The following is a 144,179-nucleotide window of genomic DNA, read 5'->3' on the forward strand; positions in this document are numbered from 1 at the left end:
ACTAGGGGGTACTCGGGGTACAGAGACCCTCTGGCCCCGGCGACACTCACGGCGGGAGGAGAAGATGCGCATAGCGCTGGCGTCTTCTCCCCGGTCTTCTTCGACGAAGCGGGTCAGCGGAGGCACTCTCCTCGCGCTCCCGCTCCGCGGCCTCCTTCTGCGACATGACATTTTCGCAGAAGGAGACCATCTCCATCCAGCACCTTTCGCTACCAAGCATGGCATTTATCACGCTCGGCAGCGAAAGGTCTCCGCCGATTAAAGTCGCCAGGGAAAGGCGCTGAGGCCCCCAAGCGGCACACTCCATCAGAGTGTGGCATGCCGTGTCCGTAGGCGCACCACACTCGTGGCAGGAGGGCGTTACCTCCCGCCTGACTATTCCGTGCAGGTACTTACCGAAGCACCCATGTCCAGTAAGCACCTGAGTCAGTCTGAAGGTCAGTGTGCCGCCTTTTCTCGTTACCCAGCGACTCAAGTGGGGACGGATCGCCTCCACTGTCGCCAGGCCTGCTGATGGGGACCTCAGATCCTCCTCCCACCTGCGAATCAGGGCTTGCTGGGCGAGTGTCCTGATTCGCAGCACCTCCTCCAACCCTGGACGGTCGCCACGCGACCTCACTTCCGCCCGGAACCGGTACACTTCCGCGAGCACCTCCGCCTGGAGCTCCCAAGGCGGATCGCCCGCGAGAAGTGTTGCCGCCGTCCACGACACCGTACGATATCCGCGTATCACCCTCACCGCTATGATTCTTTGCGGCCTTCGCAAGAGAACCTTGTTCCGAGCGGTGAGAGCGTCCACCCAGATGGGAGCACCGTACAGAGCCATGGACCGCACAACACCGGCGTATAATCGCCGGCATGGCGTTTCCGGCCCTCCTACATTTGGTAGGAGCCGGCTTAAGGCAGCAGCAGCGTTGATGAGCTTCGGGCCAAGTTGGACAAAATGCTGCCCGAAGCTCCATCTTCCATCCAGGGTCAGGCCCAGATACTTCATGTGGGCCTGCACCTTAATCACCGTCCCCTGGACGGTGATAAACGCCCCTCGAGGGGGGCCTCGACGTGGACCGTGGAATAAGAGGGCCTCCGTTTTTGAGATGGAGACCCTCAAGCCCAACATTCCTATGCGGTCCACTGTGAGCGACGTACCGACTTCGGCCAGCCGAGCCGCCTCCTGATAATTCCGCCCTGTCGCCGTGATGAGAGTGTCGTCCGCATAGCACAACACCCCCATTCTGGGAAGGACGGATGTCCGCAGGAGCCAGTCGAAGCCAACGTTCCACAGAATTGGGCCGAGAACTGACCCTTGCGGAACGCCACAGCCTACCCGACGCCGGACAAGACGCCCATCGCCCCCCTCCCAGAGGACTACCCGGTCCTGGAGGTATGCCCCCAACAGCCTCCTGAGATAGGAAGGCACCCCGTGGTATCGGAGTGCCTCCCCAATAGTCTCGAAAGGAAGACTATTGAAGGCGTTCGCAACATCTATCGATACCGCCAGAACTACGTCCCCTCGGGCCACCGCATCCGTGGTCCGGGTTTTCAGGGCGTCCAGGGCGTCGATAGTTGATCGACCCGCCCTGAACCCGTACTGAGCCTCTGACAGACCCGGCCCCACCTCGTCGAGGTGCTGAATAAGACGGGCAGCGATAATTTTTTCGAAGAATTTGCCCGTCTCGTTCAGCAGCACAATCGGCCTGTATGCCGAGGAAGAATCTGGCGGTCGACCTTGCTTTGGCAACAAGACCAACTTTCCCTCTTTCCAAGGCTTCGGAAACTGCCCGCTGCACAGACATTGGTCGAACAGCTCCCGAAGCCTTACGCCTAGGTATTCCAGAGCGTCACATAGAACACGCCCTGGAATCCCGTCTGGGCCCGGCGCAGTGTTTTTGGCCCTCAAGCGGTCGAAGGCCACCTCCATCTCCCGCTCTGTGATCAGTGGTGGAGCCACTGTGTCGTCAATCATAGAGCGAGGGACCATCTGTGGAGGGACATGCTCACCTGGATGGGGGAAAAGTTCCCCGACCAGGCGCAGGAGGAGATCCGATGACATTGTCTCTGTCACGGGGGCACCCTGCGTGCGGAATTTTCCACGCACACCGCGGAACGGACGCCCCCAGGGGTCATCGTGGGTTCACACCTGGGCAAGCACCACTGAATTTTCATGTGCTTAATTTGTGATAAATGTTTATAATTCATCTCGTGCTATACGGTGAAGGAAAACATCGTTTGCAAACCTACATGTGTCTATTTCACTGATATTCTGCCACATGTGTTTTCCACCAACCCGCATTGGAGCATGGAATAAGCTCCGAGCCTTCTCCTCAAAAAGGGAGAGAAGGCCTTAGCCTAGCAATGGGACATTCACAGGCTATTACTGTTACTGTGAATAGCTAAAAGTTATAATATATCTGCATATAAAACCACTAATCTTAATAAATTTACTGGATATTTAGTAGTTTATATCAAACGTAGTTATAATACGACTTATAATAAGCGGGACTAGTAACTACTCACTTTCTTCCTTGTTTTTCTAGTATATGATATATTTTAAAATTAATTGTTTTATATTTAATTTATCTTGTAAATTATGAGTTATTTTAAGAGCTTACTTGAGTCAAGTATATATAGATTTTAGGATTAAAAATATTAATTTTGTATTTTTTATATTGTATTTAGAGTTGGTAATAATGCAGTACGAAATTTAATTTTTCAGCTCGCTTCTATCTCCAGGGATCGATATACAAGTGCTGGTCCAAAACCTAGTTTAAATTTGATTATAACTTTGTACCAGCTTAACAGAATCTTGGGCAATATGTTCAAGTTTTACCGCATTATATGAATCATGAAAATATGTATTCTGAAATGAAAAATTTATATTGCGATATAGTAGTAAAAGAGAGGACATCTCATTAGGGTATGTTTACTTAATCAGGATTTTTTTATTTGACTACCAAGCAAGTGTGCAACTATGTTTCTATTAATTTTAAAAATTAGACTGTAGATAAAAGTTTTCTCTGGCTCTGAAAAGCAATGACTCATCATCATCATACATGTGCCTAGAACAATGTATTAAAAAAAATCATAATTCAAAAGGAATATCACATTAAAAGGGACCTTCCCTTTTATATTTTTTCATAACTGCTATGTTATTTTGCATAATGCCTTCAAAAGACTACAGTATACATTCCAACCCTCTAAGGGTTCGCCTGCAAAGCAAATATGTAAAACTTGTCTCTATGACCGTCACTCGGCTTGTTTTCGAAAAATATGCGCAGGGCTTCGGCATTTATAAATTCACTTGGAATTCAGAAATATCAATATGAAAAGAGAATTTTTTTGTTTAGTGTCAAAATATCGATACATAAAACGCCATATTTGTCTTAAATAATTGTTTAGAATGTAACCTCTTTTTATGTTGATTTTTATTTTTATTTAAATTTAGATTCGAGAATGTGGCGGATAAAAAAAAAGTGTGTGTCAAAAAAAGAATTAAGATGGAATGTATTAAAAATTGAGAAAATAAAATAACGAGTTTGATTTGCAATAAATGTGATATGAGTTTAATTTTTAATCACATCGCAACATATTTTGGTGCCGAAACCCGGGAGAGAGAGAGAAAAATATTTGAGCAGAGTTTTCAATATGGATGATCTTATATATAAACAAGGAGAAATTTATGAAAAAATAAATAAAAATTACAACAGTTATAGAAAGTCGCGAAAAGAAAGATTGATGAAGGCAAGAAGGTATGGGAGAAATTTAATAATACACATTTTGAGATAGCATCATTATCAAGAGGTTCAGATAAATCTAAATTGCAATATTTTCAAAAAGATGTATATAGTACAGTTGAAGACAATTACTATTAATATAAATCGACGATGAAGGAGGATATTGAACTTCGTAAAGTTATTTCTACAAAAAGCACTAGTTCTAGTTCAAGCATAAAATCTGCTTCGGAAGTGAAACCAAGTATACGGTTACCGAGTTTTTCTGGTAGTTATGAAGAATGGCAGACATTCTATGATATGTTTTTATCTCTAGTTCATAGTAATGAGAGTTTAAGCGCTGAGCAAAAGCTTTATTATTTAAAAAATAGTTTATCTGGTGAACCTGTGGTGAATCTCACAGACTATGGGAAACTGAACTCGGTCATTTGTGCTCAGACGAGTTACCAACGTGGACTCAACTGGTAAAATTCATGGAGACGAGATTTCGGACCTTAGCAAAAGCAAGTGGCAACTAGAAAATCTTTTTATTCAAATCTGGATGAAGGAAAGAAGAGTGAGTCAACATTGAGTATGATATGTCCATTATGTTCAAACAGGCATTATTTGAACCAATGTCTAAAGTTTGAAACCAAAATACCAGAACAAAGGTCTGAGTTTATACAGACAAACAAATTATGTTTCAACTGTCTTGCACCAACACATTCAGTGAAGTTTTGTCGTCGTTCTACGAGTTGTCGCAAATGTGGTAGATGACATCATACACTTCTACACTTCGAGAATAAGAGAGAGAGTCGAGATGTTACTGAATCACATATAACCAAGACGAGTATGTCTTCTGAGAATCAAAAACCTAGAGAAGAAATTGAGACATCTGAAAGAGCTGTAGCACATTTTGCAAAAGATATACAAAGTGAGATTTTATTGGCTACTGCTATGGTCAAAATTCAATCAGGAAATGGCTACACTCAAATTATACGAGCACTTATTGATCAAGGTTCTGAGGCTTTATTTGTGTCTGAGGCCACTGTACAATCATTAGGGCTTAAGCGAGTTCGAGTAAATGGTGTGGTGTCAGGTATTGGGGAAGGTCATACAAGGACTAAAAGTATGGTATCGTTTCAATTAAAGAGTCTTATTAATTCAGAGTTTTCAATTAAGGTTAATGCTTATGTTTTGAGTAATTTAAAAACTTTTCTTCCTTCTTGTAAAGTTTCAATAGAAAAATGGCATGCATTAATAATTTACCACTTGTAGATCCATCTTATGGTTCACCTGGAAAGGTTGATGTTATTCTAGGAGTTGAAGTTCATAATGAGATATTGTTAGAGGGTCTTATAAAATATTCATTACTAAATGGTCCGATTGCTCAAAAGACGACGCTTGAATGGATGTTATCAGGACGAGTCAAAAGGTCAGATGATAACCCATCAACCACACGTAACTTTCATATCAAAGTTAAGGAAGATAAATTATTAAAGCAATTTTGGGAAATAGAAAGAGAACCTGATAACATTAAGAAGAAGATGACCAAGGCAGAGCTGAAATGTGAAGAAATCTTTGATGCGACAACAATTAGAAATTGTGAAGGTCGGTATATAATTCGTTTACCATTTAATAATCCTAATCCAGAGAGTATACAAGGAGGTTCAAGAGAAATAGCTCTACGAAGATTTAACTTCTTAGAGAAAAAACTGTCAAAAAGACCTAAAGAACTCGAAGACTATAGAAAGGTGATAGAGAATTATTTGAATCAAAATCATATGGAACTGATAACATCGGAGATAGAGATTAATGATCCAACCGCAGTATATTTACCACATCATGCAATAATTCGAGAAGATAAAGAGACTACTAAGGTAAGAATAGTTTATGATGCTTCATGTAAGGGAAATAATAATGTATCATTAAATGATAATCTTCTAATTGGTTCAAAACTACAACAAGAACTCATGATGCATTTGCGTCATATTCTTATGAGATGGAGATGTCATAAAATTTGTATCGTAGCAGACTTAGTTCAAATGTATCGTCAGGTTTTAGTAAATGATCGAGAAAAAGATTTTCAAAGAATATTTTGGCGATTTGATGCAAATGAACCTATACGACATTACAGGCTACTGAGACTGACGTTTGGTATGCCATGTGCTCCATATTTGGCTGTCAAGTCACTTCATCAGTTAGCTAAGGATGAACGTGAGAAATATTGTTTAGCATCTGATATTACTTTAAATGATTTCTACATGGACGATTTACTTACAGGGTGTAATGATAATGAGGGTGCTATAAATATTTTTGAACAGATGACTAAGCTGATGAAGCAAGGAGGATTTACATTACAAAAATGGTGTAGCAACAGTAATGAATTATTAAAATATATTAAAGAAGATGTTCAATCCATAGATAACGCAGTAGTTTTTAAAGAAAATGACACTGTTAAAATTTTAGGAAATTGTTGGAATAAGATTCGTGATGAATTTGTTTTTACAATGAATTTACCTAAAGAACGAGTTTTTACAATGAATTTACCTAAAGAAGAAGATAATGAAATTACAAAAAGAAAAGTTTTCCATCCATTAGGATGGATTGCGCCTATTACAGTAAGAGCTAAATTATTTATACAAAAATTATGGAAGTCTGGTTTGAGTTGGGATGAGCATTTAACGACCGAGTTACTAAATGAGTGGAATCAATTTCGAAGAGATCTAATTAATATAACGAATATCTCTATTTCCAGATGGTTGAACACTAGCAGCAATGATGCTATTGAATTACACGTATTTGCAGATGCCTCACGTTCTGCGTATGCTGCAGCTGTATACATGAAGGTGGAGTCTAGTGATTGTACTATTAATGTACACTTAGTTACTACTAAAACGAAAGTAGCACCAATTGAAAAAGAAATATCAATTCCCAGATTGGAGTTATGTGCAGCTTTATTAGCTGCGAAGTTAATTTTTGAAGTATCACAGATTTTAAATATAGCTAAAGAGAAATTATTTGCTTGGTCTGATTCCACAATTGTACTAGCCAAGTCGCTGGGTGACATTCGTCAGTAACAGGGTATCAGAGGTTCTAACTATGTTAGATCGTGAACATTGGCATCATATTGAGACAAATAATAATCCAGTTGATTGTGCTTCGCGAGGTATGACAACATCAGATTTAATAAAACATAAGTTATGATGGAGTGGTCCAGATTTTATTCTTCAAGAGGATAATTATAGAATTAGTAGAAATTATCATTTTGATACTAACGAAGAAACAAGAAGAGTTTAAACTTTTACAGTTACAGTTAAGCCTCACGAAGATTTTATATGGACTAGATTTTCAAATTTACACAGTGCTTTAAGAGTATTATCTTATTGCAGGAAAATATTAAATTTAAATTTACCTGACAAACAAAGAACAACATTAAATAGAAGATTTACAGTTAATGAAACTAATGAAATTTTAAAGATATTTGTACGAGAAACACAGAAGTCTCATTTCGCTAAAGAAATAAATTTATTGAAATCTACAGGTAGTGTCACAAAAAATAGTCAACTTTACATTCTTAGTCCTTTCATTGATGAGAACGGAATTTTAAGAGTAAGTGGACGAATTCAACAAGCTCAAGTAAAATTTGATATGAAACATCCTATTATTCTGCCTAGTGAATGTCATTTGAGTAAGTTAATAATATTGGATGCTCATATTAAAACACTTCATGGAGGTCCACAATTAATGTTAAATGTGTTACGATCAAAATATTGGATTATAGAGCGAGAGACCAAGTGAAGAAGTGCTATAGAAATTGTGTGACTTGTCTAAGATACTCTAGACAAAATACTAATCAATTTATGGGTCAATTACCAGAAGCTAGAACTTGATCAGTTCGACCCTTTGAAATTTCCGGAGTTGATTTACTGGTCATATAAATATTAAGTTCTCGCCAGGAAGAGGTACTAAAACGTATAAAGGATATGTTTGTTTGTTTATCTGCTTGTCCACTAAGGCTATTCATCTAGTAGCCGTTTCTGACAGCTCAAGCTTTTATTGCTGCGTTTCGAAGGTTCATATCAAGATGAGGTCATTGTAAGGAACTTTACAGCGATAATGGCACAAACTTTATACGAGCAAATAAGAAACTTAAAGATATGTATGTAAAAGCTAAAGCTAAATTACCGGAAGAAGTCAGTCGGTTGTCAATTAATGAAGGTACATTATGGCATTTTATTCCTCCGTATGCACCTAATTTCGGTGGTTTATGGGAGGTGGGAGTTTGATCAGTAAAAAATCATTTAAAAAGAGTAATCGGTTGTTCTGTGCTTACATACTTAGTTGTCAACGGTTTTGTCACAAGTTGAAGCATGTTTAAATTCACGTCCCTTGTCATACTTAAGTGATAATCCTAATGATTCTTTACCGTTGACACCAGGTCATTTTCTCGTTGGCGAGTCATTAATAGTTATTCCAGACGAAAATTATTTATTTCTGAATATTTCAGGTTTGCGTAGGTGGAAATTGACACAAAAAATAGTAAATGATTTTTGGCGAAAATGGTCTGAGGAATATTTAGTAACTTTAAACCACGACAGAATTAAGACACGAATGGGGCTCTCATAAAAAAGAACCAGAGTTAAATGATATTGTTTTGATCAAAATTTACCTCCTTCAAAATAGATGTTGGGACGAGTTATAGCGAAACATCCCGGTAAAGACAATATAACGCGCGTGGTTACTGTCAAAACCAAATCTGGTTTAACTAAACGTGCCACAAATAAGTTGTTTATATAATCTAAGTCCAATTAAATTTAATATTGAGTGTTTGTTTTAGAGTTTTAAGTAGTATTGAAAGGACATTAATATGTTCTTTGGGAGGCGGTTTGTTTAGAATGTAACCTCTTTTTATGTTGTTTTGTATTTTTATTTAAATTTAGATTCGAGGATGTAACGGATAAAAAATAAAAAAAAAGTGTGTGTCAAAAAAAGGAATTAAGATGGAATGTATTAAAAATTGAGAAAATAAAATAACGAGTTTGATTTGCAATAAATATGATATGAGTTTAATTTTTAATCACATCGCAACAATAATCACATTTCATACCATGTGTCGATTGTACATTGCATACATATACGTGTCTTATTTTTATTAGTATATTTTTTCCTATTTATTTTCTGTTACATGAACTTGATGTAGTATTTAAGTATTTTATGTAATTGGTGGTTTAGGGGTTGGTAGTGTTATAATTTATACTATATTTGATCTTAATTTTCAAATTTCCTAATTCAAAGGTTGTCTGGAAGAAACCGTAAGCGAAAAAACTATCTTTTTTGTTACACGTACTTGAATTATAAAGACTATAATTAAAAATTGTATTTATATATTGTCTTTTATATCAGTAACGTATCTGTTTTTTTTTTGTCGGTACCGTAATGAGTACTTTTTGTCTTGTCTTCAAAAAGGACGTTATGAAATCAGCTGATTGGTTGTGATAATGTTCAGAAATATCTTCGCTGCTTGTGAAACAATTTTAATATTTCTATTATTTAATAGTCAGGTACATGCAAAGTCAGGGCAGACTTAAGATTTAGAAATTAACACAAACTCCAGTAGTAACTCACTATGCATTTCTCTCTACAGTATGATAAATTATTATTTTCAAGGTCTTACTTTATATTACATACAACTTTGTCAAGTCGGTTATTTTATTTTTTATAAAGTATATTCTATAAAAATATATAAGATTTTTATTTACTTTTAACGCACGTGTATAAACCCTTTACAAACAACAACAATACACACACATTAGCAGACAAACAAACGTCTTTGCTATCATGAGAGAAAAACCACAGTGAAGAGAAGTTAAGTAAAAACTATTAACATATATAGGCGAAGGTTACTTCTTAATAAAAAGGCAACCCGGAATAGTTTCCAGAAACAACTATGCGTATACGTAGACCTTGCACTTGCAGATATAAATGTATGTTATCTTATCTCTCAAAAAAAGAAAATATGCCTTCGATATGTTTTGGAAATTAGATCGATGTATTATTTTTGCTACATTTGCCGAGCCGGTTGGCGTGGTTGGTAAAACACTTGCCTTTCACGCCGAAGGTTGTGGGTTCGATTCCCACCCAGGACAGACATTTGTGTGCATGAACATGTCTGTTTGTCCTTAGTCTGGGTGTAATTATCTATATAAGTATGTATTTACAAAAGAAAAGTAGAATATATAGTATAGCAATTGTCTGGTTTCCATAGCACAAGCTTTGTACAAGCTTAATTTGGGATCAGATGGCCGTGTGTGAAAAATTGTCCCAGGATATTATTATTATTATTATTATTTAACTTTCAAAAGATTTTATCGTGTCCTCGTGTGTATAAATAGAGACAAATGAATATATTACGAATCATTGGGGGGATATGCCATAATCGCCACGCTTGGGAGACGGGTTGGCAATCGCAGTAAGTTAGTCATAGTACTCAGAGAGTCGCTGCTGCCCGTTCTCTGGTGTATATTCTCTCGGGTCGACTTCTACGCCCCCCACGGGATGAGATGGGGTGGTGATATTCGTCGCCGTCACCACACGGCTAATATTATATGTTGTAAATAAAAACTTTCCTGTTATAATTTAATCATATTTGATGTGGAATGAAGGTGTTGCCAAACGGAAGGCAAACGATTGCGTTTGTCAGTAACATCCTGTAAACGTCCCACTGCTGGGCTAAGAGGCCTCCTCTCCCTTTTTCAGGAGAAGGTTTGGAGCTTATTCCACCACGCTGCTCCAATGCGAGTTGGTGGAATACACGTGTGGCTTAATTTCGATGAAATTAGACATATGCAGGTTTTCTCACGATGTTTTCCTTCACCGAAAAGCACGAGATGAATTATAACAGAAATTAAGCACATCAAAATTCAGAGGTGCTTGCTCGGGTTTGAACCCACGTTCATCGGTTAAGATTCACGCGTTCTTACCACTGGGCCATCTCGACTTCTTTGCGTTTGCGTTTATGATTCATTAAATAAGTTTGTATCCAATGTTTATTATTAAATATACTAACATAACCAAAAGCAATTTGATTCTATTTGCAGTGTGATTGAAAAGGTTTGAAGCTATTTCTACTACGCTCCAATGCGAGTTGGTGGAATTTCAGTGAAATTAGACACATGCAGGTTTCCTCTCGATGTTTTCTTTCAACCTATGAACCTGAAGACCGATTACGATTATTTAAATTGCGTTATAATTATGAAAATTTGAACAACTTGAGCTAGGTACGAACGTATTTTTTTTAAATTAAATTCTATTGTATATATTTCCATCAATTTGCACTAGAACAGCTTGGTAAAATAAACTTCAAGTATTCCGTCACAGACGAGAGAGGCTTTGGACAGCAGTAGAACATTTGGAGGCTATTACTCTGTAATATAATACAAAACAAACGCTAGCGCCATATTTAAACAAATACCTTAAAAAATTCTACAAAAGCTTAAAATTTTAATAACGTTACTATCAGACTTACACATGTTTTGGTTTACTGCACTTTGGCCTGGTGGTCGTGTACGGTGATTGACGCGAGCAATTTTAAAGAAACTTATTCAGTCCGTCGGCTTATCACTCGGACCGCGGTCATGGATAGAATCAAGTTTCAAGTAAACGGGATCGAGTGTTCGGGTATGGAATTTAAAACATTATTTTGCACGAAATATTTTTTTACAATTATTTATTAGGAAAATCTGTACAGACATTTTTATAATATTTAATTTTAAAATAAAAAAACAAAATACACGTTACAAATTTATGGCAATAAATAATAATAAAAAATAATAATATAATTTTTTTACATAATTTTTACCGAAAAATAAATTTTGTAGAATAATATATTTTTAAGAAATATCTCGGAATGATAAACAGGAAAATGAGTTTTTGATGATCAATTCTACGAGTAACATTCGTCAGCGTGTATCTTAGATTTAATATCGATTTATATTTTATTATTTCATAATTAATATTAGGTCCTTACATGTGAAATTAGCGTTTTGTCGTACTGACCACTTTGATCTGAAATATCTCCTCTTTGGTTAAGAATTCCAAATTCAGATTTATAAATTCATTTAGCTGGTACATTTGAGTTTTGAAAACAGTCATTCATTTGTTTTTTCCTCATTATTTTTTTCTTTGGCGTCGCTTATTACCGCACAATGGAAAACATGAAATATCGGTATATTTACGAGTACGAGTTCTACCGTGGCACCAGCGCTGCAGAAACAGCTCGAAGGATTAATGAGGCGTACGGTGCTGGTGTCGCGAAAGAAAGCACGGTACGTTTTTGGATTCAACGTTTTCGTTCTGGAAATTTCGACCTTCAGAACCAACCCCGTGGAGGGTGGAGGCTTCGGGGTAAGTGATAAAACTTTATAAATCAACTTGAAGCAAATCGAGAAAGTAAAAGAACTTGAACGATGGGTACCTCATGAATTGATTGAATCGAACTTGCAAACACGCGTCGACTGCTCTGTTACTTTGCTTGACCGACACAATAATGAAGGGATTTTAAATCAAATTATTACTTGTGATAAAAAATGGATACTGTACGATAATCGGAAGCGCTCGTTGCAATGGCTGAACCCTGGATACCCAGCCAAATCCTGCCCTAAACGAAAATTTACTCAGAAAAAGTTACTTGTGAGTGTTTGGTGGACTAGCGCCGGTGTCGTTCACTACAGCTTTCTAAAATTTGGCCAAACGATTACGGCAGATATCTATTGTCAGCAACTGTAAACTATGAAGGAAGAACTAGCTGCTAAACAACCGAGATTGGTCAATCGCTCTAGGCCACTGCTGATTCACGACAACGCAAGACCACACACTGCACAACAAACAACCATTAAGTTAGATGAGCTACATTTGGAATATCCGCGACATCCACCATACTCCCAGGACCTTGCTCCAACAAATTACCTTTTTTTCCGGAATTTGAACAACTTCTTACAAGGAAAATAATTCAACTCCGATGCGGCAGTCCAAACCGCCTTCAAAGAGTTTATTTATTCTCGCCCCCATGGTTTTTTTAGTAAAGGGATCAATGAACTACCTATGAGATGGCAAAAGTGCATAGATAACAACGGTGCATACTTTGATTAATTAAATATAAATTACGAAAAAAAATTGACTATATTCCTCCCGTACAAAACGTCAATTTCAAATGAAAGGACCTAATATTGAATATGATTTTGTGTTTAAGCGAGTAAACATTGGTCGTGATTTTATTATAATGATTCTTGATCATTTCAATCATTGGAAACTTTATTTTTCTATAAATAAAAATAAAAATGATTTTATTAATATTGAATAAATATTTAGTCTTATATATTTTGTGTGAATTTTAAGTAATGAGATGGTGTCATTTTGAATGAAACATTTATTCTTCGTAACGTTTTAAATAAAAGTGCTAACATTGCAGTCGCATATTTAATTTATATTTGTGTCTTTAGTCGTTAGAATATAAAAATGCGGTTAGTAATATGAAATTCTATAAACTCAATCCGGTACCTAGATATTGTACATCGTCTATCGTGAATTAATCTGTTCATTCAAGTGTGAACGTGGAATAATATTGTAGTGTGTTATTAGTAAATACCTTTCGTATGTACCAATATAAACAATTACTGTACCTTACCTTATTTACATGAAAATAACTGATATTGAGGACTTAAGTACTAGCTGTTGCCCGCGGATTCGCTCGCGCTTAAGTGTCAGTAAAGTATAAATGATTTTTTGGATGGAATGCTTTTAAAGTAGGAAGGATGTAATTTCATTCTGGTTAGAAAAGGGTGTATTAAGGGGTTTTTTTAATTGTTGATTATTCTTTTTATAATCATCAGTGAACTTACTGTGACTTCCTATAGTTTCACTTAATATATTTAATAGTAACTTGAATGGTTTGAAGAAAAATGTATTTTATACGGGTCTTCTGATCTACTCGATCGATCTTATGTGCTTAAGCATCGTTGTATAAAATATTTATCGTATTTATTAAGTTGGTAGCCCTGAAATTTTTGTATTGATGACATTAAGAAATAAAGTAAAATTTAATTTAATTTTAGTAACGTGGTAACAAGGTGTGGTAGCTTTATTTTTGCCGAAATCTGTGGTACACGATGTTGAGAGAAATCACGTCGTTAACGTAATTCACTGTGTGCAGCGAGACACTTACGTAAAGCTATTTTAAATTTAGAAGAATTAAAAAAAATGCAAATCCACGTTCAGTACACAAACAGTAAAATAACTACATAATAAATGCGTTTGCCTTAGTTGTCGATTAAAATTCAACATTATAAATTAACGGAATATCGTAATAGGATATTGATCGTTCGTGATCAGCAATTATATGTTAAAAGTTATTCAGCCGTTGAATTATTGTAACGCACGCATTAATCATTTTCACTTTTCGGAAATGATATGTTATAATACCGCGTACAGCGACATTGTGGTGTGCGTGATCTGTCTGTCTGTCGTGATTTTATTTTGAAATACTATTTAGCCTAAGACGTATGTTTAGTATAGCAACTTGAAAAAGCTATTAAAAAACATGTTTAACATATATAGTTTTAATTTTATAGTGCAACATTTTTGCCGCAAAATATGTTTACTCGATCGTATCACGCGCTAACATGCAGCTTATTTTTGGGGTTTTAGCAAAGATTTAATTAAATTAATTAAAGAATTACAAAGATATCAAAGAGTTATCTAAAATAACTTTTTGCTATATACCGCTTTAATACGTTAAAAAATAATTGTTTAAAAAAAATACAATCCTTGTCATTACTTTTATTTTGATATGTTTATACGTATAGGTACTTATTTCAGTTTTAAATGGTTTTTTTTTAGAGTATAGGTAGGCGGACGAGCAAACGGGCCCCTGATGGTAAGTGGTCATCAACACCCATATACATTTGGCAATGTAAGAAATATTAACCATCGCTTACATTGCGCCACCAACCTTGGGAACTAAGATGTTATGTCCCTTGTGCCTGTAATTACACTGGCTCACTCACCCTTCAAACCCTAACACAGCAATACAAAGTATTGCTGTTTTGCGGTAGAATATCTGATGAGTGGATGGTACCTAACCAGACGAGCTTGCACAAAGCCTTACCACCAGTAATATAAATAATTCTTATATAAATATATATACTTGTTTTAACAACAGTATCAAGCAATCTGATTGCAGCAACTGTGATACAGCTCAGTTCCACGATTTTATTTTCGTACGTTTATTCCAATACAAATATTGTAATCTCTTTAACTACTGGTCCGACTTTTAAAGTGTAAACAAGCATTTTTTATATTTACAGTTTACAGTTAACATAAGATTCAAATGTATTGATTGCAGTAAAAATATCTGCGGAATTCAATTTTAAAATTAAAACAGCATTTTATTATACAGGAAATAAATGCAGAATTGTGAGATTTCGCGTCATTTATTTCTAAATCGAGTATTTAAATAGTTTTGTCTTCCGAAAGTCTGGGGTCACGTTACAACCAAACAAACTCAATGCAGAGACTAAACTATTAAGGGTAGGATTATTTCTCTCTCTAAGCTGAAATAGTTCATTCTGTACGCGTGTCTTCACAGATGATCGCGGATCAAATTAAAGGCTCGTTGAAGCATCATACAGTACAGTACAGTAACAGCCTGTTAATGTCCCACTGCTGGGCTAAGGCCTCCTCTTCCTTTTGTCTCCACATGTGACATAATTTCAATGAAACGAGACACATGCAGGTTTCTTCACGATGTTTTTCTTCACCGTCAAGCACGAGATGAATTATAATCAAAACATCATAAGTAAATTTAATTTATGTTTCCTATCCGATAAGTGGCGCTATAATACTATTATACATCAAGTAGTAGGACTTCGAAGCCATAATTTGTTAAAATATTTTATTCGTATATTGTTTTGCATATAATGGAGATAGGTAACCGGTCAAAAATATAATTAATTCCTTACACAATCACCGCGTTAGGAATTTAAGGTCTTATTTTGTGTCAATCGTCTTTTAAACCGGTATTTATTATCTGATAAATGATACCCACTTGGTGGTATATCTATGTACAGGCCCGTTTGGGTAGGTCATGTTTATAGGTGGTGTTGACTACTTATCATTAGATGGTAGTGTTGCCAATCTGCAAAAATTAAGGTATATACATATACTAAATAAGTAATATCATGAATAGTTTGAAAAAATACAGTTATACTCCACGTTGTTTCAAAAACGTCACAAAAGTCTGAAACGTATTTAATCAGCTTCTCTGCCAACGTACGGTGCATTTTAAATCCTCATTTATTTTAATAAAGCCAAACAACGGTCACCTCACAATCCAAGAATGTGAACAGTGCATTGACCTTTTGTGTGCATACTTTTTGAATTTCATAATGTAGTTTCTCAAGTCGAGATTCTGATATTAATTTATTAAATACTTTTTACTCACTGTTTATATTTTAAGGTCACATGTAAATGATATGATAGATCAAGTTTTTTGCAGCTTCATTGTCTGAATAAATGATATGGATTTATGTATTAAGCGCTTACCGGTTTAACAATTTCTTTAGCCAATTCTTCTCATTTACATACACACCATATGAGTCATTTTTCTTCGAAACCATTTGTAATTTTTTTAATCTATCAGTAAATGGAACGCATATATATTGAGTGTAAATTTTTGTCTTTTGAATGCTGTATTTTCTACTTTCGAATGTCAAATCAATTATAAAAGGAAGTGAGAGACACACATCTATTAGTAAGGTGATTCATCTAGAATAAAAATTGTCGATTAAAAGAAATGAAAACAAAAATATTTAAAAAATGAGTAAACAATAGAATATAAGATATTTTTACAAAAAACAAATACGGTAACTATAATTTCACATTGCAAAGTAATGTGACGTAACATCAACACTGGTTGTTAGTCAATCGGAAGCCAAATGATGTACTAGATTTTACTTTTTTAGATTTATTTTTTCAATATTTGTTTTAGTGGGGTCCGAGGTTAGCTCTACCACAAGTCTCCTGGACTACCTTCGTAATACGTTAGAACTGCGTGGCACGAAGTACATGTGCTTGGAAGCTGGCTGCGGATCTTGCATTGTTACTGCAAAGAAGGGCCTTGGGGAAGCTCCACAGGGTGTTAATTCGGTAAGTTACTACCTATTATTCTACTATTTCTCTTATAGTTTGTAGTCACCACCGCCCATAGACATTAGCGTTGGAAGAAATATTAACCGTTCCTTACATCGCCATTGCACCACCAACTATGGAAACTAAGATGATACTTACCTGTGTCTGCAGTTACACTGGCTCCCTTACCCTTATTATTTATTATTTGTGAAATATGCACCATCGACTAGCGCCAAACATTTAAAATATCATTTTAACAAACGTATCGGTTGTACAAACGGATTTTCAAATGATTTATCTCTTTCTCAAATGAACACTAACTTAAAATACTCAAGTCCTGGAGCTCATTTAAGACCTCAAAATATTCTGACAATGAGCTCAAAACAACTACCTTTAAAACTACTAACTAGATAGGGTTTAATATTGTTGTGTTCCGGTTTGAAGAATGAGTGACCCAGTGTAACTACAGGCACAAGGGACATAATATCTTCGTTTCCAATGTCGGTGGCGCATTGGCTATGTAAGAAATGGTTTATATTTCTTACATCGCCAATGTCTATGGGTGCTGGTGACCACTTAACATCAGGTGGCCCTTTTGCCAGACCGCCTACTTATAACATAAAAAAACGAGGTAATAACCATTAATATTTTTTTATTAATTTAAAACGAAACTAAATTTGATTTTAGCTTATTAGATCGTCGTAGGGTGTTGCAGATTATTACAAAAATTTAATATTAATTTTTGAATATAGTGCATGGTGTCAGTGACCTCATGTCAAGATTGGGATATTACGACTATAGAGAAAATTGGTAATCGTCTGGAAGGTTACCACCCGGTGCAGAAAACCCTTGCTGAAAATAATGGAACACAATGCGGATACTGTTCTCCGGGATGGGTCATGGCGATGTATAGGTAACTACCTAAATATTAAATGAAATATATTTGTCACGTAATGACAGCTGTTTTTGTATTCCGTAAAAAAACTCAAAATTCACCGCAGAAAAAACCGCAGAAAGTCGTGATGTGACAGAAAGTGATATTCAGCATTGAAATTGATAATTACAACATTTCAAGAATACACGCATCAAAATAGTATATTAACATAAGTCGATTGTCAACATTTCAAGGTTGAGTAATGAAGTGAGTTCTTACAGAATAGCATAGCGTTATTACAGGTTAATGTTATTAAACATCTTAGTTTTCAAGGTTGGTGGCACATTGGCGATGTAAGCGATGGTTGAAATTTCTTACAATGCCAATGTCTTCGGGCGTTAGTGACCACTTACCATCAGCTGACCCATATGCTCGACCTATACTAAAAAAAAGCTGCTGAGACTTTCAATTTCATTATTAAGATTAACTTATTTCTCTTTAACATCGATGAACTTGTTTTATTGTGATAGATATTCACGTTTATAGTTTTATTTAAGTAAAAAATAAATCAATTCTCTCTGCTAACAACAATTTTAATCTCACGCATGGTATACGCGATGTCTAATATATATTACTGTTGTTGTTGGTTGCTAAATATTGCGCATACGTAACACGTGTGTATATCTGCTTAAGTACCTATATACATATTATGTATTAAATACAGATATTATATATTTATTTGGCTATGTATTTACATCTCATTTTAGTATTATATTTCATTAATCAATACTGTGTTAGTGTGAACACTGGAAGTGTAGCTTCTGCAGCTACGTAGAGTCGAGAGATTTTATTGGATATTCTTGTTTCAGCCTTTTGAAAACTAAAAGAATGACAATGCTTGAAATTGAACAATCTTTTGGTAGCAATATCTGCAGATGTACAGGATATAGGCCAATCCTAACAGCCTTCAAGAAATTCGCCTCGGATGCTCCCGATCCACAAATACTCCCAGATATTGAAGATTTAAAAATATGCGATAAAAGTGGTGAAGTTTGTATAACAAGAAATTGTGAATACAGCGATTGGTGTTTTGTTTCTGGAAATGTTGCGCAGAGCGGAGTGAAATGTATTAAATTATGTGATGACAGATACTGGTACAGGGTTGAGACATTATCAGACATATTTGTCATATGGCATGCAAATGGCGTCCATTCATACATGTTGGTTGCCGGTAACACAGGGAAAGGTAAAAGATACTTGAAAGTGCTAAGTGGTATTAATAAAAAAGAGTAACTACTCTCTATGCTATATTCCAATGGGAGGAAGAGTAAATATAAACGAAGCGTAGATTTACATACATCTACTACAATATGAACTGAAATTTGTAAATAGTTCTTGTGATCAAGTATATATCTTTATTTATAATAAAACACTATTGTACGTTACTTAATCTACTCAATCGTATCTTCGAAGCTCAGGTAGCAAAGCCGACATTCAAGACGTCACTTTTTCGCGAATCCATAATGAATATCATAGATTATTCTAGATGTCGACCAATGATTAAATACAAACAGTTTAATAGGAATATAATTTTCAGGTGCCTTCCCAATATTAGAATATCCTAAAATACTTATAGATATATCAGGAGTATCAGAACTAAAGGGATTTAACATTGATCAGAATCTGATTATTGGAGCTGGAAATACGCTCACCGATGTTATGAGTATTTTTACGGCCATGTATACACATGAGTATTTTGATTATCTAAAAATTCTCAACGATCACATAAAGCTGGTTGCTCACATACCAGTTAGAAATGTAAGTTATTAAATGTAATATTGTACTTTTTTATCTTTGACCAACTGTCAGTCGTTGACCTCTTGCCATTGATGACAGCTTCACAAAGCAGGTGCAGATTATTTTTTATCAAAACAGGTGACACGAACGTACTAATGGGAGATTTGTTTCAGTTGGGAACTGTAGCTGGGAATTTAATCTTGAAGAATCAACATCATGAATTTCAGTCAGATATTTATCTTCTCCTTGAAACAGTTGGTGCACAAGTGACTATTCGTAAGCGACCTGTATAAGTTCTTAGATAATTCGAGAGGTGTTATGTATTAAGATAAAATTAATTACTTGGATCAAAATAATATTTAATTTAATAAAATACAAACCGACTATAAGAATTTGCCTGCGTTGACTTATATAAATATTTACGATACCTAACCAATAGCTTTTAGAGTCGGTCTTTATACCTATATAGATTTGCTTTGCCCAGCTTTGGCAACAAACTCCAAACCCCTTAAGTATGATCTTAAGATCGTTAAAATAAATTTACGATCAGCGAAGATATACACACTTTATTTTTCTAATAATTATTCCACTTTAAATGGTGGATATTTTTTTCTTTTTTTTAACTATCTACCTCAATATATAATTTTAATAATATAAAAATAATTATATTAAAATAATATGATAATCCAACAAGTTCGGACTATTTCACTGTTACCTAATATTCACTGTATTTCCTTTTGTAAATTACATAAATAATTATCCAAATCCGTTCATAACCTGCGAAGCTATCGGAGCATATACATAAAAATAAGTCCGAATAGAAAACCTCCTTTTCGGAGTTGGGTAGTAATTATATTTGTTTACCTTAAAGTTTTACAAGAAAATACCATTCAAAAAATGTTTGCTCGATTCTCAAGTGTAACGAAACTTCAGTATAAAATTCAAAGCAATTATATAAATAAAACTTAATATTCTATATCTATTATATACAGTTTTTATTGGTATTATATTTTATGTATAATTTATGAAATGACGTATATCGCAAATGCGTTGTAGATAATTTATGTCATAACTTATATTAATATATGCTACAAAATTAAAAATAGTACCATACTCAATATTATAAAAATAAACACGAAATATACTATATAATTTACGAAATAATTAGTGGCATTTTTTAATTCAGTTTTAATATATATATTTTTATTTTCGCTAATTATAATTTAAATTAAGAGAAAATAAAAAATAACCTAGATCTCGCAATTAAAATAACGAATTATTAAGTACTTGGCATAAATAAATAAATATTTCTTATCATAAAAACAAAACAATACAAAATATTGTAAAGCGTATTAGGTATAAGGTATGTAATAACTAGGTACCTACTTAAATAAAATGAAACATAATACCAAAAGAAAATAATATGATTCGAACGTCAAATTTTTTACGAAAAAGCTCGATACTACGATTAATCGCGTTACAATAATTCCAAAAAAATATCATATTTTCAGTATCAGCTCCAGGGTACAGTAAGATATTAACGATGCAGGGTTTCCTGAATGAAGATATGACTGGGAAGATAATATTAAACATTCTCTTGCCCCCTTTAAATGCTGCTCACAAAATAACCACGTTTAAGGTGAGTGATTAATAGGAAAATATACAGTAACATAATGATGAACGATTTTGTTGTAATATGTCATTAAATATTTTGGAATGAGATTTTGGACGATAACAAATTCTCAATTTAATACAAATAAGCAGAAATGGCTTAGAGGTGATACATGCATCTTAACCGAAGATTGTGGGTCCGAACCTGGGCAAGCCTTATTGAATTTCATGTTTATAATTCATCTTGTACTCATAAAAAGAGCTTTAAAAAGGAGTTGACGCTTTAGCCTTTAGATTTTCAGGCTGTAACTTTAATGTAATCGTTTCTTTGAATAACAGATAATGCCGAGATCTCAGAATGCGCACGCCATCGTTAATGCCGGTTTTAATTATAAATTAAATGAAGCTGGTATTGTGGTAGATAGTAGGATAGTCTATGGAGGTCTTTCCCCCGCGTTCACGAGAGCTTGGAAAACTGAAGCGTATCTTCGTGGTCAGGCGTTGTTCAAAAACGAAACATTGCAAGCCGCTTTGAAGGTGTTGAATGGAGAGCTCGTTGTCACTGAAGAACTACCAGAACCTCCAGTCGAGTACAGAAGGCAAATAGCTTTGTCATTGTTTTATAAGGTAAGTTGAATATATGCTTAATTTTAATATTATAAATCTATATGATTTGTTTTTCTTATTTTATATGATTGGGCCCAGAGTTGGACTTATTCTTACTGCTTAAAATAATAAGAATAAGAAATAAATAGAATATTTAGAACATAACTGAATGCAGACACGTTATAATCAAAGTATTTAGTTTATTGTTTCAGTATAGACAATGAGTAAGACATCGTTATTAAAGCAAAAGGAACGAAACAATTTAGATAGAGCATTGCTTTCGGAAGAAGCATTCGTTTGATATCTAAGAGCACAGATAACCAAGTATTTATATGAATAAACGTCATAGTAATTAAACTAAAGAAATACGGATTAAATGAAAATAGTTTACAATAAAAAATAATAAAAGAAAAGTTTATAATAAAAATACGATACTTTTATGACAAGTAAATATTATTATAACTATGTTTAATTTGAAAAAGCTGTATGATACAACATATTAACTAGCACGAATTTCGGTGTTGAGTATGATACATAAACAAGACAGAATTTTATAATATATCACGAAGCAATATTAAACACAAGTTCATTCATTTGTTAACAATGAATAATAATTAATTTGTTTGCCTTCCTTAGGCAAGGATAAAATAAGTAACATTTTTGTTTCTAACGTATCCAGTAATTTTTATTATACCTATGTAAAGTAAAGTTATTGTTTTTGCTAAAATAAATGGTTTAGCACAATAATTAGTGATAAGCACTTAGACTATAAATATCATATGATTGAGTTGGCATAATTTCTCTTTTTTTAAATTTTCCTTTGTTTTGCTTTCAGAACCATGACCGTGCTGAATGCTTGCAAGCATTGTTCTTAGACACTAGGTTTTTATATTATAATTGGTTTCAGGGTCTTCTTTCATTATGTCCACTAAAGACACTACATCCTCGGTACTGTTCTGGAGCCGTCAAGATACACGAAACGAGGCCGGTGTCGGACGGCAAACAAATATTTACAACTAATCCTACAATTTGGCCTTTGAATAAACCATTCCCGAAACTTGACGCTTTAGTAAGCAAATTATATTTTAGCAGCAATATTCATAAAATAAATATTATATGAAGTGTTTATTAGTCATTAACAAAATATCATATTGTAAGCGCAATACGATCAGTATTAGACCGAAACATTTTTTCTATATACATAAATATTCGATGCGTAATTATATATCTATCGAATTTTCTTGCATGAATCTGGACAAATAAACAAACTAAACTCGTATTTTAAAATTATCAGTTTGATTTGTATTTAAATATTTTTCAGATTCAATGCGCAGGTGAGTCTAAATATACGGAAGACTTACCGTCTCTTCCTGGAGAAGTTTATGCTGTATTTGTTCTATCCACAGTAGCTCGTGGTAAAATTGACAGTATCGACGCAAGTAAAGCTTTGGTAAGATTTCATAGATGGTTTGACTTAAAAGATAAACAATATTTTATTACCTTATCTAGCTATGAAAAATATTCAACTTCGCAGAGAGAAAATGGAGTTATTGCCTTCTATTCTGTCGCTGATATACCCGGTCAAAATACTTTTACTCCTCCCGTTAACATATTGTATCCAAAAAACGAAGAATTGCTTTGTGATGGGGAGGTTAAGTTCTTTAATCAACCGATCGGTATTATTGTTGCTGAATCGCAAAAGTTAGCTGAAAAGGCAGCTACACTTGTTGAAGTTAAATACAGTAATGTGAAATCACCAGAAATTGACATACGTCAATCTATAGCTAACCCAGAAAAAGTCAGTTTAGCAGGATCTTTTGAAGCTACGAAAGTGGGTACTGACGTTTTTAAAATAATAAAAGGTGAAAATACCATTTATGGGCAATACAATTTTACTATGGAGACTCTGGTGTGTGTCACACAGCCGACTGAAGAGGGGTTACTAGTATATGCTGCGAGTCAGTACATAGATATGGTACATCGCACTGTTTCCAGACTATTGAATTTGGAGCAGAACAGGTATAGTGACGAACTGTGAAAACTATTTTCATGATTTAATTATTTCTTTAACTGAATTATTCTGTTTCAAAGAAATAAATTACTTCGATATTAAATTCATTTGATTTCTTTCACTTTGGAATAGAACAGCTTAATTTTATTATTATTATATTAAAGTACAATGATATATTTATTTATGTATCTTGACTTAAAAACTAACCATTTACTGGCACATTTATCCAGTAGCCAGTTACTTGCTTATAAAGCTACAAATCATGGATGTCTTGGCTTAAAATGTCGGGTCGGGTAAATAAAAGTCGTTGGGTTTACTGTTCGTACGGAGTAAGTAAGTCTTATAGTTCCACAAATCTGTGCTACTAAGTACTAGTCTTAATAAGATTCTGTCAGGTCACCGTTTTATCAGATTATGAGATCGAAAAAATAAAATAAAGTGCATTTTTGAACACACGCGCATTGTAATAAGCTTTTATATAAAATTCGTTCTGGAAGACTCCTATATTCGCTCAATACATAATTAAATAAATAAATAATATCCTGGGATATACACACGGCCATCTGATCCCAAAATAAGCAGAGCTTGTGCTGTGGAAACCAGACAACTGATATACTACATATACTATTTTTCTTTTGTAAATACATACTTATATAGATAATTATACCCAGACTCAGGACAAACAGACATGTTCTTGCACATAAATGTATGTTCTGGGTAGGAATCGAACCCACAACCTTCGGCGTGAAAGGCAAATATCTATCAACCACGCCAAACGGCTCGTCATAAATAGATAATAAATGTAATTAAAAAGATAATATATGTAAATAACAGTAAATCCAGCACAACTTTTTCGGTACGATGTCCGATGATCTCGTCTGGGTGGGTGCCACCAACACCAAGTGCACAAAGTCTTCAAGTTTCTATGAGTTGATTATTTTGTTGGATATTATATTTTCCTTCCAGGATTGATGTGTTCGTGCGACGTATCGGCGGTGGCTTTGGCTACAAAATATCTCGAGCCTCACAAATATGTGGAGCGTGCAGTCTTGTGGCGTTCAAACTCAATAGACCTTGTCGATTTATTCAGCCTCTTACACATAACATGAGGGCAATTGGAAAAAGAACACCTTGTACTTCTAACTTTGAGGTATGGTATTGTATAAATATCGTAAAAAAATTGGTAAAAATATACACAATGCTCAGTTTTCAAGTCTTAATTACGTTTATCGATTTGAATTACCGATTTTAGTTCCAATGTGTTAATTTTAATGATTGTTCAAATAGTAAACAAAAATATCCACGTTGTAGCTTATACAGTAAAATAACGAAGATCATTTTATTTTACGGATGTTTTCGTGTCATGGACGATTTTAAATTGCTTAATAGGCTTATTATAAATGCAGAATGTCTATAGACCTTTTTGAAAGAGTGCTCTCTTATTTTCCAATCATCGCCAGCCACTAGATAAACACTACAGAAATATAATCTTTAAAAGTAAACAAAACATTTTTATATTTTTCACAGATGGGCGTCGACATGAAAGGAGAAATTCAGTACATAAATCATGATTTGTACGATGATAATGGTTACATTACTAATGAGCCTCTAGTGACTCTCGGCATCGAATTATATTCAAATGTATATAAAAGTGAGGCGTGGAATCATAAATCATATAACACTGTGACTGATACACCTTCAAACAGTTGGGTTCGTTCTCCTGGTAAGACAATCATTACTGAAATATATAATATACTAGGAGTATATATTACTCATAATGTATTTAAGATACAAACATTTTTTATACAATAATATTTTTATAAATTTAATAAAAGTTATAATAATATGGTTTGCAATAGACAAATTTTCGATAAATAAAATAATAATTTTATAGTTAATATGTTTATTAAACTCGCACAATTCAGGAAATTTAAAATAAAACAATAAAATATTTTATTCTTCGTATACCACAGGGTCTTTGGAACATGTAGCGATGGCCGAAAACATAATGGAACGGATAGCTTATGAATTAAATTTAGACCCGTTAGAGGTTCGTCTATCAAATTTAAATCTCGTAAAACATAGTTCTATTCAAGAAATGTTAGAAACATTAAAAAGTGAGTCACAATATGACGAGAGAAAAGTTGCAGTAGAGAAATTTAATTCAGAGAATAGATGGAAAAAACGTGGCTTAAACTATTCTTTTCTACGATGGTCTCCAGAGGGTCCCATGTACTTTGATGTGACATTGACAGTATTTAGAGACGATGCCACCGTTGCTATCACTCATGGTGGAGTTGAAATGGGTCAAGGTGTTAACACAAAGGCTATTCAGATATGCGCATATTTTCTAAAAATACCCGTGGAAAAAGTTATAATCAAGCCAAATGAGACCATGTTAACCCCCAATAATTTTCTTTCGGGGGCCAGTATAACTTCTCATAATGTTGGTATTGGAGTACAAAGGTGCTGCGAACAACTACTAGCAAGACTGGAACCAGTTCGAACTCAATTAGATAATCCAACCTGGGAGTTGTTGATACGGACGACATTTGAAATGGATATAGATTTACAAGTGCATGGCTTTGTTAATGCAAAGGATGTACAAATGTATGAGATATACGGAATAACTTTGGCCGAAGTTGAAATAGATGTTCTAACTGGAGAATGGGAAATAATAAGAGTCGATTTAATAGAAGATGTCGGACGAAGTGTAAACCCTGAACTAGATGTTGGTCAAGTAAGTTATTTTAATACACGAGTATTTTTTTATTTTTTCACTAATATTGCAATATTTCGATAACAAAGCTTTGTTGCAAGCCTGTGTGGTGCCATATTTGACTGACAATATATATTCAAAATTAACCAGATCCATTAGGATCAATTCAATATATTATGTGTATGCGGTTTGTGCTTCTCGCAGTGATAGTTGACAATGATTCTATGAGCAAGAGTGGTCCACTTTGCTCCTATTTGAAATATAAATTAAATATAAGTAAATTCCGTAGAATAAAATATTGTGTACACAAGTTTGAACTTCGTTTTCTTTAATCGCCATTTTGTTTAGTAAATAAATTAGTGAAGAGAACGTCTTAGTATATAACACATTTCTTTGTACAGGTTGAGGGCGCTTTTATTTATGGGGTTGGTTATTGGACAACGGAACGATTGGTATACGATCGAAGCAACGGGGAACTACTGACGAATCGTACTTGGGATTACTGGGTACCCCAAGCTAGAGACATACCACAAGACTTCAGGATATACTTTAGAAAAGATTCATACAGCACTGAAGTTATTCTTGGCGCCAAAGGTGAGCCTTTCATAAGTTGGGACTATTATATTATATTTGGGATTTATTATATGTTTTCAGAACTACCGAATAATCAAGCGTAATCTCAAATGTAAAACAAACTATTATTTACTTATGTGGGTATTTAGCTCATCTGGGTAAGTACCATCCACTTATCAGATATTCTACCGCAAAACAGTAGTACTTGGTATTGTTGTGTTCCGGTTTGAAGGGTGAGCGAGCCAGTGTAATTACAGGCACAAGGAACATAACATCTTAGTTCCCAAGGTTGTGGTGCATTGGTGATTTAAGCGAGGGTTGAAGTTTCTTACATTGCCAATGTCTATGGGATTTGGTGACCACTTACTATCTGGAGGCCCATATGCTCATCCGCCTACCTATTCTATAAAAAAAAGCATAAACACATTTGAATCGTCATATTGCAGGACCAAGCTTAACAAACCAAGCCAACCAACCACTCAGTGTGCTCATTACAGCTCGTTAATATTATTTTAATTGAACACACGTTTTGTAAGGTTATTATTTGAATAATTATTAAAACAAGCTAGCTTTTTGACTAGCAGCGAGTCTTAATTCATCTACTAATTATGGTTTTTTTTTAATTATTGTAGTAAAATACTGCAATAATTAAAAAAAAAAAAAACAATTTGAAAAAAAAAAGTTGTTTATAGCGACCGGTGAACCTGCAACCTGTATGGGAATAGTCATTTCTTTCGCAATGCGATCGGCTATGGCAGCTGCTCGAGAAGAATCTGGGATACCTAAAACACAGTGGTTCCAAATAGGTACAAAATTTCTTTATTAATTGTCAAACACTAATAAAAATATCTCAGTACCTCGATATATCTCCAATCGATATGACATCTCTGCAATGAGTCGAGCACTGCCCAGGTTTCGATGGAGTCGAAGGCTTTCTCGTAGTCCACAAATGCCATACACAGCGGCTGATTGTACTCTTCGGTCTTCTGCACAATCTGCCGAACAGTATGGATGTGGTCCACGGTGCTGTAGCCTGATCGAAAGCCGGCTTGCTCTGGGGGCTGGAACTCGTCAAGTCGTCTGGCGAGACGGTTCGTGACGACTCTTGAGAACAGCTTATACACGTGACTCAGGAGGGAGATTGGTCTGTAGTTTTTCAAGAGGGTTTTATCACCTTTCTTGAAAAACAGTACCACCTCACTCCCGCTCCACGTTTCCGGGGTCTTGCCATGTTGGATGACGGAATTAAAGAGGCTTGCTAGCTCTTTCAGGACCGGAGTCCCGCCTGCCTTAAGCAACTCTGTTGTGATTCCGTCATCTCCCGGAGCTTTGTTGTTTTTAAGCTGTTCTAGAGCCGCCCTAATCTCTCCTTGGTCAACGACCGGGAGCTCCTCGGAGTAATGGCGCATAAGAGGGGCGCGCTGGTCATCAATACTGATTCCCACGGGTTTATCCGATCTTGAAGAGAACAACTGCCCATAAAACCTCTCTACTTTTCCGATAATCTCAGGCCTAGAGGTAACGACCCCACCATTTTCAGTTTTAAGTTTTGTCAGACGCGGCCTCCCAAACTTGCGAGCGAACACTTTCGATCCCCGATTTTGCTCAATCGCAGCCTTGATGGCACGGGTATTGGAGCGTCGGAGATCGCGTCGCGTCAGCGTTTTTATTGTTCGGTTTAAGGCCTTATCTGACAAAAACGATGGTAGTTCTCGTCGTTTTCTCATGAGCTCGAGTGTCTCAGCAGAGAGTTTTGGTGCGTTGTCTCTTCTCTGTGGCGGAAAACACTTGCGGGATGTGTTTTGCAGTATTTTGACCAGCGTACAACGCCGCTACAATGACTGTCCACATCCAGGACTGTAAGACGAAGGCGATCCAACTGCGCAGAGGGGTGAGACAGGGGGATGTAATATCCCCGAAACTGTTCACCAACGCGTTGGAAGACGTTTTCAAAACGCTGGATTGGACTAGGTATGGAGTCAATGTAAACGGCGAGTACATCTCACACCTTCGATTTGCCGACGATATCGTCATCATAGCAGAGTCGCTGGAACAACTCACCGAAATGCTGCGTAGCCTAGGCGAGTCTTCCCGGCGTGTCGGTCTCGGTATGAACTTGGACAAGACCAAGGTCATGTTCAATAGGCATGTCGTGCCGGGACCGATATACGTCGAGGGGAAACCTCTCGAAGTTGTTAGTGAATATACCTACCTAGGACAGGTAATACAAGTCGGTAGGAACAACTTCGAGAAGGAAGCCGATCGAAGAATTCGCTTGGGATGGGCAGCATTTGGCAACCTTCGTCAAGTCCTCAAGTCGTCTATACCGCAATGTTTGAAGACGAAAGTCTTCAACCAATGCGTCTTACCTGCCATGACATACGGTGCCGAAACGTGGACACTAACTGCGGGACTAGTCCACAAATTCAAAGTCGCTCAGCGTGCTATGGAGCGAGCTATGCTCGGAGTATCTTTGAAGGATAAGATCAGAAATGAGATTATCCGGAAAAGAACCGGAGTCACCGACATAGCTTGCAAAATTAGCAGGCTGAAGTGGCAGTGGGCTGGTCACGTATGTCGTAGGACCGATGGCCGTTGGAGCAGACGAGTCCTAGAGTGGAGACCGCGAATCGGCAAGCGCAGCGTAGGGCGCCCTCCAGCCAGGTGGACCGACGACCTTAAGAAGGTGGCGGGCACCAACTGGATGCGGAAGGCGGAGGACAGGGAGCTTTGGCGCACCTTGGGAGAGGCCTATGTTCAGCAGTGGACAACGATTGGCTGTTGATTGATTGATTTGAATAAAAATATAATATTTCTTATAAAACTGTTAACATTTTTAGTATGGGCCTAATATTAAAATCGTCAATTTTTCTCTTTGGTAAATAAATACCGGAGGGATTACAGTAACAAAAATGTCATGCTTATAATTAGAATTTTTCGCCAGAGAGGATAATGCAATTACTTTATTCGTCTTGGGGTAATGTGTTATATAAATATACAGTATTTGTTTTTTTTAATAAGGTCAGTATGGGGAGATTATAAGTCACAGTATTTACAAGCAAACAAAAATATATTTCAATTAGGAATCAGATCGCACCAGATTTTATTAAATTAAAGAACTCCTTGTGAAAACATTTTTGGTGTATTTAAGTGAGAGTAAAAATTTTTTTTTATGATTATCGAACTACCCGAAATTAAAAAAAAAGTATACCATTATTTTACATAAACAAGAACTATTGGTACGCGTACTCAAAACTATGATTTAAAGTTATTAAACAAAGAAGATACTAAACATAAATAATAGAATAATAATATGATTTTTGTCAAAATAATTGTTATTATATTTGTATCAGTGGCCCGCTAAGAGTTGTGCCACTATGGAGTTGAAGATAGATAATTAAAAAGTAATTAATTTTCAGATGGTCCCTACACCGTCGACAAGATCGCCTATTTCTGTAAGAATAAGCTAGAAGATTTTAAATTTCATTAAAATATAATATTAAATGCGCACTACTTGAAAAACAAAAAAAAAATTCAGATAGTATAATTCAGTTAAGATATTCCCGTTCAAAATGATAAATAATAAGCCACACAGTTGCACTTCTTGAGTTATTTTGTTCTGAAAAAACTAGTAATAACTAACACTATATCTTTTCACTTTTGTATTATCATGTTTCAGATTAAAATTCGCCTATTCATACTTCGTAGTTTTAACAATTTCAAATGAATTCAAATAATATACGATTAGTTAAAGTTTTTTTACGAAGTTCATGAAACTGTTTTTTTATAGTTATTTATATTATGTATAAAAATTTACCTTAAGCTGCCTCTGTGTTTGTTAGTATTTTACCTGTCTGTTTATAAAGCTTATGAGGCTTCAGCAATCCTGGCTTCGAATCCTGAGTCGCGTCAATAAAAAGTTAGTAGATTTTTCTGTGAATTCACCGTTTTAGTTTTACTCATATATTATTTTTATCTTTTTAATGTGTTATTTACTGTTTGTAAAAAATAGAGAATCCATAGAACTTGTAATTAATTTTAATTGCTCAATAATTTTTTTCTTACATAACAATTTACTAGTTATTTTTCTACGTTATAACGTAATTGAATTGAAAAAATTGTTACCTTCTTTTGTAAAATATTTTGGTATCAGTAATTGCTTACTTAATAAGACATATTGTATGGTAATAAATGGGTATTAACTAAATATATATCCTTTTTTGTTTAACCTACATACCAAATTATATTAGTTATTAAGTTTAACTGCCTCAGCGATTTAGTGAGATCTAGCTTATATGACCTGAGGGTTTAGCTCTTGAAATGCTTACCAGCAGTCTGAAATAAAGTTAAGTGAAGTATTACACCTTTTAAAGGTAGTACACCTTTATTTGTCTCGTTCTACGTCATTGTATTGTTTGTTCACACTTGTGCACAATAATAGCAAAATCTTAGTCTTTGTTGAGGATTTCAGTCAAATCCGAAACTGGTAAGGAGGACTTAATCATCATCTTACTCCTCTTACTATAAACTAATCTTTGTATAATTGGGTTTCAATGTAGTTATAGGTACAATTTTTAGGTTTCTCCTAGCGATACAGGTAGTCGCTTTATTTACTAAAACTTATTAAAATGATAAGAGGAACGCATTTGCCTTCATTTATGCGTCATGTTACATTAAATAATTGAAATTATATTTAAATACAAAGAATATTATCATTATCACCAGACAGTACCACTTACGTTTTTATTGTTAAATTATTCATTAATCATAATGTTAAAAGACATGTTTGTGTGTCCGTTTTTTCACGTGATCTTTCGTATGGGTATATTTTTAGGATTGAGGTAATCTCAAGAACAAGATGTACTGATACTGGATGGAAACAGAATACTGATGATCAACGCGGTTAGCAAGATATATGATACAAGATAGGAAGGAGATATCAAAAAATGCAATTGGCGTATTCTGTGTTTTGTCTGATGCATTCGATTGTATGTTTCAGAATTTTTGATTCATACTTTTTTAATATCATTTTTTTAGTTTTCATGATTTCTTATGATTTAGTTACATATTTAGATTAATTAGTGCCTTTATTACCAATCCAAGTTTACATCTTTGTAATATAATTATGATTTTCGCCATGTTTAAGGATGAAATGAAAGCAAATCTACTACCGGCTTGGAACTAATATTCTACCAATTATAACCATTAGGGAATCCAGTGTCAAGACACAAATCCACAATCCAAACAAAATAATCCAGAATGTTTTTCCCAACATAATCAACTATTTATTTAAATTATTATTTAATTACAATTGGTTAAATACTTTAGTAGTGATAAGGTAAGAAACGTACACGTAGTCATTTTGTCATTTATTATATTACTTTGATACAATAATTATGATAATATAATTGAAAATGATATAGTGAAGCAAATGGCGAATACTTGTAAAACTAAGAAGAAAAATTGTATGTATGTAAAATATATAAATAATCGTGTCATTATTGCATTTAAAGATTCAAGCAACAGCTATGTACTTTGAAGTTAAATAAAAATGAAATGATTTATAGTACATTAATAATGAACAATGAAACGAATGAAAAATAGTCCTACGAATCAAAAACCAAAAAAAAAACTTTTTTGGGAGAAACGTATGCTTTAAGTAACTTATCTACGTAAGATAAAAAGCGATATGTAGCGCGTGCTGTGCTCTCCTAGCACATATTATATACCCATTGTTATAATTTTCACAAAATATATCGTAATGTATTTCGCACGGACAAAGTCGTGTGAAACTATAAGTATATATGTAAACACATATAGCTAACACTTTCGAATTTGGTGCCCAGTTGCTTCGTTACTACGCAAGTTGATGTCATGGAACGAATAAAATTTAAAATAAACGGTAAACAGTATTCTGGTATGTAATGTTTCTTATATTTCATTTCTTTATTGTCTACATTGTTTTTTTTTTCGCAACGCTTATAATATAACTACGTGTACTAGTAATAACGTGTAATTTAGGTTAAACGTTATGACTAGTACACGTACTTTGGTATGTGATTTGTTTTTAATTTTTATAGAAACAAAAGTTACAATACTACCCGATACTCGAATTTTTTTTAGAAAAACTATCCGTAACCGTACCGTAACAGCCTGTGAATGTCCCACTGCTGGGCTAAAGGCCTCCTCTCCTCTTTTTGAGGAGAAGGTTTGGAGCTTATTCCACCACGCTGCTCCAATGCGGGTTGGTAGAATTCACATGTGGCAGAATTTCAGTGAAATTAGACACATGCAGGTTTCCTCACGATGTTTTCCTTCACCGTAAAGCACGAGATGAATTATAATCACAAATTAAGCACATGAAAATTCAGTGGTGCTTGCCCGGGTTTGAACCCACGATCATCGGTTAAGATTCACGCGTTCTTACCACAGGGCCATCTCGGCTTTTTAAAAACTATCGCTTAATTAAAATTTAATATAATTGTACATAATGTGTCAGTGAAGGTATGCTGTGCATACTTTTAGGTTGAATTTATATAGAAAATAGATAATTGTTATAATTTTATATTTATGTCACTAGAAAAATTTAGTTCGAAAATCTAAAAAAATCTATCAAAATAATATTAGCCGAAACAATTAAAATATTAATAATTTGAAATTCAAAGTGGGCTGTGAAATCGATTCCCACACCACTCTTCTGGACTACCTGCGCCAAACACTGAAGCTTTGTGGTACGAAATATATGTGCTTAGAAGGCGGCTGCGGAGCGTGCATAATCACAGCTAAAAAGAACAATGAAGATGTTCCTCAAGCAATAAATTCAGTAAGAAAAATATTGATGCTATCATTGATACATCTCAAAAATAAATAAATTTATTAGACATAGGTACTGCATAAATTGTCCCCACGTATATTGGTCGCATGAATGCTAGCAGCATGTTTATTTTTTATATAAATGTTAGGTGGACGAGCATTTGGGCCACCTGATAGTAAGGGGTCACAAACGCCCATAGACATAGGCATTGTAAGAAATTTTAAACATCGCTTACATCGCCAATGCGCCACCAACCTTAGGAACTAAGATGTTATGTCCCTTATGCCTGTAATTACACGTAATTAATGTAAGTTTCTGTTGAATCGCAATTCCAGTTATCTATGTAAAAAATAAACCAGCTCTCTTGTCACCAATGGAAGTAACTAGACACAGTATTATGATATGTTTTATTTATATTTAAAGGGAAGTGAGTAACGGAAAATATCACACACCAACACAAACCTGTCCTCTATTTACCTTGCTTCTAGTTTCATCATTACCAGTTTCTTTTAAATAGCGTTATTTAGTGTAAAGTTAATTATAGGTTCTGTTTTAGTGTCTAGTGTCAATAACCTCATGCCAAGAATGGGACATAACGACGATAGAATTTATAGGTAACCGATTGAAGGGCTACCATCCACTGCAGAAGGTACTTGCGGATAGTCATGGTTCCCAGTGCGGCTACTGTACTCCTGGCTGGATCATGGCAATGTATAGGTAAGTTGCTTATAATATTTTATGATTGTTGACAGTTGATCTAAATAAATTATAGTAAAGTAACAGCCTTTGAATGTCTAACTGCTAGGCTAAATCCTCCTTTTATTTTGAGAAAAATGTTTCGACCTCATTACACAACGTTGCTCCAACGCGGGTTGGCGGATACACTTGTGCCAGATTTCATCCAACAGTCATGTGTTTTCACGATCTTTTCCTTCACCAACAAGCACAAGATGAATTTGAAAACACGAATTAAGCACAGGAACAATTCAGTGGTGCTTATCTGGGGTTGAACTCGCAATCATCTGTTAGGGACACGTGTCCGTCTCGGTAAATAATTTCTAAGTATATATAAAAAATATTTCAGTCTCTTGAAAACAAAAAATCCTACAATGCTTGAAATAGAAGATTCGTTTGGAAGTAATATCTGTAGATGTACAGGATACAGACCCATTTTACAAGCCTTCAAAAAATTTGCTTCGGATGCTCCGAACGCGTTTGACCTATCTGACATTGAAGATTTGAAAATATGTAACAAATCTGGGGACGTATGTTCAAAGAGAAATTGTTCTGAACTTGACTGGTGTATGATATCTAAAAGTGATATTTTTAATGAAATACTGCATATTGAATTGAGTGATAAAAAAGATTGGTACAGAGTACAAACATTGTCAGATGTATTTACTATTTGGCAAGAGAAAGGAACAGAATCATATATGCTTGTCGCTGGGAATACTGGCAAAGGTATAAAAAACCAATTGCTACATTTTACAAACATATTAACTTATCTCAATAATTCATAATATGAATTGGTTTTAGGTGTCTACCCAATATTAGAATATCCCAAACTTCTAATAGACGTGACAGACATTGCAGAAATAAAAGGTTTTTATGTAGATCAAAATTTAGTTATTGGGGCTGGTAATACACTCACTGATGTTATGAAAATATTTGATACTGTATCGGAGACCGATAATTTTAGTTATCTTAGGATACTTAATGATCATTTAAAACTTGTCGCTCACATAGCAGTAAGAAATGTAAGTTTAAAAGGCTTTCATTTGATTTTTTTTTTTATTATATGGGTTTGGTAGAAGAGCAAATGCACCACCTGATGGTAAGTGGTACCCACCACCGTCAGAAATATTAACCATTCTTTACATCGCCGATGGGCCACTAACCTTGGAAACCAAAATTTTATGTCAATGTGCCTTTAATTACACTGACTCTCTCACCCTTCTACGCGGAACTAATTTTTCATCAAATCAAACTATATTTTAATTATTAATTAATAAAGGATATTAATAGTAATAAAATGTATAAGCAATTTTAACGGTACGGTAACGGTAACAGCCTATAAAGGTCCCACTGCTGGGTTAAGTCCTTCTCTCCCTTTTTGAGGAGAAGGTTTGGAGCTTATTCCACCACGCTGCTCCGATGCGGGTTGGTGGAATACACATGTAGCAGATTTCAGTGAAATTAGACACATGCGGGTTTTCTCCCGATGTTTTCCTTCACCGAAAAGCACGAGATGAATTATAATTACAAATTAAGTACATGAAAAACTTCAGTGGTGCTTGCCCGGGTGTAAACCCACGATCATCGGTTAAGATTCACGCGTTGTTACCACTGCGCCATCTTAGGTTTTATGAAGCGATTTTAGCAGAACTTAATTATTTAAAATGAGTGTTAAAAAATGTTTAGGTAATTATAATTGCAACTAAATAAATTTTCTAAATTAAATCCTTATCATAATTGTGCAATGTTGGAAACAAAATAAGAGAATTAAATTTCAGCTGGCAACGATAGCAGGTAATTTAATTTTGAAGAACCAGCATCCAGAATTTAAATCTGATATTTTTATTATTCTTGAAACGGTCGGTGCGCAGATAACAATTTGTAAGTAGAGACTTTTACATCATTTATATATGTAAAAATCAGTGATTTCGACTGTCTTAAATAATATATACATTAATTTTCTCGACTAAGAGATCATTCAGATTAATGTTTCTGACTTCAAATATTATTTATATATTACATAACATTTTTTTTCCCCTTCGATTGATAATACTTCCAAAAATGAATCTTTTCAATCACCTCCAGAAACGTCAGGTCAGAGATGATACTTTCTCCAATTTGTTGTTTTATTGATATTGATGATATAGATAACCATTACGTTCAATTTTTATATTAGATTTTTGATAATTTTTAATACTTAAAATTTGGTATTTATTTCAGTGACGTCCATTGGACAATCAACAATTTTAACATTACAAAATTTTCTCAAAGAAGACATGAAAGGTAAAATAATAGTAAATGTTCTTTTACCGCCTCTTAGCAAATCTCATAAAATGGTCACTTTTAAGGTAAGTTTACTAAGCACAAATACATACAAGCTACGAGTAATTGCTACCATAATGTGAAGTGCACGATATTTAATATGTCTTACGTTTTTTACTATAGATTATGCCTCGCGCACAAAATGCTCATGCGATTGTCAACGCGGGTTTTTTATACAAAATAAACGAATATCAAAATCAAGTGATATCTTGTAGAATGGTGTATGGAGGTCTTAGTGCAAAATTTAATCGCTCATGGAAAACAGAACGTTACTTAGTTGGTAAATCGTTATTTAGAAATGAAACATTGCAAGGCGCTTTAAAAATATTAGAGAACGAAATAGTAGTTACTGAAAATTTACCCGATCCCCCTGTTGAAAGCAGAAAAATAATTGCATTAGGATTATTCTACAAGGTAAGTGAAATTTTGTTGATATCGTTTTTTTATACATTTAATTAAATAACTTATATACCATATGTCAATCAACCAAATTGTAATTTTTGAAGTGAAAACTTCTCCGAAAGTCTCGTGGCTTGGCGTCACCGACGTACTAACTATACGTATACTTTCTAGAATATAATGAAATCGTTGAAAGTACAAATAATTTAAGTTTAAGTGGAAATTAATGATGAATGATATATAAAAAAATGTAAATACTAACAGTATTTACATAAAATATGAGTGTATTTTAACTATTACTTATTTAAATTAATATTTTGTACCGAGTTTGCGACACACTGTGTATTTGGATGAATAAAAAGCTATATAATAAAAAGGGATAGAATATTTATATTTAACAGTTTTAAGTTTTCACTTCTATCGGCAGTTCCTACAGACTACATGTTTTTTTTAAGGTAACATTTATTTTTTGACTGCTTAAGCATTACTTTATAAATTTTTAGAACAACTATAATTGAAATAGGTAAAAAACTTTGTAAATGTATAAAATACAATATCCAAATTAAATGATTATAAAATATACACGCCGTTGATTCCAGGGTCTTATTTCTCTGTGCCCATCGACTATACTGCATCCTCGATATCGTTCAGGAACCGTGAAATTGCATGAGAAACGACCGATATCGGAAGGTCAACAAGTATTTGATACTAACCCGTCGCTTTGGCCGTTAAATAAAGCTATACCTAAATTGGATGCATTGGTAATATTTAAAAAAAAATAAAAACTACTTTAGTAATTGAACATAAATGTACGTAATAATTGTGATATTTAAATTATTTTCTATGCTAAAGATCCAGTGCGCAGGTGAATCTGAATATACGGATGATATTCCAACGCTTCCTGGAGAAGTGTATGCCGCATTTGTATTAACGACTGTTGCCCTTGGAACAATTGAAAAAATAGATCCTAGCAAAGCATTGGTAAACTTTTTTTTTCAATGTTGATTAATACCTTTATGGTGTCAATTAATGAAATATTACATTTAAAATTCTTCCTCCATAGGCAGAACCCGGTGTAATTGCTTTTTATTCAGCTTCTGATATACCCGGTGTAAATAGCTTTACACCACCGGTGAATTTATTTAACTTAAGCAACGAAGAACTTTTATGTAATGGTGAAGTTAAATTCTATAACCAGCCTCTCGGTATTATTGTAGCGAAATCACAAAAAAATGCCAATAAAGCAGCTACCTTGGTTGATGTGATATATAGTAATGTTAGAAAACCAGTTTATGACATAAAATTTGCCAAAAATGATCCTAGCAAAGTCACCTTACTAGAATCAAGAGATGCAACAACGAGAGGAAATGATATTAGCAAAATAATCAAAGGTGACAATACTGTATATGGTCAATATCATTTTGCATTGGAAACTTTGGTATGCCTAACAAGTCCATCAGAAGAAGGATTACAATTGCACAGCACGACTCAATGGATTGATACACTACAACAAGCTTTATCAAGAATGTTAAAAATCGGTCATAGCAGGTTATTTGTTTTGTAGATTACGTTTTATTATTTTTATTTTATTTTTTAACTGTTTATTGTAAAACAACAAATTTGTAAAATACTTTAAAAGATCTTTCATTATCTTTTTTATCCATGGTTTATCATCATTTCACAAAAATAATTAGGTTATATATGGATTTATTTTAAGGATTGATATATATGTACGTCGACTTGGTGGCGCATTTGGTTTTAAAATAAGTCGAGCATCACAAGTAGCCGCTGCGTGTAGTTTGGTTGCATATAAGCTCAATAGACCATGCAGATTAATAAATTCTCTAACTACTAACATGAGAGCCGTTGGAAAGAGATTGCCTTGTTCTACAAACTTCGAGGTGAGGTTTAGTTCTCAGATATTATAATGAGTATTGTAGGAGAATAGGCGTAAAACCGGCATCACTATTCAAAGTACATTACCGTGCAGACCTCTCACGACCAAGCATAGTTTTGGTGCTTGTGAAATCTTTTTATTATCGTAGTATTGATTCGTGTATATATTATGAATTAATAACAAGATTTACTAATAACACGACCTAACAATTTTACGCATTTATTGATTTTTTACTTAATGTACTCGAGCGTTTTAAATTTGAATATCATAAAGTACTAAAATCATATTTTTAGTAATGCTAAGGTTCAACATTGAAAGCTTGAAATAAATTTAATTAATCTTACGATTGTAAAAAATAACCATTCCGGTTTACTTTTATTTATTAGTATATTTTAAGAATATGTATCATATGGATTGCAGTCTCTTCTTAATAAAATAAATGCATACAATACATATTTCACACAGGTTGGCGTAAATAACAAAGGTGCTATCCAGTATATGAACTATGAATTGTACTCCGACAATGGTTACGTTCTGAATGAACCTTTTCTCAATATGACTTTTGAATCATTTAGCAACTGCTATAGAACGGAATCGTGGAACTACAAAGCGTATAATGGTCTGACTGACACTCCATCTAACACTTGGTGTCGTTCTCCTGGTAATTTCACCTCTAATTTACATAATTATATTAAAATTATGTAATATTGTAAGTAAATACTTATAAACGTTGCTTAGCGGCTGTTTATTTAAACACTGATTTATCTCTTTCTGTCATCATTGATTTGACATTCGAAAGAACAAGACGCAGCAATGTTTAACTAATCACTCGCTAATAACGTTTATTACTATGCCGCCGTTCACATTTTTTCAAAATGATATTGCTCTTTGCTCTTATTTGTTTATATTATCAATATTTTTTAGGTTCTTTGGAAAAAATTGCAATGGCTGAGCTAATAATGGAACAGATTGCATATGAATTAAATCAAGACCCTATTGATGTTCGTCTTGCAAATTTGCATCCTGATTATCAAGATGATATTAATGAAGTTTTGAAAACTTTAAAAATTAATTCTAAGTATGAGGAGAGAATAGTAGCCGTGGAGGAATTCAATTCCAAAAATAGATGGAAAAAACGAGGATTAAGATTTTCTTTTCTAAAATGGGCTCCTGTTGGTTATCATTATTTAAATGTGAACATGTCTGTATTTAATGATGACGGAACTGTATCCATAACAACTGGAGGAATTGAAATGGGACAAGGTATCAATACAAGAGCGACACAAATATGCGCGTACATTCTCAACATACCCATAGACAAAATTCAAATAAAACCTAACAACACAATGACTTCACCCAACGCATTGCCATCAGGAGGCAGTTTGATTTCACAGAACATGGGCATAGGTGTGCGAAGATGCAGCGAAGAACTGCTGAGAAGATTAGCACCAATCAGAAATTTGATGAATAATCCTACTTGGGAAGAGCTAATTAAAAAAGCTTTTGAAATGAATGTTGATCTGCAAGTTCATGCATTTGTAAATGAATCTGATATACAAAATTATAACGTATATGGAATAACATTGGCCGAAGTGGAAATAGATGTTCTAACAGGAGAATCGGAAATTATTAGGGTTGATTTAATTGAAGATGTTGGTAGGAGTATTAATCCTGCAATAGACATTGGTCAAGTGAGTAGCACACTCACAAAATAATATAAGAACAAAGATTGAATAACTCAATAATATATATTTCTAAATATTATTACTTTGATGTTTATTATTTTAATGGTTTTATTATAGATTGAAGGCGCTTTTATAATGGGAGTCGGTTATTGGACGTCTGAAAATCTGGTCATTGACGATCAAACAGGAGAATTACTTACAAATCGTACGTGGGATTATTGGGTTCCGCAAGCTAGGGATATCCCGCAAGATTTCAGGATATATTTCAGAGAAAAGTCTTTTAGTACCGAACTGATCTTTGGTGCTAAAGGTAAGGATATATTCTCTCAGTATCTCAGTAAATTGGGACATTTAGCTCATAACATTCCGGCTCAATGATATATTTGTAAATATAAAAAGAAACATCAGAAAACAGACCGGCAGCCAATAAAATATTAAAAGATATGAGTGTAATTAAGAATTGTATTAAATATTCTCATCAGAAATCCTAAAATTTTCATTGGTTTGCTGCCTGGAAACATGCAAACAACGAGATTATTGGTGAAAAAATGTCAATTATATATATTTTAAAGTAAATAATAACTCATTTGTAATTATTAAGTGTTAAGTTTTCTTTAGGAACTGGCGAGCCAGCAACATGCATGGGAATTTCTGTACCTATCGCGATGAGACAAGCAATATCGGCAGCACGTTTGGAATCTGGGATACCAAGCACAACGTGGTTTCCTATAGGTAAGATGAAAATAATTATTTAACAATGTCTGAGTAAAGTGACTAAGTCTTTCTTAGAATTCACCATGATAATCTGCATCTACCATATTATATTCCTCATGGGTCTGGAAGTTGGAAGTATGTATACTACCGTTACTCGGAAAGCACGTAAAGCAGTTGGTCCTGCGCCTGAAATCTTTCCGGTCGTGTCGGATTGCCGTCCCATCGGATTATGAGAGCTAGGGAATAGGGAGTGCACCTTTGTTGGCTAATCTCTCTTCAGATTGGCCGCCGTGGCCGACCTTATTCCTACTACTACGACTAAGTGACTGCATACTTCAGTGTATCAACAATGTACCTAGTTATGTCTAGTTACTGCTTGCTATTTACAGCTGGTTTTTTTTTTCAGATGGCCCATATACAGTAGATAAAATTGCTCTTTCGTGCGCTTCGAAGATAGAAGATTTTAAATTTTACTAATTATAATGTTTGTTTAAAATTATGTTATTTTTTCAAAGTGCAATTTTAATGCGTATCTTTGTTGTCCACTGTTTCAGGCTTATATATACAAATAAATACAATTTTATTTTCGAGTTTCCAAAACAACCGTTTTTTTATTTTATATTACTGCTGCTATATAATTTTTAAAATTCAATTAACAAAAAAATATATTCACAGTATGTGAAATGGCAATGTTTTCGTCACCAACTGGATTACACGCTGATGAAGCCGCATGTTTTACTATTTTTTTTATTACAAGACTCGAGAAGACTAAGATACATTGAATGTGAACACGAAGTAACTATTTTCTTTTTGAATATGAAATTAACCAAAACACAAAAACTGCAATATTGTTACTTTCATACACATTTTAATAGCACGTTAATAGTATTGGTTTTTTTATAGTATTAGTAGGCGGACGAGCATATGGGCCTCCTGATGGTCACCAACGCCCATAGATATTGTAAGACGCTTACTGCGCCAATGCACCACCAACCTTGGGAACTAAGATGTTATGTCCCTCGTGGCTGTAATTACCACTTTAAGGTTAAAATCACATATTTTGTTATCCTTATTGACCATTCTAGATGGTATTATAATATTTATTTAAATTTTAATAAATATTTTTTATACAGAGTATTGCTGTTTAGTGGTGAGTATGTGATGAGTAGTAGAATGGTATCTGCCCGGAGGGGCTGGTCCTACCACGGTACTAAATGCTCGTGTCTGGGAAACTACGTAAAGATGTTGGTTCTGCTCCTAATCCGAGCAGATTAGCCGCTCATGTTCCTAACATACTATATTTTCACGAGTAAGAAATTTAACATCTTCGCCTCTTTACGGGAACTTGAAACCTGCAAATATTAACTATAAAGGAAGGCTTACTGGCACCGTGCCAAACGTACTGCCATGAGCTATCCACGCTTTAAGCTTGTAACTTACGTATACTTGAATGACTTAATAACAATTTAATTTTAAAAAAATCTAGTAAAAAATAAAAAAAAATATTTCCAACAATCAAATGTTATTTATATCAATAAAAACTTTAGATCGCTAAGACGAAGAAACAGCCAAGGTAGTATTTTCATAATATGCATACTTTCGACAAAAAGTATTTTTACGAAGCAAAGAAGCTCGCCTTGATTACATCAACCAACTTATATAAGACGTCTTACAAATGAAAAAAGTTACTCAAATAAATATAAAAAATATACTATATTACGATATAGCTTCTTATTTTTATATTTCAGAGTTTTATTGAAGTACTTGTGATGTTTTAATCAAAAACAATAATATTCTTTGTAAACATTTCTCATTTAACAATCAATCCTTACAAGTTATATTCAAGATTTAATGGTAATTGAAAGATTAATTGGTATAAATATAGTAAAATGTCGTAAATTTTTCAAAAATTAAAATAATTTGTGTAATATATTTTTAAATTTGTATAAAAATAATTTTATTTAACCCGATATTTTTCGAATATTTAAGAAAAAGAAAAATTTATAGAATATGTCAGAACAGACTGAATCTAGCTCGCGAAATTGCTATAATTTTTCATCACTATCATCTCATATTTACTAATGGAGCTTCATATGTTTTCTATATTTATTTCATATGTTTTGTTTCTTGCTATTATATATTATTTTTATGTAAAAAATAATGGTATATATATAAAAATAATAATAATTTTTCTGGCTCCAATAATATTTATTTTTTGTAGTAGGAAGTTGGGCAGTCAAATAAATCACCTGTTGCACAAGCCAATTTTGGCTGCAGAAATATACATTGCATGAAGTATAAATCATTTCTTACACCGCTAACCACGGAATCTGAGGTGATACGTTTCTCAAATCTGTGGGCACACCACAGATTTGGGAGTAGGCCAGATATCGCATGTTCATTAAATAATATGAAATTTGGGGGTGTTATTATTCCTACCTATAATTACGTCACGAGAACTATTTATACCCTGTACAAGTTAGCTTGATTTGATTAGTGATGGGAAACAGAAAATATCTATAAATAGTAGTCCAAAAAAATAACGATTTAAAATAACTTGTAACTGTGACGAGATGGTGTGGGTGTATTATGTGTGAATTTTTTTATTGCACTAGACATATAAAAGATTGGGTAGATAAGCGAAGGTGGTTCAATATTCATAATAAGTACCTATTTAATATTACAGGATTATTTTTGGACCTCCCGCCAAATTTTAATAGGTCGTTCAGACCATGAAAGTAAACAACTTTCCCAAAGAAACACGGGTCGAATTTTTTTTTCACTTTTCGTAATTTAAAATAGAATTCAATTTTTTTTTACCTTAAATAGAGTTATACCAGCTAAAGAGACCCCAACCAAAAGAACCCCCGTTCGTAACAATAACTTAACAATGATCTTTAATAATGATTTTTTGTAATCTATATTTGTAGCAGTTACTGCCTGTTATTCGTGTCCCATCCGTCCGACGGATGTAACATTGTACAAGCGTCTATTATTTTCAGGGTTCCTATTTGAATTTTCTTTGAAGCAATAAAAAGTCTTAAAAATTTCGGATAACGCTTGAATCTTTAGGGACTTTTGTGTTATATGTATTTTTTTAATATTTTTACAATTTTTAAAATCATTAAATTAAGAAAATAATATGTTCGTCATTGCAAAGTTATATGGATCAGAAAAATTTACACCTGTCAAAAAGATCAAGCTAACTTGTACAGGGTATAAAGAGCATCGATTTTAAAATTATATCGTCTTTACTAATAAAAGTGGATTAGGGGTGGTTAGTTAAACAATGCCGTGTCTGCTTTTTTCGAATGTCAATAATGACAAAAAGTAAGAAGGTCGAATACAGTATTAACTAGTATAGTATAGCAAAGGCCTGTGATTGTCCCACTGCTGGGCCTCCTCTCCTTTTTTTGAGGATAAGATTTGAAGCTTATTCCAAGCTGCTCCAATGCGCGTTGGTAGAATACACATATGGTAGAATTTCAAAAACATATAATTATTAAGTCGTTTGGCATATAAATTGAATTAATCTTTAATTTGAAAATAAATAACGAATTCTACAAAATAATGTACACCTAATAAACAAAATATTTCTTACAAAGTATCCAGATTAATGATAACATCTTAATCAGTTAAACGATCGTCTTTGTTTTTGACTTCAGTTTATTTTCTTCTTCTTCTCTCTTTATTGACAGCTCAGCGTTCCTTCTCCACCTTTTATTATAGATTATATCATTTAAATCTTTGTTGTCTGTATTGGGATCTTGATTTTTTAAGTCAATACTATTTGTTTGTTCATTATTATAACGTGCGGCTTCCTCTAATTGTTTTTGTTGATAAAACTGCCTGCTGTTATGTATTCCACCGCTCCCAGTTCTTCTAATTTTGTCCAAGTAATCATATGAGTTAAGTAGGATTCTTTGCTTACAAGCTGGACACAGGCTTTCAAAATTTGATCTTTTATTGATTTTAACAGATTGTCTTTTTAAATTTATTTCTTTGTTATTGAAATTACGTTCAGATGATTTGGTTGAATTATTTCTTGTACAATATAAACTAAATAATTTTCTTTTCTTATTTCTCTTAGTCTTTGAAGTTGTAACAACTTTGTCACGGGAAAAAAACGGTATCTTCATTTTCTTAAATACACTAAAAATATTTAAAACTATAATTGTAAGTAAAATGCAAATAATAAGTCAATTAATGAATTCACAGCTAACAGTAACAGCCTGTTAATGTCCCACTGCTGGGCTAAGGTCTCCGTCTCCTCTCCCTTTTGAGGAGAAGGTTTGGAGCTTATTCCACTACTCTGCTCCAATGCGGGTTGGTAGAATACACATGTGACAGAATTAATTACGAACGAAATTAGAAACATGCAGATTTCCTCACGATGTTTTTCTTCACCGTCAAGCACGAGATGAATTTTATACACAAGTTAAGCACATGAAAAATCAATGGTATAAGATTATATAATATAGGTATAAGATAGAATTATAAATAATCACAGCTAACCTTTTTTTTCCCTTATGTCTGAGTTTAATATTAGTATCAACCAAATCATCATTTTTGATTGCATTGGTTTTAGTTATATGTTCACTGTTAGTTTCTTCAGGCGATTTTCTATTTAAGTATTGAGGAATGCGCCTGCCACTATATATATTCACTTCAGGAATATTATCAGACTTTAAACCTTGGTAATCTTGTGTTTGATCTCTTTCATCTTTCACGTTCGAACTTGAACCTTCATCTGCATAATTCGAGGCTGCTAATCTGAAATTATTTTTCCTTTTCCATTTACCGTTATTATAAATCTTAATAAATATTAAATTAACAGTTAGTAATAATTCTATTTGTGTTTACCTGTTTTCGGAATCTTGATTACCTTCGAAAGAAGAATCATCGGGATTTTGAATAAAACTGGCAACGTCAATAAGATCCATGGATTCCTTGTCGTAGAAATTATTATAGTTTTCACGTTTCCTATTAATTTTTCCTCTTTTATAGCAACTTCTGAGGTGTCTCTTGCGTGGTCTTAAGAATTCCTGTTCTGTTAAAGATAAACTCAATAATAAACTTACAAAACAAATAAATCGTAACATTGTTGTATCATTGTTGGACATTTATGTCTCAAAAATTGACATTTCAATGACAAACTGATGTTTGTTTTTATGAAAGGTTCTTTGTAAAGGATTGAAACTTCTTTTAGGTAATCTGAAGTTAAGTGATGTATTTATTTGCAAATTTTATCTTTTATTCTACGACATAATCTCTTTCCATGTTTAATTTTACCAGATATACCAGACATATAAAAATATTGTGTACTGTTTGTATTATATAAGATTCAAATGATTTGAGATGAATATAAATTAAAATATAGACAAAATAACATCGTACTGAAAACCATAACGTTGTGATTGCTAACCAATTTGGTTCTTAGTCAATTGCCAATTTATTGTTTTGCAAAAATAACCAAATATGAAAATAACATTATTTAAACATGTCTGTTGCTTGCTTGGATTATAATTAAAATAGAAATGCTATGTAAACTTTGCATTGTTTTTTTTTCTTATCGTAGTTCACAAGGTTTCCTCTTTCCATAAACGGGTAACCGTTTATGGAAAGCCGCCGACGAGAGTCAATGGTGTGTTCATTACAAATCTTCATAATTTATGGGTACTATCTGTTCGACCCATTTTATGTCATCTCATTTAGTAAACGGCCGGAAATCGATGCATAAGGTGTCCCTTTGAAGGAAATATCCACCTAAGCTATAAATAGTTAAGTTATTCTGAATTTAAAGCTCATGTGAAAAAGTATTGCAAGGCATATCAAACTGTACTAGGTAATATTGATAAAATAGCTCGGAGTTAGTATTCGTTGATTTTCACTCAGATTACATAAAATTAATTGTATATGTTTGACATGTATATGATTGGTGAAAATAGAACCGAAAAAAACTGGTAGAATCTTATAGATCGTTTGTCCTCGACCTCTCTTCTTAACAGCACCGCAGCGATTAACACACATATATAACAATTAATCCTTAAAGACAGCTCTAGATTATTTGTTACTCGTGATTTACTTAAATATCTATTTATGTCTGAATAACCTGAAGAAATGCAATTAGAGAACATTTAGTGATTATTTTCTATCGATAATTTTATTTCTTTATGTTTTTATCAAACACAACACATGAAAATATAATATAGTTTACATACAATATTTTATTTTTAACATTAAACTGAATATACCAATACAAAATTTAATAAAAGATAAGTAATTTTACACTAAAATCAAAACGTATGTTACATTCAAAAATAGTTTCAATATAACGTACAAAAGGCGATCGAATCGCAGAAATAAAATAAAAAAGTAGAGAAGTGTAAAAAAATTAAATACGTACTAATAAAAACATTGAAGAAAGTATAATATAATTTTGACTAATTCTCTCCCGCCACCCTCTAAATTCCACTTTGTAGATACCCTTTAGTATAAAAAAGGGATAAAATAAGGTAGATCCTACGCAGCTCTTTGATAATATACTTACGGCATACCTAATTCCTTTCACATTACGAATGTCCATGAGCTGATGAAATAATTTTGCACCCAGCATAAAGGGTCTAGGTTCTCATCGCCTTCTTTTACATGAAAAGGTATCTCTTAAGATTTACAAATTTTAATCTAACCTTGCAAAATAAAGACATAAAGTTTTTCATGAATTCAAAAATATAATATCTTAAATGAAGCAAATTGTTAATTCAGCTTATACCAGAAAGGTGACACTGTTTCGCTGACGATACTACAGGTACAAAATAACTAACTTAAAAAATACCAAAATATGAAAGTCCCTTTGATTTTTTAAAATGAAAATAAGGCGTTGGAGTCACTTCTCTTAACGATAAAACATCAATCAAGGAATTTTGGGACCTTAATTAGTCCGGGGAAATTGCGTTAGTCTGTAGTCTTATTTGGCAGCCATTGCGCGGGCCATTATATTATATATCTCATAATTATAATTTGGATTTATTTATAATTATTCTAATAGTGGACGCGACAAATACACTATTTTTAGCGGAATTCAAAAAATCTAGGTTACGAGTTCATTCATCGTCTTTTAAATTCACCCTACCTAAGGAGTGAGAGAAAGTGAATCCGCGAGCAGTAACTAGTAGATTACACTTTGAGGATACTTCTCTGTAATTTAAAAGAAAAAATAATTGATCTGAGGGTCGAAAATTGGGGATTGATTACTTCTATTAAACGCTTTGTCTTATTGTTATAATCAAACCAAGAATTTAATTTACTTTGAATTTTCATATAGATTTTAAACTTTACAATACCCCTATAATAGTACAATAATTATAATAAAAATAATATCCAGGGACATTTTTCACACACGGCCATCTGATCCAAAATTAAGCTTGTACAGAGCTTGTACTTTTTTTTCTCGCCGTGTAAACCTTCAGAAAGGTACCCGGGTCCTATGGGGGTGGAACCGGGTTATGTGGGATTCTTACCCACTAAATACACTGCGATGGCCGTCCTCAGCACGGATCGGAGAGGCCGCGGGATCGTGTTGATATAACGCATCCGCGGCCTCTCCCGTGCTTTGCTCCACTCGTGGCTCGGCGGCGCTCTCATCAGGGGACGTACGGCAGCGCGAGGCCGTCCTTCATAGGGCCGCGAGGCCCCCACCTCACGCATCCGTGGTCCCCTATCTTTTAAGCCCCGGGCGTCTGGACTACGGGAGGGCCGAGACGACGCGGTCGTCGTCTCCACCGAGCAGGAGACGACGGAGCGGGAACGGGAAAGGTCCGACCTTTCCCGTTCCCGCTCCGCCGTCTCCTTCTGGACCATGACGGTCTCACAGAAGGCGGCTACGGCCTTCTACGCCGATTTCCTGCGAAGCATCGCCGACACGATTGCTCGCAGGGACAGGTCTTGTCCGACTTCACGGACCAGGATCTCCCTCTCCGCACTCCACGTGGGGCACACCTCCAACGTATGCTAAGAGGTGTCCCGGTCCGCCGTTGATTCGCGTCCGATCTTACACAAGTAGTCTCCAAAACCGTGACCGTCACTGGTCATTACCTGCGTAAGTTGAAAGGTGAATCGTCGCTTTCGTTTCATCCAGGCTTTGAAAGCTGGCTTCAACGACGCGTTTGCGTGCGTAAAGTTCTTCACAGAGACGGTCGCGCCACGTTGCAAGAGCCCTCCGGTGTTCCTACCGCTTCAACGCCTCGAGCGCACTCAAAGTGGGCGCGCTTTCACTGTTCTGGCGGAGGATGCGGGTCTGTTGGTAGGTCCTCGCATCCATATCCACTAGAATATCCAAGGGCGGAAAGCGCGCTAGGACGGTTGCTGCCTCGTAGGATATCGTGCGATATCCCCGCACTATGCGGACGGCCACTCTCCGCTGCGAACTTTGAATCTTAGTCCTGCAGCGGCGGACGCCCGATAGCAGAGCCTTGTACTATGGAAACCAGACAACTGATATACTACATATACATAGATTTTTCTTTTGTAAATGCATACTTATATAGATAATTACATCTAGACTCAGGACAAACAGACATGTTCATGCACACAAATATCTGTTCTGGGTGGGAATCGAAACCACAACCTTCGGCGTGAAAGGCAAGCATCCACAAACCACGCCAACCGTCTCGTCAATAATTAAACGTCAATATATTAAACGTGTTTTCCAAATTATAATTAAAAATTTGATAATTAACTTAACAGCAGCATAAATATTTTTGGCATTATACGACAAAAGTTGATTATAAGCTTATTAACTCACTTGTGGAGAAATAGTGAGCAAAGAGAACACAGAAACAGACTGTTAAGTAAGTTGTTATAGTTGGCTCCGGGGGCTCGTTTTCTACTTGTTTATTTGCAATACTCGTCTTATTAAACCCTCTATATACAACATTGCTAAGACAATTTATATACAATTGATAAATTAAATATAAGTGTATATACATAGCAGTACGTGATGATATACATTTTGGTCGGACAATTTGCGAAGGACATTGTTTGATATTTTTATAACGCTTTATTACTGACAAAAAAAGTCAATTTATTATAAATATGTATTATCTGATGAAAAACAATTACGTGATGAAAATATTTTTTTCGTAATCGCCGAAAACGAGATGTTTTAAACTAAAATATAAGTTGTACTTAATATGAAAAATAAAAGTGCTTGCGTGAATTTAAACGCTGCTGATCATTGAGAAGTCATGGTTTTCTTTCTATAAGATAGCATTGCAAGGAATATTTTAATCAATAAGCAAGGAACTCTTTAATCAAAGTACAATGCATTCAAAAAGTTATTTAAAATTAATAATTGTTACTAAAAGCTAAATTAAAAAATAAATAGTTTTAAATCCAAATAAAATATATAAAAAACCCAATGATAGTTGTATTATTAAGAGTAATAAATTTTGATTATTCTTGTATTATATCGTGTCGTAATCGTCTATCATTAAAAGTACTCAAGTATTATTAAGCTTAGCGGTGATGTTATTTTTGTTATGTATTGACATATCGTAGAAATTCCTTTCGTAAATTGCTTCAATAATAGTTTATCCAAGTTGTCCCTGACTATCAACGAATGACTTAGTAATTACTGTGTCTTTATTTGAGATAAATATTACTTTGGACGATGAACTTTGGCCCGTGGGAATGAAAGTTTTCGTAACATTGTAACGACAGGAAAACAATCGAATATTTTTTTATCTAGGGTTTCTTTTATCGCGTCTTATTGATGCCGTATATTATTATTGTAGATCTTACAATTTGAATACATCCCTGTTACAATATTACATGATAATATTGTATATACATATCCGAGATGGCACAGTGGTGAGAACGCGTGAATCTTAACCGATGATCGTGGGTTCAAACCCGGGCAAGTACCACTGAATTTTCATGTGCTTAAATTGTGATTATAATTCATCCCGTGCTTTACGGTGAAGGAAAACCTGCATGTGTCTGTCTAATTTCACTGAAATTCTGCCACATGTGTATTCCACCAACCCGGATTGGAGCAGCGTGGTGGAATAAGCTCCAAACGTTCTCCTCAAAAAGAAGAGAGGAGGCCTTTAGCCCAGTAGTGGGACATTCACACGCTGTCACGGTTTTAATTGTCACTTTTTTAATGAAGGGATACGATCTATGCTTCACTCGACATGTAAGTGTTAAATTTCGTTCAACGACACTGACACTGTGAGAATTGTAGTTTAAAGTTATTTTACCTAATAACTTTCGTCAAAACGCCGACAACGGGGCGTTGTTATGTCCCTTGTGCCTGTGATTGGTAAAAAAACAGAGGGTTCTCTGTGGTCCCCATAAGTATGAAACAGTGCACCATTTATAATTATATTATTATATTTTTTAAAAATACTTATTTATGTACTTCAATTAATATGATATTTAATAATAACATATTTTGTTATTGAATTAGATTTAATAAAAATCTAATTTATTTCAGTAATTGGTATTGCTTACTGATTAATATATAAAATAGTTTACCCGGGCTTAATTGAAAAAAAAGTGAACGGCTGTCACCGAATTAACGAATATGTTAATTTTTTTAGTTAGATAATCCGTCACGACCGGAAAGAGGCGCTGCAGTCCAGGCACAGGATCAACGGTCTTACTTGCTTTCCGAGGCATGGGAGTGTACACACTTCCAACTTCCAGACTCTGGGTGGCTACTCAGAAACTTCGGCAGAAAAACCTAATAAAATTTTATTGACCCGACCTGGGGCTTGAAGCCAGGACCCCAGGCTCTGCGGTCTTATTACCCACTACACCAACTAGGCAGTCATAAAATAATAAATACGTTAGTTATAACATATTTCAAACGTGTAATATTAACTAATATTTGTATGTAAGTAGAATGGCGCGCCATTAACTTAATAGCAGCGTTTAATTTACGGATTGTATTCTCCTTAATTAAATTACATCGCGATGTTACCTCAGTGTTGTCTCCGCGTAACAATTACAGCATAGGATGTCAGGCTTAGTACAGACTAGACTTGGTCTTAAACTAATTACTTCCAATTTTTTAACGACAAACGTCTAATACGTCGGGTGTGAACTTATAGCAAATTTTACAAACGTTTTCCTTGTTCCAATATAAGAAATGTGATTGCGGTACCTTTTTTTTTGTAGAATAGGAAGGTGGACGAGCATATGGGCCACCTGATGGTAAGTGGTCACCAAACGCCCTTAGACATTGGCATTGTAAGAAATGTCAACCATCGCTTATAGCCAATGCACCACCAACCTTGGGAACTAAGATTTTATGTCCCTTGTGCCTGTAATTACACTGGCTCACTCGCCCTTCAAACCGGAACACAACAATATCAAGTATTGCTGTTTTGAGGTAGAATATCTGATGAGTGGGTGGTACCTACCCAGACGGGCTTGCACAAAGCCCTACCACCAGTGTATATATATTTCAATACTCATGAGTATTGAAATAATTTATAATCAAAGAAAATATAATATGTGTAATATATAATATGTGTACATGTGTGTAATATAATATGTGTATATGTGTGTAATATAATATGTGTAATACGATTAAAAAAAAAGTTGACGAAACTGCATCGTAAGATAATAATAATAATGTCCTTCAGCCCGTTTTCTGCCCCGGCTGCCAATCTCAAGAGAGATTATCCAACTACGCAGGAGATATTATAGTGCACATGTGCAAACGCAGGTGCACTCTCTATTCCCTAACTCTCATAATCCGTTGGGACGACAATCCGACACGACCGGAAAGAGCTCAGGCGCAGGACCAACGGCTGTACGTGCTTTCCGAGGCGCGGGAGTATACACACTTCCGACTTTCAGACTCCGGGCTGCTACTCAGAATTTTCTGACAGAAAAACCCACTAACTTTTTATTGACCCGACCTGGGAATTGAACCCAGGACCTCCAGGTCTGCGGCCTTACATCAAGCTACTAGACAAACGAGGCAGTCGTGCATCGTAAGAATTAACAAATGAAACCAAACACTCAGTCCTTTCAAATGAACACATACATATATTCAAAAGTTTTCAATATTTTTGAGCATCTCTGTGTAGGTAATTAAGACATAAACAAAACAAAAAATAACTATTGTTATTTTCCATATGTTTTTTTTTATGTTTGAATCTTTACATCCTTTTCCAATTTTTGTTTTATGAAATTTAAGCAATTTATATAGTATGATTTTATCTTATTTATATTATATATATTATTACCTTAAAATTTTGTTAAGAGGGTGATAGGTTAAGCAATGCTGTGCCTCCTTCTTTCGAATGACAAATCAATAAAAACAGAAAGAGATAAATCAGTATTTAATTAAACGGGCAGATGAACAACCTGGAAAAACGCGTTTACGCGTTTCCCCCACTTGAAGTGGGGGGGTATGTGGGACTCGCCGGCGCCGAATATGCGCCGGAATACCCACTAAAAAACCAGCGGTACCCACACCGCCTTTTCGAGGGGCGTCACTGGATCGCTTTCGCATACTACCGTGACGCCCCGACGGTTGGCCCGCCTCTGCAGGCCTCCAAATCCTAGGGGGTTCTCAGGGTACAAAGACCCCCTAACCCCGGCAACACTCACGGCGGGAGGAGAAGATGCGCATAGCGCCGGCGTCTTTTCCCCGGTCTTCTTCGGCAAAGCGGGTCAGCGGAGGCACTCTCCTCGCGCTCCCGCTCCGCGGCCTCCTTCTGTGACATGACATTTTCGCAGAAGGAGACCATCTCCATCCAGCACCTTTCGCTACCAAGCATGACATTTTTCACGCTCGGCAGCGAAAGGTCTCCGCCGATTAAAGTCCCCCCCAAAGAGGCCCCCAAGCGGCACACTCCATCAGAGTGTGGCATGCCGTGTCCGTAGGCGCACCACACTCGTGGCAGGAGGGCGTTACCTCGGTCAACGCCGAATCCGCAGATGAACAACCTAATAATAACAAATTCTACAGTTACATCAGATTTTTATATCTCTGAGAAGTCTTCAAATAAAGTGGTATTCGATAAAAAAGCTAGAACAACAAAACAGTTCTTTAAGAACACAGACACGATTGTTAATATTAAAAAGTGATATGCGACAAAGACTTTTAATAATTATAACATTTAAAGGATACAAGCATCAAAATAAGCCGAGATGTCCCAGTGGTAAGAACGCGTGAATCTCAACCGATGAACTTGGGTTCAAACCCGGGCAAGCACTTCTGAATTTTCATGTGCTTAATTTCTGTTTTCTTTCAGGGCGCGGGCCAGCTCAAACAACATTCTTATCATGGTTGCTAACAGACTAGACTGTATATTTAAGTTTAAAAGTTTCAGCTGGACCAGTAAATTATATAAGTAGTAGATAGTAGTGTTTATTTTATTTTTTTGTAATTTGTGTATGAGTCTTGTTACTTGAATAAATAAATTATGATTATTATTATTATAATTCATATCGTGCTTTTCGGTGAAGGAAAACATCATGAGGAAACCTGCATGTGTCTAATTTCAACGAAATTCTGCCACATGTGTATTCCACGAACCCAATATTGAACAAAAATGTATATGTATATGTATTTCCACATCCATGTTGTCCGTACCTTTGGTGAATGTTATGTTTAATTTATATTTATGTTATTTTAATTTGAAGGATGAGTGAGCCAGTTGCACAAGCACGAGGGACAAAACATCGTTGTCCCCAAGGTTGGTGGCGCATTGACGATGCAAGGAATCGTTAATATTTCTTACATTTCCTATGGGTGACCACTTAACATCAAGGCCCATTGGCCCGTGAGCCTACCTATAACATAAAAAAATGATCGAGAGTTGGTATTATATCCTGGGTCATTTTTCACACACGGCCATCTCATCCCAAATTAAGCTTGTACAGAGGTTGAACTATTTTGCTTTTGTAAATACATACTTATATAGTTAATTACACGCAGACTTTTTTTTTATAGAATAGGAAGGTGGACGAGCATATGGGCCACCTGATGGTAAGTGGTCACCAAACGCCCTTAGACATTGGCATTGTAAGAAATGTCAACCATCGCTTATAGCCAATGCGCCACCAACCTTGGTAACTAAGATTTTATGTCCCTTGTGCCTGCAATTACACTGGCTCAAATTAATTAGACTTAAGACAAACAGACATGTTCATGCACACAAATGTCTGTCCTGGGTGAGAATCGAACCCACCACCTTGCGATCTACCAACCACGCCAACCGGTTCGTCGTATTAATTTACAATATAAAAATTTATATTGGGAAGATTCATATTATTCTACCAACCCGCATTGGAGCAGCGTGGTAGAATAAGCTCCAAACCTTCTCCTCAAAAGGGAGAGGAGGCCTTAGCCCAGCAGTGGGACATTAACAGGCTGTTACTGTTACTGTACTGTAAGTATATATTATATACATGATGCCCGGCGTAGTGGGCTAATCATTTTGAGTATTTTGTATATTTTAATTTATAATTGCATTATTAATCATTTTACGGTCTTAAGATAAATATATGAACACGATACACCAGCTGCACCAAACTTTCCTCCATCGTAATGATTCATCATATTTTATAAAATAGAAGCAATTTATAACAATAAAAACAAACCATATATCTTTTAAAAGCATGCTCATTCGTTACGTGTTACTTGTCACCCCATCCTCCTCCTGAGGCTGTTCATCCCCTAAAATGGAAATGTGCATATAATACGTATACGGATGGAACCCTTCTTTGGAATTTTATGCGAGGCTGTGGGATTATCGACGCAAATATATACGCTTCAACGCTCTTCTCGCCAATGATGTTCTAAGGCGACATCTCGCTGGATATAATCTACATGAAATTTTTCAATCAATTCAATTAGAAAAATTGATATGTATGAGTTTTACATTAACCAGAAAAAAACTTGATAAAAATATTATACTGTAAAAGAATAAATAGATAAGAAAAAAGGTGGCACAAAGCTCTACCATCAAATACCTAATAATAATCAGTTCTATATTATAGCAATTTAGATTAGCTGAACTAAATGATTTCTTTTTGGATATGTAGCATTAAAATTATGTATGTACTACCCAGTGAACTACTTAAGAAACCACCATGACAATATTCCACGGACTTGGTCATTTAGTCTATATCATTTCCTAACAAAAGTGTAAAAATATTTTTTCAAATCGGACTGATAGATGTTGAGATTAACTCATCCAGACAAATACATACGCTTCATATATTAGTTTAGATCGGTTATACAAAATATTTATTTATTAACTATAGATCCACTCCAATTGTTTGTGATAATAATAGTTATCGTTGAATAAAGTAAAGCCGAAACGTGCACACTAACTGCGGGACTAGTCCAGAAATTCAAAATCGCTCAGCGTGCTATGGAGCGAGCTATGCTCGGAGTATCTTTGAAGGATAAGATCGGAATGAGATTATCCGGAAAAGAACCGGAGTCACCGACATAGCTTGCAAAATTAGCAGGTTGAAGTGGCAGTGGACTGGTCACGTATGTCGTAGGACCGATGGCCGTTGGAGCAGACGAGTCCTAGAGTGGAGACCGCGAATCGGCAAGCGCAGCGTAGGGCGCCCTCCTGCCAGGTGGACCGACGACCTTAAGAAGGTGGCGAGCACCAACTGGATGCGGGAGGCGGAGGACAGGGAGCTTTGGCGCACCTTGGGAGAGGCCTACGTTCAGCAGTGGACAACGCAGTGGCTGGGCGGGCGGAAACTGAGGAGAGGCGGGAGAATCTTGTCATTGAACTCGATAGGACGTTAGAGCTCATCGCCAAATGGGGCTCTGATAATCTTGTTGAGTTTAATGCCAAGAAAACACAGGTATGCGCTCTCACGGCGAAAAAGTCAACATTTTCCCCTCTTCCCTCCCTCTGTGGTACTCCGCTGGTGATGCAAAGCAAAATCGCCATGCTGGGGATTGACGTTCGCTGCGACCTTAGTCCAAGGGATTACATCGAGGCTGTTATAAAAACAGCTTCACGGAAACTCGGAGTTCTGAACAAGGTGCGGCGATTTTTCACGCCACAACAACTGTGCTTGCTGTACAAAACACAGGTACGGTCTTGCGTGGAATATTGCTCGCACCTTTGGGATGGCTCCGCTAAGTACCTACTTGAGGCCTTGGACCGGTTGCAGCGACGTGCCGTACGCATTATTGGCGACGTAAAGGTCACAAACACCCTTGAACCTTTACAATTGCGTCGTGAGATAGCAGCACTGAGCGCTTTCTATCGACTGTATTACGGCGAGTGCTCTGAGGAATTATTCTCTCTAATTCCCGCTTCCCCCTTCCTTCTTAAGTCCACGCGAGCTGATTCTCGATGTCACCGCCTAACTGTGACATCAATTCCATCGCGAACAAAGAAATTTGGCAACTCCTTTCTTTGTCGCACTTCCAAAAAATGGAATTCCTTACCAGCTCACGTGTTCCTCTCCTCTTACAACCCGGGTTCCTTCAAACGAGGCGTGAAGAGGCATCTTGCGGGCCGGCAAGGCGAAGGCGGCTAGTGCAGAACGTTTTTCCCGTCTGTACTGGCCGTCGTCGCGTTTGGACTCTACTACCACTTAACCACTTACCACTTGCCCTCCCGGCGAATATAAAAAAAAAAAAAAACGATTTTCTGTTGCTTGATTGATTGAAATTAAAGCCGTTCTTTAATTTTAGTACACGAGAGAGCTGTTATTTCACCTATTTGTCCATTATCAGTTCCCGACGTGTTATTCGTTTGTTTTGTTTTAAGAAAAAAATAACTAGTGTATAGAGATATCATTGTATGACTCGCCATAGTAATCTACTAGTTATGTTAGATTTTTTTTTCCATTATTAAAGACCATTATCCCGGACAGCGGCAGGTCAAGTTCTCTTTTATAAAACTTATTTAAACATTCCTTTATATTTTTCTCTCTGCCAGAAAATTCCGCAATAAATAAAAAATCTCATCTCCTAAATATTTTTTCCTCGTACAAACTTGGGATACCAACTTGAAAATAGTCCAAAGTTAGGAGTTTGAAAAAATCCTTTAAAAGCCTTTAAGAGGTACGGCCTTCAGGTAGTTTAATTCAGAAAGGCTGCGTGACGAACTCCGAGGCTATTTACATCAGGTTAAACTCAAATACCAACTAAACTTGCAACTCTTCACCGCTATCTAACTATTTATTTTCGAAATTTAAAAAACTTCAATATTTCGATCAAAGATATATTTATGTTCCAAATGAACTGTCACAAACTTAATATATGACTTTCGAGATTAATACTAATAAAAGAAACGAAGAGATATACCGAAATAGTTCAGTCTAAGTTTTCATTTACGCTGCAAGAAAAATTACGAAAATATTAGCGTGTCACACGAATTATCGCTATCACTAGGAAAATTTTTTCACATAAAATCTTCTTTCGAGTTTTTTACGATGCGATTTCATAGTACGGACTGAAGAGTCTAAAAACGTCGTTGAAATTCGCACAAACGTCTCTCTGAATTGCAACTCAAACAATTTCTCATTTTGCGTTTTGGTTTTTAGATTTATTTCCCTTCGAAACCTCTTCGAACGTGTCTTGACTCTCATTAATAGTTCTTTTTTTATTTATTTTTTCTATATTAAAATACGTAATGCAATAAAATGAGAAATAAGAAAAGTTTAAAGTTAAAACTGAGCTAATAAGCAATAAATAAAATAATAATAATAACAATAATTACATAAAAAATATCTTTAGCAATTGATCCAAAAAAATCTTGACACATATAACCTTTGTGAGTTTAGACATTTGCTAAGATTTTTACCTTTGCCTATTAAGAAATTTAAATCTTATGTTATAAATACAATAATAAATTAGGTTTATTACACACTAAAATTTTTTTGTACATACCGTACCGTAACCGTAACAGCCTGTGAATGTCCCACTGCTGGGCTAAAGGCCTCCTCTCCTCTTTTTGAGGAGAAGGTTTGGAGCTTATTCCACCACGCTGCTCCAATGCGGGTTGATAGAATTCACATGTGGCAGAATTTCAGTGAAATTAGACACATGCAGGTTTCCTCACGATGTTTTCCTTCACCGTAAAGCACGAGGTGAATTATAATCACAAATTAAGCACATGAAAATTCCTCATTCCTCATGATCGTGGGTTCAAACCCACGATCATCGGTTAAGATTCACGCGTTCTTACCACTGGGCCATCTCGGCTATTACATGACACAAAAGTATAGAGTTCGTATTCGTTGAATTCTATACAGGTAAAATGAAAATGTATAATATAATTAATTACGTTTATTTCAAAGTGGTAGACTCTGAGCAAGTTGTGACGGTTGTGTGTTTGTGGTAAATACAAGACAAATCACAATATTAGATCTTTAATAACAGTGTAGAAAGTTCATTATTTCCAACTTCATATTCTATTACCAATAATTTTAATGATTATCGAACGTTCACGAAATATTCTCATGATATAAATTATCAGAACAATTTCGATATGTTCCTTGCTCAATAGAGTTAATATTAAATTGAGTTATATGAACCGCGCTTCGAGTGACGAAACAACGGAAACTATGAAAATTATCAAATTTTATTTAGCTACTATAAAATTATAAATGAATATGTAACTACTATTGAGAACTGCCTCGTTGGTCTAACGAGTGTAGATCCCCGGTTTTTTGATGTAAGACATATAGGCCTCCTCCTGATCGAAAGATTGATAGTCTTACCCCGCCCCTAGACATCTGCAACATCGTAGAGCTTGCGTTGCCGACCTTTACGGTATGAAAAGTTTCTGGGTTTAATATTGAAGTTTAGCGTTGACAATGTTAACACATCCGTGCCTCAGAAACCGCATATGATGCAAACAGCAGATGAGGCGCCTGATCTCTATCTGGTCATGTCGACTAGCCGCCCATTAGATAAGGAGAGAAATTCTCTGTTTTCGAATTCATAAAAAATATATACGTAAACACGTGCTGTTGGCTATATTTCTTATTTAAAATGGCCGCCGTGAACGAAATCAGTAAGAAGGATCGTGATGGAACTTTTTATTTAAGCGTTACGTGGATCTTATCCATCGCACGCACAGTTCACTGTAAAATATAATTGTATAATGTTGAAAGACACAGCAGTCACCCACCGGTCGTATTTGCAAATAGTTTTACCATTAATTACTACTGAACAGTCCCCACTACTATTTCTTTAAATTTATTGAATAAATTTACACGTTCTTATTTATCTTTAAATAATAATTAAATATTTTCTTCAAAGAGATTTATTTACTTACCCTCCACTCGAACCAATTATGCTCAAAATGAAATATCGCTTTTGTAAGAGCTACAACAGGAAGTTTATTGACTTGGACATGTTTTCTTGTACGCTCAATGCATTTAAAAAAAGAGTTTGTGTGCATTTGTCAACTTAGTCAATGTTTTTATTTTATCTATTTAATTTTTATTATATATATATATATATATATATATATTATTGTTTTGCTTTTGTTAACTGTTTAAATCTTCATAATTATTATTTATAATTTACAAAATTGCTTGTTTACTGTCATAAAAAAAAAAAAAAAATACATGAATTAGTTTTAAGTGGAAACTTGATTGTTGTGTGAACGAGTTAATTTGTTGTATAATGTATGTGGTGTATACTGTATGTTTCCCAAATATAATAAAAATAAATAAAATAAAATAGATTTTTTTAAATAAATATTACATTATGTATGTACACATATATGTTTATGTATTTAAGTACTGTGACCACGAACTTCCATATTATGTCCCTTGTGCCTGTAGTTCCAATGGCTCACTCACTCTTCCTTCCTATATAATAATACTGCTGGAACGTAAGTCTTGCTTTGGCGTTAGAATATGTGATGAGTGGGTGGTACCTACTGAAACAGGCTTACAAGTCCTACCACCAAGAAAAACAGATAGGTTTATTTTAAGCTAACTTTGTCAGGCTATTAAACAGTACCTACGCTACCGTGGAAAAGTATTTCAAAAATTAACTCGTAACATTTTAACAACACCTGAATTAAAAATTCCTCAGATACGTGTCTTTACTTCTCGTGTTTATAGAATAATTTCATTTGACTAATCAAATATATATAACAAATGATATTGATATTAATATATTGTAATTAAGATGAGGAATCCCGTTGTAATATGATCAAAAGCCCCAATAATTAGATTGTTGTAATAATTTAAATAAATTCTCTTGAAGCCGTAATAAAATTATTCACCGATTCTAGTATGTAATAAGCGTTTTCTTACAGAAGACAGCTTTGCAATCTTGATTTTATCTAAAATCGAAATATTGCAAAAGATTATTTGCAAATAATGTTAAATATATTTTATTAATAAAAAGTTTTTACATGAGATGCGTTCAAATAGGAAAAGTACCAAATTATTGTGAATTAAATTCTGGTCACGGGGTAATAATAAAAAGCCGAGATGGCCCTGTGGTAAGAACGCGTGAATCTTAACCGATGATCGTGGGTTCAAACCCGGGCAAGCACCACTGAATTTTCATGTGCTTAATTTGTGATTATAATTCATCTCGTGCTTTACGGTGAAGGAAAACATCGTGAGGAAACCTGCATGTGTCTAATTTCACTGAAATTGTGCCACATGTGAATTCTACCAACCCGCATTGGAGCAGCGTGGTGGAATAAGCTCCAAACCTTCTCCTCAAAAAGAGGAGAGGAGGCCTTTAGCCCAGCAGTGGGACATTCACAAGCTGTTACGGAACGGTTACGGAACGGGTAATAGTGGATATCATATTATCATTTATCATTCTTCCACCTACTCGCATTGGAGTAGCGTGGTGGAACAAGCTCCAAAACCTTCTTCTCGAAAAAGGGAGAGGAGGGCTTAGCCCAGCAGTGGAACATTCACAGGCTGTTATTGTTGTTGTATTTATCATTCGAATTTCGAACTATTGTATGAATACTTATCCACGGATTTATTGTTGGCACCAAACAAAGATGAAGTCTTCACCCATCCGTAGCCTGTAAAATATTGAATTTGCGATGAAATTTTGATAAAAGGATCTGACTTTAATAATGGACCCACTTTATGGGTCTGGCTTATTTGAATTTGTATGGCTCAAAAGATTGAACGAGTTAGTTCGGCGAATGCTGTGGAAAATTTGTGAATTATAGTATTGTATTGATCATAGCGCAGTCGTTCAAGAATGAAATGGGTCGTGTTAACTGACTGACTGGGAGTTCGCTTTGTTGTAGCTACAACGGCCAGTCAGGCAGCTGCCTTGACTGGCCGCTCAGGTGTAGCCCTAACTTTACATTCGAATTCGTCACGTAATGGCTTTTGCGTTTCTTGTTTGCGTATAAATATTCAATTTTAAATTGTATGACAAGCGCTTCAAACGTAATATTATATTTATAGTTAAGCACATCCAGATTACATTTGGTATAAAAACTTCGTTATAAGATACTTTTCTCACAAACATTTCAAAAGTCTAAAAGCGAAAGTTTCAATTCTCCTTTAAAGTACCTATTTTTTTCATAATTTAACTGTCAATAAATTAAAGCAATTTTTTTATTATAATTGTCACTTAATATTTATTAGAAGTAAGTTTTTTAACTGAAGATTAATATTAATAATAAATATTTTGATGTACACTAAATATAATTGCTAAAAGCTTATTGTTAACAAGCAATTTCTACCAGACAACTTATAAGACGAGATATAGTGCAACTGTCTATGTTAAAATGCTGTCAGGTGATATAGCATTGTGCAACATATAATATTAATAAGAACATACATATATAAACACACACATGTATACGTAATTAATAAATTCAGATATAGTCAATCAGTTTATCTAGATAATCCAGATAAATTGAATATGGTCGAGGATGAACCAAAATAATAGTTTCAAGATTCGAGCCATTGTGGACTGTTGACTGATTTCGTATCGGTCAATGGTCTATTAACGAAGAGTCGCTTGACTGTTGAATCAAGAGTCCACCTCTTGCTTCAGACGGCGGCGTTACTTGGGCACGTACATAAAGCAATTAACTTTCAGGCAAAAGGTTACATTCCCGCTACTTATACAAGAAAGTAAATAACAGACAGGAAATAAAGTGAAATTAATACACTTTATGCGGCCCATTCCAATTAAAGAATATGTAGAGATAAACAAGGCAAGATTTACATATTCCATTCGATTTGCTAATAGGTCTGCTATGTTATGCATAATTATAATAATACACTATATATTAGTGTTCAACACTATTGCACTTAACTACTTACATATGACAACTTCGATGACATTAAAAACGCCGTTTTTCACGAATCGACATTAATAATAATAATAATAATTTATTTATTCAAGTAACAAGTCTCATATACAAGTTACTGGTGGTAGGGCTTTGTGCAAGCTCAAAACAAACGTAACCGTAACAGCCTGTGAATGTCCCACTGCTGGGCTAAAGGCCTCCTCTCCTCTTTTTTGAGGAGAAGCTCAAAACAAAACACCGCAAAATAGCAATACTCGATATTGTTGTGCTCCGGTTTGAAGGGTGAGTGAGCCAGTGTAATTACAGGCACAAGGGACATAAAATCTTAGTTCCCAAGGTTGGTGGCGCATTGGCTATAAGCGATGGTTGACATTTCTTACAATGCCAATGTCTAAGGGGGTTTCTGACCACTTACCATCAGGTGGCCCATATGCTCGTCCACCTTCCTATTCTATAAAAAAAAACTTTATACAGCGGTTTATAAATACAGTCTAGTTTGTTAGCAAACATGTTTAGAATTTTGTTGGAGCTGGCCCACACCCTGTGAACCAAGGATTCACACCTTTTTCGTATTAATGCGTAAAAACAGTCTATATTCGGTTCAGCAAACATCACTGAAGCACTACAGAAGCGAGGCAACCCCATCAGCAATCTAAAGGCGTTATTGTACTGAACACGAAGAGCATTGTATAATTTTAATGTTTAATTAGCCCACAATCTACATGTATAAAAAGAGGTACAGTAAGCGCGGAATAATGTTATATATTATTATTTATATTAACATTGAATGCCGTAGCTTATTCAAGATTTCGACTAATGATATCATATAAATTCAATATCAAAGTTGTAGTATTTGTTATTAAAGAGGAGACAAGATTTTTATCTTCGTTTTCTATATATCCAGAGCTGGATAAAGGCTACTGAGAACCAACGTCTAGGTATTCGTAACTTCGAACTGAGTTATAAGCCAATTTGTTGTGCATCGCCTTGCGACAGTGAATCATAGTAACAATATTTTTCTTCTTTTAGAAAGGTGTTCTTTTTTATACAATCATTTATTTTTATTGTTAAAATAATTACTTATCTGTAGTATAACATAATTAAGAATAGTTTCTATTTAGTTTGTAAAAACTGATTGAAAATAAAAATAGTATACGTGGAATCCGACGCCTTAATCTTTTAACCAATGAACCATCGCAGAGTAAGCGGAGCTTCGTTTAAAAATATATACCACAACGCAATAAATAAGGTCTGGGTTTAAGAAAGTATACCGTTTTACGTTTAGAACGCTATTTCAAACCGGTTTCAATTTCAAGCACCTGAGACTGCGACTTATATCTCCTCTTCATTACGAGGTGTATTGTTTACTTCTAGACTGTTTATGTTCTTTCAGTAATTTTGTTTTTATTTAAAATATTTCCTTTTTTCTTTACGAGGGCCATCCCTTAATAATACTGCATAATTGCTATATTTCTATGTATGTATATTTTCTGAAGTGAAAAATTCCTTCACGTTGCGCTGGCTTATCGTCGTCGTATGTCAATTGCCATAATATATTATATTCAAATTTATCATCGCCATTTAATATAATATATTATGGCTATCGACTCGTGGCTTCGCGTCACCCACATACTGATTTTAATATAATTAAATCGTTGAAAGTACAAATAATTTAATTAAGTATTGTGGAAATTAATGAGGATAATAACAATTGAAATTTATGTAAATACCAACAGAATTTACATAAAATACAAGTGTATTTTGGTGCCTACCCAGACGAGCTTGCACAAACCTACCACCAGTAATCCTTATTCAAAAAATATAAAAAATAAATTGTGAAAAGCGTATAATATGGTTTAATTTTTCATTTAATACCCGTCCTACTTCCTCCGATTACTTTGTGTCAACCCCTCGGTAAATATTTGGATCGAAATGAGTTGTAAATTGATACAGCTGATTCTTTGTGAACATTTCCATGTTTCAAAAATAATAATACTTTGAATTCCAGATTGCCTCTTCACCCTTGAATATTATATTCTCAAATTTCGTTTGAGCTAACATGCTCAAAGTAAATGCAAAATTCTATGTTAATATCGCTCCTAATGTTCTCGTTACTAAGGCTCCTTTGTAAACGTAGGGTCAGCAGAAAATTTGCCTCATGATAATTTAATTTATAATGTTACAGGTGTTCGTTTAGGCTCGTCTGCGTGTTTACCTTTCGACCAGTAATATATCATTAATTTATTTTGTTGTGTTCCTTTTATAATTGGGCATTTCCCACAGATGGTAATCTATAACGCTGAAAGAAGTTATTTATATTTCTTACAGCACCTACAGCGTTAATGGGCGAACGTGACTTAGCAACAGGTGGTCAATTTGATCGTAAGCATCCTTAGATGATTAAATAAAGGGGTGTTTATTCCATAATACCTAGATTTATTGTATATAACAATTTTTTGACCCCAAAAAAACTCTGAGCATATATGCTACAAGGATGTTATTTAAAGGACCAGGCACGGGTAACTGAGTTTCTCGTCTACTCTCGTCTCGTCTCGTATAACTCGTCTTAAATTTATAATTTCTCTAGTACTGAGTGGTGACAAAAAACACCATAAAAATCTGCAGTAACTTTTAAGATTCTACATTTATATGATGACCTGATCACTGATAACAGTCATGGCCATCAATTTCAAGGGTAAATAAAGAAACTTCCACTTCTGTACTTCCGGTTGACAATAGTTACCACTTCGTGGTAATTGCGATAAAGTGAAACGTTTCAAAAATGTCAACTATATATTTAAAAAGTTGAAATCCTGTATATATCAGGATGAAACAAACATAAGCGTGATTAAGAAACTTTTTTTTAAACAAAAATTTAGTTCATTTTTTATGGCTTAACACTAATCATCAGATATTCTACCGCAAAACAGCAATACTTGATATTGTTGTGTTCCGGTTTGAAGGGTGAGTGAGCCAGTGTAATTACAGGCACAAGGGATATAAAATCTTAGTTCCCAAGGTTGGTGGCGCATTGGATATGTAAGCGATGGTTGACATTTCTTACAATGCCAATGTCTAAGAGCGTTGGTGACCACTTACCATCAGGTGGCCCATATGCTCGTCCGCCTTCCTATTCTATAAAAAAAAAAAAAAAAAAAAAAAAATAATCAACGTAGGAGATATCAAGGTGCAAAAATGCGTGCGCGAACACGGGTGCACTCCCTATTCTCACTTCTAAAATCCAGTGGTGTGACAAATATAAGGTAAGGCAGAGTTCAGACGCTAGACCACGTAACTGCCAAACTGCTAATAATAAAAATACAAAAACTTTTTGGGACCGACCAAAGGTTTGATGAGCCTCGTATTTTAAGATGATTCGTTACAAACTAGTTGTGATTCAATAAGTAACAAGTATTTTTCGTTACAGAAAGCCTTTCCCAGTAATCGAAAATTTAAAGGCTTTTATTGTTAGAGATTTTAACGCGACTTTGTTAAAAAAATGGTCTTAAATAAATAACAAAACACGGAAAGCTCTAGATAACAGTTACGATGTATTCAGGTGGAATAAATCCAAGTATTCAGCGTGAAGCGTTGCTGACAGTAGATGTGAATTTATTTATCCAGCTTATGAATATTCAGCACCGGACCTTTGGAACCGCGGCACGAGGTGTCGGGTCAGTTTTGAAGATAGGTCGCAAGGGATTACAAAATGACTAACGTAAGACATTTATGACACGCCTCTCTAATTTATTATTCAGGTGATGTAACAATATTTTATTGGACAAAGAAAATATATTCCCATTTGAAAGTTACATAACGCCCTTGAGAAGTAACTTTTTACTACCGCGACCCAGAATTCGAAGTCAGGACCTCAAGACTTGCAGCCTCATAAGCTTTATAAGCCGACAGGTAAAATACTAACAAACACAAAGGTAACTTAAGGTAAATCTTTATAGATAATATAAATCACTAGAAAAAAAAAACAGTTTCATTAACTTCGTAAAAAAACTTTAACTGCTCGTATATTATTTAAATTCATTTGAAACTGTTAAAACTACGAAATATGAAAAGGCGTATTTTAATCTGAAACATGATGACATTAAAATAACAAGAGACATAAGTAATGACAAAACAGTTTTTTCACAAAAAAATAACTCGAGAACAATTTTTTTATTAAAAATAACTGTGCAGTTTATTATTAATAGTTTTGAACTGAAATAACTTAACATATGAATAATCAACAACGATACTAATCTCTATTTTTTTTTCTCCTTCAAGCACTCGCTCGTGTATCATTATATATTAATTAAATTTAAAATCTTCTAGCTTATTCTTACAGAAGTAGGCGATCTTGTCGACGGTGTAGGGGCCATCTGAAAATTAATTACTTATTAATTATTATATCTATCTGTAACTCCGTAGTCTCACAATACTTAGCGGGCCACTGGTGGTAGGGCGTTGTGCAAGCTCGTCTGGGTAGGTACCACCCACTCATCAGATATTCTACCGCAAAACAGCAAAACTTGATATTGTTGTGTTACGGTTTGAAGGGTGACTGAGCCAGTGTAATTACAGGCACAAGATACATAACATCATAGTTACCAAGGTTGATGGCGCATTGGCTATAAGCGATGGTTGACATTTCTTACAATGCCAATTGTCTAAGGGCGTTTGGTGACCACTTACCATCAGGTGGCCCATATGCTCGTACACCTTCCTATTCTATAAAAAAAAAAAAAAAAAACTGATGCAAATATGATAACAATTATTTTTGACAAAAAACATCTTTTTATTGTATTTGTTGCTTGGAGAAACTTTAGTTCATAACTTTGAATACGCGTACCTTTAGGTATTCTTTATGTAAATTTAGTATATTTAGTATGGTACATAGTGTATTTTTTCAACTCTGACTTAAGGAAATACACCAAAAACGTTTTCATAAAGAGTCCTTTAATTTAATCATATCTGGTGCGATCCGATTCCCTAATAGAAATATATTTTGTCTGCTTTTATTTACTGTAATTTATAATCTCCCCAAAATAACCTTGTTGAAAAAAAAAACAAATACTGTATATTTATATAATACATTAATCCAAGACGAATAAAGTAATTGCATTATCCTCTCTAGTTGCGAAAAATTCTAGTTATAAGCATGACATTTTTGTTACCAAGATCCCTTAGGTATTTATTTACCAAAGAGATAAATTCAGTATTTTAATGTTATACCATTATAAAAATAATAACGGTTTTTATAAAAGGTCTTATTTTTATATATTTTTTGACAATTTATGAAGAAATGTTGTACCTATTTGGAACCATTGTGTTTTAGGTATTCCAGATTCTTCTCGAGCAGCTGCCATAGCCGATCGCATTGCGAAAGCAATGACTATTCCCATACAGGTTGCAGGCTCACCGGTCGCTATAAATAAAAAAATACTATCTTAATTTAAAAAAAAAAACAATCATTAATAGATAATATAGAGTAACTGCAAGTTAAATAGCTAGCTTGTTTTAATAATTATTCAAATAATAACCTTACACAACGTGTGTTCAATTAAAATGACATTAACTAACTGTAATGAGCACACTGAGACTCGGTTTGTTAAACCTGGTGCTGCAACATGACGATTCAAAAGTAATTATGCCTACTAATACTAAATAATAGTTTGATTTACATTCGAGATTACGCTTGATTATTCGGTAGTTCAGAAAACATATAATCTATGTTTCAAGTTATGAAAGGCTCACCTTTGGCACCAAGAATGACTTCAGTGCTGAATGAACCTTTCCTGAAGTATATCCTGAAGTCTTGTGGTATGTCCCTAGCTTGGGGTACCCAGTAATCCCAAGTACGATTCGTAAGTAGTTCCCCGTTGCTTCGATCGTACACCAATCGTTCCGATGTCCAATAACCAACCCCATAAATAAAAGCACCCTCAACCTGTACAAAGATGAATTTCATAGCTCAGACATTCTGTTAACTAATTTATTAATTAAGCAAAATACAACGAACTTGTTGAAACAACATTTTATTTATGAAGTTTACTTATATTTCTAATTACAAAATATATACATAGAGCAAAGAGACCACTCTTGTTCATAGTCTCATTGTCTACTATCGCTGCAAGACGCACAAACCGCATTTACATAGTATGTTGGATTGATCTTTATGGATCTGAATAATTTTAAATTTATATTGTCAGTCATCTTTTAAACTGCAATATTGTATAAAGCATTGATGGTAACATACTTGCTTAGAACAAAGTTTTGTTATCGAAAATGTTATGTTTTCTTATTGAAAAATAAGTGAAAAACTATAAAAAATACTCGTATATTAAAATCACTCACTTGACCAACATCTAGTTCAGGGTTTACACTTCGTCCGACATCTTCTATTAAATCGACTCTTATTATTTCCCATTCTCCAGTTAGAACATCTATTTCAACTTCAGCCAAAGTTATTCCGTATATCTCATACGTTTGTACATCCTTTGAATTAACAAAGCCATGCACTTGTAAATCTATATCCATTTCAAATGCCTTCTGTATCAACACCTCCCAGGTTGGATTGTCTAATTGAGTTCGAACTGGTTCAAGTCTTGCTAGTAGTTGTTCGCAGCACCTTTGTACTCCAATACCAACATTATGAGAAGTTATACTGCCCGCTGAAGGGAAACTATTGGGAGTTGTCATGGTCTCATTTGGCTTGATTACAACTTTTTCCACGGGTATTTTTAGAAAATATGCGCATATCTGAATAGCCTTTGTGTTAATACCTTGACCCATTTCAACTCCTCCATGAGTGATAGCAACGGTGGCATCGTCTCTAAATACTGTCAATGTCACATCAAAGTACATGGGACCCACTGGAGACCATCGTAGAAAAGAATAGTTTAAGCCACGTTTTTTCCATCTATTCTCTGAATTAAATTTCTTTACTGCAACTTTTCTCTCGTCATACTGTGACTCACTTTTTAATGTTTCTAACATTTCTTGAATAGAACTATGTTTTACGAGATCTAAATTTGATAGACGAACCTCTAACGGGTCTAAATTTAATTCATAAGCTATCCGTTCCATTATGTTTTCGGCCATCGCTACATGTTCTAAAGACCCTGTGGTATACGAAGAATAAAGTATTTTATTGTTTTATCTTAAATATATGGCGATTATATACAAATATATATATATATATATTATATATTATATATTATATATTATATATTATATATTATATATATAATATATATGTATATATTATATACTCCTAGTGCATTATATATTTAATAATGATCTTCTTACCGGGAGAACGAACCCAACTGTTTGAAGGTGTATCAGTCACAGTGTTATATGATTTATGATTCCACGCCTCACTTTTATATACATTTGAATATAATTCGATGCCGAGAGTCACTAGAGGCTCATTAGTAATGTAACCATTATCATCGTACAACTCATGATTTATATATTGAATTTCTCCTTTCATGTTGACGCCCATCTGTGAAAAATAAAAATATGTTTTATTTATTTTCAACTATTATATTTCTGTAGTGTTTATCTAGTGGCTGGCGATGATTGGAAAATAAGAGAGCACTCTTTCAAAAAGGTCTATAGACATTCTGCATTTATAATAAGCCTATTAAGCAATTTAAAATCGTCCATGACACGAAAACATCCGTAAAATAAAATTATCTTCGTTATTTTACTGTATAAGCTACAACGTGGATATTTTGGTTTACTATTTAAACAATCATTAAAATGAACACAGTTAAATTTAAATCGATAGTTAAAATCGATAAACGTAATTAAGACTTGAAAACTGAGCATTGTCAATGTTTATGCAATTTTTTTTATGATATTCATATAATACCTTACCTCAAAGTTAGAAGTACATGGTGATCTTTTACCTATAGCCCTCATGTTATGTGTAAGAGGCTGAATAAATCGACAAGGTCTATTGAGTTTGAACGCCACAAGACTGCACGCTCCACATATTTGTGAGGATCGAGATATTTTGTAGCCAAAGCCACCGCCGATACGTCGCACGAACACATCAACCCTTAAAAGGAAAATATAATACAATTACCCTACAAAATAATTGGCTTATAGAAAATTAATAGTAGGACTTTGTGCAAGCCACTTTTTATTCTCGATCTCTTTATCTGATAAGACGGTGACCTGACAGAACCTTAGTAAGACTAGTACTTAGTAGCACAGATTTGTGGAACTGTAACACTTCCTTACTCCGTACGAACAGCAAACCCAAAGACTTATTTGCCCGACCCGGCATTTTAAGCCAGGTCATCCATGATTTGTAGCTTTATAAGCAAGTTACTGGCTACTGGACAAACGCGTTAGTAAACGGTCAGTTTTAAGTCAAGATACATCGAATTACTTTATTTCTTTGAAAAAGAAAAATTAATTTAAAAAAAAATTAAAACATGAAAATAGTTTTCACAGTTCGTATATATACCTGTTCTGCTCCAAATTTAATAGTCTGGAAACAGTGCGATGTACCTGATCTATGTACTGACTTGCAGCATATACTAGTAATCCTTCTTCAGTGGGATGTGTAACACACACCAGAGTTTCCATAGTAAAATTGTATTGGCCATAAATGGTATTTTCACCTTTTATTATTTTAAAAACGTCAGTACCCACTTTCGTAGCTTCGAAAGATCCTGCTAAGCTGACTTTTGCTGGGTTAGTTATAGATTCACGTATGTCAATCTGTGGTGATTTCACATTACTGTATTTAACTTCAACAAGTGTAGCTGCCTTTTCAGCTATCTTTTGCGATTCAGCAACAATAATACCAATCGGTTGATTGAAGAACTTAACCTCTCCATCACAAAGCAATTCTTCGTTTAGTGGAAAAAATATGCTGTAGGGAGGAGTAAAAGTATTTTGACCGGGTATATCAGCAACAGAATAGAAGGCAATAACTCCATTTTCTCTCTGCGAAGTTGAATATGTTTTATAGCTAGACGATAAGGTAATAAAATATTATTTATTTTATATGTCGAAACTTATCTGAAATCTTACCAAAGCTTTACTTGCGTCGATACTGTCAATTTTACCACGAGCTACTGTGGATAGAACGAATACAGCATAAACTTCTCCAGGAAGAGATGGCAAGTCTTCCGTATATTTAGACTCACCTGCGCATTGAATCTAAAAATTTTTAAATACAAATTAAACTGATAATTTTAAAATACAAGTTTAGTTTGTTTATTTGTCCAGATTCATGCAAGAAAATTCGATAGATATATAATTACGTATCGAATATTTATATATATAGAAAAATGTGGTCTAATACTGATCTTATTGAATTTTATAAATAAGATTGCGCTTAAACACTTTTCATGTAATATTTATTTTATGAATGTATATAAATAATTATTCAATATACTAAAATATAATTTACTTACTAAAGCGTCAAGTTTCGGGAATGGTTTATTCAAAGGCCAAATTGTAGGATTAGTTGTAAATATTTGTTTGCCGTCCGACACCGGCCTCGTTTCGTGTATCTTGACGGCTCCAGAATAGTACCGAGGATGTAGTGTCTTTAGCGGACATAATGAAAGAAGACCCTGAAACCAATTATAATATAAAAATCTATTGTCTAAAAACAATGCTTGCAAGCATTCAGCACGGTCATGGTTCTGAAAGTAAAACAAAAGAAAATTTTAAAAAAGAGAAATTATGCCAACTCTATCATATGATATTTATAGTCTAAGTACTTATCACTAATTATTGTTCTCAACCATTCATTTTAAGCAAAAATTATTACTTATCTGTACCTAGGTATTATGTAGCTAGAATAAATATTACTGGATTCGTTAGAAAAAAAATAGTTACTTATTTTGTCCTACAAGGAAGGCAAACAGATTAATTATTATTATTATTATTTATTGTTAACAGACATTTTTATAGTATACAAAGTTAAAATAACAAAAAGATCAAAATACACAATACAAATTTATAGCAAAAACACGCCGTCTAAAAGATTGTCCTGTGGCATTGGCAAAAAGCAAAAAAAAAACTTTTCTTTTATTATTTTTTATTGTAAACTATTTTCAATTAACTTGTATTTCTTTAGTTTATCACTATGACATTTATTCCTATAAATACTTAGTTATCTTTGCTCTTAGATATCAGACGGATGCTTCTTCCGAAAGCAATGCTCTGTCTAAATTGTGTCGCTCCTTTTGCTTTAATGACAATATCTTACTCATTGTCTAAATTAAAACAATGCTGCTCATTATTTCTGGGTTTTTTTACTTCAATTTTTTAGCTTACTTTGATTAGTTATTATTACTTGTCTGCATTCATTTATGTTCTAAATATTCTATTTTTTACTTATTCGGCTCGGGACGCAATCATATAAAATAAGAAAAAAATCATATTAGTTTTATAATATTAAAATTAAATATATATTCAACTTACCTTATAAAACAAAGACAAAGCTATTTGCCTTCTGTACTCGACTGGAGGCTCTGGTAGTTCTTCAGTGACAACGAGCTCTCCATTCAACACCTTCAAAGCGGCTTGCAATGTTTCGTTTTTGAACAACGCCTTACCACGAAGATACGCTTCAGTTTTCCAAGCTCTCGTGAACACGGGGGAAAGACCTCCATAGACTATCCTACTATCCACCACAACACCAGCTTCATTCAATTTGTAATTAAAACCGGCATTGACGATGGCGTGCGCATTCTGAGATCTCGGCATTATCTTTTATTAAAAAAAATGATTGAATTAAAGTAATAGCCTAAAAAAACTAAAACTAAAGCTAAAGCTTCCTCTCCTTTTAAGGGATAGATTTGGTTACGTTTACCAATGCGGGTTTGTAGATACACGTGAGGCAGATTTTTGTCTGATGTAGGTTTTCTTACGATCTTACACCGCTGAGCAAGAGATGAATTATAAACATGGAAACTCAGTAATGCTTGCCCAGGTTCGGACCCGCAATCTTCGGTTAAGATTCATGTAACACCGTTAAGCCAAATGGCTTAACGGTGTTACTGCTTATTTGTATTAAATTGAAAATTTGTTATCGTTCAAAATATCATTACAAAATATTTAATGATATATTACAACAAAATCATGTGCTTATCAACATTATATAGATATATATATAATATTGATAAGCGCATGGTTACAGACATTGTTATTGTATATTTCCCTATTAATCACTCACCTTAAACGTGGTGATTTTGTGAGCAGCATTTAAAGGGGGCAAGAGAATGTTTAATATTATCTTCCCAGTCATATCTTCATTCAGGAAATCCTGCATCGTTAATATCTTACTGAACCCTGGAGCTGATACTGAAAATATGATATTTTTTTGGAATTATTTTAACGCGATTAATCGTACCTTTTTCGTCGCATATTTGACCTTCGAATCATATTATTTTGTTTTGATATTATGCTTATTTTTTTTATGAAGTTAGGTACCTACCATGCTTTACAATGTTTTGTATTGTTTTGTTTTTAAAATGAACATCATTTACGCTTCGTGTATTAAGTAATTCGTTATTTTAATAGCAAAATCTAGGTTATATTTTATTTTCTCATAATTCAAATGTAAATTATACAAATTTAAATTATAATTAAGGGTACTATAGAAACATATATATTAACAATTAAATTTATCATGACAATGGAATAAGCTCCAAACCTTCTCCTCAAAAGGGAGATGAGGCCTTAGCCCAGCAGTGGGACATTAACAGGCTGTTACTGTACTGTTATCATGACATTTTTAGAATAAAAAATGCCACTTATATCATAAATCATTTTGTATATTTCGTGTATATTTTTATAGTATTGTGTATGATATCATTTTTAATTCTTAGCATATATTAATATAAATTATGACATAAGTTACCTGCAAGTCATTTGCGATGTACGTCATTTCATAAATTATACATTAAAAAAACTGTATATAATGGTTATAGAATATAAAGTTTTAATTATACAATTGCTTTGACTTCTATACTGAAGTTTCGTTTCACTTGAGTCGAGGGAACATTTTTTGAATGGTATTTTCTTGTAAAACTTTAAGTTAAACAAAAGTATTAAAAATTTCAAAATGAATATATAGTGAATATTAGGTAACAATGAAATAGTCGTAACTTGGTGGCTAATCATATTATTTTAACGTCAGTATGAATCGATTATAATTATTTTCATATTGTTAAAATTAGATATCGAGGAAAATCTTATAGAAACGAAAAAATATCCGCAATTTAGAGTGGAATAAGATACGTATAGGTTGTTTCTGTTTTTGCAAAGTAGGCAAGGCAAATCTATTTAGGTATAAACACCAACTCGAAAGCTATTGCTTAGGTATCGTAAATTTTTATATAAGTCAACGCAGGCAAATTCTTATAGTCGGTTTGTATTTTATTAAATTAAATATTATTTTGATCCAAGTAATAAATTTTATCTTAATACATAACACCTCTCGAATTATCTAAGAACTTATACAGGTCACTTACGAATAGTTACTTGTGCACCAACTGTTTCAAGGAGAAGATAAATATCTGACTGAAATTCATGATGTTGATTCTTCAAGATTAAATTCCCAGCTACAGTTCCCAACTGAAACAAATCTCCCATTAGTACGTTCGTGTCACCTGTTTTGATTAAAAATAAACTGCACCTGCTTTGTGAAGCTGTCATCAATGGCAAGAGGTCAACGATAAAACTATCAAAAAAATAGAATTTCGAAAAATATTACATTTAACAACTTACATTTCTAACTGGTATGTGAGCAACCAGCTTTATGTGATCGTTGAGAATTTTTAGATAATCAAAATACTCATGTGTACACATGGCCGTAAAAATACTCATAACATCGGTGAGCGTATTTCCAGCTCCAATAATCAGATTCTGATCAATGTTAAATCCCTTTAGTTCTGATACTCCTGATATATCTATAAGTATTTTAGGATATTCTAATATTGGGAAGGCACCTGAAAATTATATTCCTATTAAACTGTTTGTGTTTAATCATTGGTCGACATCTAGAATAATCTATAATATTCATTATGGATTTGCGGAAAAATATTGTCTTGAATGTCAGCTTTGCTATCTGAGCTTCGAAGACATAATTGAGTAGATTTAGTAACGTAGAATAGTGTTTTATTATAAATAAAGATATATTATTGTTAACAAGAACTATTTACAGTCCAAAGTATATTAAAGGTATGTAAATCGACGCTTCGTTTATATTTACTCTTCCTCCCATTGGAATATAGCATAGAGAGTAGTTACTCTTTTTTATTGATACCACTTAGCACTTTCAAATATCTTTTACCTTTCCCTGTGTTACCGGCAACCAACATATATGAATGGACGCCATTTGCATGCCATATAACAAATATATCTGATAATGTCTCAACCCTGAACCAGTATCTGTCATCACATAATTTAATACATTTCACTCCGCTCTGCGTAACATTTCCAGAAACAAAACACCAATCGCTGTCTTCACAATTTCTTGTTATGCAAACTTCACCAGTTTTATCGCATATTTTTAAATCTTCAATATCTGGGAGTATTTGTGGATTGGGAGCATCTGAGGCGAATTTCTTGAAGGCTTCTAGGATTGGCCTATATCCTGTACATCTGCAGATATTGCTACCCAAAGATTGTTCAATTTCAAGCATTGTCATTCTTTTAGTTTTCAAAAGGCTGAAACAAGAATACCAACTAAAATCTCTCGACTTGACGTAGCTGCGGTAGCTACACTTCCAATGTTTACACTAACACAGTATTAATTAATGCAATGTAATACTTAAATGAGATGTAAATACATAAGTAAATAAGAAAATAATATCTGTTTTGAATACATAATTTGTACATACTTAAACAGATATACATACGTCTTACGTATACGCAAGCTATAGTAACAGTAACAGCCTGTTAATGTCCTACTGCTGGGCTAAGGCCTCCTCTCCATTTTGAGGAGGAGGTTTGGAACTAATTCCACCACGCTGCTCTAATGCGGGTTGGTAGAATACACATGTGGCAGAATTTCAATGAAATTAGACACATGCAGGTTTTCTCACGATGTTTTCTTTCACCGTCAAGCACGAGAATAAATACAAATTAAGCACATGAATATTCAGTGGTGCTTGCCCGGGCTTGAACCCACGATCATCGGTTAAGATTCACGCGTTCTAACCACTAGGCCATCTCGCTTTTAATATATTATAGGTATTTATGAAATATTTAGCGACCAGTTTCAATTTTACTTAAATAAAACTATAAACGTGAATAGCTATAACAATAAATTAAGTTCATCAATGTTAAATAGATCAGCTGCATAACACTTTCAGTCGAATTTCGTGTTCGTTTTTACAGAATACAAAAACAGCTGTCGTTGCGTGACAAATATATTCCATTTAATGTTTAGTTAGTTAGTTACCTATACATCGCCATGACCCATCCCGGAGAACAGTATCCACATTGTGTTCCATTATGTTCGGCAAGGGTTTTCTGCACCGGGTGATAACCTTCCAGACGATTACCAATTTTCTCGATAGTCGTAATATCCCAATCTTGACATGACGTCACTGACACCATGCACTATATTCAAAAATCAATATTAAGTTTTTGTGAGAATCTGCAACACTCTACGACGATCTAATAAGCTAAAATCAAATTTAATTTCGTTAAAAAGCATTATGTTATAAGTTGGTGGTGCAATGGCGATGTGAGGAACGGTTATTATTTCTTACAGCGCCAATGTCTATGGGCGGTGGTGACTACAAACTATAAGAGAAATAGTATAATAATAGGTAGTAACTTACCGAATTAACACCCTGTGGAGCTTCCCCAAGGCCCTTCTTTGCAGTAACAATGCAAGCTCCGCAGCCAGCTTCCAAGCACAAGTACTTCGTGCCCCGCAGTTCTAACGTATTACGAAGGTAGTCCAGGAGACTTGTGGTGGAGCTAACCTCAGACCCCACTAAAACAAATATTTAAAAAATAAATCTAAAAAAGTAAAATCTAGTTCATCATCTGGCTCCCAATTGACTAACAACCAGTGTTGAGGTTACATCACATTACTTTGTAATGTGAAATTATAGTTACTGTATTTGTAATATTTTATTTATTTTATTGTTTACTCATTTTGTTTCAATATTGTTGTTTTCATTTCTTTTAATCGACCATTTTTATTGTAGATTCAATTTATTAATTTTAAGCCTTACTAATGGATGCGTGTCTCTCACTTTCTTTCATAATTGATTTGACAGTTGATGTACCACCTTATTTGTCGTTTTTCACTTTCCTTCATAATGGATGTGACATTAGAAAATAGAAGACACACATAGAAGCATTTCATTTACTTATTGATCTTCAAAGAAATTACCACGGGCTTCGAAGAGAAAACACCTCAGACATGAGAAGAACTGGCGAAAGAATTGAATAATTACTTATTCAATTCAATTTTAAAACCGGTTTTTTGCAACCTTACTTAGGTTGCAAAAAATATGACCTATCATATCCTTCACAAGTAATCTTAAAATAAAAAGAATTAAAAACATTTAATAAAATTAATAGCGGGATCTCGACTTAAGAAACTACATTATGAAATTCAAAAAGTATGCACACAAAAGGTCAATGCACTGTCTACTTTTTTTGATTGTTACATGGCCGTTGTTTGGCTATATTAAAATAAATAAGGATTTAAAATACAGTGCACGTTGCTGGAGAAACTGGCCAAACTCGTTTTAGACTTTTGTGACGTTTTTAGAATAACGTGGAGAATACCTGTATTCTTTCAAACTATCCATGATATTACTTATTTAGTTTTTGTATATACTTAATTTTCTATTTATTTAAAATATTCAGATTGGCAACACTGCCACCACTGCCTATACACATGCACAAAAGCACAAAGATCTACCACCAAGTGGGTATCATTCATCAGGTAATAAATACCGGTTTAAAAGACGATTGACGCAAAGTAAGACCTTAAATTCCCAGTGCGGTGATTGTGTAAAGAATTAATTATATTTTTTGACCGTTTACCCGTCTCCGTTATATGTAAAACAATCGTACTACTTTTATGTAATTTTATTATTATAACGTTTGGTCAATGCCTCGAACTGTTAGCCTTATGCCTTGAAATTGTTACCAATCATCGTATAGGAAACATAAATTTCCTTATGATGTTTTCACGAGCAGCCTTAATTTGATCCGCGATCATTTGTGAAGACACGCGTACAGTAACCGCCTGTAAATGTCCCACTGCTGGGCTAAGGCCTCCTCTCCCTTTTTGAGGAGAAGGTTTGGAGCTTATTCCACCACGCTGCTCCAGTGCGGGTTGGTGGAATACACATGTGGCAGAATTTCGATGAAATTAGACACATGCAGGTTTCCTCACGATGTTTTCCTTCACCGAAAAGCACGAGATGAATTATAAACAGAAATTAAGCACATGTAAATTCAGAGGTGCTTGCCCGGGTTTGAACCCACGTTCATCGGTTAAGATTCACGCGTTCTTACCACTGGGCCATCTCGACTTATATACTTACACGCGTACAGAATAAACTATTTCAGCTTAGAGAGAGAAATAATCCTACCCTTAATAGTTTAGTCTCTGCATTGAGTTTGTTTGCTTGTAACGTGACCCCAGACTTTCGGAAGACAACGTTATTTAAATAATCGATTTATATAAATAAATGATACGAAATCTCACAATTCTGCATTTACTTCCAGTATAGTAAAATGCTGTTTTCATTTTAAAATTGAATTCCGCGTAAATTTTAAATGCAATCAATACATTTAAATCTTATGTTAAATTTAAACTGTAAATATAAAAAATGCTTGTTTACACTTTACAATTTGGACCAGTAGTTAAAGAGATTACTATATTTGTATTATATAATTGTTAAATCAAGTGTATATTTTTATAATTCTTCTAAATTTAAAATAACTTTTCGTAAACGTCTCGCTGCTGCGCAGTGAATTAATAGAAAACCACTTGTATTTCCTCAACACCGAGTACCAGAGATTTCGACAAAAATAGAGCTACCACACCTTGTTATCATATTACTAAAATGAAATTTAATTAGAAGATTTAATTTTCATCTTAAGATATCATTAATACTTAATACATAAATAAAAAAAAAATCACAACGACACTTAGTACATGCTAATAAGCAACCTTTTCGGTTGGAACACGTTCAATATGGTGATTGTTTGATCTTTATCATTTCTGTGTGTAGTGAAAGGGGAAATAAATGCGGGTTATTAACCACGCAGCCTCAAATTCTACAACAGTAGTGCTCCGTGATTAGTGTTCCGTGTGAACTTACTCAGTACCTTACGTGTATTTCATTGTAAAATGTCGTAAAGCAACTTACGATGATACGCTATTGCGCGTATGCTAGTTACGCTTTCACAGCTAGAACACTGAACCGATTTTAATAAAAATTGCTAGGAAGCAAGCTTCAACCCCGAGTAGACATAGACTAACGTAACATGTGGGCGAAGCCGCGGGCAAACACTAGATTATTTAATATAGTTTAATCAAGATGAAAAAGTGCTTATATACCTTATAAACGTTTTTCTCATCTGTACTGGCCGTCGTCGCGTTTGGACTCTACTACCACTTACCATCAGGTGGAGTACAGTCATTTGCCCTCCCGGCGAATAAAAAAAAAAAAAACAAGAATATTTTTTTATTTTAAATATTTATAATTATTATTATATTTATTATCCTTTACTAATATTTCATAATCGTTTTCTACGGTTTGTTAGACTATTCCGTACAAACAAACTCACCGCAGACAACGATGTGATATGCGACTTTGACCGTAATAACTAAAACATTACAAGAAAACACGCATCATAATCGTATATCACCATAAGTTACGTATTCCTTTAGTAATAATTAATCTCAAGCAACAGTTCTTATCTTATGTAAACTTTTTACCATTAGTTAACTTCCACGCAAGATAAATAATAATTCATTTGTACGTAATTAGCTATGTATTATTTGTCGCAGTAGTAACCAAGGTGTTTCTTGTAGATTTTCTCAATAGAATCTACATTACGAACCGCTAGTAACTTTGTGTTAAAGAATAATAGCAATGCCCGTTTTTTTTTAACTAAAATATATCCCTTCAATCAGGCGTACAGCTTGTGTAAGGGGAACGACAATAGCTCAAGGGGCCGTGATCGAACCAGCGACTTTCACATTGCTAATAAACTATTGTGCTATTGGCGCATTACATTATAAATCATATGAGTATACTTGAATAAAGTATATATCTATTTTGGATTTAGTTTAATAACTCACAACGCTTAAAATCGGAATGATTAAAAATCGACATTGCTACTGCTGCTATAGTTTGTAGTAGACAGTTATATGAACATTAACGCCCTTATTTTAAACATGCTAAGCGATCACTGATTTCACTCTTTCTTTCATTATTAATTTCTAATATGAGTGAAGAAGTACAGTATTGTTTATTTATTTATTTATTTAATATCAAATTACCAACAAAAGTTACAACAACACAACAAACATATAATTTATATATATAATTTAGGCTAAGCAAGATTAATTGCATTTTTAATTATAGGTAATTACGGCATGCTTTTTATTAATTTTGTATTAACTGAGTGACCAATATATAACATTAATAACATTTTCTAATCATTAATAAAAAACATATTATGATAACAATAAATAATGTATGATAATTAAATTGAATTAAATTTGAAATTTATTGTACCTAGTGTCGATGATAATTTTAATTGAAATTAATTAAATATTAATTTGAACAATATTGAAATATAATCTAGGAGAAAAAAGTGTAATATTATAGTAAAACATAATAGAGAAAATCAGCAACAATTTAACAACAAAACAACAGTTTATTAATATTTATATTTGTATATATTAATTACAATTTTGTATATATATATATATATTAATTGGAACAAACTAAATTAAATTAAATATGTTAAACATACTTATTTTTGTTGTTATCTATACACATATGATTTGTCCTGACTGACTCATCGACGCAGAGCCTAGCCTAAACCATAGGGGTTAGAAACTTGAAATTTTACCAGTTGATACTATGAAAAGAATTTCACCCATAAATATCAAATTTAATAAAAAAGTTTTTCTTTTTAATTTATTTAGCCATTTAAATAACTATACAAAATTTAACATACTGATAGCAGCTAAAAAACTACTAAGGTTTATACTCGTAAAATGTATTTCAGGCTTAGAAATACCACGCAAACGGGTAGCCATTATTTTATTTTTGTAAACATACTTTATATACATTTATATATAAACTTTAAATACATTATTTTGGGGGAAAATAACGAAATGCAAAATACATAATGTCTTAATATCAATATCTCCTAGGGAGATGCAAATAATATTTTTATACATACTTTACTGTGGTAGTGCAATGTATAAAGAAAACGTATTTCTATTATTGTCAGGTAATCTCGACTTCGCTTTACCTCGCACTGACCCTTAAGGACCCTCCTAGGTAGTTTTCCTTCCAAGAACACCATTCATGGATCCATGAGAATATTCATTCGAATTTCAAAGAATACATATAGTTCCCACTTACAGTGTGCTTCTCCATGACAACAAAAAGTCTGAACAAAAAAGAACTGTTATCACATGGAAAGTTTTTATGTTGCATGCTCCAGAGTGAGCTCTTTTACTCGGAGAGCTAGCTCGGATCAAATATGTTATGTCACTTGTGCCTGTTACACTGACTTACTCATGCTTCAAACCGGAACGTAACCGTACTAAGTATATTAGCGGTAGAATGTTAGATGCTACCTACCCAGACGGGCTTGCACAAAGCCCTACCACAGCTTACAAAGAAGTGCTTTGATTATTGATTTGAAATATAGTTTTGTTTAATTTGAGTTTGACAGAATAAAAAAAATATTTTGGTACGCTTGCTCATTTACAGTATTAACTATATCCAACGGCGTCGATTGATGCCGGGTTATTTAAGCAATAGAATTGTAAATCGGAAGACATGTATAAAATACATTTTTCTTTAAGCCATTTAAGTAACTATAAAATATTTTAAGTGAAATTACAGGAATTCACAGTAAGTTCACTGATGATTATTAAAAGAATAATCATCAATCTAAGTAAAAAAAAACCTTAATATACTCTTTTCCAACCAGAATGACATTACATACTTCTTACTTTAAAATCACATACTTCAAAACAATCATTTATCCTTAACTGACACTCAAGCGCTAGCGAAGCCGCGGGCAACAGCTGGTACTTACATGAGTCCTCAATGTCAGTTATTGTCATGTAAATAATGTAAAGTACACTTGTTTATATTGGTACATACGAAAGGTATTTACTAATAATACCCTTTACAATATTATTCCACGTTCACACTTGAATAAACAGATTCAGTCACGATATACGGTGTACAATATGTAGGTACCGGATTATAGAATTAGAATTAATAGAATTTCTCATCACTAACCGCATTTTTATATTGACTTAACAACTAAAGACACAAAATTAAATTAAAAATGCGACTCACGTTAGTACATTACGAATAATTAATGTTTCACGTATACCCTCATAACTCAAAAGTCACACAAAATGTAAACTACTAAATATTTATTTAATATTAATAAAATCATTTTTATTTTCATTTATCATGAAAACAAACATTACATAATATATTTCATATATAGAAAAATAAAGTTTCCAACGATTGAAAGGATCAAAGATCATTATAATAAAATTACGTCTAATGTTTACTCGCTTAAATACAAAACACAATATAATATTATAATATGAAATAATAAAATCGAAATTCATGTTAAATCTAAGACACACGCTGACGAATGTTACTCGTAAAATTGAACATCAAAAACTCATTTTCCTGTTTATCGTTCCGAGATATTTCTAAAAAATATGTTATTTTAGAAGATTTATTTTTCGGTCAAAATTATGTTAAAAAAATATTTCGTGCAAAATAATATTTTAAATTCCATACCCGAACACTGGATCCCGTTTACTTGAAACTTGATTCTATCCATGACCGCGGTGCGAGTGATAAGCCGACGGACTGAATAAGTTTCTTTAAAATTGCTCGCGTCAATCACCGTACACGACGACGAAGCCAACGGCAAAATGCAGTAACCCAAAAAAAGTAAAAGTCCGACGGTAACGTTATTAAAACATTTAAGCTGTTGTAGAATTTATTATTATTTTTTATCAATAATGGCGCAAGCGTTTGTAAATATCCCACTTCTCGTCTGTGATGGAGAAGACTTGGAGCTTATTTCACTAAGCTGTCCTAGTCCGACATATGCAGGCTTCCACCCGATGTTTTCCTGCAACATCGAACCCTGTCGACCGATTTCGATTATTTAAATTTCGCTTTTATTATCAAAATTTCAATCAAATGACGTACCAACATTAATGCGCATTGACATTTGCCAACTTGCCGAAAATATTAGCTCAAATTGTTGGCGAAGTAATTATTTTAGTAATCAATAAATTACTAAAAGAACTGGTTCTTAATTACATATTGCAATGCCGTTTTTTTACTCTAATAAGAGCGGCATAACATCACACGTGTGGGACGTGTATATACCTATAAAACAATATAACTTAAATAGTTTTTTTTTTTATTCAATTGGTATTTACATAATATTGTTAGGATATTATTTTTTGTTATAAAATTTATTCGTATGCATTAATAAATAACATTAGGCACAAATCCGTATTGACGCATATAAAAAATAAACAGACAATTAATAATTGTATATGACGTTCCTTGTTAGGAAACCTACTTTATGCCGTGACGAGAAACGGCATGACGCTATCTTATGCCGTTTTCTCTCCACCCTTATGTGGGTCTGACGCGTATACTTCATTGCTTTATGTTACAATAATTAAAAGTTTTTAGTTATGTTTTATATTTTTGCATTGATTTATTTTTCACAAGTTATCCTCAAGCGGAGTTCTTTGTCCAACGTTAACAGTACCAGCCTGTGAATGTCACAGTGCTGGGTTAAGGCCTCTCCTTGAGGAGAAGGTATGAAGCTTATTCCACCTCGCTGCTCCAATGCAACCCGCACTGGAGCAGGTGGAATACATAAGTAGCTGAATTTCAATGAAATTGGACACATGCAGGTTGTTTCCAGGGTTGGCTTGTTCTAAATTTAATTTATAAATACTTTTTTTTCGTCTAAAATCTTTTCCCTTATTGCATTATATATTATATATAATATAATTCTTGCATTATTTACAATCATATCAAAAAAGGATCAAGAATATATCTCACTATAAATATTTATTTAAATGCTACGCTTAATTGTCTTGCGACGTATTAAGCTGTATCTATATTGCAGTGTGTACGTAGTAAACTCAAGAACTATCAACTGATAAGAATAATTTTATTTTTACGTTCTGTATTCCGTTTATTAAGGAAGTTTATAACTGTACTCAGAGTGTCACGGTAGCATGCGCAAGCGATCCCGTGGCGCTCCTCGTTAAGACGGAAAGGGTACCCCTGGGTTTTTGGGTATGCCGATGTTCGGGGCGCACTCGGCGCATTAGACACCGGCGAGCCCCACAAACCCCCCCCCCAATCTGTTCCCGTGGGGGAAACGACTAATGCGTTTTTCCAGCGTTATAAAAAAAAGGTTATAACAGTACGCTATGGCGTTAAGCAGCGGCAGTAACCATTAATGTCAAGTAATCTGCCTTACTAAATTAAACGACCAAAGGAGAAGGCCGGATCGTATGCCATGCCGGCAAACGTGCCGAGCTTATCCCTGTCTACCCTTAGGTACGAGGCGCGTATACTATGTACTTCGTTGCTTTTTTATTTTAGTTGAAAACTTATGTTCCAAATTTCAGATGATGATAATTTTATTTTGGATAGAATTTGTATAAATTTTTAATCGGCATCTAGGTCGCGAAAGGAGCAACTGTGCTAAATTTCAGGTCAAACGGAAATTTAGTTTCTTCGACCTCGTGATAAGTCAGTTAGTAGTTTTTCCATTGTTAAATTATATATTTTATAACTTTATAACATACAGTATTTATCAATTTCCTCCATATGTATTAATTGGTTTTATTTAATTATAAATTCGTTCAATTATCATCAATTTATATGTCTCGCCTCGCTGGACCTCCAGTGGCGGCTATTTTATTTTTATATATCGACTTTACGCAAGGAATTAGTTAGTTTTAAATATGTATCATTCTACAATTGAGAAAGTGTTTAGCGATTTAGTGTTCTTAAATTATTTTAACTTACTTACATTACATATTTTAATTTAAATATATTTACTATTAGAAACCTTTCTAATGTACTGAATTCAATTAACCTAATTATTCTATAAATATGAAGGCAGCTCAGCATGTCTGTTTGTTGTATTGTTACGAGTAAACGTCTAAATTGAAATTATCTAATTGTGATAGCTTTGGTCCTGGATAAGGACATATAAATATATAAGGACGGGAAATAATTTTGAAGTGCGAGGCTTAAATATTAAACAAGATCAGTTGCACGTAGCTTGACCGTGACTGTTTCACTTGTAACAGTGCCTTAAAACTGGTTTGATCGAATTCAAATGTATTGAAACAAAACTGTGTAAGTTTATTTTAAGAAGTGTATACATATTTGCCCAAGTCACCTTGAAACCTGTTTTTATACAAACAATCATAACTCAGTCACTTTGCCGTATCTTTTCTACTGTTTTGATTAGTTTTTTTTATCTGCCCATATTATTATGTTTTTAATAAACAGGCAAAAACACATATCATTGTAGTATTGCCGACTGATCCAACATAGCCTTCTACCTGAGTCTAATTTTGTAGCTAACATTTTCTTTGTGCAGAGCTATATCCTCGGATGTTTTTATTTTTTTATTTTGACTTCTTTATTGAGCTGGAATGTTGTAAAGTCTAGAAACTTATTTAGATATCTACTCTCTAGGAACAAATCAAAAACTCAATTTTAAAATAATTATAGGTTGCATTTATAATAATATAATCCTGGTTGTTTAAATTACGTTATTGATAAACTAAAAGAAAATGTCAGTGATGATTGGAATATTTATTTATTAATCAAAACTGACATATAATTTCCATGATGCAAACATTATTTATAGCTTTCTAACGGTCTCACCCCTTAAGACAATAATCAGAATCGTCAGTATCCTCTAATATATCTGTCACTCCGTATCCAATAAGTTTCTTGAAAATACAACCACCGACTGAATCTTTGGCTGTATTAAGTTACCCACTGGATAAAAAGACATAAATTTAAAAACAAATGTTAGTGCAATTTGAATTTCGAATTCACGCTTAGAATTTTAGTCCAGTGTAAATCGGTTAATAATATAACCAGATGAAACTAGTTTCTTAAGTTTTTTAATACATAGTTACACGCCCAAGCATTAATGGTATTTGAATATTTTAATATATGTACTACTTTCTTTTTATAATATGTAAAAAAGGTAACCCTCTACACGCCCTCGTAGTATAACAGACCGCCGGACAAAATGATAATTATATAACAGACACGCAAAACTTTATGTCAATTAAAATAATTAAAACAAGCTATTTTTTAATTTATCCACAAAGCAAATCTATAGCCATTTATCAATATTGTATTATCCGGTTTGTATGAATAAGTAATAAATAAGGCACGAAGATTTACTTGGTGAGCAAGCCCTATTTATAAGTCTAAGATATTAAACCACCAAACAGCAATAAGTAGTATTATTGTGTTCCAGTTTAAAGGGTAAGTGAGCCAGTGAAACTACAAGGGACATTATATCTTAGTTCCCAAAGTTGGTGGCGTATTGACCATGTAAAGAATGGTTTATTATCCATTCCTACAGCGCTAATGTCTATGGGCGATGGTGACGATTTAGCATCAGGTGGCCCATCTGACTGTCAGCCTTCCTATTTTATAAAAAAAAAAAACCAAAGGATATATTTATTGCAGTACCAACCCACTTACAATCAGATGGCCTGAAATACACACATATTATTTTCAATTTTCTAACGTTATTTTAGAAAAATATTTCACACTCGGACAACAGTAAAAAAAAACAATATCTTAAAAGCGTGCGACGCCCTATCGCTTACAGCAATCTCTTCAGGAACCTTTGTGTCAGAAATTTAATGGTATTAAAATGTTTATTATACTTTTTTTTTGTAAGCACGTTACCTTTATATTCGTCTTCGTTGTTATTGGATTTGATTTTGTTTACAAAAATTAAATTAGAAAACTTAAATTTAATTATCGTACTAATGTGTATAAAAAATTCGACAGTCACTCTGTTTGTCTGTTACGCTTTCATGACTAAGCCACTGAGCCGAATTTGATGAAATTTGCTATGAAGCAAGCTTGAACACTAAGAAAGGACAGGCTACTTTTAATCCGGTATTGTATAATATGCATTATTTATTATAAAAATATTTTATTTCTATTTAACTTTATTGCTCAATTTCATTGATTATATAATTTAAGCCACATAAAAAAGGAAATCAGTATATTATTATTAACAACGACAGTCATCGATATCAGAACAAAGATTTCAAGTCTTAAGTTCGGCTTGAATTACAAATGCGTGATAGACAAGCAACACGTACTTATGTAAGTATTGTGTTATTGAGAGAATGTAGATCAACATGTTCTTGTAACACCGGTCGGGGAGACCCGTCACACATACCGGAATAGTTGCGGGTTAACATTAATAAGTCCATCACTTGACACTTCACTTTGCATAGCGGCAAAGTTGCATTTTATATTGATATTAAATGAATAGTATTGTCGTGGTAGGTAGGGCTTTTGCATGCCCGTCAGTGTATCACCCATCCATTACATATTCTAACGCCAAACAGCAATACTTCGTATTTTTGTGTGTGTAAGTGAGCCAGTGTAACTACAGGCACAAGAGACATATCATCTTAGTTCTTTAGGTTGGTGGCGCATTGACGATGTTAGGAATAATTAATATTTCCCATGACGTAAATTTTTATGGGCTATAGTGACCATTTATTATCAGGTGGCACACGCGCACGTCCGCTTTCCTATTAAAAAATTATATTTATTCATAGTTTAGCATTTACCCCATTCTTCTAAACTAATGTTATATGTTAAACGCTGAATTCAATATGATTTCATTTCTTCTTTTTATATTTGAAATACAACTGTACTTTCTCGTGGAGACCATTGCAAACTTGAGCGTCACAGCAGCATGCGAAAGCGATCCCGTGGCGCTCATCGATAAGACGGAAAGGGTACCGCTGGTTTTTTTGTGGGTATTCCGATGTTCAGGGCGCAGTCAACGCCTTGAACACCGGCGAGCCCCACCCCACCTACGTTACCACGTTTCCCCCACGGGAACAGTGGCGCGTTTTTCCAGCGTTAAAAAAAGGTGCTTAAATTAACAAGTGAGAAAAAACGCCTCGAGTTGTGGGGCAGCGGAGAGATCGATTCGCTTAATGCTGAATGTATGAACTGAACTACAATATTTATCTATATAGGTTAGTTATACATATAGCAAAACGATTTCTTCTTTTTTACCCCACCCGTGATCGCTGTCCTCAACACAGATTGGAGAGGCAGGATCGTTGACATATTTACATACGCATCCGCTGCTTTCCTGTGATGTGTGCCGCTCAGCGCGGCGTGTCTCCTCAGGGGGCGAGAGTAATCTCACCTGCCGGACACCTCGCTAGTGCATATGGCAGCGAAAGCCCAACTGTAATCCTCCTAGGGCCATCTGAAACAGGACACGTGAGAACACCACCTCACGCATCCACGGCCCTTGCATAGAAGTATGGAGGAATTATTAGTACAGACATAAAAGCTTAGCTTTATAGCTACTTTATAGCATTACTTTTCATTTTACACATTATAAATTAAGTACATAAATAAATTCTGACAAATATAATTATATTTTTTATTTCTTGTGATTACAGATGTTTGTTTTGTTATTATATAATTTTCTGTATATCAGATATGCAATCCTCAAATTTATTTTTAAATACTTTATCAAATAATTTCTTATCTTTGTTATCTGAGTATACTTAGGTATACATTATTTTTTATAAGCAAGCATCTCTCATACCTATTTATATACTACGTACTACATGTACTAGACAATGACTCGTTAGAGTAACTAGTGTAGAAGCTACAGAATTGAAGTCCTAGGTACAAACCTCGGGTCGGACCAATGACAAAATATACATATCTAGAAATTTTTTAATGCCTTGTTTTGAAGACGGCTGTATCAACAAACCATTAGTTACCACTTAATACTACTCAGAAAACACAACAAGACAACTGTATAAATAACAGATATTTAACTTATCTAAAGGCAACAAAATGTACTCTTCAATTTGACAAGGTGAAATTTTTCGCATTTGTGATTACAAAGATAAATAATATACACTGGCCGCCAAAAAAATCGACCCACCCGTATTTTTTTACTTACAAAGTTGTTATCTTAACTATGCGACGACCTAGGTGGATTGTTTTACTTATGGGACATACATTTAACATTTTATTACCCACTTGATATTGATTTGGAGGAGTTGTAAGTGTTATTGAGGATATTTGGAATATTTTTAAAGTATTGATAAGAAAACGTTACTTTGTGCACAAAGTGCATGGTTAGTTTATTTCCAGTTCTTAACGCGGAGTCATCTCGGTTCGATGTTTATTATTGATTAAGTGTATGAAACTTTGTTGAAACAATAATTTTAATAAGTTTAAACATAAAAAATCGATACTACTGAAGCAGCAGCTGCTCAAGTCATAGCTCTTATTCATGAGGGGTTAAGTCAGCGAAATGTGGCTAGAACACTAAAATTAAGTCGTTCAGGGGTGCGAAGAGCGTACAAACGCTACTTGGAGACTGGGGAGTATCGCCGGAGACCAGGATCTGGCAGGGGGCGTGTCACGAACCCGACCGATGACCGTTTTATTGGTTTGACGTCTTTAAGAAACCGACATCTTTCGGCTGTTGACGTTCAAGGTAGACTCCGAGAAAGTCGTGGAGTGTCTGTGAGTGAAAATACTGTAAGAAGAAGACTTCGAGAGCAAAACTTAACCCCTCACAAGCCAGCAACAGGACCAAAACTCACAGCATCCCATCGACAAGCAAGACTACAATTTGCTAGGCAGCACGTCGATTGGACACTGGACCAATGGGAGACAGTATTGTTCAGTGATGAAAGCCGAATGTCTCTAGTAGGCTCTGATGGACGACGTAACGTCATGCGAAGGCCAGGAGAACGCTTCTCTCAGTGTTGCATTCGAGAAACAGTCCGATTTGGTGGAGGCTCTACAATGTTTTGGGGAGGTATTTCTTTGACGGGACGCACAGAGCTGGTTTTTTCCGTAATCGTGCTGTTAATGCTGAAACTTACATAACGGACATTCTGGAGCCTCATGTGATGCCTTACGCTGGATATATTGGGGATAATTTCCAACTTATGCACGACAACGCACGACCTCACGTCGCTAGAATTGTTAAAGACTATCTCAGGGAAGTCGAAATTCCAGTTATGCAGTGGCCAGCCAATAGTCCGGACTTAAACCCGATAGAGCACCTCTGGGACCAGCTAAAACGTACGGTTCGAGCACGAAATCCAATTCCAGAAACCCTGAATCAACTGGAAGCTGCCCTAACTGAAGAATGGCAACGGACCCCACAGGAAGACATTAAAAAGCTAATCAGGTCACTTAATAGGCGTATGCAGGCAGTGATTAGGTCAAGAGGAGGAAACACTCCCTATTAAAGTAAGATTTAGGCACCCAAATTTAAAAACAAACGGCATAATCGTTTTGTACACAATATTTTTTTGTGTACAAAACGATTTTAATGTAATTGCGTAAAATTTTGTGTTTTCGTGTTTTGTCACATATTTACCTAAAAACCTATTTTTTTGCGCACTATTTCTGTTTTTGTACAATCCTACAATTGCATTTTTACATTATCAATTTTAAAAATATAAATATGTGGTAGTTTAAAACCATACGATAGCTTTTTTACAAAAAATGTAGGTGGGTCGATTTTTTTGGAGGCCAGTGTACAAAGATAAATAATATTACAAAGATAAATAATAATTTATTACACGATGTTTTCCTTCACCGTAAAGCACGAGATGAATTATAATCCCAAATTGAGCACATGAAAATTCAGTGGTACTTGCTCGGGTTTGAACCCATGATCATCAGTTAAGATTCACGCGTTCTTACCACTGGGCCATCAATCAATATTAATATTTCAAATTAAAAATGTTCACTGTTCAAAGACTATCCATCTGTGCAAGAGATATAATAGTGAAGTTACATAAATACATATGCTTATGTACATTATATGTGCATAAGCAAAGCTGCACTATACTCTATAACTCACAAATTCCAATCGGATTGGCGTATGATATGGATGCTTCTACGAGGGATGATGTGCACTGTGCACATGAAAATAGTTTTAGATTAATTATTCATTTATTATTTTTAATACATAGCGCCTGTTATTAAAATCACTTCAACGTAAATAATAATATATACTATTATTTTTGATCAGGCGTCATGTTATTAGAAAATTAATAATAAATTTAAACGGAAAAGAAGAACGTAAGATATATTTATTTGTATGTTGTTTAATTTTTATTATAATAGCAGATTAGCATAATGTTATGATAAATGTAATGCTATTATTATTTATATAACATACTAAATAAATATTTTAAGATTTTTACCGGAGATAATAAATCCAATATATTTTATAAGCATTTTTGCATATTTTGTATGTGTTTAGAGATATTTGATTTTATTATTAGCAAAATATGCGTATATATTTGTAGTAACGCCATTTTATCAAAAATCAAACAACTACATATGATACTATATATCTAACGTGGGTAACAAACCAAACTACGCAGTATGAAGAAATTATAATAATAGACAATTGGCAATTAAGTGAACCACTCAATTATCGGCTACCAATTCCTTCGTAGTTGAAAATAATTCCAAATAAACTTATCAAATACCCTTATTTATTTATCGGTCTTGTGCAAGCTGATTTCGGTAAAAGCCGCCGATTTTTCCGGATCAAAGAATCCCTGATTTACCATCGGTCCACTTAATACTTTTTTTTAATTAATTATCTTTAATTACATATTGCTATTGTACTGTAGAAACGCGAATAGTATTGCATAATTGAAATACTTTCTCAGAAGAGAAATGCATGATATAATAAAATAGCTGCAAGTCGCCGTCGTATCATGAAGTTACGTAATCTATAACTATTATCAATAAGCCGCATATCGTGTGGAATGAAAATCCTGAGATTAGCGTATAAAAATTAGTACTCTTAGCTTTGTAATGCTAACTATAAATATAGCAATGGGAACTGTGTTAGTTCATGAAAGTAGGTTATGAAATCCGATTAGCGAATTCAAGTCTTGAGCTTGAATAAAAAAAAAATGGCTGTAGGTTAGCACATTATCTTTTTAAACTTACTGGGTATTAAAATGTTTTATAGGTAAGTTTAAAGTGGTAGGGCTTTGTGCAAGCTCGTCTGGGTAGGTACCACCCACTCATCAAATATTCTACCGCAAAACAGCAATACTTGATATTATTGTGTTCCGGTTTGAAGAAGAGTGAGCCAGTGTAATTACAGGCACAAGGGACATAAAATCTTAGTTCCCAAGGTTGGTGGCGCATTGGACATGTAAGCGATGGTTGACATTTCTTACAATGCCAATGTCTAAGGGCGTTGGTGACCACTTACAATCAGGTGGTCCATATGCTCGTCCGCTTTCCTATTCTATAAAAAAAAAGTCTTATCGCAGTTGTTATATTTGCGCTACACTTAGAAAAGTCAGTAAGTATACGTTAATATTTGACCAAGTAAAACTTCAAACATACATAAAGAAAACAAGTTGAACGCCTGGCAACCCCAAATAGAAGGAAGCACAAGAGGTTGCAGGCAGAGAGAACTAAGATAGATGAGAACTAAGATAGATGAAGAAATTATATTATTATATTTTTTAATTTATTTAATTTTAATTGCTGCTAAAATGCTAAGAATAATTTATTGTTATTGTATATTTACATACGTTTTTTAAGTCGCTTATTTTCACCACAATAATGCTCGGTTACAATATTCTCGTAATTGTCTACGAGGCGTTTCAAAAGTTGTATTAGCTTGGTATTTACGGCAGCTATCAGTGGGCTATATAACGGATAGTAGGGTAAATGTTTAGAGAAGCGAGTATTTCAATGTGTTTTCATAAGCATGAGATAATTCTATTATCTGAAAAACGAATCGTTATTTGAATATAGTAACCGGGCTTAAGAGATTTACGACAAAAATTTGTCATCCATGCAATTTTCTCAGCAAATGGGCGAGATAATAAATAGTAGGGCCTAGAAAATAATTCATAGTGAGCTAGCCTCAGCAGAACGAGGCTTGTGATATACCATTTCCGGTTTTCGATACCAATTTGCTCTGGCATCCTGTCGTACTTTTACCACGAGAATTAAAAAAAAACTTATAATCTTATATTACCGTGTTTAATGTGTTCCATTGCCTGTTCATATTTCCTCTTTTTATGTCATTATAATTAAAAAACGCAATAGAATCAAAAATTTTATATATTTTTTAACAATTTGTATTAATAAAACTTGGCTTATTAAAGTTTGCTCAGATGTAATGTTTTCCGCATTTAATTACATCAGAGTAAATGTACCATAAATGAAAACCTCTAATCATTTTAATTCTTTGTTAGTTAGACATTCTCAATGGTTTTGTTTGTGTTTTTAACATAACATTGTATTTCTATTAATAATTTGCCGATGATATCGTCATCATAACAGAGTCGCTGGAACAACTCACCGAAATTCTGCGTAGCCTAGGCGAGTCTTCCCGGTCTGTCGGTCTCTGTATAAACTTGGACAAGACCAAGGGCATGTTCAATAGGCATGTCGTGCCGGGACCGATATACGTCGAGGGGAAACCTCTCGAAGTTGTTAGTGAATATACCTACCTAGGACAGATAATAAAAGTCGGTAGGAACAACTTCGAGATGGAAGCCGATCGAAGAATTCGCTTGGGATGGGCAGCATTTGGCAACCTTCGTCAAGTCCTCAAGTCGTCTATACCGGAATGTTTGAAGACGAAAGTCTTCAACCAATGCGTCTTACCTGCCATTACATACGGTGCCGAAACGTGGACTCTAACTGCGGGACTAGTCCACAAATTCAAAGTCGCTCAGCGTGCTATGGAACGAGCTATGTTTGGAATATCTTTGAAGGATAAGATCAGAAATGAGATTATCCGGAAAAGAACCGGAGTCACCGACATAACTTGCAAAATTAGCAGGCTGAAGTGGCAGTGGGCTGGTCACGTATGTCGTAGGACCGATGGCCGTTGGAGCAGACGAGTCCTAGAGTGGAGACTGCGGATCGGCAAGCGCAGCGTAGGGCGCCCTCCAGACAGGTGGACCGATGACCTTAAGAAGGTGGCGGGCACCAACTGGATGCGGAGGACAGGGAGCTTTAGCGCACCTTGGGAGAGGCCTATGTTCAGCAGTGGACAATAATTTTGATCCGTGTTTCCTTTAAATGTTATAATAATCAAAGTCAATTCCGCATATTACTTTTTGACATGACCTCGATGAGTTTACGACGATACCAGAATCTATCCAAATTTTAACACGAATGAATCGTCGAGAAGACTGAAATATCTATTGCATTGGTCAAGGCGATTAACGAAATATGTAATACAGCGGCTTGTTTATGTATAACAAAATATAGATACACAAGTAAATACAATATTGGATTTGGGATAAAATATTTCGTAAAACAACGTATTTTCTAACCTAGAGCGTTTCAGATTTTTTTACGTTTATTTCATGTTGTTGAGATCTTCGTTCACAGGATGAGATAGGCTACATCATAATTAAACATGGATGTTGTTTCTTATACAATATCCAGTTCTTCAAAAATTGAAAGTTATATTTATTTTCAATATGAACAATTTTACATTCAAATCATATAAGCAATGATATTGTATTCAAGGTTTTTTTTCCCAGTAACAGCCTGTGAATGTCCCACTGCTGGGCTAAGGCCTCATCTCGTTTTTTTTTTAAGGAAACAGTTTGGAGCTTATTCATCAACGTTCCTCAAATGCGGGTTGGTGGAATACACGTGTGGCAGAATTTCTGTGAAATATGACATATGCAGGTTTCAACGCAATGTTGATGTTATAGCACTGATCAATTATAAACACAAATTAAGCACATGAAAATTCAGTGGTACTTGCCCGGCTTGAACCCAGGATCATCGGTTAAGGCTCACGCGTTCTAGGCTCTGGGCCATCTCGGCTCTATTTTCGGTATTTTTTCATTGCTATTAAATTCCATCAGGAGCAACGTTAATAGAAGTCTGAGACAAGTAACTTATAATTAAACTTGCAATCAATTCGTGGCACACGTACTATTGCATTCTAAAGATTATTAACCGCATTAATGAAATTATAAAGAAAGATAAATTGACAACCATATACTCAAATTTTAATTACATTAAATTAACAAACAGATTGTTTTTTATAGACTAGGTAGGCGGATGGGCCACCTGATAGTAAGTGGTCACCAACGCCCATAGACATTGGCATTGTAAGAAATGTTAACCATCGCTTACATCGCCAATATGCCACCAACCTTGGGAACTAAGATGCTATGTCCTTTGTGCCTGTTATTACACTGGCTTACTCGCCCTTCAAACCGGAAACAACGATGGGTGGTACCCAGACGAGCTTTCACAAAGCCTACCAGTAAAACTAAAAGCTCAGTATATAATGTTAAGTTTATACATTCATACATGCTTTTAAATTTTTAATCAGTTTTTTTGCTAAATGTATTGGCACGTCAGATACTATATAAAACACTTTTATACCTTCTTAACCTTAAGCTCAAAATTTGCCGCATTTCCTTTACAATACAGTTTATTGGGGCCTTCCTAAAACTGTAGAGAGGTACTCGATGTGTTTTTTTAGATGTAAAAGGAACATAAATCGTTGCTATTTTATAGCGCTGCATAGCACGTGTATGGTATTGAAACAGCTTTACAGCAAATGGAGTTTTGGCTCCATCGTGGACAAAGAGACACGGAGAGCCTTCTGTAACAAGATTCAATCAAATAAATATCCGGTCAGTTACTTCGTTATTGTTTCTTCAATTTCTTTTTTTATTATTTATTTTCTATGTAGTTTTTAGTATCAAAATGTACAGTCCGTGCTAGCGTTTTTAAATAGCAATTACGTACATTAGTGACTTTGCGGTATTATAAAATGGTTGTACTGGCTTTAAGTTAATAATTATATTAAAATTATGAAAATTTAGATAAATTAAATAATAATGTTGCACAACTACTGCAATTATTCTGTCTCGTTTAATGGTTATATGTTCACAGGACGGTAATAAATAAACGTGAAAGAAATTATATTTATCATTACATTATAATTATATTGTCGATATTAATGCATATTAATTCACATATTAAATATTCACATAAAAAGTCATATATATATGATTATACATTTTTTTTAAAATAATTAACATTTTACTGTACTACTAAATGAATCCAGTAATTATATTCTACATCTGTCACAAAGTATAATTAGCTTATCACTGTACAGTTAGTTCCAACTTTCACACTAGATGGCGCTAGTTGTATTTTAAATCGCGCTATCGTTTTGTTATTCCCAGTCTACTTAACGTGTCTGGTCCCGTTTCACAATTGCCATCAGAAGGGTCTTAACTGACTCGACTGAACAGCGAGTGATGATATCGGATATGAATCGTTGTGATTACGATCCGCTCGCTTGTGTCTCAACTATCGCAGAGGCACTTGTCGAATGACTGACGCTGTTTTTGGCCACTTTTAAAACCTATCTATGTATATGCTGTAGTCCATACCTCTCATTAGATTTTCCACGAGGCGTCATTGCTTGTGGAATTTACAGTATATAAATACACATTACATTGTATTGTTTGTATAAATGTACATTGTGTAATGTAGTATAGAAGAGGTGGACGTAATATCAAACTGTATTGGAATTTATACATTTTTTTAACAATTTAAAAAAGATAAAGTTATCTCTCAATTTGGTAACATTATATTTTATAATTAATCTATTTGTTCAAAGTGCTTTTTGCAAATAAAAAATAGTTTATTTCGCCAAACTACTATTATTTTTTTCTGTGACTTATTGCCACTTCCAATATATAACTCAAAAGGATTTCATTATATGGCTCTGCCATCAGATCACCAGGTAAAATATAAACACCATTTGTTTTGTTAGAAGATCGAAATAAATATATATGCAAAAACAAAAATATTTTAACGGAAAGAAATACAAAATCAAAATAATATCAATGTTTATATTTGTACATTGTAATGTAAGTTTCCGCGATTCTTAATTAAATAAAATCAGATACGAATAGATGTTTTTATTTTACAATTAAGCACAATATAAGTGCTTTTCGTCAGTTTTATTACATTTAATTACCGTTTTTTACATCTAACAGCGTTTACTTGTATGTATGTTGTATGACTGACGACTGTCATCTTTGACAGCTCATATGTCATTTAAAATGTATGCCACGTATATATATATATATTAATATCAACATGACGAAGTTGTAATTATATATCGCTTATTAAATATACATATATAAAGATACATTTACATACGAAATTCGTTTGGTTGAAACACAAAGAACAGCTTCCCTTCATATGCCGTTGATTATGCTTACTCTACATAATATTGTAACAATGTATTTTAATTATTATAAGTATATATACTATATATATATACTATTTGAGCGAAAAATTAAACAGCCCTCTCTTTCTCCAGTGGAAGCAATTAGACGCGGTTTTATTAAAGTTTTTTTGCACTATTACCTTCACCAAGGTCGAAGCGTTTCAACTGTAAACGAAACAAACATTTAATATGAAATATGAGATGAATATTTTCAATGTTTGTTAACTTGAGCGTCTTAATATGGATAATTAATATAATATTGTTGTTTTTTATTTCAATTTAATACATAATGAACACAACCATACCAAGTACTGCTGTTTTGCGGTAGAATATCTGATGAGTGGGTGGTACCTAATTCACCATTATTCTTTGTTGTATGGTAATTTTTATACCTAATTATAACATACCACAGCCTACTGCTTACCCATCCTGTTGGTAAATTACTAGCCTTAACACAGGTTATCCAAATAGGCCATGAAGGATAGTGAGTTCCAGTCACCGCATAAATTAAAGCAAAACCAAAATTTTCATTTTATGCCTTAATACATAAGATTAACGGTTTGTAATCCATATGTAAACTTATGTTTTATGTTTGTTTTTGTTTAAATAGAACATTGCTACTAAATAAAAGGTTATTAAATAATAATAACAGTTTTTGTCTAACATATCTGTTTACTTTGGACTTTAGTATGATAAATATATAAGCAACAATTGACCTAATTTTTTCGCTATTGCTATACACTAAAAAATTGTGTATTTATTTTAAGTACATCAAATTACTCGGATAATGAGGTGTCTCTGCGGTCACGTGGCAAAAACTTGCCATCAATATCCATTCGCTTGATGGAGGTGCATAGAATTTCGTTATTAAGCTTAAATATTTATTTAGTTAATATAAAATCTACTTCATAACAGAAACTATTTGTTTGATAAAACTCTGTGACATATTATTCAAACATTTTATAAAATCTTTGACGTTTTTGCTCAATAAGTGAGTTTACGTACTGTGACTAAGATATAGTTATTTGATTAAATTCATGATTAAAAATAGATTAATTAAGATTCAGTAGCTTGATGGTGATTAGGTTAGTGATATAGAACCCCATCGCTTTTATTTATAAAACAAATAAATCCGTATGGCTCTGGCACGGAATTCTAGATAATAATGATCACGGTTGGCATCAGCGAATATATACGGAGTAGTGAACATCTCGTACAAACATTTTTACTATAATTAAAATATAATATAAATATAAGCAACGCACTGTATTATAGTGAATCTAATTCTCATGTTAATCAGAGCGTCGCACGCGCCGAACCGTTGTCAGTCAAGTTCAGCTAATCGTCGAGGTTATGCAATATTTAACTTTGCTCTTCGTTCTTTGATTACTTCTGACGTATTATAAATATTACGGAAACGATAAGACGTGTCATATCATAATTTGTATAATCATTTGCAAAATTTAAAAAAGGAACGATCGAATTTATCCCGAATTCCAATAGAAGTTTATTTTTTTTAATTTCTAGATGTGGACTCGGTCGTGGTTGAATATTACCAATGCAGTTAGACAATATAATGAATTCAACAAATTCCACAGTTGTAAAGCATAGATGTGGTTGAAGCTTTACAGAACACTCTTCGAATTCGCGAGGCTTGTGTATGTGTGTGATCTTTTTGTATGTGTAGGCGGACGCGCAATAGGGCCAGCTGATGTTATCATCAGGTGGTCACAACCACCCATAAACATCGGCACTGTAAGAAATATTAATTGCTTACATTGCCAAAGCGCCAAACTTGGGAACTAAGATATAATCTCTTGTTTCTAAAATTACACTGGCTCAATTAACCTTCAAACCGGAACACAACAACACTTATTGCTGTTGGCGGTAGAATATCTGATGAGTCGATGGTACCTGCCCAGACGGGCTGTCTGTTTGTCAGTAATCTGAACGATTAGGATAGCTATTCTATGATTATTTTTCGCTGATTATTACGCATAATGAATATTTAAATAACTATAATTTGATAAATTTTTTCCTTATAAGCTTCCGTTTACTGAGACTTACGCACGATTTTTCTATTGCCAGTTAACTTTTGTCAGACGAAGAAAATTGACGTTTTCGCAAGACAAAACAGTCAAAATCGATCCGCTATTTTGAATATCATAAATATTATCTCTCCATTTATTAAATGTATGTATCAAAAAATATTCAACTCATTTACATACAATATAGTCTATGTCCAACATGAAACTAAAAATTATAAGAAAAAAACAAACAAAATTAACGTATTTAGGATATTATAACTTAAATCCAATTAGCGTAATAAAAACCTTATGTTATTTGTAAGTCAATAACTAAAGAACAACCTCTTTACTAACAGCTCTCATTAAATCAAACGTTATTATAATTTGGTACATAACTTGTTCTACAATAAATAATTTGGATTTCCAAGAAACTCGACAACTACCGCTGGTTGAGATCGTTAAAATTATTTTCATAGTCTGAGCGGAGTCATAGAGTGCATTCATGGATATTTTGTGACTTATCTTTTGATTGTATGTAATATAAAACACTAGATAAATTATTAAGCAAATGAAATACTTGTGTATCGTATAAAGACTTTGTTTTAATTATTATCTTTATCGTAGTTCCGCTACAAAGAGTTATTCTACTATAATACTATATATCGCTGTGTTCCTATTTGAAGAGTCAGTGAGCCAGTGAATTTACAAGCACGAGGGACATAATGACCGTTGTCGGTAGCCTATTGGTGGTGATTTTCAATTTCTTTATTTATTTACTAACTACATCAGTATTTTAGCAATTTGTTAGTACATCGTAGTTTGAAAAACTATCTATCCGTTTGTAAGCCGACGAATTAACTTTCCCTGTAATATACACACTTTCAATGCTATCTGCAAATACGCCTATCGTTTTCCTCTCTTTGTTCCTTTTCTAAATTTGGAATGTCCTTCGAATTATAACGCTTTATCGTGGTCGGGCCACGGGCCCTCTTGTTACAAGTGTCTCGTGTACATCAAATAATATAAGTTCATCATTTTCTAAATTATTCTGATAATTTTGTACAATTTAAATGTATTTTCATGTACATACGACTACGACCTTTTCATCAAATTATCAAATATGATATTGTTAACTCTTTTTTATGTACCTTAATTTTTTTTTGTCTTTGTTTCTTTTTGGTGAATAATTTATTTATTATTATTACATATTAGGCATATGCCATAGGCCGGTCAATGGTGCTTGTCCGGCTTTAAACCCGCAATCTTAAATCTTCGTTTAAGGTTTTAAGTGTACTAGCACTGCACAATCTGGGGTCATTTTCAACGCTATTATTGGTTCAAATTTTCGAAACTCTTAACAAAATTAAAAGAAGTTGTAGCAAAAGAAAACAAATAAATTCATACATTTATGTAATTTGTTTAACGTGTCACATTGAAAAGGTTCTAAAATATTTTTTTATTATTTTTTCGCGCGCAACACCCTCAGTACTAATATGTATGTACTTATAGCGTCCCATTACTAAAGGCATGAGGCCGCCACGTAATAACACGGTGTGTTGTCGGAAAACTTACCGCTTGTACGCACAATCTGTCGTATAGATGAAATATTTGATTAAGCTGTGTCAAATATTTTTCAATGATGTTGCTAGTTGACTGACTTGGATATATACGTAAGTGTGTAGTAATAGTGGGTGAAGTGTTTTCACACCATCGCAGCGCAAAACCATGCACACGCTACGTATGAAAGATGACCACGACCGAACTCCTAAAAATGGTGCCGTCACAATGGCTGGCAGATGTGAAACTTCTAATTGAATAATGTAGAGAGAATTATAATTAAATAATACCAATAAATAAATATGTTTTTATTTTTTATAGAATAAGGAAGGTGGACGAGCATATGGGCCATCTGATGGTAAATGGTCACCAAACGCTCTTAGACATTGGCATTGTAAGAAATGTCAACCATCGCTTATGCGCCACCAACCTTGGGAACTAAGATTTTATGTCCCTTGTGCCTGTAATTACACTGGCTCACTCACCCTTCAAACCGGAACACAAAAATATCAAGTATTGCTGTTTTGCGGTAGAATATCTGATGAGTGGGTGGTACCTACCCAGACGAGCTTGCACAAAGCCCTACCACCAGTAAAACTGTACTAAAATTAATAAAACTATTGGGTTCCTTTAATAATATCAATATGTTTTCTTTTTATTTTCATAATATATAGCAACGAATATTAGTTATTAGGGTAACAACTCACGAAGCTGTTTTTACCCGCGCTCGTCGCGTGGCTGTTTTATTTCTAAACTCACGAGACAGCAGTTCTGTTCGGTTACCGCGGGCGTCACGATTTTGGTTATCGCCCGCAAACTTGGCGGGCGATGATCGCAAGACGCGCGGCTATACAATATGGCTTCAAATTTTTGTACTTGCGTCACCCACCAACCAATCGCAAAGCGCGCGGTCGAAGCGGACGATTCTACTAGTTGCCCGCCAATGCAGCGGGACACGCAAACAATCGCAGACGTTGCGAGTGTTAAACGCGTCGTGAAATGTATTCAATTGTGTACATACATATCTGCATTCTACAGAAGCCGCATGCCCACAAACGCTGCGAGCGCGGGTGAAAACCGCTTTGTGAGTTATTAGGTTTACCGTCGCAGCGTTCGAGTCTCACGCAAAGTGCGCAATATATATTTCGCATAAAAGTGACGTCACTTATTATTTATTTTTTATCCGACGAACATGTGGAAGACACTCTTATAGCATCTGTCTATCCCGGTATAAAGACCAGAATCAGCCTCGTTGCCGGATACTTTGACTGAAACATCAGCTATGATCCACAATATTTGCAAAAACCAAATCAAGCAAGAAATTTATGATCCATAGCTTTATTGCGAAACGGTTTATGGGCAAACGGTTTCTAGCAATTTAAAAATCTAAGGGTCGATCCTGACCCCTTGGGCTATTGTCGTCCCCACACTTAAGACAAGCTTTACGCATAATTGAAGAGGTAAATAGGAATATTAATAATTCCATTAAAATCGGGCATTGCAAAAAATATCTAAGTTTCAAGTAAATGTAAAGGAAAAAGATGCTGCGAAAAAACGATGCGTTATTAAATTTCCCAGTTGCATCGCCTGTAATACTAACATGCACTATATAGATTAATCAGTTACGCGAAATAGCGGTTTTTTTTTCTTTCGAAACATTCTCATTTCACCACTAAGTTCTTTCACTAATCGGTTACATCTTATGAAATTTATGAATATATTTTATTAATAATATATTTAGAGAATGCAACAACGCTGGTCTTCAGCGACTGCCATGTACCAAAAATTGCTAATCGCACTGATTAATACATGTGTGTGTATGTATGTCCCTCAGTTCTTACGACACCAAGTTTCCTACAATGCCGGAAAACACACGACATGAATAATAGTAATAAACATGAAAATTAAAGACTAATGTTATAACATAACCTTAATCCTTGAAAATTTTCCTGCTCTACTTCCCATGCTTCAATTTAAGCTATGTGACTCATTGCTACTCGTGTGTCATACAATTATGTATTTATTTATGTGATTATGTAAATAAACAAAGGAAATCATAGTACAATAACGTTAATTAATAAATAATGTTATTGTTAATTATCGACAATAATACAATAATTAGATATTTTTTATCGTTGTTAATGTTGCAACTGTATCACGATTTAATTGAAGCTATTTTGTAACGGAGTGAGTTTATTAATAAACATGAAATAATATTTTAAATATCTATTAACTTTTTACGAGTCCGTCTTTAGATACTCTTTACATATTCTACGAGTCCGTCTTTAGGTACTCTTTACATATTCTACCAGTAACAGTAACAGCCTGTGAATGTCCCTCTGCTGGGCTAAGGCCTCCTCTCATTTTTAGAGGAGAAAGTTTGGAGCTTATTCCACGCTGCTCCAATGCGGGTGGGTGGAATACACATGTGGCAGAATTTCATTGAAATTCGACACATGCAGATTTCCTCACGATGTTTTCCTTCACCGTCCAGGACGAGATGAATTATAATTATAAATTAAGCACATGAAAATTCTGTGGTGCTGAACTCGCAATCATCGGTTAAGATTCACGCGTTCTTACCACTAGGCCATCTCGGCTTTCTAGATATTTCACATATTCTATCGCAAAACAGCAATAATTAGAATTATTGTGTTCCGGTTTTAAGGTGAGCCGATATAACTACAGGCACAAGTGACATAACGACATAGTTCTTGATGATGCATTGACGATGTAAGGAATTGTTGATATTTCTTACAATTCCACTGTATATAAGCAGTGGTGACCACATACCATTGTGGTAAATTTCCACTAGCTATTTCATAAAAAAAAATATACAAATATATAACGATTATAATATGAGTCACACTATAAACGAGGTTATTAATGAATATTGCGAATATAAAGTGTGACTTGCGTTTATTTGTAATCAGTTCTGTTTTAAATTCTGACAAATACAAGCACATAACTTTTAGTTTATAATTTATTGAAAGCTTAATAATAGCTCGTAGTCTCAATGACGTGACGAATTGCATGTCGCTGTGTTTCTGTAAACAACCAGTTATACATACATAACTATGCATTCGGAATAAAACAATGACGATTCAATTTATTAATGTTTTCTTTAATTTTTTTTTAGAATAGAAGGATGTTTTCATTTTATTTTATCGCTCTCTCTCTCTCTCTCTCTCTCTCTCTCTCTCTCTCTCTCTTGTTCTTCGAATGCGAACTGATTGTAATGACTCTTTTTCTTAAATGTGATTTTAAGAGTGGGGATTAAAAATTTAATTCAATTGAAATGCGTTGTTTTATTAAATACAAAACAATAATCAAAATCAATTCGATCAAATGTACTGTTACAGGTACTTTTGAATCACCAAGCGCTACTAATAATTAAACGTACCACTAAGATTTATTTTGTTTTAAACAAAGACTTTGTTAAATAATAATTAAAATGAAATCAATTTTTTCCCCTCTTCCCTCCCTCTGTGGTACTCCGCTGGTGATGCAAAGCAAAATCGCCATGCTGGGGATTGACGTTCGCTGCGACCTTAGTCCAAGGGATTACATCGAGGCTGTTATAAAAACAGCTTCACGGAAACTCGGAGTTCTGAACAAGGTGCGGCGTTTTTTCACGCCACAACAACTGTGCCTGATGTACAAAACACAGGTACGGTCTTGCGTGGAATATTGCTCGCACCTTTGGGATGGCTCCGCTAAGTACCTACTTGAGGCCTTGGACCGGTTGCAGCGACGTGCCGTACGCATTATTGGCGACGTAAAAGTCACAAACACCCTTGAACCTTTACAATTGCGTCGTGAGATAGCAGCACTGAGCGCTTTCTAACGACTGTATCACGGCGAGTGCTCTGAGGAATTATTCTCTCTAATTCCTGCTTCCCCCTTCCTTCTTAAGTCCACGTGAGCTGGTTCTCGATGTCACCGCCTAACTGTGACATCAATTCCATCGCGAACAAAGAAATTTGACAACTCCTTTCTTTGTCGCACTTCCAAAAAATGGAATTCCTTACCAGCTCACGTGTTCCCCTCCTCTTACAACCCGGGTTCCTTCAAACGAGGCGTAAAGAGGCATCTTGCGGGCCGGCAAGGCGAAGGCGGCTAGTGCAGAACGTTTTTCCCGTCTGTACTGGCCGTCGTCGCGTTTGGACTCTACTACCACTTAACATCAGGTGGAGTAGAGTCATTTGCCCTCCCGGCGAATATAAAAAAAATATATATATTTTGAGGTTAGGTTATGCTCCACCAACCCGCATTGGAGCAGCGTGGTGGAATAAGCTCCAAACCTTCTCCTCAAAAAGAGGAGAGGAGGCCTTTAGCCCAGCAGTGGGACTTTCACAAGCTGTTACGGGATAGGTTATGCTGAGTTAAATGCTATGTTATATGTTTCATTAAAACTAAACTGACACATTATGTAATAAAATCCACAAAAACAATACAAAATTTATGTACATACAGATTCCGTTTGTATATTTTATGTTTATATGGTGTGAGAAACAGTAAAACATTACGACATTAACTCAAGCGTTGGGTCTCGGTTATAAAGATAATCATTAATTATAATAGCGATCGTTTGAGAAGTTACGTTTCTGCGTTAGGTGACATATTAGAACTAGTTACATTTCTGTTATCTAAACGGATATTTGCTCATTTTCTATATTATTCGTTTAGTAACATGTCCCGGATAGCGCGCCGAGTATTTCCCGTCTTCAAGTAACCTAACGATTAACGGCGCAGACTCAATAACTTTATATTTTTATGAAAGAGTATAATGAAACTTATATAAATCGAAGGTTCACTTTATAGTAAGGGCTTACACAAGGCCTTACTATACTACTATACACTCATTAGGTATTCTACCGCCAAACAGCAGTAAGAATTTTTGTGTTCCGGTTTGAAGGGTTTGAGCCAGTGTAATTAAAGGCACAAGGGACATAACCTCTTCGTTTCCGAGGCTAGTGGCGCATAGTGATGTAAGGAGTTAATATTTCTTACATTCAATATCTATTGCTTGTGGCAACCACTTACCATCAGGTGGACCATTTGCAAAATATTAGTGGATATTTTCTAAGAAAGTAGGATTATTTTACCCACACTTGCTCTGTGGCAATGCTCTTTGTCCAAAAATTTAAATATAAATAACTGTAGGAGTCATTCACCATATAACTTAATCGTGAAATGTCAGAATGTGATCGACTTTAGTTTAACATGAAAAGGATACACGTATCGATTTAATTTTCGACATTTCACGAGTGAGATTCGAAGTGATATCGAACAGTATAGCAGTGTTACACGTAAATATTAAACATAATACGTAAGTTAATTTTTTTAATATTGTCAATGTGCATATATTGTCGTCAATGGCACTGCATGGATCTGCCATTAATTATAATAAAACTGAAGAGTGAAACCGCGGGTGACCGCTAGTGTAGGTCACGCGTGGAGTTTATATTATGTATTCATAAGCCAAAAGTCATAGCCTTTATTTTAACGTAAATAGGCGTGAAAATGTTTGCAGTATATCGTTGTTGGGAGCAAGAACAATGCGGGCTAATGATTGCGTAATAGCTATCATTCAATATTGCAACATATATTATTGTTTACGTCGTTTTATATTAAATTGAGGCCTTTGTGTAATGAAGTGTGCGACATGTTTTAATGTATCGATATAATATAATTATTGTTAATTGCCTTTCATCTGTGGCTAACTTACGCTGCAGGACCGGGAGGTATGCTTCGAATCACGAAAAAAATATTGGGTTTTCCGATTTTTTTATTGTTTACACATCCTTCCCTCGGAAAGCATCTCCGGTACGTTGAAATACCGTTCCATCGTATTTAGTTAAGGAATTAAAAGTGCACTTCTGTTTCCACACACACTTGTACATTATAATATACATTATAACATGTCCTGTGCGGTGGGTTAAATTTAGTTATAAATGTTGCTTCGATAGTAATCAGTCAAACAATGCTTCGTCTTCTTCTTTCGAATGTTAAATCGATCTTCGAAATAGAGAAATCATTGTTTATCTAAACAATCTTACCAACCGAAAGCCTTCATCCAAGTCATCGCAAAAGCAAGTTATAAAAAAATTTCGTCACAAAATACATGCAAGTATAAAACAATGTATTCCTTAGTACGTAATTAGCAAAGTGTATTGCGAAGGTTGTAATTAAGGCATGATTCATTCGACAAGTGTGTCGGTGTGGTACAAATACATTCGTACTAAGCGATGTTAAACTACACTTAACAAGGACGTTTGTTTTTTTGCGTTCTGCTAAATAATATGAAAGTATTTTTTGCAAGTGAATCTAACTCCGGCTACAAACCACGATATAATTATCATTTATTGCAATATCTTAATCTGGTTTTTATCATAATTTTAAAAAACAACCTGCATATGTATGTATAAGTAATTTATAATAAAAGCGAAATTTCTGACCATTTCATGGTTATGGAAGTATTCCTCGTGCCTATTATTATATTGGATTATTTCTCTTATTATTTCTGTTTCGAGGTAGAATTGCCTATGTAATGGATCTACGTTTCCGCCCGGAGGTAACACAAAATTTAAATAAATTAGGGTAGTGAAATGACGGTTCAAAAGTGCTCGTGAGAACTTGAATAAAGTATTTTAATTTTAATGCATATTAACTAACATTTTAAATGTGAAAGCAACTATATCTGTCCGTTTTCTACTTTATCTCGATTAAAGGGATTAAATATATTGGCATATTTATAGTCCAGATCTACGAAAAAAATACTCCAGCCGTCAGAGCTAAGGAAAATTTTTACTAGATAAACATTCAATATAAAACTTTACGCTATTTTCTATTACTTATGTTGAAACTACACGCTATCTTAACATTGAAGTAATTACACTAATTGGATCAATAAATTTATGTGAACGCAACCGAAATGAAACTTATAAATTTGTTAATACAGTACAGTACAGTAACAGCCTGATAATGTCCCACTGCTGGACTAAGGCTTCTTCTCGCTTTTGAGGAGTAGGCTTGGAGCTTATTCCACCACGCTGCTAAAATGCAGGTTGGTAGAATACACATGTGGCATAATTTCAATGAAATTAGACACATGCAGGTTTCCTCACGATGTTTTCCTTCACCGTCAAGCACGAGATAAATTATAAACACAAATTAAGCACATGAAAATTAAGTGGTGCTTGCCCGATGGTGGTTTGAACCCACGATCATCGATTAAGATTCACGCGTTCTTAACCACTCGGCCATCTCGGCTTTGTTAATATGACTTGTTAATTCGTTGGTCTACTGGTTAATTTTTGAAGCTGTACCTTCCGAGGATCTGGTTGCAAGGCCCGCGTATAACTAGAAAAAATATTTGGTTATCCGTCAAGAGCCTTTGAGCTTGCACCTGAATTCTCTTCAGTCTTGTCGAATTGTCATCAAATCAAATTATAAGATTGATGGTATACTTATATACCTACCTTTGTGCAGTTAACTGTTCCCCGTTGATTTCGCCTTGAACAACATCGGTCACGAGGACTTTAAAATCAACATCGAAATGACAGACGTTGTTAAAACTGGTAATATTATGTAATGTAATGTAAATGTCCCACTGCCGGGCTAAGGCCTCCTCCATTTTTAAGAAAGCTTAGAACACATTCCACATGTATTCAATGCGGGTTGGTGGATACAAACGTAGCACAATAAATTCGATACTTGCAAGTTTCCACTATGTAAAAAAACTTTAAACAAAACTATACAGAGATGACCTAGAAGTAATATTAATATATTTGATGCAAATTTTATTTATCGAATTATTTCGTCATCATCTCTGACCTTGACATATAATCTTAATGTAATCAGCACAATAAATACATTTTGAAACCACAAAACCTAATTAGATCGACATATCTAATTGGAAGATGTTATGAGTCAACTTATGTTTATGCATTTCGATTTATAAGACCTGTTTGTATATTGCTATTAATTTACATAAAAAATTATAAAGGAATATTTATAAATCATTAATCACAACATTAATTTTAAATACATTAAGGACTATTCACAACAATATTATATGTCTTTCACGATTGAAATACAGTTTAATAACTATTAAGTATGACAAAGCAAAAACCAATTAAATTTCGATTTTTTTTTTGAAATAATAACAAACTTTGTTAAAGTCACAATGAAACAAGATGAATGTAACTTCAGGCACAAAGGACACAACATCTTAATTCCCAAGGTTGGTGGTAATAAATAAGCGATGTTAAAATTTCTTACAGTGATGATGTCAATTTTCCATCAGGTGGCCTATTTTGTCCAACTACCTAACTATTTTATAAAAAAACGACACTACCGAAGAGAGATTTGACGATATAGCTTTGTTTCCCGAGGATTTTAAATATTAAGTGTCCGAAAAAAATAAAGACTGTTTGCCAAATTGATTATTAATTAAAATCCATCTCGTCATACTGTCAAAGAAATTATACTTGTGACCTTCAGATTGGTAAAAATTCCTTTGTTAGCTTTATATTGGTAATAAAACTATTAATAGAAGCGACAGAAGCAAAACATGCTTGTGACAAAAAGGTAAGGTAGGCACACAAACGTCGCATAAAGAAAATGCACTCAAAACTGACCTTGGATTTTTTATTACATTACGTTTAAAGAACTTCAAAAAGAGAATGTAGTCATACAACCATCTGAAAAAATACATTTTAATAACTTTGGAGTTATTATATATATTTATATATATAAATTTTTTTTTAATGTAATTTAAAAGACATTTAAAAGAGAATTACAAATTATTAGAAGAAAAATAATGTATTGTAACAAATTAATCCTGTCTAGGTTATTCTTTTGTTCTTTTGTTCTTAGACTTCGGTTGAATTGTGAAAGCCAAAAAAAGCGGACTTAATCGGACATAAGATGATTTTCCAATTTAGCCGTATCTCTTTTTCTTCTTTCTTATAACATTATAGCGATATTATTCTCGGCCTTTTATTTACTTGAATCCAGCTCAGACAAGTAATTAGTTTTTACTACAAACGATTGTTAAATGACCTTCACAATAAAACAAATTCAAATAAAAATATATAATATTTTACTTACGTTGGCGTTTCGACGTTACAAATCTGTCAGAACAGGGGACGAATTTTACGAACAAATTGTCACTTTATCGTATTATCTATCGAATCGGAATTAAATATTCTGTTTATCCTTTTTCCTGTTCTTTAATTTAACTGTCCACTATTGACAGAAAGGGTAACAATTAAGTTATGTTTTGACATTACGGTAAATTGTAACTCTACGGCGATGAATTATTGGCCTTGGAATTATAAATCCCTTAGCCGGTCTGGATGATGTTCCCCCGGTATGTCCATAATGTGGTCCTGTCTACTAAAGATCCCCATTTTTAAGTTTCAGTCCAGAAATTCCTTGTAGTCGCCATTTGTGTCTTTTTCGTCAACGTCTCCAACGCGTCTTCGCTATCATCGATGTTAATTTTTTTTTTATTAACTGTTGTTGTGTTACGGTTTGAAGGCTGAGTGAGTCAGTGTTATCACAGGTGCAAGGGACATAACATCTTAATTCCCAAGGTTAGTGGCACATTGGCGATGTGAGCTATGGTTAACATTAATTACAATGCCAATGTCTATGGGCGTCGGTGACCACTCATATCATCAATGGTGACCCATACCATCGTCCGCGTACCTATACTATAAAAAAAATATACTTAAATATATGTATGTTTCACTTTAAGCGATATTGCTTTTGCGCACAATTTTTAATTGTTTCACACTGTTTTTTTAAAGCAGTTTAGTTAGTTTTTATGAAAAAAAAACTCATAAATCATACAACAAGATACGCATAACTTTGTTGCGATTTCTTGCTTATGTGGCGCTTGGACATTATAATTGAAATTTTAAAATCATCTAACCCGTACCGTACCGTACCGTAACAGCCTGTGAATGTAAATGCCAGCCACTGCTGGGCTAAAGGCCTCCTCTCCTCTTTTTGAGGATAAGGTTTGGAGCTTATTCCACCAATGCTGCTCCAATGCGGGTTGGTAGAATACGCATGTGGCAGAATTTCAGTGAAATTAGACACATGCAGGTTTCCTCATCCTCATCTAACATTTAAATTAAATTCGTAGATCATTGTTATCGCGTATATTTAGTATCAATAATACTTATAGCTTTAAGAGTTATCAAAAAAATGCCATAATCCTGACTGAGGTGAGGCATTATAAGTAGAACCATAGATTATATTTACCGTAAAAAAAACATCCGATTACGTTAAAACGCATTTCAACACGGGCAGACAGTTATAAAAATATATACATATATTAGGCCGACGAATTTGTAATTCATACCTGTGAATTATATCCGATATTCATAATTCAACGGCGCGTAACTTTTAATAAGTGTTAACTCAAGCGTGCGTAAACACAAATATAAATAGCGCCATTATATAAAACACATCCCTAATAATCTACCCAACATCCTTGAATATCGCAAACATTAGTTTCATATTTCTCACCTCGTGTGTATTCAATTTCACTAAAAAAATATTTGGCGGTAGATCTCTGTGTTGGCCATCTGGGTTGGTACCACTCATTCTACATATTTATATACTCAATTTATTGTAACGCAAAACAGCAATTGTTATTGTGTTCCCGTTTGAAAGGTGAGCGAGCCGTGTAGCAGGCTCAACGAAGATTCTCAAGATTGGTGGCGCATTCGAGAGTTTCGAGTCGATTAATAGATTTTTGAATACGCGTTTTAGTATATCTTTGGAAACATGAATTTGTTTTAGACGAAAGTGTTTTAAATAACAAAGTGTATGGAATTAATTATTTGAAATATTAATTTACCTTATTATTATTTATTTTATTTATTTATTGTTCTCTGAGATTCATGAATCACAAAACAACATCTAGTGAGTCACCTTGTCGCTTAGAAAGGTCAGCTAGTCGCAAACTTTTTATTGATTCTGTAAATAAGTACCCATCCCGGCATCGCACGGGAATATAATAGTCTACATAAAATGTTTATACCGTAATACATATAACTCTAATGGTGTACGCGGCACTCGTCAGTAAAGCTCCCTCCCAGTCGGCACCTTCAACATTTATCGTCATGATTCAATTTATCTTCACAAAACCGTAATGTGTTAATGTAAATTATCTACCAATATAATATAATCCTATATATCCTATAAATATAAATAATATAACAAAATTTCAACTGCATTGGTTTGGTTTAACCGTTGGAAAATTCGGTTGCAAAGTTTTATACATAAACGCTCGCAAAAAAAGGGCAATGTTCACAGACATAATGACTCGAAATTGAGATGAGACCTTCCTTGTAATATAGCGTGCACTAAGAAAGGATTTTGCGGAAATTGCTAAAGAGAAATGCTCAATATTTAAAGTGTCATTATTTTTTAACAGACTTCAATGTTCAACGGTAAATATAATTATGTTTTGTTTATGAACCGATTATTGTGTGCGATGTGTAAAGTGAATTTCCAAGTTGCTCCAATTGGTTAAGCAACTGGCTACATTTGCGACTGCAAAAACTGCAATTGGCTGATACTAGATAAACTTACTGAAAAACTACTAATATATTAATTACTTCTAAATGACGAGTAGTTCTAGACAAAATTGATATGTCAGCGTTTCTAAATAGTTAGGCGCGACCTGGCACCGAGCCATGAAAGTAAAACACCAGCTCGCAGCACTGTCTCCTCCTTGTTTAATCATACTCATAAATGATCAAGTTGCGAGGCACGTCGTTGAGCCGGCGAGAGAGATGCAATGACTTTAATTATAACATTATTTTTAAGTTAACGTTGACATTTAAATGCGTTTTCATTAGCATACTTATTCACAAAGATTTACTCGTTTCTTTGAAAAAATACGGTTGCACGGCTTAGAGGGCACAAAAAGTTTTGAGGAGCATTATTTTAAGTAATCAATTCTTTGGCAATCCCTCTCGTCGGAGACGAAGCCGTTTATATACAGGCTTTGCGTGTCCTGTTTCAGACGGTCTTGAGGAGAAAGACAGCCGTGATCAATTCTCCGCATGTATTAGTAAATAGTGCGTGATCACTTTTTGTCTCAAAGAAGAGTTCCGCCAAGTCGGAAGTTGTTTTAATGGGTAAGAATCCCACATAACCAAATTTTTTCCAAGACTCGTAATAAAAGGATGCAAAAAAAACGAAAAGCTGCTTTATATTTGGACCGACCAGGATGTCGGTACCTTCTTGTTTCTCCTAGGTGGAAAAAAGAAAAATGTAACATCCTTGACACTGTGCTATTACTGGCTCATCACCCTTACATCATGCTTCACTTTCTTTACACAGGTAACCAATAATTTAAACATTTTACAATAGAATAATCACCGTATACTTACTTAAAAAGTGGGTAGAATGACTAGCACAAGCCGATGCTAATTAATGTTTGAGATACTAAGCCTGTTAATTATACTAACGCAAGTCAAGGAACTAAAGTTATATTCATGCATAACATACATTGGTGGCTTTAATGGCTGATATATATACTTAAAGTTGTATTTACACACGTACGGGTTGTTGCACTAAGTTAGTGATTTAATCTATATTATAGAGGAATGAAATAGTACATAAGACTGTCTTCTGTGCAACAGAAATGGTGGCTATTTATTATTTTCATTAAAATCTCAAAATTGTTTGATATTTTGACCAAGGTTTTAATATATAACAGATTAAATTTCATCTTAATCGGTCATCACTGCTTAATATATAACTTATTAAATAATGAAGCCTTAGGTCCTTTTGTTTTAAACAACCTGTACATGATATTACATTAGAAAAAATTGCATATTTTTGAATTCTTTGCCTTGATGATAAGGACGACATCCAGAGTCCGGGATGAAAATGAGAATTTACCAATCTAATCAGTAAATCCTTATAACTTTTTACTGGCTCGGCCATGGAGCCCAGGACCTCAGATGTGCCTTATAAGCTAGCCACTAAGCCCAGGACAGTAATGTCCTCCAGATCGATTTCGGCCAAGGCGGCCAATCTCAAGAGAGATAAGTCAACTACGCAGTAGATATTATAGTGCACAAGTGTGTGTGCAAACACAGGTGCACTCTCTATTCCCTAACTCGCATAATCCGATGGGAATCCGACACGACCGGAAAGAGTTCACGCGCAGGAAAAACGGCTTTACGTGCTTTCCGAGGCACGAGAGTGAACACACTTCCAACTTCCAGACTCCGGGCTGCTACTGAGAAAATTCTGACAGAAAAACCCAATAACTTTTTATTGGCCCGACCTGGGAATTGAACTCAGGACCTCCGACCCGATAGTACATCTTCTGTGGACATCATCTTAAGACAGTCTTGCTACAAATCTATTGTACAATTCAATCTAGAATGAACAAAAAGATAATTGTTTCAATGAATAATTTAGTTCTCACGTCTCGTTATTGAATACGCTCCATTGAATCTTGGAAATGAGCACTTATTACCATTGACCTTGACAGGCCATTCGTAAATGTATGACTTTGTTATGTATTAAATTGACTGTGACTGTTCGTAGGACCTTAAATAGTAATCGTTCTAGTACTATGTTAAGGTGAGATTTATTATTATATTTTGTTGTATACATAATTATTTTATATGGAAGATTTATCACCTTCTTTCTTACTTTTGTGGTAGTGAGATAGGAGATAGATAATATATACTGTTATGGATTTATCTATGAAAAAAAACGCACATTTTTTTGTGTCTCAGATATCAGTTTTCGCTTGAGAGTTATCTCTTTAACCCCGTTGGCGTAAAAAATTAAAATCAAATTATACTTTATTTAAATAATCTATTACAAGCAGCTTTTAATTGTCATTTTACAATGTTAAATTAAATTTAAAGTTACCGTCGAAATGTAGATTATACCAATAAGAACCGCCATCGCATCCTGACTCTTTCTTTTTATTGAAAATATGCAACCAATCCCAAAAACTGACAAAAAACTTAAGTTTCTTTCGCCTATTCTTAGACCCTGACCGGAGAAGAAAACCTATTTTCTTTTATGAACCGATGATACTTCTTAATTTGACAATAAGTGTAATGCTTTTATATTTTAATAAAGTTTTTTATATTTATTTAGTTTTTTAGTTTGACTTTTTGAGTTGTAACCACCGTCCATATAAATTGGTGCTTTATGAAATATAAGTAATTCCTTTCGACGATTAGCGTTGAACGGGATAGCGCCATCAACCGTCAGATTTAAGAAGAACACTGGCTTACTCACCCTTAAAACTGGAAAACAACATTACTAAGCAGTGCTTTGCGTTAAAAAAAAAAGTGATTATCAAATCAATAAATAATAAATCCTACTAGTACCCAAATAGACTTGCACATGTAGATCGTAAAAGGACCATAAGATTCTTAATCTTCGTGTACTCCTTAATATTATAAAGAGGTTTATCCCTTTATTGATAAAAAATTGCATACAAAGTTTAACCAAATTGTATGATGTAATTTGCATCACAGCAGAAATATATTTAGAGTACATGTCACTAAGCACGTCAAGTTTTACAGTTGACTAATTATTCATGACTTTCTGATCAAACGCATTCGTTAATATTCGAATTAAATTAGCATATTTATGTCGTTAATATCCGACCTACTCACTAAATATTCTAACGTAAAATAGGCAATCGAGTGTTGTTATGTTTCAGAGTGAATGAGTGATTTAGTGTAATTATGATAGGCAAAAGTAACATAATAATATCCTGGGACATTTTATCCTGGGACATTTTTCACACACGGCCATCTGATCCCAAATTAAGCTTGTACAAAGCTTGTGCTATGGAAACCAGACGACTGATATACTACATATACTACTTTTCTTTTGTAAATACATACTTATATAGATAATTACACCCAGACTCAGGACAAACAGACATGTTCATGCACACAAATGTCTGTCCTGGGTGGGAATCGAACCCACAACCTTCGACGTGAAAGGCAAGTATCTACCAACCACGCCAACCGGCTCGTCAAAAATAAACATAATTATAGGAATACGTTAATTTTTCAATTTGCCGAGTTGAACTCGTGAAATTTATTTGAAGACTGAAATTATCAAGCGCTACTGAGTTTTTCGTACTCAATCTGTGTTTATAATTCATCTCGTCGACCACGAGATACAAAGCTGAAGAATCCATTCTGAGAAAATCACCAACCAGCTTCATAGAATTAACTCCAAATTATTGCCTCGAAAGGTGAAAGGCGTTTGTCCAGCATTGATACTATTACAGGTTGTTATTTTATTATTATTGATAATTTACAACATGGCTGATCTTTTTCTATTGTTAATGTATAAAGCAATAATCATCCACAATCAGAGTCCATAGAATCATATTTGTCATGTTGCTTTATGTAAAATTAAATAGATTTAAATAAACAAAAAACGTTGGCTAAAAATGAATATCATAGATGTACTTTCTGAAAATAGTGAGAGGTCAACTATTTTTCGACATAGCAATGCGTAGTTTTATTTATTGTAAGAAATTTTGTTTTTCAGCTCAAGTACAAAATATATATTTTAATATATTTTGTGATATATACGATATATTTAGTGATATATACGAGTATATTTAACTCATTGCAAGTATGTATAGATTCGACCGCGAATTTCTCTACAATTAGTGAAACGATTTCCGTTAATTTATTTCGACTGGAAATTCGTTTCGGCATTCTTCAACGCAAATGAAACAAAAAATTTGAAATTACTCAAGGAAGTTCTATCGTACGAATCTTTGTTACTTTTATAAAAAGTTTTCCCCTTATTTTAGTCTTCCATATGAACTGGGTTCATTCGGTGTGTTTTATTATAACATAATAATTCACACTTATATTTGTTATTACATTATATTAACAAATATATGTGTTCATAGAATTCGTGGTGGGTATTGTTTGGGATTTATTCTATATTATTAGTCGGCCTTCACAATTTTTTCTTTTGTGTTATTTGCAACAAAAAAATATAAACAAGTAATTAAATTATAAAATCTTTTGTAAGCCCATATCAAACGAATAAAAAATTTGGAAAATAGTATATATAAAAAATGTTTTTGAAACAATTAAAAAATCTTTATCACTAGCTTCTGACTGCGGCTTCGCCCACGTGGAAGGGGCAGGAGCTAGGTTGACGATGATCAGTTAAGTACTTTAAACGTATAATAGTAACAAACAAACGAACTGATTGTCACATTTATAAATGTAACATCAGTTACAAAGCACTGACAAAATAATTTAACTTCCACTCGACTCCATGTTAAAAATACGTCAACGCTAGTTTTCAGCTGGATAATATTCAACGTGTTCTAACCATTAATACGTTTCGGTATTTTTATAACAATAAATTAAAGCAGAATGGTATTAAAACATTTGCTATAAATTACGAAATATTATTATTTTAATTTTTTATTTTAGTTTTTTTACCAGTAATAATGTATTCATCTTCAGATTAATTAGAGAATATTAATATAATTATTTTAACCTACACTCACACACTTATATTCACTCACACATATATACAATAAATCTTAAAATTTTAATCACAAGTTTTATTTCATGGTCACGGTCGTTAAGAAGGCTCTGTCACAGAATATTATATTATATTATATAATATTATATATATAAATGATAATTGTAACTGAACAGAATATATAAAAATACAAATGAATTCATGGAGAGATCAAAATTTAAAAAGGGAATCTGTAGTAACATAGGAGATGGAAGTCACATTTAGGAAAATTAAATAGCTACTTTTTTTGCCAAACGAACGTTGTTCAACGAATGAAAGGGAAAAACAATTCCCTTGATGGTGAATGGTCACCATCGCTAATGCAAGGACATTTACTACGAGTCTCATCAGTTGATTTGTTTATTGCTTATTTATGTTTATATTTTCTATTTATTAAACAAACAATAACACATTCAGTTAAAGTTATTATCGATAACGCAAAACCGCCAATCAGTATAGTTGTGCTTGCGTGCGTGTTGAATTAAATATTTTTATATCTTTAAGTTATGGTCAATTTGCCCGTATGCCGTTTACTCGGCAATAAATTACTAACAGGCTTCCGAATTAAACATTCTTGTAATTAACATAATTTATGTCTAAATTATACATTACAACTGTATTTAACTGTTAACATAAGGTTTAAATTTATTACAAAAAATAAATATTGAGCTTTGTTTTTAAATATAAGTTTTGATGATTTAATGTTTCGGGTTTGACAAATACAGCATCCTCACACTCCCCTCCCTTCCCATCCCTTCCATCTGTCACACTTTCATAGTTTCTGTAGTTTAGAATTCATCTGCATAACATTATCAAATAGTCATTTTAAATGTTAAATCTGTCGTTTTTTAATATAAAACACTATTTTGCTTCGCTTAGTTTTTTTATAACAAAAAGTTAATTTTATTAAAAATATATTATCTCATTAAACTGTGCTGTTGGCTTGCGTTCATACATTTATTTGAATTACAATTTTAATACATTTCAAATTTAATACATATCATGCTATATCATAACTCATAACTTTAATTTTCTATCGTGCAGTGGTTCTGGTCATTTCCATCTCTCGATATGTGATTTTAGATAGAGCTGCAATTTGTTCAATCACGGAGCAAGAGAAAATTCTCGGAGTGACATACTCATCTACTATACATAAGCCTGGGTGGGGAACTATTTCCCCATCCAGGCGCAGGAGTAGCTCTGGCGGTAGCGTTTCCGTCACGGAAACGCCGCATGTACTGGGCTATCTCAACACAAACTTATTACGCAAAAAAACAACTCATTCACCTCATTCTAGGTGGTTAGGTTTTTTGCAAGCCCGTCTGTTGGCTACCATCCTCATCTGATAGTCTACCGCTAAACAGCAATACTTAATATTGTTGCGCTCCGGTGTGAAGGATGAGTGAGTCAGTGTAACTACAGGCACAAGGGACGTAATCTTCGTTCCCAACGTTGGTAGTGATTAAGGAATCGTTAATATTGCTAACATCGCCTACGTAAAAATAAAAACATTATAGCTATGATTTGAATAGAAAATTTAAATTGGCTTAATTTTAGCCCTTAAGGTTCCAACGTAAAATTACTAACACATTCGAGACGAAATTTCAAATTATAAATACCCGTCAATCCGCAATTGAGTAGCGTGATGAATTGAACTTCAAATATCCACGCTTTGTTATTTTTAATGATATAAAATGTTAAATGATATTATTCAACTCATTTCCTTCTTCTGGTTAAATAAAAAAATATATTCAATTATTATAAATCTAATTTGTATACGAACTTTAAATTAAAATTAAAGTAATTTTATTAAATTCAAATTTTTTGGTCGCATGCCTTCACACGTCTTTGTGAGGCTTATCACGATCGTATGCGGGCTTATGTTGCGATTATATCGGCGATGTGACGATACGTAGCCCCCTACTACACGTTCTCGCTAATTAAAACCTTACAAATATTTGATTGTGATGTTTTTTTATGAAATTAATGAAATATCAAATGGACAAATGGGCCACCTGATGGTGAGTTCACCACTACCAATCCTTACTTCGCTAATACGTCACCAACCTTGGGAACTAAGATGTTATATCCCATATGCCTATACTTACACTGGCTTACTTAATTAAGTGGTGCTGTTAGGCGGTAGAATATGTGATAAGTGATATATATATCACTTATCTATAGTTTGTGTGAAATTTTAGGAATTTAAATAAGTAATTATTTAACATAGTAACCCAGTTTAATCCGCGATTTTTCTTATTCATGGAATAATAAATAACCCCTAAAATCTAATAATATTTTCGCAAGCAAAATAACGCTTTTTATCCTATCCGGCGGGAATTCAGAAATTTCCTAAAAAATAGTTTTTAAAGATAATAATTAACTATTAAAATGCCTTAAATACCAATAATAAAATACTTAACGTAAATGTTAGGTTATGACTTTTGATAGACAACTGACTTTGTTAAAACAAAGACTGAACGGTATCTTGGAAGAGACAGAGAGAAGGACAAAAACAAAAGAGGTAGTTATTTTGAAATTACAGACAGACACTGCAATTTCATTTATTTGTATATTCCTTCCAAGGAAGTACCTCACTCCTGTCAAGAAGTCAGGACTCCCAAAAAGCGAGAGTTTCTATTTGCTTCAGTCATAGGTGTTACTGAATTAAATACGCTTTATAAAACTAAAAATATAATAATATAAGTAATACGAAAGCTATGCAAACGTTTAATATAATCACACAAAATTCAGGCTTGAATATTATTCACGAAAACCGAAATAAATTGCCGCCAAAAAAAATCCGCGCTACGAAATTTGACGCCTCCGATTTCCGCTTAGCTAGCCTATTTAGAAATCTGCGAACTGTGGCGGAACTTAATTACGGCAAAAGTGCTGATCGGATTCGAATGAGCGTACGTACGTGAATAAATATTCCCTATATAATATAGGATTACCTATTTTATTATATCATAATGATACCTACTGGTGTTACACAGAATGAACGAAAAAACAATTTTTCAAAAATAGTATTAAAGAACCAATAAAAAGATGTCGTTCCTACTTTTGGAGCTGGAATTAATTGTGATGGCCAAAAGTAAAGTCGAAATATATTATTCAATATATTCTGGTTCGTAAAGAAATATCTCATCTAAGAAAAACCGACAGAAGAAACTTACCAGGAATTTTTTTCAACAATGAATTTATTCTTATTTATAATAGATTGTCACATGGACGATGTTTTCCAATATTGCTGAACACGAGACGAATTGTAAGCACAAACTCTGTACATGATAGTTTAGTTTTGCTTATCCGGATTTGAACTCGTAATCATCGATTAAGATTCTCGACTTCTATCCATTGCGCCATCAACAATTCGGCTATAACACCAAATTATATCTTTATGCCGTTTGCAGGCGAAGCACTTGAATCATGTGTTAATAGTGCAAAAACAATTACTTCTTTTTGAATTGTTGGTATATTTTTGATAAGTAAACTAAGTTTAATGTATTATATCTTTGTTAAGTTTTCTTTGTTTGTATTATATATTCGCAGTTAACACTTGCGTGATACACAATCGAAGCATAATACTGTCACGCGACTTGTAACTGATTATTAATGTTTAAAAAAATAAAAAAACATTACAGCAAATCGCGCTTTAGCAACTACAGAGTTTAAACGATATCTTTGATTGTAATTAACTTTTAAATATATTGCACAATAATAATCGTTAACCAATAGTAGTAACTCAAATCTTGTTCGCGTAATGTCTACCATTATTTTAAGATTGGACTCCGACCTATTTCATTGTGACTTCTATACACATATCTTTGTGAAGACGATTCGTATTACTCTGTCACAATTATTTTAAAGTGTTTTTTTATTTGTACGAATATTATAAACGCTTTCACACTGAACCGTTTCATGGATATGTATGTATAGTATGAAGCAAGCTTGAACCTCAAGGAATGACATAGATATATTTTTTTTACCCCTCTCCCTATCACACGGGTGAAGCCTCGAGCGAAAACTAGTCTTAAACAAAACGGTAATATTATAAAATATTTTATAAAAAGAAAGCTTCTATATAGAACAAATTATATATTTCTATGTAGAACAAATTCAAAATTCATTGCATTGCTAGCTTAAATACACAAATTAAACACATTAATGTTTGTCCAGATTACATAAACAGCAATCTTCGATTGAGAGTAACTTATTACCCGTACACTATAAAATGAAAGTTTAAATTTAATTTAAATATCATATTAAAATATATAACCATTTTAAAATAGAATGAATAAGTGTCGTGCGTCATCTCTCGAACGAGTAACATCTCTGATATTAAAAACAAACAAATATATATTTTTTTATAGAATAGGAAGGCAGACGAGCATATGGGCCACCTGATGGTAAGTAGTCACAAAACGCCCTTAGACATTGGCATTGTAAGAAATGTTAACCATCGCTTACATGGCGCCACCGACCTTGGGAACTAAGATTTTATGTCCCTTGTGCCTGTAATTACACTGGCTCACTCACCCTTCAAACCGGAACACAACAATATCAAGTATTGCTGTTTTGCGGTAGAATATCTGATGAGTGGGTGGTACCTACCCAGACGAGCTTGCACAAAGCCCTACCACCAGTAGAATGTGTAATAAATATGTTACAAATATTGATAAATAAATAAATCATTTCTTAGGAACGAGATATATTATTTACTATTGTACAGAACTGTAGTAATCACACTTCACATTTATAATATGTCATTTGGATTTGTAAAATAAAATTAGGGTACTCATATCACGAGAAATTAAAGCAAAATAACTCGCAAACTAATTAAACTAATATATTTCATAGCGTTGTCATTCCAGTGATTAATGATCATAATTAAACGGACCCATGGACGTTCTTCCGAGGTGTCAGATGTGATTGTAATTAATATTCTCCGGATCTCATTTGTGTAAAGATCAAATTAAAAAAGTGTCATGTTCAATGCGAAACAAATACATAGAAGGTCTACCAAGCGTTGCTCTGTTAGAAGGAATTTGTGATACAAAATAGTTTATTTTATGCAATAGGTAGACGAACTGGAGTATGGGCCACTTACAAAATAACCTAAATATTAACCGTTCCTTACATAGCCAATGTAATGCCACCAGCATTGGGATCTAAGATATTACTGCCTCGAGTGAAACCTGAATACAAAAATACTATGTGTTGCTGTTTAGCGATAGAATATGTTATGAGTGAGTAGCCTACATAGATGCGCTTGCACAAAGTCCTAAGACAGTTTTTATACAACAATGATGGACATCTCCTTTCAGTTAATTTAAGAACTGACATGACCCAGTGTCTGTTACACGTGAATCCTTAATAAAAATTGCGGATTTATTCCCGGGTAAACACCGCTGTTTTTAATGTGCTTAATGGTGTATGTGGGATAAAATACACCTTATTAAAATAGGCACACTGTACACTTATGAATAATATAATTAAATTGGATATAAGACTACCACCGATTCTAAATGTAGATCACGCTGACAATAACCGGTAAGAAACTCAGTAAGCAGACTTGGGCAAAATGTAATCAGATAGATTAATGATTAACTTTAATTGATTCTGAAATAGCCGTGCGTGGATGTTCGGGGGCACTTACTTGACTCACTAACTCACTTTACTTTTTTGATTACTTTCGTTATACGATTACATCGTTAATCATTAATCTGTTAACATTTTCCCTAAGTATGTCAGCATGCTAATTAAGCAAACGCCGCAAATATAATATATTCCTCTTCAAATGGCTAATGTGGTAGCCGGTACACGGTCAGGGGACCATTATAAAGATAAGCTTATCTCAGGTAAGCTGCGTCTCCCACCTAACTATACCATTGAATACATTTTGAAATACTTAGCATGTATTAATTACTCGCGAATGGAATTGTTTGTTTAAAAATTTAACGAGTTCACGCGAGGTAATGAAGATATGAAAACCAAGAAGAACTAAAAGAAATATAGTTTTCTTTGTTTGTACTTGCGTAAGAGCAGGTTACGAAATAATAGGTCTGATTGCGATTTTGTCACACATTCGACTAAGATCAATTAATTTTTATCTCTAATAATAAAGCAGTAGAAGCCTTGTGCCTGTACATAGACATTGGCTTTGTAAGAAATGTTAACCAACGCTTACATCGCCAATGCGTGGCGCCAACCTTGGGAACTAAGATGTTATGTCACTAGTGCCTGTCATGGCAAAAGGATGTAGCCAGTCCCAGCCAATCTCACCTGCACGTGATTTATCCTACCGACCAACAAACGAGGCTCTGGCGATCGACTAATGGCGGTATAATCATTCGATAAAGGCGTAGCTAAATTTCGCAGAACGCTGGCTCGCAGCAGCGTCACCTGTACGACGAGCTACGTTCTGCGATCACCAACCCGTCTGGCCAGCGTGATGATATGGGCAAAAACCTTGATGGCACACACCTTTACGTAACGGCCCCTAGTTCCCGGTCGCCCCGCCTTTCCTGGCAAAGGATATTCGCAAAGTGGATAGCAGCGGATGGAGATTGAGAGTTGAAAATCGAGCGATCGATGTGTGTATGTATGTATGTATGTATGTATGTGCCTGTGATTATACTGGCTTACTCGCCCTTCAAACTGGAACACAACAATACCAAGTACTGCTGTTTTGCAGTATAATATCTGATGAGTGGGTGTACCTACCCAGATGAAATTGCACAAAGCCCTACCACGAAATATGTGATGTAAGCAAGCGCGATATATGAGTGTGGGCGATAATAAAAGGGTAGCAGAACACGAAATACATTTATTTAAATTTATCGTAATAAAATCTACTTCCAAGCGGACAAAGGCCGGCACCAGCTAGTAATAAAAATAAATGTTTTTTTTTCTATATTTAAATTAAATGAAAAACTGAAAATTTCGGAAGGAATTAGTCTAGTTTTTTTTGCAATAACTCAACAAACATATTCTCGCATCAATATACAGGCACGCATTCATTGTCCATTATCATTAATGGACTTTAATGAAAATAATTTAATGTCAGATTTCCATATTCAAGAAACAATTTGTTTGCTTACAGGTGGTAGAATTGTATACGAGGTTTATTCAAAACAGTCCCTATAAAAACGTTTTGTAAGGCACACGCAGGCGAAGGAATGACTAACGGCTCGTTACTCGAACCTCATCAATGATCAGGTTTGTTGTACTGTAACAGCCTGTGAATGTCCCACTGCTGGGCTAAGGCCTACATCTCGGCTGACTGACCGGGTGTATATTGAAAAGTCGAAGTAAAAATGAATAGTACATACAAACGCTTTAAATATCATACAACTCCTCGTAATGTCATTCCAGATGGTCACGTGACGAATATAAATCAAATAACGTACTAATATCCAATCGGTATATTAGACTAGCGATAACACATTAACAAATGTCACTATAACATATTATAAGAGATAGTCACCCCCGCCGCGTCTGTTTGTCTGTTTGAACGTGATGAACTCAAAAACTATAGAACGGTTTTTCATACGGTTTTGGCACCCTATATATACTACTACTTTTTATCGATATCGATATTTTAAATAATTAAAAGCCTATCCGACTCGGTCTTTTATAATATGGTATAGCGTCAATTACATCACTATTCCTCTTGTAATGTATTCAGACTAATTTGAATCTAGTCTAGTCTTCAATTGAATATTATAATTAATTGTCATTTAGTTTCATAAACTATCAGATTGTGTCATATAAGTAAGTCAGCATTTGTATAATAACTGATATCATATGATCTTATATAATTATCATATACGTAAATTATATAGTATATGTATGTAGAATATATTTTATCAGGTACCGTAAGTGTTGCCGGAGTTAGGGGGTCTTTGTACCCCGAGAACCCTCTCGGACTTGGAGGCCTGCAGAGTCTGGCCAACCGTCGGGGCGTCACGGTAGTATGCGCAAGCGATCCCGTGACTCAAAAAGGCGGGTGCTCCTGGTTTTTTAGTGGGTATTCCGGCGCATGCTCAGCGCCGGCGAGTCCCACATACCCCCCCCCCTCCACTTCAAGTGGGGGAAACGCGTTTTTACCGCGGAAAAAAAAGGACTAGGCATTATCTTAGAAAACTGCACACCTCGACGACGTTTGTTCAAACCCAGCATTGGGTCAATTAAAATTTATTTTGTTTTACTATTCAGTAGCAGCTCGAAGTTGAAAATTTGGCAGTGCTAACACTGATTTCTACTGGCTAGCCGTGTCAAAAGGCCACAGATAATACAATTATTTGAATATTCTTTTGTCTATTAAAAGTTTTTTTTCTTTTTCTATAAAAGTTTAAGGCAATTTTGTAAATTATAATATTTGCAACCAGTTAAGGTGTACAACATTTTTTGCGAACGCTCTTTATCTAATATCCAAAAGTTATAACGTAATATAGTTCCTTTATCTTTTACCATACAATATTTACGTGAGTTATTATCATCGTTTTTAACTAAAACAATAATTAGATCGTTATTTCTTTAAGTAAATGATAAAACACATATAAGGACGTACACAAAGACACGGCGCATAAACTATTCGTTTATACTAAAATGTATAAAACATTAAAGTGAATGAAAATATTGAGAACTAATTAATATTCATTACATATATTCTCGTGGAATGAAACATACATAGGACAATTTACGATATTTTATAGTCCTTTAATGAAAATTAAAAAGATCGTATTAAACATGGTTCGAGTAAAGAACGACCGCCATCACCTTTTAATTTTCATATTAACTTGTTGTTTCTTAACTTAATCGTATAATCAAGAGATTGTGAGGAAGTTTTGCCACGCGAGCTTCCTCTGGTTTGAGATGCCGTCTGAGATAGAAACAATTTTTTATGTACAAATTTTGATACGAGAGTTTTTTTTAACTCATATATTTCGAAATATTTTATATTTAGATTTATTTTAGGCAGACATGCCAGGGTTTCTTGATAGTAAGTGTTTATCTACTGGGACAATAATAAATATTATGGCACGGCAGTGTTGCCTAACATCGCTGGGTTGGTTGTTTTGTTAGCAAAGATTTATTAATAGATAAAAATGATAACTTGTATTGAATCCAATTTCAAAATTCAAACTATGTACCTTTGGCTACGCAGTTACAAGCCAAGTAACGAGACAGTCTTCAAATTGGAATTTAAATCAAGGTTGCTTACACAGCTATGATTGAGCCTGTACACGTAAACAAACATACTTTGCCCATCCATAGTGAATATTTTAGGAATAGACAAAGATAATAAAAAACAACTAAATTAAAATATAATTATAATTCAGTAAATTAAAATCATCCAAATAGATTAAATCGTTTCCAACATAAACATATATAAAATAAAACTGGTATCAATCATATCGTCGCTTTTTTTAAATGGTTCAGTAGAGAACGTGGAGTGCATGCTTTTATTAAATTATTATGTTTGTTTACCTATATAATATTATTTAAAAAAATATCACGGGTTAAGTTATTTAGATGTAACCGCGTGAACCGTGTCAAAATCAATACAAAACCATAACACTTGTTTCTTGATTGTCAAAAGTCTACTATACATTCTGAAAGAAACACCTGAGAAAAACTGGCGAAAGAAACTAGCATATAAGCGAGGATCATTGCGTTTGGTCAGCTATTAAATATTACACTAATTTGATACTGCGTTACTTTATGATGAAAATCACACAATTGGTGGACGCGCGAGTAAGCCGAGCGTCTCAATAGTAATAAGAACGGCCTTGAAAAGTGTATACGTGATGCGGTTTTTATGGGAGATTTTAACATTGCCTTGTAAAGGTACTTGAAGTTTAACTTATAGTTTTAACTTCTTATAACAATGTTACTGCTAGCAATCAAAGTTAAATTAGAATATTAAAAATACATTACAATTTGAAAATAGAATTAAAACTTTTCAATTCTATTTTCAAATTAATTAGTTAGAGGAATTAGTCCGTCCTTCGAATTGGTCTAATACAAATTGTAATCTTTGCATACTAAATATAATTTATAAATAAATGAAGAATGTCTTAGTAATCTTTCAGGTAAATAAAAAGGGCTCTTGGTTGGTTATTTAATGTTACACCATTCGCCATTATTCTATTGTAATTTATTAATGCTTCTTAGCATGAGATTTAAATTTTTTAATAGTCAAAGCTAAAAATAACTGATGAATTTAATAAAAACTTTTAGAAACGACTTTACGGAGCCGGTACTCTTTTCACTTCACCGTCACCTAAATTTGGTCGAATCGATTTATAGAACGGCTCGAAACGAGTTTGCCGGACCGAATGACTCTGAAAATATTGCCTTCAGAGCGAACTTTAGTGAAGGATAATATGAGCATCATCCATCGTCCAATTGCATTTCCAATGATAAGATCCATCATTCGACACTAGATTGGGACGAGAGCCGTCCAGTAATTTTTTTTAACCTCCTTAAAACTTTTTGCTAATATATTTTTCTTAAGAAATTTAAATGCATTTTTTTTTAATTAATTATTATATATAACTTATGATTTAATGCAAAGGCATAATGCTAAAAGTAATTCTCTTTCAGCCGACCCTAAATCGAGCGTAAAATATATAGTGGAATTATAATAAATAATATTATAAATAGAAAGTGCATTTGTTAGACTGTCCTTCTTACAAGCAGCCTCAGAGCAATGGATCGACGTAATTTTTTGCATAGAAATAGTTCATGAGCCGGAGAGCAATATAGGCCTCTTAGTCAGTAAGTTATACAATAGTAAGACCACGGATAAAAAATAGTGTTTTAGTAAAAATATAAATTATATTGAAAGAAAGTAAATGAAATAAAAGTCCGCTTTCTACGTCTGGGCAAAAAGAAAACCTTACAGTCAAAAACACAGAAAATGCGGATTTCAATAACTATATCATAAGTACTCAATAATTAACTACATAAGAGCCGAGATGGCCCAGTGGTTAGAACGCGTGAATCTTAATTGATGATCGTGGGTTCGAACCCGGGCAAGTGATGACCAATGAATTTTCATGTGCTTAATTTGGGCTTATAATTCATCTCGTGCTTGACGGAGAAGAAAAACATCGTGAGCAAACCTTAATGTGTCCAATTTCACTGAAATTATTTCAGAATTTCATTCACATTAAGGTGGACACATGGTGGAATACATGTATATTCATGTATATTAATATTTGTATGTATGTCATATCAATGAAGAAGTCACCTGGACTCTACGACGTGAAATGCAAACCAATATTTTATATTTGAAAAATGAATACCATATGTCGATCGGTGGTAGATTTATAACAATCAATATGTTAGTGTAACGCTTCTATATTGAATAAAAATTTTTAACTTTGACTTTTAACTTTGATCATTCTTGAAACGTAGATTGTGATGCTGGTAAAGCATGCAGGCATTAATACAACATTAATATAAATCAAAGATCAGATAGACTAAAGACGCGAATAACACGGCTGTGGCGATATAAATACATTAAAAAATGAAAAATGGCACTCAAGCTAAACATATGAAAACTCTATGGCCAGAATTTGAATCTACAATCAATATGTTGTTCACAGGTTATACAATAAAAAAAAGACAAACCAAATTCTGCATCATAATTGTCAATAGTTTCAATCCCAATGTTATACGAATTCACAGCGAAACAAAAGTGTTTCAAAATATTTAATTACGATAGCGCTCATTATCATAATGATGAGTTTAATAATTGTATGATTGTTTTATTTATATATGAAATAAATTTGACATAATTTTAACGTTGCGAAATTTTTATACAACGAGTCAATTGCTTTTGCGTGGATGTATTATATCCTTAATGTCATTACGAATAATAGAATCATGGCCCACAATAACACCCAATTAAGTTAATATTATAAAAAAGTACATAGGATAACTAACAGCTGTCCCACTCCAGCTAACACAGGCGAAGGCGCGAAACCTTGTAATAAAATAAAAATGCTATATTTGTTTTAGTATAGGTATGCGGACGAGAATATGGGCTACTTGATGGTAAGCGGTCACCAACGCCCATAGACATTGGCATTGTAAGAAATGTTAACCATCGTTTACTTCGCCAATGCGCCACTAACCTTGGGAACTAAGATGTTATGTCCTTTGTGCGTGTGACTGGCTCACTCACCCTTCAAACCAAAACACAATAATACCAAGTACAGCGTTTTTGCGGTAGAATATTTATTTAATTATTAATATTGAACAATTTATACATATTAAAAACAATATATACGATAGTAACTACAAAAGTATTACACTGTGTCGTATCGACTAACGCCCTCGAACTCGACAGCACATTTATTTATTATTTGTTCAATGCAAACATAAAATTGAATATAATTTGACGAGCCGGTTGGCGTGGTTGGTAGAACACTTGCCTTTCACGCCGAAGGTTGTGGGTTCGATTCCCACCCAGGACAGACATTTGTGTGCATGAACATGTCTGTTTGTCCAGAGTCTGGGTGTAATTATCTATATAAGTATGTATTTACAAAAAAGAAAAGTAGTATATCAGTTGTCTGGTTTCCATAGCACAAGCTTTGTACAAGCTTAATTTGGGATCAGATGACCGTGTGTGAAAAATGTTCCAGGATATTATTATTATTATTAATTTAATTTAACAAAATATAATATATACACCTTAATATTTATACCTAAAAGTAATTTATAAAGTGTATAATAAGGAAGGGATGGGGTGGGAAGTAAAAATAAGTAAGGTCAATGTTATATTATCAGTAACAGCCTGTTAATGTCCCACTGCTGGGCTAAGGCCTCCTCTCCCTTTTGAGGAGAAGGTTTGGAGCGTATTCCACCACGCTGCTCCAATGCAGGTTGGTAGAATACACATGTGGCATAATTTCAATGAAGTTAGACAGATGCAGGTTTCCTCACGATGTTTTCCTTCACCGTCAAGCACGAGATGAATTATAAACACAAATTAAGCACATGAAAATTCAGTGGTGCTTGCCCGGATTTGAACCCACGATCATCGGTTAAGATTCATGCGTTCTAACCACTAGGCCATCTCGGCTTTATGTTATATTAATATATATTAATCGTTGTAGTAATAATCCAGTCTCATCATAGCCCAAATTGAGAAGCCATTTGGTCATTTGTATTTTACATTGGTAAGTCGTAAGTAAGTAAATATTGATCTTCTTATATATTCTTTTATATGAATATCTGATGGTACCTACCCAGACGAGCTTGCACAAAGCCCTACCACCAGTAAATTCTTTTCTACAAATTGAACTGTAAAACCACCTGGGAAGTTAGTTTAATAATATTATTATTTGTTACATTTAAATAATACATAAAGAAGAAACTACGTAACACATTGCGCAAAACCTACATCTTAAATAAGTTCGCCTTAATCTCCTAATACCATCTCGACCATATAACTATTATTATTGGATCGAGTGTAGAATGTTCTTGTAATGTATTTATTAATTTCCTTGTCAATAAAATTGTTTATTTGTGTGATACTAATTTGATTATCTTTATAACAAGTTGTATTTCAAAAATACTCAAATGTTTATTTGTATGTATGCGTAAATTTTAATTATATAGTGATATATAATCTTTTTATAAAACAAATATACTATTTTTTTTTTATTTATCTTTGATAATAATTTTAATTGATCAATAAGTTAGAGATATTCTTGAATATAAAACCCATTTATTTACAAACCATGTAAAGTATCATATAAATTGTTTATTTGTGTGATACTAATTTGATTATCTTTATAACAAGTTGTATTTCAAAAATACTCAAATGTTTATTTGTATGTATGCGTAAATTTTAATTATATAGTGATATATAATCTTTTTATAAAACAAATATACTATTTTTTTTTTATTTATCTTTGATAATAATTTTAATTGGTCAATAAGTTAGAGATATTCTTGAATATAAAACCCATTTATTTACAAACCATGTAAAGTATCACCCCATTAACGATTTAACAGAGGCCTTTTTTCTCCTTTGTTCAGAGTTGCTTCAGTGCGGTTCGAGGCTTGCAATTTTTCTTTACAGATTTTCGTTTATAATGATATTGTTTAATTATAAAAACAAATTAAGCTAATGACAACTCAATGGTACTTGCTCGGATTTGAACCCACTCTTTAGTTAAGTTAGACGTGTTCTATCCACTGGGCCATCTCGGTTTTTGTATTGACTTTGATACACCTGTCATTGTTATTATATGCAACATTCACAATGAATCATTATTTCAACAAACAATGCAATACATTTTTCATACACAAACTAATTCCAACAACCCTCTAGCTTAAGTTCCGTAGCTATTATCCTTGGACGATGAAAAAATGCTCAATATTCTGTACCGTCCACATTCGGTCTGCGCACGCGCACTGTATATAAGCTAGCCGCTGCTTCACCAGGCATCAGTCACTTGTCCAGTGTGATACCAACAACATCAACATGAAATTCTTGGTAAGAGTGAATTTTAAATTATATAATTTTCACATAAATATATAAATAGCTATTCTTTTTTTGAATATATTGTATTTATCATGTCACTAAAATCACATTAATTCTAGTGACCAATAATTTTTATGTACTTAATTAGAGCAAATCCAATAAATTATAATTTTGCAATATAATTATTATAATTGGTACGTTCTAAAATATTAATGCATATGCTATTATTATTTATTTCATAAAACCAGTGTTAAGCATAATTTATAATTATTTAAATATATTTACAATATAATATAATAATTAATTAATATGCTAAACAAGCAAAAAATCAAAAATCTAGATCATTAAAATGGTGTTTAATTTAATAGCTGCTCATTATAACTTCGGTTAAAATCGATCTTAAAAATCGCTGGTTCCCACACAACGCCAAAATCTGATTATACTGCAATATGCATTTTCTATCATAGCTATAATATAGAATATAATAAGTCATGATATATTTCATTCGAATATAATTAAAATGATTACCGATTCTTAAATTCTATATATTGTTTGAATATCTCGTTGGACTGCTGAAGTGTTTTGTGAAAAGTTTTTCATTAACTTTTCATAATGATAATCAATAAGTACACTATATTTTTTCATGATTTGTTAATAAAGTACTTTTTTTCTATTCAAAAATAGTCATTTCTCAATATTTTATTATTACTCATTGACGATTAATTCATTTTTTTGATTGTTTTATAATAGCCCTCGAATTATTTCTTCTAATACCTATTAAGAATAATTATATTAGTACTTAAAAGTTTTCCTTAATTAATCATAATCAATTAAGCACTTCTTTACCAAGTCTACTTCGTCATGAACATCGTAACTTCGACACGTAAAACGTTTCAGCTAAAAACGTTTATTGTGTAATACTAACAAGCTACAAAGGGCAGCACTAAACAAACAATTACAGATCTAGTCCGACAATTTCATTGTCTTCGATGGATATTGCGCCATCTAGTACTGCACATTGGTTTATAAGTACACATAATTACCATGGTTCATGCCTCACTACCGCCTCATGACCCGGAGCATTGTGAAATGGAACAGCCCCATTCAAATGATGCTAAGATTGGCTTGTTTGTTTTACATCATGAACGTTTATTTTATATCAAGAGATTATTAATAAAATTTGTTCGTTATTATTTTAGATCGTAGTCGCCCTTACCATCGCAGCGGTCTCCGCTGAAGACGCCAAGAAGACCGAGAAGCGTGGCCTTTCCGGTCTCGGCTATGGTGCCATCGGATCCGGCCTTGGTTACGGTGGACACGGTGTCGGATACGGTGCTGGCTATGGTGGTCTTGGCTATGGAGGCTATGGCGGATACGGTGGATACGGTAAGCGATACAAACCTAAATATCAGTGAAGATATGCAGATACACGGAAAATTAATAAAACTCAAGATTATTTTGTAATGGATTCATCTTTGAATTGCGAAACATTTTCCAGTAGCAGCAATCGCCAAACCATAAATCAGATTCTATTTAGAAAACTTTAAAGCGTTTAAAAAGTACCGCAATTAGCACTTAGGTTTCATTAAAATTGGAAATAAAACAATCTCGGTGAAACTATTTCTATAGACCATCCGCAGTTCAGTGCAACTTTAAATTGACCAAAGCCTTTTGCGTTTCGAGGCGCGAGCGAAGTTTCTTGATAGCTTGCATTCAGAGGTTTAAAGATGATTTCCTTTAAAAGTTCAGTTTTTGAGTTCTAGATGAATTTAATTATTTTAATGATTTAACATTAGTCGTGAACGAACGATTTCAAAACAAGTAAAAAATGCAAAAATTTGACATAAGTCGCATGTTCCTAAACATTTCTGAAGAATACTACGATTAAAGCCTAATTTCAATTAGAATTATCAACGCTATCTTAAACTTCACTCTAAATATCTTTACTCAAAATTCTAACCTCGATCCCTAATTTGGTGAAAACCAAGAACTCTAATTCACTGCTAATTAGAAGCAATAACGAACGGAACTTGTTAAATCGAATAAGAGAATTCTCTCAACCGATTAAACTTTGAACTGTCGTATAAATTGTGAAGCTTGGGATCGAAGCGAACAAACAAAGGATACGTTTGAGAAACATTAGCGATGCAATAAAATAGCAGTAAACCTTGGAATCATTCCAGGAGATTAATAGTGGAGAAGCGTTCTCTCAAACGCCCATTATCTTTCAGTATAAAGAACGAACACATTGCATGACATATCACTCATTCAATATCAATCAATTCGTGTTAAAATATTTTTTGCGATTCTATTGTTATTTATTTTAATTATTATATATTTAATTTATTTAAATCGAATTAAAATATTTTACTTAAGTTTAAACTATTTATTTAATATTCTGCAGTGTCCTCTAACCCTTAATGCATTTCAGTTAATTCTAGTTAGAGAAAGCAAGTTTACTGTCCAAAATAAGTATCCATTGCAAATGAAAAGCATCTTTATGTGCGGGCATTAAGTAACAAAATACCGTTTTTGCTTAGCAACACCAAGTCGACGTATCGTTGTCTAGATAGATTACATGAATTTCGTCTTTAATCACCGTTGAACATATTTCATTTGTATAAAGGGTTGTACCACCGGGAAACTTTTAGGACCGCCAGTATTCAATGTGATCATTACTCGTAATACATAATAATAAAGCCTAAGCCTAAATACCATCATTAAATTTGTATCTTATGATATAACTTTAGTTAACTTTTTTCTTACCGTTAGAAGAAAAAAACAAGATTCATTATTATTTTTTTCAGTAAAAAAAATTATAATTACGTTAATTATTTAAACAATATACTAAATTCACACGTTGATAGATATAATTAAGAAGTATACAATTTGAGGTGGTTATCATGTCGATTGCTGCCAGTGTCACAGGGCGTTAAAGCGAACGTGGGAACTTCAAAAACCTTGGCACACAAGACAAGCTAAATTGCTATTGTAATTTTCTCATTGTTGACATCGGCTTTCCTAAACGTAGTTAAAAATTTTCGTGTTAAAATAGAAAGGAACTTACTCATTTGAAGTCCACTGAGCTTTTAGACAAATTCAAGAAATAAAAAAACAAAAACTGGTAAATCACTCTTCCCTAACTCGCATAGCGTGATAGACAACAATGAAACAAATAGACGCACAACCGCCATTCTGACCTGCCACTGATAACTGCTTAACAGGAAAAGTCCAATATTCTGCATGATAACTTATAACAATTTCTACAAAGTTACATCTCGATTGTTGAATGTATTCGTCTGATATTGTCCCGATATCAAAATAAATGGATTTAATTATACATTTCAATTTCCACAATTCCCAGTAACGATATCAATAAAAAAATGTTTTATACATTTTCAATGTCATTTCAGTTCAAATCGCGAACGTTTATAATGTTTTTATAACAAAAGAAAAAAAGTCCATGTAATTTGAATTATTTTTACACTCCATCGTTTTATATTTCGAAGGAAATAAAAATATTCGGTGAATGGAAGTTTTTTTGCAGTAAGTCATGCGGCAACAATAGATAGTCACGCGATGTGATTTAAGACTTTTTTTATACAAATTATTGGTAACCTTCACATTGAACATTCTTTTTGTAATCAGCCGCGCTCGTTCCATTACTATTGCCTTCTGACTCAATGAACTATTAAATGTCTCATAATAATTATAGGTTAACCCACTAACCCAGTAATGTGGGGCTAACCCAACAGTGGAACATTTATGGGCTAACACTAATGGTCCGACGTTTTTAGTTGCCGCACCAGTAGCTGTTAGCAAGGTGTCGTACACCACTTCCCACGGCGGTTACGGCGGCTTGGGCGGATATGGCGGATATGGCGGATATAGCGGATACGGTGGATACGGACACAGCGGTCTCGGTGGATACTCCGGTCTTGGTAAGTCATTACAATATGCAGTTTTAATAACCTTTGGAATTATTTTTATACAATTTGATAAAAACTGTTGAACAAATACTATACACAGACGCACATTCTATAAAAACTGGTTTTTTACTATTTCAACAAATAATTAATTTTCGTTTCGTTATTTAGTCTGATTTCCTTAAAATTTCATTGTTTTTATTTAATTCATAATGTTCTAAAACTGAGTTTAATTATATCGCTTCTTATACACACGAGATCTAAATACACAACTCTGTTACAACAACATGATAATTCAAATTGCATAATACGTTCCGTAAATACCAACTCTAAAGTTTCAAAGTCGAGACCCTATATAAATTGCAGCGAACCAAACGTTAGCGCGATTCAGAAAAATGTTTTTTTCATACATAAATTATATATACAGGTTAAAGCCTTGATTTAAAAGTACAAGTATAATTCTCATTGGCGTGCAATAAAGGCTTGTATTATAATGTATCTTTCGTCAACAGGCGGATATGGCGGCTACAGCGGTGGTCACGGTGGATACTACAGCGCTCCCGTCGTCAGCGGATACGGTGGCTACTCCGGCTACTCTGGCTATGGTCATGGCATTGGCGGGTACGGTGGACTCGGCTACTACGGACATCACTAAGCCCAGGACGTCTGTGCTACTACAATATGTGTTCATAAATCAAATACTCGACGTTACGTAATGTCATTGATTTGTACATTTTAATATAATTTAGAGAGCTTACTATGACAAACTGTTACGTAGAACTCCGCTCACAAACTAATGTTATATTTATGTGATATTTTTACAACGATTTTTGATAATTGTACATATGTAATAAACTTATATATTTACCTGAATTTTTGTTTGATATTTTTTAACCACTTTCAAATTACGCGTCATATTTTAGTTTGAATATTAGTGAAATCAGCGATAATTATTATTTTAAATTAATCACAACTCTCCAATCAAATTAATTAATTGTCAAAATTTCAAATTAAAAACACTAATTAACTATTTTAATTAGAAAATCATTAATTTTACTGCTGAAGCCTCGCTCGCTTCGCTACACATAAATTAGTTTAATTTTAGTAACTTAAATATATTTAAACAAAGCCCTACTGGTGGTAGGGCTTTGTGCAAGCTCGTCTGGGTAGGTACCACCCACTCATCAGATATTTACCGCAAAACAGCAATACTTGATATTGTTGTGTTCCGGTTTGAAGGGTGAGTGAGCCAGTGTAATTACAGGCACAAGGGACATAAAATCTTAGTTCCCAAGGTTGGTGGCGCATTGGATATGTAAGCGATGGTTGACATTTCTTACAATGCCAATGTCTAAGAGCGTTGGTGACCACTTACCATCAGGTGGCCCATATGCTCGTCCGCCTTCCTATTCTATAAAAAAAAATAAAAAATAAAATAAAATATTTTAAAAGCAATCAAGTAGTTTTTGACTATTAAAAAGTAAATATTATGCTGCAGCATCTAAAAGTAACAAAAATATCTTACTAACAGCTCTTTATTTTATTCTTTATAAAATAGATAAACGGACGTGTAAATGCGCCACTTGACGGTAAGTGGTCACCACCACCCATAAACACTGACACTGCAAGATATATTAAACATCTTACCGCCACAAACCTTGGGAATCGGCTCACTCGCCCTTCGAACTGGAACACAACAATACTAAGTATTGCTGTTTGGTGGTAGAATATCTGATGAGTTGGTGGTACCTAACCAGTAACCTACCCAGATGGATACAAAGCCCTAAAACCAATTAGCTTTTTTTTTTTTTTTTATAGAATAGGAAGGTGGACGAGCATATGGGCAACCTGATGGTAAGTGGTCACCAAACGCCCTTAGACATTGGCATTCTAAGAAATGTCAACCATCGCTTATAGCCAATGCGCCACCAACCTTGGGAACTAAGATTTTATGTCCCTTGTGCCTGTAATTACACTGGCTCACTCACCCTTCAAACCGGAACACAACAATATCAAGTATTGCTGTTTTGCGGTAGAATATCTGATGAGTGGGTGGTACCTACCCAGACGAGCTTGCACAAAGCTCTACCACCAGTAAATGACAGTTTAAGATAATTACATGGATAACATAATTCCTATGTCTACGTACAGTGTTAAGAAATGTTGACTCAGTTTAAGATTGAACGGAAAGTTGATTGCTTAAATATGAAACAAACTTATTTTTTAATTGGCGCCTGCAGAGGAAACAATTTACAAGCTAATGTTACATATTTACACAATTTTAGCGAATGAACACTTATTGCATGTTTAAATAAATGTAACCTGAGGAAAATACAGCCAAATAAACGCCTCAATAGGTTTTACATAATAGCAAATGAAGTTTCGTACAGTGTCCGTAACATATTTGCTATGATATAAATAGCATTTATAATTTCTATAACACCACTCACCTTGCTATGCCTTTCAATGCAAAATTCTAACATTATGATTGAAAGAATAATAAATCGCTACTAAATGATAACTTATGCTTTGTTTTATAAACGTGTTGAATATGAAAAGTATTTCTATGTTTCTTTTATATGTGTGCGATCTGTATCTATCTACAATATATTTTTACTACTGTCTATAATAATAAGGTTATAATTTGACTTCGGCCGTTCTCACTAGCTTAGACTAGCTTATTGCGTATGTGTTGTTGAACTTAAGTCACACCTCCTGATTGAAATCTACATATATAATTACATTTATTTAAATATACATACTTCTTTTGTCTTCTTTTAAATATTTACGTCTTTGTTGTATAGCCGTATAACAACCCTCGGTTTTAGTCCACTTCTCGAGCACATTGTCTCTTTTATCGCGTTACTCGAGCCAGTCTTCCGGCTAAGAAGGGCGGTTGCATCATTACGTTGATATTGCAACATTTGCGTGAGATACACTATCGTGGACGTTGTTTCGTTGGCGGACACACAATAATTACTGCTCGGCTCGTTAATTCCTGTGCCCCATGTTTGGTCAGTAGCCTTTTCTGCTTGTCTATATGGATGAAGTACAGCGTGCTTGTGATTCTGATAATTCTTTAAGACCGCAGTTTACGTTCCTGACAGACGTCGACCTTGAATTTAATTGGAGACCAGGTGATCCATGATATTATAAGCCACTGCACTAATAAGGCAGATAAAATATTATTAACATAGAATGAGAACATTCCTACGATTTTAAATCATTATTTCTCGGAATCTGTTAAAGCGGAAAAAACGTCGGCAGTAAATAGAATGTATTAAGATGCTAGCTGTTAATTTAATAAGAAGCCTGCACTCCATACCAGACCAAGACGGTCTTGGCAGAGTGGTCTCCGGAGGCTGCCGCTTACATTCTCCCGAAGGCGTTATTATTCTCTTATGAAATATTGAATTTTAGTGTTACATTTATGGTTCCCTTCGCTTTATATAATATTATGTTACACATGATTCATTTTTATTGAATGACTCGCTGTTTTTGGATTTTTATATTTAATCGTTTCAATAAAATTAATCTATACTATCAATACTAATATTATAAATGTGAAAGTAACGAAGTCTCTTCATTACGCCTTCACTAGCAAGCTTAAGCCCTAAGAAAGGATTGGTTACTTTTTATAGTTAACACCTGTCTCGGGTGAAGTTGTGGGCGAAAACTATAATAGTTTAACATAAAAGCTACAATTAGTCTTTTTACTAGAAGTAGTTGGGCAAGACCGTCGACAATATATACAATTTTCAATCTCCGATTCGAAATGATTGTTATAAGTTTAATGTGCCAATGCTCAATCTCTCTATAATCAGGCGAACCAAAGTAACCGACATAGCCCGAAGAATTGCTAAATTGAAGTGGCAATGGGTGAGGCACATTGCTCGCAGAACCGACGGCTGCTGGGGCAGAAAGGTTCTCGAGTGGCGACCACGAACCGGAAGACGCATGGGCAGGCCCCCTCAAGGTGGACCGACGACTTAGAATAAGTCGCGGGAAGCCGTTGGATGCGGGCAGCGCAAGACCGGTCAACGTGGAAATCCTTGGGGGAGGCCTTTGTCCAGCAGTGGATGTCTTTCAGCTGATATGACGATGACGATGAAACTATAATAGTAAATAATATAAATGAATACAGGTCAAATAATTAATGTTTTTTTTTTTATTTATTAAGTAATAACTTCTTCTCATAAAAGCTTATAAGAATAATATTCAAGTACACACAAGACAAAAACGTATTATATTTAGCGAAGAAAGCAATAAATAACAGACGAAGTAATATATCATCATGCAGTAAATGTACCTTCGGGAAAATCCAAACGTTTTCTCGTCGAGACCGCTCCCGCAAATACAGCTGAGATCAGAACAAAAACAAACTTAAGACTGATTTTATTACACAACTAGCGCAAGCCCGCGGCCTCGCTTGCGACGTTTTAGCTTATTACGGAGAACTCATTTCGAATTCAAGTAAATTTTAGAATACAAAAACGGTTCTCCTAATTATAAATTTGTCGGTAGTCAGTCCGCTGTGCGCGCCCATCTTGGTAGGTACCGCGCCGTCAGTTATGAAGCCGTCATGCAGTAATACAAATTTTTTTAAAGCTGTGTAATTGTGGGTACCACTCACTTATCACATTTTACTGCAAAATTGTGTTCCGATTTGAAGGTTGAGTAAGCCAGTGTATTTACAGTCGCAAGGTACATAACCCCTTAGTTCCCAAGATTGGTGGCGTTTGATGATGTAATAATATTTCTTACAGTTCCAATGTCTATGGGGGTTGCTCACTTACCATAAAGTTTTCCGTTGGCCTAGTCCCCTCTTATTCGCACTATCCAGCATAAGCAGCTTAAAAAAGAAAACAAATTGGATTTTGATTTGTGGATGTACATGTGATATTATTTAATTCAACGTTTTAGTTTTCTTACGGCATTTTATCCGTGGAACATAATATTATATGACGAATTAAAAAAAAATTAGGCACGTAAGAGTCAATAGTACTCGTCCGGATTCGAACCTATGATCATCTGTCTCGGCTTTCCTTTACAATTATCATGTTTAAAACATTATTAATATGATAATGCAACAAGTACAACACTGTATTGTATATCATTTTCAAATACTTCGGGGGTTGATGCTGGGGGATGTATCAATGGACCTCGGATTTGTCGCCTCGATGTAACAGTTATGCTATTCTGTAAGAAATCACTTCATTACTCAATCTTAAAATGTTGACAACCAACTTATAGTGATATACCATTTTGATGCGTTTATTCTTGAAATGTTACAATTATTATGGTCAATGTCGCATATCACTTTCTGACATTTCACGAACGTGTATTCCATCTGTCATTGATATTTTGTTCACTACAGACTGTTGAAATCTTAGAACAATTTGTATATGTTGACCATTAGTAATAAGCCGTATTTTATTATAAATTTTTCATTTGTTATCAGAGACTTTAATAAACCGCTTATTTTTAGCAGACGCCTTGAATAATCCGTGAACTTTATATTTATGTTGACGTAATGTTGCGCTAGCTTTATATCCAATTGTAACAATGAGCGATGCATTTTCATAACTAGCGACCCGTTGTTACTTCGCTCGGGAACTTTATTTAAAGTATTTAAAGTATAATTGACATATTATTAAAACTTATTTTTTAGTAACAGCCTGTTAATGTCCCACTGCTGGGCTAAGGCCTCCTCTCCCTTTTGAGGAGAAGGTTTGGAGCTTATTCCACCACGCTGCTCCAATGCGGGTTGGTA

The 144,179-nt window shown here is 34.1% G+C and overlaps 5 protein-coding genes across 5 annotated transcripts; 4 read left to right on the forward strand and 1 right to left on the reverse strand.

Moving 5' to 3' along the window:
• The first annotated feature begins 4,559 nt into the window (after window positions 1-4,559).
• LOC126769778 (uncharacterized) lies at window positions 4,560-6,787 on the forward strand. Its single transcript, XM_050488696.1, has 3 exons — window positions 4,560-4,806; window positions 4,986-6,363; window positions 6,466-6,787. Exons 1-3 carry the CDS (start codon window positions 4,560-4,562, stop codon window positions 6,785-6,787), a joined length of 1,947 nt encoding a protein of 648 aa, XP_050344653.1.
• Window positions 6,788-11,326: 4,539 nt separating this feature from the next.
• LOC126769432 (uncharacterized) lies at window positions 11,327-30,612 on the forward strand. Its single transcript, XM_050488219.1, has 17 exons — window positions 11,327-11,387; window positions 16,753-16,910; window positions 17,645-17,805; window positions 18,636-19,012; window positions 19,364-19,584; window positions 19,737-19,839; window positions 21,075-21,202; window positions 21,514-21,801; window positions 22,688-22,849; window positions 23,102-23,230; window positions 23,315-23,799; window positions 24,758-24,941; window positions 25,319-25,514; window positions 25,765-26,531; window positions 26,912-27,104; window positions 27,776-27,889; window positions 30,503-30,612. The coding sequence occupies exons 1-17, from the start codon at window positions 11,345-11,347 to the stop codon at window positions 30,571-30,573; spliced, it is 3,780 nt and encodes a 1,259-aa protein (XP_050344176.1). The 5' UTR covers window positions 11,327-11,344; the 3' UTR covers window positions 30,574-30,612.
• Window positions 30,613-32,957: 2,345 nt separating this feature from the next.
• On the forward strand, window positions 32,958-42,126 carry LOC126769439 (uncharacterized). The gene is made up of 17 exons (XM_050488241.1): window positions 32,958-33,000; window positions 33,749-33,906; window positions 34,454-34,614; window positions 34,982-35,358; window positions 35,434-35,654; window positions 36,411-36,513; window positions 36,853-36,980; window positions 37,078-37,368; window positions 37,953-38,114; window positions 38,206-38,334; window positions 38,417-38,901; window positions 39,071-39,254; window positions 39,716-39,911; window positions 40,175-40,941; window positions 41,053-41,245; window positions 41,554-41,667; window positions 42,056-42,126. The coding sequence occupies exons 1-17, from the start codon at window positions 32,958-32,960 to the stop codon at window positions 42,124-42,126; spliced, it is 3,783 nt and encodes a 1,260-aa protein (XP_050344198.1).
• A 25,958-nt stretch (window positions 42,127-68,084) lies between these two features.
• Window positions 68,085-85,064, reverse strand: LOC126769431 (uncharacterized). The gene is made up of 17 exons (XM_050488218.1): window positions 84,968-85,064; window positions 78,752-78,909; window positions 78,367-78,527; window positions 77,254-77,630; window positions 76,689-76,909; window positions 76,433-76,535; window positions 75,133-75,260; window positions 74,379-74,666; window positions 73,361-73,522; window positions 72,975-73,103; window positions 72,403-72,887; window positions 71,805-71,988; window positions 71,232-71,427; window positions 70,278-71,044; window positions 69,678-69,870; window positions 69,235-69,348; window positions 68,085-68,302 (listed from the first exon to the last, which is right to left on the reverse strand). The coding sequence occupies exons 1-17, from the start codon at window positions 85,008-85,010 to the stop codon at window positions 68,232-68,234; spliced, it is 3,780 nt and encodes a 1,259-aa protein (XP_050344175.1). The 5' UTR covers window positions 85,011-85,064; the 3' UTR covers window positions 68,085-68,231.
• Window positions 85,065-134,386: 49,322 nt separating this feature from the next.
• LOC126769545 (prisilkin-39-like) lies at window positions 134,387-139,279 on the forward strand. Its single transcript, XM_050488408.1, has 4 exons — window positions 134,387-134,492; window positions 135,680-135,866; window positions 138,278-138,421; window positions 138,919-139,279. The coding sequence occupies exons 1-4, from the start codon at window positions 134,481-134,483 to the stop codon at window positions 139,059-139,061; spliced, it is 486 nt and encodes a 161-aa protein (XP_050344365.1). The 5' UTR covers window positions 134,387-134,480; the 3' UTR covers window positions 139,062-139,279.
• The last annotated feature ends 4,900 nt before the right edge of the window (window positions 139,280-144,179 follow it).

The sequence above is a fragment of the Nymphalis io genome, chromosome 7 (assembly GCF_905147045.1).
Source record: "Nymphalis io chromosome 7, ilAglIoxx1.1, whole genome shotgun sequence".
In the NCBI taxonomy this organism is placed as follows: domain Eukaryota; kingdom Metazoa; phylum Arthropoda; class Insecta; order Lepidoptera; family Nymphalidae; genus Nymphalis; species Nymphalis io.

What these genes read in the sequence shown, in the direction of transcription:
- LOC126769432 (XM_050488219.1), top strand. Translation starts at nt 11,345, where the DNA reads ATGGATAGAATCAAGTTTCAAGTAAACGGGATCGAGTGTTCGG. An exon ending in CTCACATACCAGTTAGAAAT is followed by an intron (nt 19,585 to 19,736) that starts GTAAGTTATTAA and finishes GATTTGTTTCAG; the next exon opens with TTGGGAACTGTAGCTGGGAA. An exon ending in TGGTGCACAAGTGACTATTC is followed by an intron (nt 19,840 to 21,074) that starts GTAAGCGACCTG and finishes TCATATTTTCAG; the next exon opens with TATCAGCTCCAGGGTACAGT.
- LOC126769439 (XM_050488241.1), top strand. Translation starts at nt 32,958, where the DNA reads ATGGAACGAATAAAATTTAAAATAAACGGTAAACAGTATTCTG. An exon ending in TACCTAAATTGGATGCATTG is followed by an intron (nt 38,115 to 38,205) that starts GTAATATTTAAA and finishes TCTATGCTAAAG; the next exon opens with ATCCAGTGCGCAGGTGAATC. An exon ending in CACTTGGTGTCGTTCTCCTG is followed by an intron (nt 39,912 to 40,174) that starts GTAATTTCACCT and finishes AATATTTTTTAG; the next exon opens with GTTCTTTGGAAAAAATTGCA.
- LOC126769778 (XM_050488696.1), top strand. Translation starts at nt 4,560, where the DNA reads ATGTCTTCTGAGAATCAAAAACCTAGAGAAGAAATTGAGACATCTGAA. An exon ending in AGTAAATGGTGTGGTGTCAG is followed by an intron (nt 4,807 to 4,985) that starts GTATTGGGGAAG and finishes TACCACTTGTAG; the next exon opens with ATCCATCTTATGGTTCACCT. An exon ending in TTTATACAAAAATTATGGAA is followed by an intron (nt 6,364 to 6,465) that starts GTCTGGTTTGAG and finishes CTCTATTTCCAG; the next exon opens with ATGGTTGAACACTAGCAGCA.
- LOC126769431 (XM_050488218.1), bottom strand. Translation starts at nt 85,010, where the DNA reads ATGGATAGAATCAAGTTTCAAGTAAACGGGATCCAGTGTTCGG. An exon ending in TTAAATTTGGAGCAGAACAG is followed by an intron (nt 71,989 to 72,402) that starts GTATATATACGA and finishes TTTCCTTTTAAG; the next exon opens with GGTTGATGTGTTCGTGCGAC. An exon ending in CTGAACTAGATGTTGGTCAA is followed by an intron (nt 69,871 to 70,277) that starts GTGAGTGATTTT and finishes ATCTTTGTACAG; the next exon opens with GTTGAGGGTGCTTTTATTTA.
- LOC126769545 (XM_050488408.1), top strand. An exon ending in TGGCGGATACGGTGGATACG is followed by an intron (nt 135,867 to 138,277) that starts GTAAGCGATACA and finishes CGACGTTTTTAG; the next exon opens with TTGCCGCACCAGTAGCTGTT. An exon ending in CGGTGGATACTCCGGTCTTG is followed by an intron (nt 138,422 to 138,918) that starts GTAAGTCATTAC and finishes TTTCGTCAACAG; the next exon opens with GCGGATATGGCGGCTACAGC.